This window comes from Styela clava, chromosome 8 (assembly GCF_964204865.1).
Source record: "Styela clava chromosome 8, kaStyClav1.hap1.2, whole genome shotgun sequence".
Classification (NCBI taxonomy): Eukaryota; Metazoa; Chordata; class Ascidiacea; order Stolidobranchia; family Styelidae; genus Styela; species Styela clava.
The window spans coordinates 17,589,052-17,733,230 of NC_135257.1; the positions used below are offsets into that span (position 1 = coordinate 17,589,052).

Genomic DNA, 144,179 nt, shown 5'->3' on the forward strand with positions numbered 1-144,179 from the left:
GGACCTTTCCCCGACCTTTGACCTTTATTGTTTTGATTTTGGTCGCTCAGACAAACATTGCAAATATTTAGGCTTGTGTAGGGCGATAGAGTGGTGCTTTGCTCGTTTCAAAGGCCTTCGAATGGCATTTCACTGGTGGTGGCGGTATTTTCGTGCTACTAAAGTTATAACATATTGTCAAGCGATCTATTATTAACGTTATTCCGCCTTCACATTGCCGTTATCGTACCTAACTTAGTTCCAAAAGCCTATTTAACATACAAAAATGGAATTCACTCCGAGGTGGCTTTTCTATGACTTGGTTCTCCTTTTCATTGAAAGGTTATATTTAAACTTATATGGTTGAAAAATGTCAGAGGACTGAGAGACCTGCGTGATTACCGGTACCGCATCCCATGGTTCATAGACTAATAGGTACCGGTAGCGTCCAAGTTAGGACTGAATTGGTGGGTTTAATATAGAAACAAATGAAATGCAGGGGAAGTTTAAAAAGTCTTTTGAATACATTCTTGGAAACATTGCACAAACTAAAGCAATCTGTAATTATGAACTGATAAATATTGTTTCAGATTTAAATGATGGTTCAGTCGTCAATCTTGGTTCAACGCTAGATTTCAAAGCCAAGTGCTATAGATAAGTTCAGGAGTCTCTGCCACCACATCATCTTCAAATAGTGGTGTCGCTGGATAGTCACCAGGTCTTTGATGCAATTTGTACATGCTAGGCACTTAAGTTTATGTCGTATCATAGAAACACAGATTTATTAGCTCAGTAAGATGGTTGCAAATATACTATTGAAAGATTAGATTCAACAGGTTTATTGAGGTATTATAATTGATTACATACCACATAAAATTACAGGACCAATAATGTTATAGTGATAAACATGGTTTAAAAATTGTTACATATTCATCAGAACTACTGATGCTTGTTGCCATAACGTTGGACTAACCAAGACTATCCAACAGATGAAATTGATGGGAATAAAAGATTTTCTGCTGAGCCAAGCGTGTACAGACCTTCCCCAGCATTGGTAACAACCTATATAGAGGGAACAAAATAAATCCAACAGTTTTGTCGTCTGTAGTTGCTGCTAAGCACACAAAGTTGGATCGAGCCAGAGTTCCAATCATACAGGTTCAACCAAAAACAGTCTGATATCTGATAGGTTTTACAATATAGTTTATTTATTCAGTGTAGAAATAGAATATAACAGATTATAAAAAATATATGATGAAGGAACAAGCAAATTATTCCAAGAAAATTACTACAAATTATACAGTTTTCCAGATATTGTGTTGTATAGGATAAAAATACACACCAGATATATGCTTATATAGGCACAACAAACAAAAACCATGAAAGCAATGGAACGTCATTAAATTCATTTCACAATTCCATTCACAGACATAATGTATCACAATGATTTTACTACTGAGTTATTTTATTGAGCTGCCTGGTTTCATCTCCTGATAATATGGAAGAATTGCGCTCACTGAGCACTACCTCATTGTTATATAGACAGATGGGCAAATACCCACCACTTGGTTCGGTTCTAAAGTTATGAGGTGATTATGAACAAGTTGTAATTTATATGACAGTGATGAATGCAAAACAACCTAGCAAAATAATGATATTTATCACACACCACAGTTACTACCAAGTGCAGGGCCAACTTCTGGTATCAGGAGCAGCTTGGTGTGACTTTGCAGTTCGCACAAAAAATGATATTGCAATCACCAGGGTCACACCGGACACGACATGGCATACATGCGAAGCATCCTCCATAAAATAACATCATTTCATTACCAATGGATTGTAAAAGATTCTGCATCAAGTCACAAGTCTTCAATATTAATTTTCTTTTGTTCATCATCTTTACAGTTAGCAAATATGACACCAATGCTGGAAGAAGTATGTGTTTTCTCACTTTGAATTATGTTAAAAGTGTTGCCCGATTCTGAATCTTGTTAATTCTTCCGTGCCCTTTTATTATTATTATTTCTTTTTCTGGTAGGTAGCCGCGTACTTTTTGAAATCTTTTTGAAGTTATGCTCGACTTCCAGTTTTCTCTGCATTTTGTTTGCATGTTGACTTTTTGTGTTGTTTTATGCCAGAGAACCAAAATAAAATGATGATACTTGCTTACATTTTTCTGCTGTCTGACAAAGCGCTGTCATTTTCTTTAGTGGCACTTGAGGTAGTTTCAACTAAAGAGTCTGGGGGCAGATTTGGTTGGATCCCTGACAATCCTTTCTCACTTTCGTCAGATTCGCACGTCTCTGTATCAAATGAAGTATCTGGTGACAGATCCTGTTAAATTATGGTTATAAGTAATCCTTACCTCACAATTTCATGGTTCCTTTTTGTTGGGCGACAAGAATGTGATATAGGGGTCAGGGTATTAATCAGTTGGTCCATCGCCTCCATGAAAATGCATGATGGAACGCATTGCTTGTATGAAAATTTATTTCGTATAAGAATTAACATATTGAATATATCGTAGGTATCGAAAACAACATTAATGTTGGCCTACCGTGGTACACACGTATGTATTTCTGGTGATTTTTCCTAGATTGAATTGACTGTGAGGCCTGTTGCATTCCTTCATCCACCTCATTGCTTTTTAGCGGTAAATATGTGGCTTCATCTATCGAAGGTGAATTCTTCCGTGCGGACATACGGTAGGCTACCGGTACCCTTGATTGCATCAGCATAACTGTCTACTATATTTTGGTTCGAAATAGCAGTTGGTTGACCTGTACCGGTACAGGCGCGGCGGTGTGGCTCAACGGGCTAAACGTTAGGAATACGCTCGTCACCACACCTCTAACTACTCTGCGTGGGTTCGCAGGTTCGAATCCCATGCAGGGTTGGTTATGTGCGAGAGGATTGCTGGACTCCTCGCCGTCGTTGGGTGGTTCACGTAACCGCTGGTCGGTTAAGTGGGATGACAAATTGTCACCTACTAGCATTTTGTCGCCGTCAAGTTTGTCGCAATATGGGAGAAAAACCTCTTTGAACCAGCGGATGAAGGTTCTGGTGTCAAACCATCCGCTGGGTGTTGCGTCGTATATCGCATCTTCAGGCCCATCAGTGGTCCAATACTCGTAGATGTTTAAAGCAGAATAGACAATCATAGGGGGCAAAAGGCTTCCAGCGGCCGATCCACAAAACATGATGGATATCGAGCTTTTCGAAAAATCTCGAATCATCTCCACTCTATTTGTACCGGTTGGAACGATTGAACGTTTTCTGCCCGGATCGTCTCGGAGATTCGTTTCGTCGTAATTGAAAATGTTTGTTGCAGGTAAGCGAGTCGCAATTTCTTTAATCTCGTCGAAGTATTTTACTATTTCCTCTGACCCCACGGCTGCACGAGTTCTTTTAATGTTTGAGGCAACTCGTTTGGATAACCGCTGCCTTTTGCAAAAATTATCCACCCACATCGGGCCGGGTTTGTTGTTGGGGAACGTAGGAGAACATATTCCCTTTGAATCCAAATAATTTTTGACAATGTTGCACATGTCCTCCGGTCCAATGGGATATCCCCAACGTGCAATGATTTCAAGGCTCTTAGCAAATCTCTTTTCCTCCTCATTTGATAAACCAGTCGGGCGACCAATACTTTTAGTGTGAGTCTTCTTCATTTTGTCGAATAATGTCGACCTTTTCACGTCATGGCGTTTAGCTGCTTTCGCATACGACATCCCTGCCTCAACATCAGCCATAGCCTTTTGCAAGTCCTCGCTATTGCAGGAGTTGTAAGTTCCCTTTGGCATCGTATTGATAGATCAGATATAATATGTTTACAAGTAGATAGACAAAGTCAAATGACAATAAACGGACAAAAACGGCAAAAAGAAACTTCAACACCTTTTTTTCATTTTGCGCCTTACCTGTGTGTGGTCCAACCTCCTGCTGTGTGCACCTGCGCAGAGTTCCACGCTCAAGATCTTATTATCATCGGCCAATCGTAAACAGACATATCTAATCATCATGATTCTATAGAAACTTCTAGAAGTTCCACGCTCACCTGTTTAACGTTCCATGCTCAAGGTCTTATTATCATCGGCCAATCGTAAACAGACATATCTAATCATCATGATCCTATAGAAACTTCTAGAAGTTCCACGCTCACCTGTTTAACGTTCCATGCTCAAGATCTTATTATCCTCGGTCGATCGTAAAGAGACATATCTAATCATTATGGTCGTATAGAAACTGGATTTATCAGCCTAACGTGTTACCAATTGCTATCTATCGGTGTCGGAGAAAGTATGCAAAAACAGAAATCGACAAATTTCATATGCATCAAGCGTATGTATACGCATTATTTTTAAATAAAGAACATATGACTGAGACGATAGTGATGTTTTTGTAGGATTTAGGGACAAGGCTCATGGATGTCCTCAAATTTTAAATTTCACAATACTGGGCGCCGCGAGGTCTGCGTTCAAATGTCGCGGCGAGTTACGCACGAGCTACGCAAAGTGACGTCGGCTATGAAAAGAGAGAAAGCGATTTGCGTCGTTGACGTCACGTTGTACGTAATCATCAAAACGTCGAAATTTTGATGCAATTTTTAAATCAAAATAATCGATTTCACTCGAATCTCGTACGACACCTCGTGATCACTGTATTTTTTTGTATACATTGTGTACGCTCTCTAGCGCTTGGCGGTAATTTGGCGAAAGTCGCGTCGGTAGAAGTCATGGTTTGAGCCGCTCAAAAAAAAGGTGTCATTTTTTTGGTAAAATATGATTTTTTGAGTAAAAAAAAAACAAAATCGAGAGACTGGAGGGTAGGACAGATTCATATATGTAAGGCCTTACTATAGAAACCGACAGAAGCGCAATATGACGAAATTCAGTTGAGATATGAACGATTGAAAATTTCATCCGAAGTTAGAAGGCATCCGAAGTTAGCCGGTTTTACGGTACGGCTTCCTCCACCACCAAGTCCATGCTTCCGAAAACAAACAATACAGTAAAACTAATCCCATACCCGACTTGGAATGGTAACCGGACGAGAGGCCGTGGTTCGCCATATGGATAAGCCGTCTTATCGGCTTTTCTCTCCCCCGGGATAAATATGTAAATCCTATCCCATCCTATCCAGTACCGTAACTGTAAGGTGCCTGCAACGGGTACAGCCTTTTAGTATAGATATATAGATTTCGTGAACGTGATTTGCAACAAGTAACATACAGTATTACCGCTTTCTAATTCTCGCAGCCCCGTGAAGAAAACAAAAAGCGAAAAAAAGGACAAAGATCTGCCTAAACCACCAGCAACCTGTGCGGAACGCGTCCAAAGTTGTCTGAGCGACTTTTCAGCGGAGAATGTTTGTTTACATCTGCTCGCTTGTGATTGGTTAAAATACGGATGTTTTGATGTCGGGGAAAGGTCCATTGCGACGATCGTCTGCTGCTTTGTATTGCGTTGCTACGAACCATGGGGTAAATAAAAAGACTGAGCAAAGACAGTTGGGCAACGATTAGCAAGACCACTAGAACATAGTCGCTCAATCCATATGAAATATCACTGTTGTAAGATGCGTTAGATTGCAATAAATTAATCACACATCCATTTGGGCCGGCAGTATAGCTCGAAGGAACGACAAAGATCAATCCAACTCCAATCGCAGCCAGAGACATGCCAACAAACGTCACCCAGCCAAAAGCAATTACACATTTACCTGCCAATCTTTTCATTTCTGGGTGACCATAAAGCGCTTTCTGTCGAAACCACAGAAATAAATATATCGGATACAGCGCAATGAAATATGTGACGTTTCCTATGTCCATCATGACTTCACACCATCGCAACGCACCATTGATATAGACCGCACTAAATATAATCTGACAAGCAATATATCTTGGAATGGTCGCTGCTACGGCGATTACAGATGCGGTATAAACCATGCCACCGTTCATGTCGGATATTTTGCTTTTCTTCACCCATTTCTTGGTCTTGAGCCCGTAAATGACCAGGCAAAGTAAAATCCAAAATGTGGCAACAATTAGACATCCATTGATGACTTGACAAACGATGTAAATTGTATGATCAGTTCGTTGACCTGCGCCGATATCAACGGGTGTAAATGTTGAAGTATTCATTATCTAGCTGTTAGAGCAGGGGTCGGGAACCTTTCTGGTCAAGAGAGCCATAAAATATAAATATTTTCAATTGCATTTCCGTGCGAGCCATATAACATTTCTTCACTTAATCAGGCCTGAAATGTTTACTCAAAAGTCAACACATACAATGTCAGTATACACTTAATGTGATTATCTGATGCTGCATGTAGTCGCTGCGGGCCTTGAACGGTTGCTCACATGCAGCCCAAGTTGAAATCTACGATACTCATCGCCCTTTTTCGTTTAGGTATCTCCGTAGTGTTTTTAAAACTCTATCGCTTTGTGATGTCACAATATATGTTCCAGAATCCCCTTGTTTGTCACAATGCCTGTCTGGTAATTATCTTACATAACATAGACATGTGCTGGACGCGCCTTCTCAAACGTATTGGGAATTTCCTGCCAAATTTGGCTATAAAAGAGTTTGAAATCTCGTAACAATAGTAAGCTTAGTCTTGGGATATTAGATTTTTTTGGGAGCCATATGCCGTCACCAAAAGAGCCATATATGGCTCGCGAGCCATGGGTTCCCGACCCCTGTGTTAGAGAATATGAGATTTAAAAAATAAGAGTTCAATCGTGCGTAATTTATGTGAATGATCAGCGCGCATTTAGAAGCGATTTTAAACAAACCTTCGCTGCCCCCTAAATACTAAACTGTGCTGCTGAGGGTTTCAGAGACAATACTGTACAGCAATGGGTCTGGGAAAACGGCTCTTGACACCAGAATGTCCGGCGTTTTCCAACTGGGGAGGGCTTCTTTCGCGGGAGGAATTTTTCTTTCTTGAGGATGGATTTTGCTTTGTATTTGCTGTAGCCTCATTAATATCACTTAGTATGGTGCTCCTGGAGTATGTGCACCAAGATGTTGTATAACCTGAAGTCTGAACCCTAATCTGGTACACATACTATGTTCAGGTTGTGCGCCATTTTGGTACACATACTTCAAGAGGTCCTTTAGTTTTTCATTATTGTTATACCACTTATTTATCAACACATCATAAATTTTACAAAAGTTGGATTGCGACTTGCACATAAACAAACGATCCATTCAAGTTTGAATGAATAAAATACTTCTATGAATAGTGACTAGGAACGAATAGTTCCAAAATATACAAATGGAGGAATTTAACGACAAGGGCTGCCCCCTATAACACGATCAAACAAAACTTCACGAAAGTCAGGTTTATCGAAAAAATCTTTCTAAAATATTTCATAAAACGATCATCATATACCGATGATTTATGGCGGCCAATTTCAGTCTGTACTATACTACCTTCCAAAATTAAAGACTGGGTCTTATTTCAATTTTTTTCCGAAAAATAACACTAGGGCTTATTCTCGGAGGATGTTTTTATATTTTCATCCATCGAAAACAAACTTACAAAGTAGCGAATTGCGAGATTTCGAAATATACAAAAATTTAAAACTATATCCATTTACCTACAACTAACACGTTTTAATTCGAGATAATTGCAAAACATAGACTATCAATCATTTAAAACGCGTAGAAAACTTTCTTGCTATCGACTAGACCCCAAAAAATTCCCGTTTTTTGACTAGGTCTTATTCTAAGGAAAGGGCTCATATTAAAATCATTTTTAAAATTCAGGCTAGGTATTAATTTCGGGGATTACTGCACTCAAATGTATCATGATAGCCGAGATTTCTAACTGAATTTTGCTGGGCTACGAACGCTCGAGGTATTGTAGAATCTATACTACAGTCAAAAAGCGTCCACCACTGAAGGTGAAAGCGGTTTCACGAAACCTTCATCATTCACATTAAGCCTTTTTTGTTTCAATTAAACGATGCCTCACAACATAAAAATGCAAATCAAACACAAGGAAGCTGAGCGGACAATGCGTTGTATAATTTCTGCTATTAAATTATAAATGACGGCGCAGTCGTTAAATGATAAAATACAAGAACACAAATTTAGACTGAATTTGACAGATACAAAATTTGCATGCTGGCTCCTCCGTTTATTTAGATTAGACACATTGCAGTAGTGTTGATGTATACTTTTGGTCAATACATTTTTGTCTTAGAGAACACGTCCGGGCTGATACTGGCGTTTGATCAGACGCGCGTGAATAACGCATATGAAATAACCTTGACTTGGATGACACCAAGCATCAAGGTTAATAAAATTGGGGTGAGATTATTATGGACTCATATTTTCGTCATCGATGTATCCTTGGTATACTATTTTTTTCGAGATTTCAGAAAAAGAAATGCATTCCAGCAGTAAAAAACGTTCCCGTATTATCGAAGTGCTTATAAGCTAAAGATGCATTTAACAACAATATGACGTTGCCTTTTCATCAAGATTCTTGGTCACACAGCTAGTTCTTCCACAACTAACAACGCATGTACAAACCTCATATCAATTTTTACATATTTCGTTATTTAGTCGTTTTGCTACAGCTACACCATAGCGGAGTTCAAAATAAATGAGCTTATGTGAAACGGGATTCAGAATAATTCATATACTTCTGGTTCAGATGTTAATAATGTGTCCGAATATGGAGATATCCCCAATTCAAAACAATGTTTTCTAACCTATAATTGTTTGTAAGACTCCACTAAATATTTACATGGCTTTTGTTTCTTGTTAAATTTTTATATTCGAATTCCTATTAAAATTTTATTCAAAACTAGAGCAATTGAAAAATTAATATTAAACATGGCATATAATTCTGCTTAAATTTTACAAAACAAAATTTGAAACATGTATGTATTCACTATAACTTTGGGCGCTCCAGAAGCATGTGTACCAATATGGAGTTAACTAATTTTGTTCGGCTACTTTACATCAAGTCTATGGACAGGGGGTATATTCACTTGGCTCACACAGACAGTCCCCGAACTGGTAATAGAACTAAAATAAGGAAAAATCTGAATAAAATTATGGCGTAACCCTAACCTGGTACACATACTATGGGAGTACTAACCTTGCTGCAAGAGGTAAAAATTAGGTACATTTTAAAAATAATTAACGAAAGGATAACAAAATCAGATGGTGAACAATATGCATTCTATATACACATTAAGCGGATTGGCACATGTATATGAATATACGATTTGATAGGATTTCTCTTTATTCCAATGTGATAATAATTTATATGAGTCCGGAGTTTTGTATTGCGTGTGGATAATATAATAATATCAGTCGATGAAATATAAATTGACATTTCCAAATTGTCCCGCATAGCATCAACGGGCTAGGTTTTAAAACGTAAGTTTTAAAAAATGAATTTTGTGCTATTGGTCAATGGTCATTCGATGTAGAATTTTTTGAGATTGAAACGATTGCTTATTAGGATTATCCAATTGTCTAGTTTGGTTATATTCCAAGTCACAGTTATTGCACATGTATAGAAAAATTAAGCTAAAAAACAACTTATAAAACTCTTGCTGAATCATGCTGCAAATATTAACAAAATCATATAAAAAAATTAAAATCGGTCAATACTGTTCCATAAAAGTAACATCCAACCATGGGTCTTTTGTCTGAAAAGTGTCAAATCAAAGTTGCTAGTACTACTCTATATTCAGTTATTTTAATAAGACATTTTCACTTCCTCAACCGAAACAAAGTTAGACTACAGACACACATAATCTTCTCAGTATGGCAATACCAATGCAATTTAATAAACTCAGTGTCAGAGTGAGATGATGGTCAATCATGGAATTTAAATCCGAGAAGTTGAATCTGCAATGGCAACATTATTAGGACCAATGCTCTGACCATTATGTCATGACACTCTCTCAGAGCCGGATTTTTTTCTGCTGAGTTTAATTTATATTATTCTGATCGAGTTGTATATATATCTATGACAAGGGTATTTATTTCCCAAATTAATTTTTGTCAACTTGGAGTTGGGACACAATTTTTGAACCCCAAATTGAATTTTTGTACCTTTTGGGATATCTTTTTCATTTTAGTACTGATTAAAAACAAAATGATTAAATCAATTAAAAATTTTAATCAAAATTACTTAGAATCAACTCTACTTTTTACCCATTCCACTACAGTATTAAAATGAGTAATCCTATCGTCCATGAGCTCATGTTCAAGATTATGATAGAGCCCAGGATATATTTTCAATGTTTTATCCTTACTTTTTGCTTTTTCATAAACAAGTTTCGATCCTTCTATGCTTGTTATTTTGTCTTCGTCCCCATGAGTTAAGAGGACAGGAAGATCTATATCTTCAATTATGGACCTTAGACGATCAGTCATTTCAATAAAACTGTGAGCGGTCTTCATAATGATTCCATGCTTTACTTGCAATGGGTCATCCTCACAAGCTTGCACTTCATCTTTGTCTCTGCTTAAATATTCAGCTGACAATCCAGGAAGCCTTAGCTTTGGAAAGATTCGAATAATATTTCGCAAAAGGAATAATTTGAATGGTGTCACTCCTTCAGGATGAGCTACACCACATGATGAAGAGATAACTCCATTAATGATGTCTGGTCTTTCATGCGCTGTCATCAGAGCAACATTTGCACCCATTGAATGACCATATATGAATACAGGTAAACTGGGATGCTTCTCTTTCATGATACTAATATGTTGAATTGTATCTCTAGTAAGTATATTAAAATCAGTGATGTACCATCCATCGCCTTCACTTTCACCGTGTCCAATATGGTCGTGTGCGAAAACATAGCACCCAATTTTATTCAGATGTTCCGCAAGTTCACCATGTCGTTTACAATGTGCACCATATCCATGCAATACACATACAAGAGAGGTGGGGGTGTCTTCAGGTTCCCAATATTTACAAAACAAATGAATTCCATCTGAGTTGACAAAATGAGGTTCATCAACGATTGATTTACCACTGGACACAGTTTTTCTGCTCAATGAAGCCATAATACTGTAAAGCTGACTTAAAGATGTTTATATATAATGTATCTTACTTTATATATTGTATATACTTGATTAACATAAAGAATAAATAAGGGGTTCGTGATTACTGGAATGATGCATTCTCACATTGTCAGATTGTTCAGGACAAGACATAGCTGGGCCATTAATAGTGTGATCTAAATGAAATTGAGATCTACAAAAACTAGCCTGTGATCTACAATAAACATTTTATCATATGTGTGCAATTATAATCAGGTTAAACATTCCCAAACCAAACCATATTTGCAGCATGGTTCAATATTACCAAGGTAATCAAGAGTTCAAAAGGGTAGAGATTACACTTTTCTGCTTTCAATGCATTCATGGTAAAGTAGACTATCAAAATCAAGAGTTTCCTTTGAATTTTCACATGTGAAACCAATAGGAAATAGAGTAAAAAGAGTACAGTAATACTAATACGGTACCGGTACCCTGCTTTTATAGTGCAGCTGGAGATATGTCTGTGTTTACTGTGTATAGATCACAAGCTAAGCTAGAAGCTGATCTAACAGCAGATGTATTTTTGCACCAAAGTGTGCTTAGTTTTGCCAAAGAGGTTTGAGATAGGCTATTCTATTTATCAAATGCGTATATAAAGATTTTCTCGGAGGAGAAAGTCGGCTAACAATTCAATATTACAATTCAGTAATTCTGATTTCCAGGCCGGGACCCTGATAAATGCGAACACAAACTTACGACTTCATTTACCGTAATGTAGCCTAGTTGTAGCATCATATGTCCAGTTCATATGCCATCTTACAGTTAGACTGATCAACTTTTTATTTTTCTTAGACTAATCAACATCAGAACGTTGGGAAACGACGGTCAAAAAATAAAATAACAGCTCGCTCCTGCGCCAACAAGCGGTCGTTCATCATATGACATTGTTTTCATTCCGATAGAGGCGCTAGTCAGTAAAACCGCAGAGCGATGTAATCTGGCAACATCAACTTAATCTTCTGCTTTTTGGAAACACTGCGACCACTGTGAAGCTAGCAGCACTTTCAGCCAGAATATTTTTACACATTGAATATAGGTTCTACGCGCAAATAGTGTTCACTTATAGTTACATATAAAATTGAAAAAGTTGATCAAAATATATTTTTAGCACGGAAATACATGAAAAATTTTCAAACTGACTGAATACAATGAATTTGACAAAAAATATAGTGTTTAAGAAAAGACCAACTGAACGAAAATTGAATTTTCAAGTATTCCGCAAATACGAAGTTTCGAAAAATTATCGTATTTAAAACGTCGATTTCTCGAAAACCGCCAATAAAGGCAGCACCACGACACATTCGGAGAAAAGCAGATTCCTTATAGATTTGATTTTGATATGTCAGAACAGTAGCAGCACGTTTTGACTTGGCCATATATAATACCAAAAATAGCGTATAATTTTCAATTTTATTAACTATGTAGATAGAACATATTTAAAAACGGTTTGGTATTTCAACTGAATTTACTGGATAATTTATTAAATACTTTTTTCTCTTGGTCATACATCAAAACTGTACGTTCATTAAACTTGTAATAAGTGGGCAAATCTTAAAATACCAAAAAATTATTTTACGCCCTCTTGTGGATTTTTTCCGGAAATTTTGAAAAAATATCGTTTTTGAAAAGGCGATTTCTCAAAAACCGCCAATAAAGGCAGCACTACGACACATTCGGAGTAAAGCAGATACCTTATAGATTTGATTTCATTATGTCAGAACAGTAGCAGCACGTTTTGACTTGGCCATATATAATAACAAACATAGCGTGTATTCAAACTTTTATAAACAATGCAGACGTAACATATTTAAAAACGGTTTGGTATTTCAACTAAATTTCCTAGATAATTTATCAAACATCTTTTTCTCTTGGACATACATATATACTGTACGTCCATTGAACTTGGAATGAGTTGCGGAAAGTATGAAATAACGGAAAATCAGGTTTCGCCTTCTTGTTGATTATATTCAAAATTGCAAAAAATTATCGTTATTGAAATAGCGATTTCTCGAAAACCGCCAATAAAGGCAGCATTACGACACATTTGGAGAAAAGCAGATACCTTATAGATTCGATTTTATTATGTCAGAACAGTAGCAGCACGTTTTGACTTGGCCATATATAATACCAAACATAGCGTATAATTTTCAATTTTATCAACTATGTAGATGTAACATATTTAAAAACGGTTTGGTATTTCAACTAAATTTACTGGATAATTCATCAAATACTTTTCTTTCTTGGACATATATCACAATTGTACGTTCATTAAACTTGGAATAATAAATCTAAAAATAACAAAAAATGATTTTACGCCCTCTTGTGGATTTTTTTCGGAATTTCAAAAAAATATCGTTTTTGAAAGGGCGATTTCTCAAAAACCGCCAATAAAGGCAGCACTACGACACATTCGGAGAAAAGCAGATACCTTATAGATATGATTTCATTATGTCAGAACAGTAGCAGCATGTTTTGACTTGGCCATATATAATACCAAACATAGCGTGTATTCAAAAAGTTATAAACAATGCAGACGTAACATATTCAAAAAACGTTTGGTATTTCAACTAAATTTACTAGATAAATTATCAAACATCTTCTTTTCTTGGACATACATATATACTGTACGTTCATTAAACTTGGAATAAGTTGCGGAAAGTATAAAATACCAAAAAGCATTTTACGTTCTTTTGTGGATTATTTTCAAAATTTCAAAAAATTATCGTTATTGAAATAGCGATTTCTCGAAAACCGCCAATAAAGGCAGCATTACAACACATTTGGAGAAAAGCAGATACCTTATAGATTCGATTTTAATATGTCAGAACAGTAGCAGCACGTTTTGACTTGGCCATATATAATTCCAAACATAGCGTATATTTTCAATTTTATTAACTATGTAGATGTGACATATTTAAAAACGGTTTGGTATTTCAACTAAATTTACTGGAAAATTCATCAAATACTTTCCTCTCTTGGGTATACAACAAAACTGTACGTTCAATAAACTTGGAATTAGTGTGCAAATCTTAAGGAGCCAAAAAATGATTTGACGCCCTCTAGTGGATCCTTTTCGGAATTTCGAAAAATTATCGTTTTTGAAAGGGCGATTTCTCAAAAATCTCCAATAAAGGCAGCACTACGACACATTCGGAGAAAAGCAGATACCTTATAGATTTGATTCCATTATGTCAGAACAGTAGCAGCACGTTTTGACTTGGCCATATATAATACCAAACATAGCGTGTATTCAAAAAGTTATAAACAATGCAGACGTAACATATTCAAAAAACGTTTGGTATTTCAACTAAATTTACTAGATAAAGTATCAAACATCTTCTTTTCTTGGACATACATATTTACTGTACGTTCATTAAATTTGGAATAAGTTGCGGAAAGTATAAAATAACAAAAAGCATTTTACGTTCTTTTGCGCATTATTTTCAAAATTTCAAAAAATTATCGTTATTGAAATAGCGATTTCTCGAAAACCGCCAATAAAGGCAGCACTACGACACATTTGGAGAGAAACAGATACCTTATAGATTCGATTTTATTATGTCAGAACAGTAGCAGCACGTTTTGACTTGGCCATATATAATTCCAAACATAGCGTATAATTTTCAATTTTATCAACTATGTAGATGTAACATATTTAAAAACGGTTTGGTATTTCAACTAAATTTACTGGATAATTCGTCAAATACTTTTCTCTCTTGGCCATACATCACAACTGTACGTTCATTAAACTTGGAATAAGTGGCAAATCTAAAAATAACAAAAAATGATTATACGCCCTCTTGTGGATTTTTTTCGGAATTTCAAAAAAATATCGTTTTTGAAAGGGCGATTGCTCAAAAACCGCCAATAAAGGCAGCACTACGACACATTCGGAGAAACGCAGATACCTTATATATTCGATTTTATTATGTTAGAACAGTAGCAGCACGTTATGACTTGGCCATATATAATACCAATTATAGCGCATATTCTCAATTATTTGAATAGCGTAGATGTTCACATATTTTGAAAATGTTTTGTATTGTAAATAAATTCACCTAATAACGTAATATTCCGTTTTCTTACTTTTTCAAACACAGATACTGTGTATTAAGTAAACTTGGAATAATTTGCAACTTGTATAAAACGTTAAGAAAGGTCTTACTTCCTATACGTCATTTTTTTAATTTCCCAAACATGCTGTTTTTGGAGTGACGATTTCTTGCAAACCGCCAATAAAGGCAGCATTACGACACTTCAGGAGAATAGCAGATACATTGAAGATTCAATGTGATTGAACCAGAACAGTAGCAGCACGTTTTGATTTGGCCATATATAATACCAATGTTATGAAAGATAACAGGATACCGATTCTAGGCTTTATTAAACATAAGAACACCACTACCACAACTTAACACTGTAAACAATAGAATAACACGCAAACAGTAAAGTGTGCAGTACGACAGAACCAGAGCAATCAAGAGTACATTGTTTATCTAATAATTACACTGTAAAGAATTACTAACACCACAACCAAACATAGCGTTTATTCGAAATTTTAAAAAACAATGCAGACATAACATATTTAAAAAGAGTTTTGTATTTCAACTAAATTTACTAGATAATTTATCAAACTTTTTTTATCTTACTAACACATCAATACTGTACGTACATTATACTTGGAATAAGTTGCGGAAATTATAAAATACAAAAACATCATTTCAAGCCCTCTTGTGAATTATTTTCAAAATTTCAAAAAATTGTCGTTTTTGGAGTGGCGATTTCTCGAAAACTGCCAATAAAGGCAGCACCACGATACATTCGGAGCAAATCAGATAATTATAGATTCGACTTCACTATACCAGAACAGTAACAGCACAATTTGACTTGGTCATGTATAATACCAAACATAACGTGTTTTCAAAATTTTATATTATAATGGACGTAACGAACTTAAAAAGCTTGTATTTCAACTTAAATTACTGGATAATGGATCAGATATATTTCTCACTTTGTTCAGTATTGATGTGTGACTGGTAGGAAATTATATTTGAACAAGTATTCAGTAAATTTGTTTAAAATACGACAGCTTAATTAATTTTTAACATCAGCATTATTCAAAAGTTGAAGAATACACGCTATGTTTGGTATTATATATGGCCAAATCAAAACGTGCTGCTACTGTTGTGACAAAATGAAATCAAATCTATAGGGTATCCGCTTTTCTCCAAATGCGTCGTAGGGCTGCCTTTATTGGCGGTTTTCCAGAAATCGCCCTTTAAAAAACGATAATTTTACGAAATTTTGAAAATAATCCACAAAATGGCTTAGAATGATTTTTTGGTATTTCATATTTTCCGCAACTTATTCAAAGTTTAATGAACGTACAGTATTGGTGTATGTTTATTAGAAAAAGATGTTTGATGTATTATCTAGTAAATTTAGTTGAAATACAAATCACTTTTCAAATATGTTACGTCTGCATTGTTTATGAAATTTTGAATTCACGCTATGTTTGGTAATATATTGGCCGAGTTAAAACGTGCTGCTATTGTTCTGACATAATGAAATCGAATTTATAAGGTATCTGCTTTTCTCTGAATGTGTCGTAGTGCTGCCTTTATTGGCGGTTTTTGAGAAATCGCTATTTCAAAAAGATATTTTTTTGAAAATTCGAAAAAAATCCACAAGAGGGCGTCAAATCATTTTTTGTTATTTTAAGATTTGCCTACTTATTCCAAGTTTAATGAACGTACAGTTTTGATGTATCACCAAGAGAGAAAAGTATTTGATGAATTATCCAGTAAATTTAGTTGAAATACAAAACCCCTTCTAATTATGTTACGTCTGCATTGTTTATAACATTTTGAATACACGCAACGTTTGGTATTATATATGGCCAAGTCAAAACGTGCTGCTACTGTTCTGACATATTAAAATCGAATCTATAAGGAATCTGCATTTCTCCGAATGTGTCGTAATGCTGCCTTTATTGGCGGTTTTCGAGAAATCGCTATTTCAAATACGATAATTTTTTGAAATTTTGAAGATAATCCACAAGAGGACGTAACTTGGTTTTTGGTATTTTATACTTTCCGCAACTTAATCTAAGTTTAATGATCGTACAGTATATATGTATGTCCAGGAGAAAAAAATGTTTGATAAATTATCTAGTAAATTTAGTTGAAATACAAATCACTTTTTAAATATGTTACGTCTGCATTATTTATAAAATTTTGAATACACGCTATGTTTGGTATTATATATGGCCAAGTCAAAACGTGCTGCTACTGTTCTGACATAATGAAATTTAATCTATCAGGTATCTGCTTTTCTCCGAATGTGTCGTAGTGCTGCCTTTATTGGCGGTTTTCGATAAATCGCTATTTCAAATACGATTATTTTTTGAAATTTTGAAAATAATCCACAAGAGTACGTAACTTGGTTTTTGGTATTTTATACTTTCCGCAACTTAATCCAAGTTTAATGATCGTACAGTATATATGTATGTCCACGAGAAAAAAATGTTTGATAAATTATCTAGTAAATTTAGTTGAAATACCAAACCGTTTTTAAATATGTTACGTCTGCATTGTTTATAAAAGTTTGAATACACGCTATGTTTGGAATTATATATGGCCAAGTCAAAACATGCTGCTACTGTTCTGACATAATAAAATCAAATCTATAAGGTATCTGCTTTTCTCCGAATGTGTCGTTAGGCTGCCTTTATTGGCGGTTTTTGAGAAATCGCCCTTTCAAAAACGATATTTTTCTGAAATTCCGAAAAAAATCCACAAGAGGGCGTAAAATCATTTTTTGTTATTTTTAGATTTGCCACTTATTCCAAGTTTAATGAACGTACAGTTGTGATATATGGCCAAGAGAGAAAAGTATTTGACGAATTATCCAGTAAATTTAGTTGAAATACCAAACCGTTTTTAAATATGTTACATCTACATAGTTGATAAAATTGAAAATTATACGCTATGTTTGGAATTATATATGGCCAAGTCAAAACGTGCTGCTACTGTTCTGACATAATAAAATCGAATCTATAAGGTATTTGTTTCTCTCCAAATGTGTCGTAGTGCTGCCTTTATTGGCGGTTTTCGAGAAATCGCTATTTCAATAACGATAATTTTTTGAAATTTTGAAAATAATCCACAAAAGGACGTAAAATGCTTTTTGGAATTTTATACTTTCCGCAACTTATTCCAAATTTAATGAACGTACAGTATATATGTATGTCCAAGAAAAGAAGATGTTTGATAATTTATCTAGTAAATTTAGTTGAAATACCAAACGTTTTTTGAATATGTTACGTCTGCATTGTTTATAACTTTTTGAATACACGCTATGTTTGGTATTATATATGGCCAAGTCAAAACGTGCTGCTACTGTTCTGACATAATAAAATCGAATCTATAAAGTATCTGTTTCTCTCCAAATGTGTCGTAGTGCTGCCTTTATTGGCGGTTTTCGAGAAATCGCTATTTCAATAACGATAATTTTTTGAAATTTTGAAAATAATCCACAAAAGGACGTAAAATGCTTTTTGGTATTTTATACTTTCCGCAACTTATTCCAAATTTAATGAACGTACAGTATATATGTATGTCCAAGAAAAGAAGATGTTTGATAATTTATCTAGTAAATTTAGTTGAAATACCAAACGTTTTTTGAATATGTTACGTCTGCATTGTTTATACCTTTTTGAATACACGCTATGTTTGGTATTATATATGGCCAAGTCAAAACGTGCTGCTACTGTTCTGACATAATGGAATCAAATCTATAAGGTATCTGCTTTTCTCCGAATGTGTCGTAGTGCTGCCTTTATTGGAGGTTTTTGAGAAATCGCCCTTTCAAAAACGATAATTTTTCGAAATTCCGAAAAGGATCCACTAGAGGGCGTCAAATCATTTTTTGGCTTTTTAAGATTTGCACACTAATTCCAAGTTTATTGAACGTACAGTTTTGTTGTATACCCAAGAGAGGAAAGTATTTGATGAATTTTCCAGTAAATTTAGTTGAAATACCAAACCGTTCTCAAATATGTCACATCTACATAGTTAATAAAATTGAAAATATACGCTATGTTTGGAATTATATATGGCCAAGTCAAAACGTGCTGCTACTGTTCTGACATAATAAAATCGAATCTATAAGGTATCTGCTTTTCTCCAAATGTGTTGTAATGCTGCCTTTATTGGCGGTTTTCGAGAAATCGCTATTTCAATAACGATAATTTTTTGAAATTTTGAAAATAATCCACAAAAGGACATAAAATGCTTTTTGGTATTTTATACTTTCCGCAACTTATTCCAAGTTTAATGAACGTATAGTATATATGTATGTCCAAGAAAAAAATATGTTTGATAATTTATCTAGTAAATTTAGTTGAAATACCAAACGTTTTTTGAATATGTTACGTCTGCGTTGTTCATAACATTTTGAATACACACAATGTTTGGTATCATATATGACCAAGTCAAAACGTGCTGCTACTGTTCTGACATAATGGAATCAAATCTATAAGGTATCTGCTTTTCTCCGAATGTGTCGTAGTGCTGCCTTTATTGGAGGTTTTTGAGAAATCGCCCTTTCAAAAACGATAATTTTTCGAAATTCCGAAAAGGATCCACTAGAGGGCGTCAAATCATTTTTTGGCTTTTTAAGATTTGCACACTAATTCCAAGTTTATTGAACGTACAGTTTTGTTGTATACCCAAGAGAGGAAAGTATTTGATGAATTTTCCAGTAAATTCAGTTGAAATACCAAACCGTTTTTAAATATGTCACATCTACATAGTTAATAAAATTGAAAATATACGCTATGTTTGGAATTATATATGGCCAAGTCAAAACGTGCTGCTACTGTTCTGACATATTAAAATCAAATCTATAAGGTATCTGCTTTTCTCCAAATGTGTTGTAATGCTGCCTTTATTGGCGGTTTTCGAGAAATCGCTATTTCAATAACGATAATTTTTTGAAATTTTGAAAATAATCCACAAAAGGACGTAAAATGCTTTTTGGTATTTTATACTTTCCGCAACTTATTCCAAGTTTAATGAACGTACAGTATATATGTATGTCCAAGAAAAGAAGATGTTTGATAATTTATCTAGTAAATTTAGTTGAAATACCAAACGTTTTTTGAATATGTTACGTCTGCATTGTTTATTACTTTTTGAATACACGCTATGTTTGGTATTATATATGGCCAAGTCAAAACATGCTGCTACTGTTCTGACATAATGAAATCATATCTATAAGGTATCTGCTTTTCTCCGAATGTGTCGTAGTGCTGCCTTTATTGGCGGTTTTTGAGAAATCGCGCTTTCAAAAACGATATTTTTTTGAAATTCCGAAAAAAATCCACAAGAGGGCGTAAAATCATTTTTTGTTATTTTTAGATTTATTATTCCAAGTTTAATGAACGTACAGTTGTGATATATGTCCAAGAAAGAAAAGTATTTGATGAATTATCCAGTAAATTTAGTTGAAATACCAAACCGTTTTTAAATATGTTACATCTACATAGTTGATAAAATTGAAAATTATACGCTATGTTTGGTATTATATATGGCCAAGTCAAAACGTGCTGCTACTGTTCTGACATAATAAAATCGAATGTATAAGGTATCTGCTTTTCTCCAAATGTGTCGTAATGCTGCCTTTATTGGCGGTTTTCGAGAAATCGCTATTTCAATAACGATAATTTTTTGAAATTTTGAATATAATCAACAAGAAGGCGAAACCTGATTTTCCGTTATTTCATACTTTCCGCAACTCATTCCAAGTTCAATGGACGTACAGTATATATGTATGTCCAAGAGAAAAAAATGTTTGATAAATTATCTAAGAAATTTAGTTGAAATACCAAACCGTTTTTAAATATGTTACGTCTGCATTGTTTATAAAAGTTTGAATACACGCTATGTTTGTTATTATATATGGCCAAGTCAAAACGTGCTGCTACTGTTCTGACATAATGAAATCAAATCTATAAGGTATCTGCTTTACTCCGAATGTGTCGTAGTGCTGCCTTTATTGGCGGTTTTTGAGAAATCGCCCTTTCAAAAACGTTATTTTTTTAAAAACTTCGGAAAAAATCCACAAGAGGGCGTCAAATCATTTTTTGGTATTTTAGGATTCGCCGTCTTATTCCAAGTTTAATGAACATACAGTTTTGATGTATGACCAAGAGAGAAAAGTGTTTGATGAAATATCCAGTAAATTAGGTTGAAATACCTAACCGTTTTTAAATATGTTACATCTACATAGTTGATAAAATTGAAAATTATACGCTATGTTTGGTATTATATATGGCCAAGTGAAAACGTGCTGCTACTGTTCTGACATAATAAAATCGAATCTATAAGGTATCTGCTTTTCTCCAAATGTGTCGTAATGCTGCCTTTATTGGCGGTTTTCGAGAAATCGCTATTTCAATAACGATAATTTTTTGAAATTTTGAAAATAATCCACAAAAGGACATAAAATGCTTTTTGGTATTTTATACTTTCCGCAACTTATTCCAAGTTTAATGAACGTATAGTATATATGTATGTCCAAGAAAAAAAGATGTTTGATAATTTATCTAGTAAATTTAGTTGAAATACCAAACGTTTTTTGAATATGTTACGTCTGCATTGTTCATAACATTTTGAATACACACTATGTTTGGTATCATATATGACCAAGTCAAAACGTGCTGCTACTGTTCTGACATAATGGAATCAAATCTATAAGGTATCTGCTTTTCTCCGAATGTGTCGTAGTGCTGCCTTTATTGGAGGTTTTTGAGAAATCGCCCTTTCAAAAACGATAATTTTTCGAAATTCCGAAAAGGATCCACTAGAGGGCGTCAAATCATTTTTTGGCTTTTTAAGATTTGCACACTAATTCCAAGTTTATTGAACGTACAGTTTTGTTGTATACCCAAGAGAGGAAAGTATTTGATGAATTTTCCAGTAAATTCAGTTGAAATACCAAACCGTTTTTAAATATGTCACATCTACATAGTTAATAAAATTGAAAATATACGCTATGTTTGGAATTATATATGGCCAAGTCAAAACGTGCTGCTACTGTTCTGACATATTAAAATCGAATCTATAAGGTATCTGCTTTTCTCCAAATGTGTTGTAATGCTGCCTTTATTGGCGGTTTTCGAGAAATCGCTATTTCAATAACGATAATTTTTTGAAATTTTGAAAATAATCCACAAAAGGACGTAAAATGCTTTTTGGTATTTTATACTTTCCGCAACTTATTCCAAGTTTAATGAACGTACAGTATATATGTATGTCCAAGAAAAGAAGATGTTTGATAATTTATCTAGTAAATTTAGTTGAAATACCAAACGTTTTTTGAATATGTTACGTCTGCATTGTTTATTACTTTTTGAATACACGCTATGTTTGGTATTATATATGGCCAAGTCAAAACATGCTGCTACTGTTCTGACATAATGAAATCATATCTATAAGGTATCTGCTTTTCTCCGAATGTGTCGTAGTGCTGCCTTTATTGGCGGTTTTTGAGAAATCGCGCTTTCAAAAACGATATTTTTTTGAAATTCCGAAAAAAATCCACAAGAGGGCGTAAAATCATTTTTTGTTATTTTTAGATTTATTATTCCAAGTTTAATGAACGTACAGTTGTGATATATGTCCAAGAAAGAAAAGTATTTGATGAATTATCCAGTAAATTTAGTTGAAATACCAAACCGTTTTTAAATATGTTACATCTACATAGTTGATAAAATTGAAAATTATACGCTATGTTTGGTATTATATATGGCCAAGTCAAAACGTGCTGCTACTGTTCTGACATAATAAAATCGAATGTATAAGGTATCTGCTTTTCTCCAAATGTGTCGTAATGCTGCCTTTATTGGCGGTTTTCGAGAAATCGCTATTTCAATAACGATAATTTTTTGAAATTTTGAATATAATCAACAAGAAGGCGAAACCTGATTTTCCGTTATTTCATACTTTCCGCAACTCATTCCAAGTTCAATGGACGTACAGTATATATGTATGTCCAAGAGAAAAAAATGTTTGATAAATTATCTAAGAAATTTAGTTGAAATACCTAACCGTTTTTAAATATGTTACATCTACATAGTTGATAAAATTGAAAATTATATGCTATGTTTGGTATCATGTATTGCCAAGTTAAAACGTGCTGCTACTGTTCTGACATATTAAAATCGAATCTATAGGGTTTCTGCTTTTCTTCAAATGTGTCGTAGTGCTGCCTTTATTTGCGGTTTTTGAGAAATCGCCCTTTCAAAAACGATAATTTTGTGAAATTTATCAAAGAATCCACAAGAGGGCGTAAATTTTTTTTCGGTATTTCAGACTTTCCTCAACTTATTCTAAGTTTAATGAAGTGCATTATTGTTGTGTGACAAAGAGAAAAATATCTTCTTTGATGAACTATTCAGTAAATTTAGTTGAAATACAAAATCAGTTTCAAATTTGTTGTATATACATTGCTTTAAAAATTGAAGAATATACGCCATGTTTAGTATTATATATGGTCAAGTCAAAACGTGCTGAGACTGTTCTGACATATTGAAATCGAATTTTCGAGGTTTCTACTTTTCACCAATGATGTGGCAATGCTGCCTTTATTGGAGGTTTTCATGAAACGACCATGTTACACGACGGAAATTCAGTCATTTTCAAACATCTCTCAAAGAATTATAAAAAAAATTTTTGCACTGTAACAGTCGCTTTAGCTTGCTTACTATATATTAACAATACGAGGAGTGTAGTTAATGATTGTTTTGCTTTGATTGCTATTGTGAAACTAATCAAAATATACACTTTCTTTTAAAAAACATTGGGAACATTTAATTTTACGCGTGGGTATTTTCTGCGATTCTGTCAGTCACAATTGCGTGTTTTGCTTCTAGCTTCACAGAGGTAACCGACAAGAAAAACGTATTTTATATGAATATGGAGTTTTCGAATATGCAACTTGTGTTTATGATCGTTTATCTGACCCAGGTTTTTGAAGGTAAGACGGGTAATTATTATTGAATAATCCACATCCTGGAGCCATAGAAAAAATTTGTTTTACTGCCTGATCCAATTTCAGAATCTTGACTGTTTTGGCCTCAATCGAAATTGTCTCATTATATTTGCTGGTGGATAGTCAGGATTAACATATTCCATTATTCTGACTGAAAACGTTTCACAGCCTAGATTCTCATTTAGCCATTGATGAAATAGGCTAGTGCCTACGACTGTACCGTACTTGGCAGACCAGATTAATAAAACCAGAAAACGGATATATTTTTCTTTAGTCATGATACAGTGATAAGGATATAAAGTATGTGCATACTGTACTTAGTGATATGTATAATTCATCAAGCGAAAACCTGAGGTTTTGAAAATTTTCCAACAAGCCAGTTTTTAACACAACTCCCTGTGTGGGAGAGACATAAGTTTGAGATATATGGATCTCCCAATGTTTTTAGGTAACCGTTAGGAACCCCCAATTTGAAATACCTGTTCCGTGCATGAGGGGTGCCCTATATCCATAAACTTTATCAAAAACATAGCGCTTTGACAACTTTTGAAAGCTGGGAATGTTCAGACAATTGGTAACCAAATAATGTTTGCCTGAATTTATGTTGACCTTCACAACAATTCCATTCATTAATACTCCTATTCTCAGTTGGATGCGGCCATGCCGAATACATTCTATTGTGTGTTAGTTCTTTGCACTTTTAATTTTTATCATAAGTTAGAAATATTGAACCTGAGCGATGAACTATTATCATATCTTCAGATCTTTGTTACCAAGTAATTGCTGAATTCATTGGTTTCTAGTCATTATTTCCCTATAGATCTTTCACTTGAAGAATTAATAAAACTTTTTTTCAACTATAGTTATGTATTTCAGTATCTGCGACCGCACTACAGTTTTGTGAATCAGACTTATCGTGTCAACAAGAACTGAACTATTGTTGCAAGAATCCATATCCTCATTGTTGTGAATATGACAGATTTGTTCATGATTCAAATATTAATGATGACAACAATGAAGCCTTTTTAAAATCAGGGTAAGACTATTCACAGAATTAGATTGACCTTCCATTTGAGCTATTTGTTGTGACCAGGGCTAGGAATCTGGATTGGAATGACACTGGCTCGATATTCGAACGGTGGCCCCAGCACTTCATTTTTTTTCACTAGGAGCCTGGATCTATATACTACCATGAAGTATCAGACCAAAGTTTTATGGCAAACTGGGCTTTTAATCATACAAATTTAACTTTTGAATTGAGGTCAAAAATTAAAATAATTATATGCTGAAATGGATAGATTATAAAACTATGTGAATAATATTTGAGACAGTTATTATGAAAGATTGGCCACCCAGCAATAGATGATTTAAATAAAGAATTGGCAACTTAATTGTGCATCCTCATGTACTATTCCAATTAGAGATGGTAAGAACTTGCTAGCTAATCAGAAATTAGTTTATTTCCTGCACTTATACAAGTATTCACTTTCTTGAAGAGCAGATTACCCAATTATTTACTTTCATGTTCTTTTAACAGAAATTATACTACATAAATTTGATTCTCCAATTGAACTTTATTGTTACAGATTGAAATCCGCTCTTGTTCTTTTAATCATGTCTTCTGCAATATTTCTTTTATGTTTTTGTGTGATGAGATGCTGCAGAAGGGCCACACCATCACACATGCGCAGAGGTAAAACTATTTGTCTACTTATCATTTAGATCAGGGATGGGCTAATTTTCTTCTGTAACAAATACCTATTGCATTATATCAGTGAAATGAGCAGGCAGGCGATTGGTATCGACGCCAGTTATTTGTAAATGAACTGTTGTTTATTCATATTGAGTTGAGTACCGACCCAGTAACCAAGTCTATTATCTGTAAGTGGCCCACTTAGGAAAGTAATTGCTCACCCCTGATTTAGATCAAATTTTGCTCACACTGATCACTATTAGCTAACTTGAACATCTTCCTGGTGAAAGGTAGTTTTGATAGAATTTCAAGTCTTATCTGGAGATATGGATATTTATATCACGTTCTAGAGTTTAAATATGCAAATGCCCATTGTTGGTTGGTGATACACAGAGAAGTTTGTGCCCACCCACTGTGGATGAAGGGTAGTAGTTGGCTCGGTGGTGCGGCGCATCATGCTAAGCGTTAGGAATACGCTCTTCACCGCGCCTCTGATTCACGTAACCGTAAAGTCCATACTTCCGAAAACATAACTGGCTAACTAATCCCATACCCGCGTAACCGGACGAGAGGCCGCGGTTCACCATATGATTAAGCCCACTTTCCTTTCACCCAGGACAAAAATTCAAATCCTATTCTATTTGCGAATAATATTATTCCAAGCACTTAGAAAAGTTGTAATGTCAAGATAGTTTTGGGGTCTGGACACATTATTTATAGTTATCATTTTCCATTAGGTACACTTGCTGATTTCAATACAGAGCATGGTTTGGTGCCTATAACAAGGCAATTAAGCTCTCGAACTCTCAGAATAATAGGCATCTCTGTTTCTCATCCACCTGAAGAAACTCGTGATGATCCACCCAGCTATAACGAGATTGCTCAGTCCGCAGTGCCAGGAGAAGAAACCGAAAAACCACCAGAATATTCTTCAATTTTTAAAGATAGTGATACATGAAATCAGGTTGCTCCTTCTAAACTTGTGCTTTAAACTTTTAGATGATCTACGTAGAGAAATCGTTGTGATTGAAACTAATCCTTTTATATCATATATTGTTTAAATCTTTGCACTTATCTTTGAATAGTTCAGAACTGCTGGGCAGTGATCGACGATGGTATTTGAATAGATGGGACTTGCTGTAACATATTTTCAATTGTTTTAGTATGAAAAGTATGTGGATGATATCATCCAGTGCTTATCATAATAGTTTGATATACAAGGAAATTAAGTGGCTGCAGCTCCCGACACCAAATTATCTTAAATATGTCCTTTTAAGGTTATGATAATACTAAGTTTACAGTTTCAAGAGAATTTTTAACAATTATAACATAGTCTCACTTCGATAATGTTGCACTCGGGCAGCAGCACTTTTGTGTGTAACATACACTGTGAAATTTCACTATTAAGCATGTTCATATGTACTGAATGCCATGTGCAGAGCCCAAATGTGTTGCAAAATTGCTATTATTTGAACAAAACTTTCCATGTAGTCTGGGAATCCCCTTCAGATTTGCACGGTTGGTATTGCGCATCCCTGGACCTAGAAAACTAATCGGATAAAGTACTGGGAGCCAGATAATTTCCAAAATATGTTTGATATTAGAGACTTGTGACACAGGTGAAAAGGCAGCCCAAATAGATGTCAGACTCTTGACCAGCTCACGGATGTGAATAGAGATGCTAATTCACACCCAGAGAGTGGTAAATGGCGTCATATGCAAGGCCTGCCGCAGGTAAATGTGTAGAACCCATAAGTATTGTAAAATTGCTATCATTTGAACGAAAATGGTCCAACTAGTCTGGGAATCTTCTGCAGGGTTGGTATTAAGCAGTGGTTCTCAAACTTTTTGAAAAATTATGCATAACGGTCCCCTTGCAATTTTTCTGATGACTCTCGGTCCACCGAAGAAATGAAAGCAAATAGCAACGCAGTATATCAAGCATTCATCTATTGAATGACATGAGCCTGCTTGGCTTCTACCTTGGGTTATGTTTTGGATAGCTCAACCCTCAAATCACGTCTCAACATTTTGTTTTAATAGTGAGTAACGTAGAAAGAGCTGCCATCCCATTCATAAGTTGTTGTAAATGGAAGGAGCGTTTTTGAAAAATTTACACGATCAGATGCACACGCCTTCCATAAACAATACGCTCTGATTTGCGGTACTTGCCACGTTCACCAAAGTATTCGGTAGAGCGTGTTGTGATTTGGAGAAACACTGTAACTGCATGACATCAAAATTTTACTTCAAAACAAAGTGCTTCTATGTTAGGGTTAAAGCCGTCTCGCAGTCCCCCTAAAATCGCTTAGCGGACCCCAGTTTGAGAACCAGAGGTATTAAGCATCCTGAAACCTAAAGAACTAACCAGGTGTTATTATCATAGTACTCGGAGCCAAAGACTTTTACACTTGTGACAGGAATGAAAAGCAGCTCAAATACGGTGGATGTCGGACTCCTGACCAGGTCAGGTATTTGAATGAAGTTGCTAATTCATATCCATATCAGGCTTGTATTATGCAGAACGTTGTAAACAGCTACATATGCCATGCGCAGAGAATGATCAGTTAGGTATTATTCACTGCATTTAGCTAATCCTGCCCATGTCATTTTTTAATCCCAGCACATCAAAAAATGGGTGGTGGGGGTGACCGTACATTTGAACACGTATCCGCGAGTTCAATTTATACGAGGGTGTTAAAATCCATGGGTTAGTATAGGTTTAAATATCCGTAAAAAAAATTTTCATAGGTGCAATAGTATGCAGGTGCAAATGTCGTGAGTTCAAATGTAATGGAACTGGTAGTGGAAACAGCCAGTTTAATGGAGAACAAAAAATTTTGACCCGTGACATTCTTTTTCCTATATTTCGGAATTGCAGATATGCTGTTTCTCACTATCTGGTAGACAAAAGTGACCAATGAATTTGGATAAAACAGATCGGACGAACCTGTTCAAAAACTATTAGTACGGTCCGATTGTCATAACATATGGAACCTAAAGCCGGGAAGCAATTAGGCATCTCCAACATCGAGTTCTAATAAGGTTCCAAAATCAGGGTGCTATATTTTAAAGACTTCATGAAGATTCAAATTTTTAGTTTTTTCTAATTCAGAGGCAAGTCTTTCTTCAGAAAATTAGAACGCCAAACAAATGAATGTTAGCATGCTGACAGAGTTAGCATTACAGAGCGATTTACCGATGAATTCCCCATCAGCCGCTTCACAATTGCAATTTGAAAGAAATAAGATTCCTAAACTGCTGGTTCATTTCTTAAGGAAGCTATGAAGGTTGGTGACTTGGTCAAGGATATGACTATTCCAATTTGCATTGAATATCGATACACTTGGATTAGTACGGTCAATGGCAGACTTTTGTTCAATTGAATAGTGTTCCATTGAAATGTTGTTAAAATTGATTGTTGAATGAAACCACCAATCTTTAAGCTTAAAAACAAGAGATAAATTTATAGTATCGTGGTGGCCGTTAAGAAGGGATGAAGCTTCTGGAAGATTGTACAACTTGAACCTGGAAATTTATTGCTCAAATGTTCCATTATTAAGATATTTCTTAAAATTGACCAACCCCATAGATGCCTGAGAAAGTTTCTAGAGTCGATGAACTCCCAAGAAATTGTACGTCTGAGGAATACTTATTTTCTATAGAATTAGACCAGTGATTCCATGACGCAAGAATGTCCAAAATCACATTGAAATTAATTACCATAAATGAAATTGTTTTATATTAATTAAATAAGTTATATTTCCATAATGGGTAATTCATATTGGACCAAATATTTGTTCAAGGGGTGTATAAATTTCATTTTTTTTTTAGATTTACTTGCCAAATTTATTTTAAACATTGAAATTTGAAAATGTTCAGGACACCCCTCGATGCTACTTTAAAACATAGGCTTCAATTACAACAGCCAAATTGCGTTTAGCTTCCAACCTGGGTTGTATTAGGGTTGAGATTTCACAGCAGGACCGCCAAACGATAGCTCACCGAATTCCCTCGCCTTACTGAATCTATGATTTGAGAAATAACTGGTGAATGCAAGTTGAGAACGCTGAACCCTGATTTGTAATGACCAGAACCAAATTGATGTTGCTTTTTTGCACTCTGCCACTAAAAGATTGAATTCCATCAAAGCTGTTTCCTGAAGCCATTTTGGTATAGATTGATCAAGGACCTGTGGGCCACACTTGCTTAAATTGAATTGTTGTGCTGTGAATTGAGAAGTTAATTATATCCAATGAAATAATTTCATATTTAGTAAACAATGGGCAATTCATATTAGATCAAAATTCAAGATCTATAAATTTTATTTATTTGCCAAATATATTTCAGATTCAGACTATATTGATTGTTTAGAATTTAAAAATGTTTAGGACACATCCAAAATATCCAATCAATTATTAAATTTTAGCCACCCCTGAATGCTACTAACAGCTCAGGCGACAAGTAAATTATGCCAGGTTTTGCTGCCAATCAGGGTCGTTTTGAGGCTGAGATTTTACAGGACTGCCAAACGATAGCTCACCAAATTCCCTCGCCTTACTGAAATTATAATTTGAGAAATAACTGGTAATCGCAAGTTGAGAATGCTGAACCCTGATTTGTAATGACCAGAACCAAATTGATGTTGCTTGTTTGCTTTCTGCCACTAAAAGATTGAATTCCTTCAAAGCTGTTTGTTGATTGGTATAAATTGATCATGGACCTGTGGGCCACCCAGCCACACTTGCTTAAATTGAATTGTTGCGCTGTCACCACCCTATGAAGCCTTGCATTGTGGAATCGTAATTGATTGAATGCATTCCACTGGAATGAACAACCGACCGATCCATAACTGATTGGCATTGAGACTCGATTGAATATTGATTCGGTCAATGGACTGATTGATCCTTAAGGTTTGAAAAATAATACAAATAAAATTAGAATCATGAAACAACATTCACTTATAAGTATAAAAAACCTAGATTGAAAATTACACTCGCACAACCAATCAGAATCATAATTACAGTATTGTATTTCGAGTTACATAAATGGCTTCCATTTCACAAACAAATTTATGCCATTCGAATACATTAAAAAACACCCAAAAAGCTATTCTAATTGCATTTTTTTTGTGTGCAATTAGAATCATAGGCAGGGGCGAGCAGTTTGAAACCATGAGCTTGTGACATTTAAAAAAATTTACAACAAAGGTTCTGTTCATATTTACAGCATCTAGCTAACTATAAGACATTATTAAAAGCTTGTGGTGGACTGATTCGAGATGATCAGACTACGTAAAAATTCATGAACTGTTTACATAAGGCAAACAAAGTTATTTGAAAATTAAACGCATAGGAGTCTCACTTGATCAGAATCCAAGTGTTTGGTCTGAGCCGTACAATGATCATAAGCATGATGCAATGATTTCAACTATGACTTCTGGAGCGAGATCTTGAGCGTGGCGGATCAGAATGGCTTCGTGAACGACGACGTTCGTCTCTAGGCGATGGTGAACGACTCCTGCTCCGGCTTCTTTCTCTGTCATCCTCTTCAGCCTTGTCCTCTCCATCTTCATTGCGTTTGCCATCTTCATCTCCCCTCTCTGATTCTGGTCTTTCTCTGGATTTAGATTTTCTTTCATCAGATCTGGAACGAGAACGCTCAGTTGATTTCTTCTTCTTTGCTGGAGAGGCCGATCGACTGCGAGATCGTGAATGGCCATTTCGGTCTTCACGACTGCGGGACCTTTTTCTTCCCCGACTTCCGCTCCTGGAACGCTTGGACCTCGATCCAGATCGGCTGTGACTCCTTGATCTGCTGTGCGACCTTCTGCTGTTTCTGCGACTTCTACTTCGGCTTCTAGAACGAGATCTAGAACTATGTTTTCGAGCTCGACTCATGTCCCTAACAATCTTGATTCGACGTCCATTAATTTCGGTATCATCAAGCTTTTCAATAGCACTATCCATGTCGCTACGTGACGCAAACTCAACAACACCTTCATTTTTGTGAAACCTGTGAGCATCAGCGAAGGTAACTTCTCCAGCTTGACGCATGTAGTCCTTCAAGTCTTGCCAGCTTACACGTGATGATAAATTCTCAACTATGACTCTATATTCTGTGTGAGATGGTGGACCAAAATTTCCACCTCCACTATCCCTGTCACGACCACCTCTGCGTCCGCCACCGTGATCCCGACCATATCCACCATAATCTCTTCCCCTGCTCTGTGGGGCAGGGGGTGGATAGTATCCACTGATAAAGTTTCCACCCGCGCCTCTAGGTGTACCTTTGGCAATTTCAATTACAACTCTTTCGCCACACAGTTCCTTTCCGCTGAGGTCATGAACTGCGTCATCGGCGTCTCTGTAATCATCAAATTCCACGAAACAAAATCCATTTTTCATCATTATATCTCTGATACGGCCATATCCCCGAAAAAATCGTTCCACATCACTTTCCCTTGCCCTATGGCTTAGCCTACCAACATATATGCGACACGCCATCTTACAAATTCAGAATACAACTAAAAACAACCAGACAAGCGCGGAAAGCAAACCTAAACGGGACGCGAACATCGAAAATGGCGGAAGCTGGGTCTCAAAGCAGACTTCGTCACGTGTTCATTATAATATTGCCGCCAGCGAATGAGCAATCGCTGGAGGCGAAAGGGTTAATTCGCATCGGAGCAGTAACGATAAGTATATTTTAATTTCTCCCGAAAAACATACTCAATCCAATGAAAACACAAAAGTTTGCGGAAAACCTATAATAAAGTTTAAAACATGCCGAAATACAAGTGCTGGTCCACCCATCTTACACACACAAAATGTATAAATGAAAAACACGTATCATTCGGGCGTTTAACTTGTGTAACATATTTTCAGGCATAGTGAGTTCCAATACATAACTATATTTATATAAACTAAGTGGATATGATGTGGCTGTATTTATCGTTTGGGATTCTTTTACAATTTCCCTTCAGCCGCATCTAAAGCAAACCAATAACTTGATTGATGTGAACAACTGCGAATGTGTTAGGACGTTAGGTGAAAATAGTGTCAGCAAAACTAATAAATAAATTCTGAATGTCTTGGCATGGGAGTCTTTATTATGATTGAAACCCGACGTGGGTGCTGTTTTATTCTAATTTTCTTTGCACGGACCTCTTTATTGTGAATGAAAACCGACATGGGTGCTGTTTTATTTCAATTGTCTTCGCATAGACATCTTTATTGTGAATAACATCCAACGTGAGTGCTGTGTTGTAGGTGCGACATAGTTTCATTTTTTGGATGCCTGATCATTTATTCTTTCTCTTGTCCTCGGGAAATTGGAATGACAGCTAGCAACATAGTCCACATTATTCGAATCCTATTCTTTGGTTGCCCATCATTTCAAGTGCAAACTGTTCCTAACTTTTATATTCAATTTGTTTCAAGTCCACCAACTGGCACAGCCTAGGCCAGGGATAGGGAAACTACGACCCACTGAGGCAATTAAAATTTTGATTTATTTTTAAACCTAATAGAACCAAATATTCCGATTATTATTATAGAGGAGGCGACTGAAAATAAGATTCTTATTCGTGCGAGGGAAAGTGTTCTCTATTACCGTTAACAGTCTGAAACTGAGCTCATGTATCCATAATTTGTATATATGGGCAGATGTTATTCTAGAGAGTTCGCGCGAACCCGTTTAGAATGTCATGATGATCAGCGAACCCATTCCTTTTTTGACGTTAGACGATCGCAGAAAACGGGCAAATTCCACCGTAGCTGACTACTAGCGTCATATTTGGTATTCATAATTTTCGCATGATTTGTTATGTTTATGAAGCTCACTAGTGACATGCATAAATTTTCTGAAATGGAAAAACATATTGTTGGCGGGCTCGATACAAAAGACAACCTGTTATCAAAATTTTAACTCCCATCACTGCAACATGGTTTGTGCACAAAAGTTTCATGTTAGACCAACAACAAAAAACGTTTAACGCGATAATAAATCATGCTGCAATTGACAAAAAGAAATTGTCATCAAGTTGAAATCGAAACTTGGCAGAAATTAATAAAGCAGTCACCATATGAAAAATTCGTTTAGACTTTCCGGAATAGCCTCGTCCAAGTTTTCCCAAGTATTATTGGGAAATATTCTTCTAATCGGAAATAACTCTTCGTCTTGCACGAGCATCACTTTTTGTATTTTCAGTGGTTTCTGTAGACTTTGTCCAAGTGATGTGTTTTTAATCACAGAAATGACTTCGATGGAGGTATTCATGAATGTATCTGGCTGTAACCATTCCCGGACGTTTGAAGATTCTGAAATTTTGGTAACATGTAATTGGAAAATTGGTCTCCTCGGTAGGTTTTTTATACCAGTAGTTCCCAACCGCCGGTCCGCAGAAATTTTTATTTTGTTGTTTTTCTGCGTCTCAATCGCTTTACCGAAGACGAAGTTTTAAGTTGGTTTATTACGAAAATTACCTTCCGTCGTCATATTGCTGTTTGATAAGTGCGGCATTAATGGCCCGGCGACGTATTAGCGCCGAGTAATCGCTTTTTCGCTAAAACACTTTCGCTAAAACACTTTTCGCTTTTTCGATTCCGATTCATAGCGAAAGCGCTTCGTCAAATTCCGCAAGATTCAGAAACCTGAAAATCAGCATCCGTGCTTTTTTCCGTTCTGTGTGCTTTTCTTGATTAATAAGACAAAGTTACGTTAGTTCATTACGCAATTTCTCTTCCGCCGTCATATTGCTGTTTGATAGGTGCGGTGTATATGGCCCAGGCGACGTCTTCGCGCCGAGTAATCACACTTTTCGCTTTTTCGATTCCGATCCATAGCGAAAGCGCCTCGCCGAATCTCGCAAGATTCAGAAACCTGAAAATCAGCATGCGTGCTTTTTCCGTTCTGCATGCTTTTCTTGATTAATATTACCATCCAAATAAAAGGTTATGATTATTTTATTGTTTAGACCAGAAAACTGTCACGAACAGTATAATATTCCAGAGCTTCGCCTTGACACCCAGCGAGATATGACTTGTTGCGACCCTGCAGGTGGTCACGAGACGCGCAATTAACGCATAGTCCGCTGAGATCTTTTCCAGGTGATGCACAGCAGGATTTTGAGCCTGGTACCAAGTTAGCAACGACCCCATCATTGTAAATAAATTATTTGGGTCTGAAGTGTCGATCAACCGCAGTGGGATTGATATGATGAACCCGTTGAAACCTCTACCTTACAGTCCAGATTTATAAAAGAATCATTGTCACAGTTCATTCTTAAGCTCATTTCATAGCGAATACCCATCGCTAAGCAATCAAACTGTTGTCCGAACTTTCAACCGTTACTTCCAGCTTTAATTGAAACGAAATAAAATAAATCGACCGTGAGCCGCTGCTGAGCTACGTGCTGCAAAACCCTTTTTAGATGCCTCGTTTGTAATCCTGTATTGGAAACGAAACAGTAGCAAAATTCTCCCCGAAGTTGGAGTTAACTGTGTTTGTACATGATTAGGCATGTACATGTTTTTTTTAATATTTTATATGTGAGATGTGTACCTTATTCAGGCATAAGGGGTACCCGGTACTGCACTTTATTACGCAAATATATGTTATTATTCTCTGTTCCACTCATTTCAATTTTTGCCGGTCCGCGAGTACATTTCATTTAATTTTACCGGTCCGCCAGGGTAGGAAGGTTGGGAACCACTGTTTTATATAGACTCGTATTCGCGCCTTCCTCCAACGGGTGTCTAAGGAGATACTATTTTCGGAAGGACTCGACATTGCCTACCCAATTTATTACACTCTGAGTGTGATGGTGAGCATGGGAATATGAACTTGTATTCGAAATAAAGATAAAATGCTTCAAATCTCATCGAATTTGTTGAAGCCGGTGACCGTACATTTGAACCCATGTGTATGTCCGCGGGTTCAATCTATATGCGGGTGCTAAAACTCATGGGTTAGGGTTAGTATGGGTTCAAATAACCGTAAAACAAAAAAAATTTTCATAGGTGCAATTGTCATGGGTTCAAATGTACGTGGGTTCAAATTTAATGGAACCGTTGCAGCTAAAAGTGCTAAAATTCAATGGTAAACCGCCATTATAATTTAACGTTAAAAAATCAAGTACCGATTCCAATTAGTTCTGTTTAAGGTAAAAATAGGTCATGGTTTCCAATATGATCAGAAGGTTTGATCAGTTCCGCCGCAATATTGCTCACAGAAAAAAAATTATGAAACTATATCCAAAATATAAATCACGGCTATCATTACGCTCAAGCACGATACATTTTAAGTAAAGTAAATTAAAAATAAATCATCAAATTGCATAAAAATCGCAACTGCTCAGGCAACAAAGGCAGAAACATTTACCTTGATTAAAAACTTGACTGCTTTTGAATGGCAGAGCTGCTTGAGGGCTTTTGTTTGTTGGTATAGGAGACACGATTCGGCTTATTGTGTTCGTGCGTTTTGCCTCCAAAGGTGGAAATGTACAATCCCCACCAGCAGATTGACAAATATCGATTAAATTTTTTCCGTTGTATGAAACCTATGTGACAAAGATCACGTTAATACTAAAATTTAGATAAATAAAACAGGTTTAAAATTTCACCTTAAATTTGGTAACGCACACTCGCTCGCTCTGAAGCAAAAGCGGTCATTTGAATGAAACTGAACAAAGTTACGGACACAACCACTATAGAGTTGTATGAGACCTACGTGGCAAATATCGCGTCAATATTAAAATTTATATTAATAGAACAGGTTTAAAATATTTTATTCCGTTTGGTCATTTATACTCGCTCGCTCAAAAGCGGAAAAGGTGTTTTTTGAACGAAGTTACTGAGGTGCTGAGAGTATCTGAAAAAATAAAGAAATATAGCGGTGGTTTTACCAATTTATACGATTTTTGTCGACTTGGTGCTTGCTTTTGTCCAGTGATAGCTTTCAACCAGTTCATTGGACTGGGAAATACTTCACCGCCAGCACCTTGAAGACTACCGTTCTGCAGCAGAGAAGCCTTGTATACTCTGACCTGGGATAACAAAAAAAATGAATAAAAATTTATGTAAAAGTGTACGGACCAACGAATTTAGAAAAAACATACTGCTCTTGGTGCAAGCTCGAGAAACCGAGACGATGAAAATCAACTAAATGAGTTTTGAAAAGCAGTTCAGTATACTTTTATCAAAAAAAAAAAAACAGACAATAATATATATTTGCATCTATTATCATACCTGTCCCTTATATTGCAGAACATCACGTCCGGGTCGAATGATTTCCTTTCTCATCATTTCCGGTACATCCATCAATTCAGCGCTGCTGGTAGGCAACTCAGAATGAAATGCGGGAATGGTGGTTTCTTGCTGAAATGCTTTCTGCGATACCGTTATTGGAACAGTGACAATAGCTTTTGGAGTGCGGCTCAGTAAAGACATTAAATCGGGCTTTTCCAAAGCTTCGCTGTTATGGTTGTGCTGTGCCGCACTGTAAGGCGGCTTTGTAGACAGTTGGCTCGCTTTCTGAATCGGCATGGTAACCTGGGTTCAAAAAATGAAATTTGTACCTGAAACTTCTAAACAAAAAGTTAGCTGAACAAAAAAAAAAGTTAGCCGAGTTTTCGCTCCTCATATAATCGAAATAGTGAATTATGCAACCTTTAGTTTGCTTATATGCATTAATAAATATGAATCTTATATATTATAAGAGTGAATAAATATGCGTATTCTTTGTATTCGGCTATTGCGTTTATATGGCGTGATTTCCTGGTTTAAGAGACAAAAATATTTACCCTTGTTTGAGGCTGAAGAGCAATTTGAGTTCTGGACATGGAGGGCGTCTTATCTGCGCTTGATATCCATGATTCCAAAGAGGGAGAGTCAACTTCCTAATGGAAAAAGGATTACAGAACAGGTATATACAAGGGTGGTCGCTGTAACAGAAACTTTGTCAAACATTTTTCCAAGTCGGATTTTAATAATCACTCTCTTTTCAAAGTCTGAAAGCTGTTTCCTTCCTTCTTTCATGATGTGCGTGTTAAAATAGAAATCAAAAAGAACCCAAAACAACCTAAAGGGGATAAAAACGTATTGAAAAAGTAATGAGTAAGCACGCATATTATTCGTGATCTCATCTGACCTTCGGATTTTCTGCTTTTCTAGCGAACACACCTTGTATTTATAATAAGCGGCTAATTAATATACTTATAACAAAAACGTTACCATATTATCATCGGTATGTACTTGTTTGGGTACACGAGTTTGAATTACGGAGATTTTATTTGTAGACAGTGAAGGGTTAATCAATACTGGGTTCTTCCCGCTTTTACGTTGTAGAAATGACGATGTTACAATGTTACTTGTCCGAAGAGAATCTATTAAAACAAATACACACACTATGACATACGTTTGTACCATACCGTGTGTGAATCCGAGGAATCCTATTGTGGATAAAATTTTCCTGCCGAAATTGGTTCAAGGAGCCCCGTTGACGAACTCGTTTCCGATGGTAATTATGCATAATGCGATTTTATTTTGCGATTTACAGTATGTAAGAAAGAGTTAACATAACATTATTTATCCGTTGCGTGTTTTCGTTTAGATTTGTAAATCAGCATTACGCGCTACGCGTCGTCCAGAACGTCCGCACAAGATAAGGGTCGCATAGACGAACTTTGAAAATAAACGCAGTTTTCAATCTTAGTATTCAGATGTCGAAAACTTGGGCTGTGGATTGGGTCTCCATGTCGATTTCGTCCATAAATCGTAATTTAGAAAAGGCCGCCCGGTGTTACGTCGAGCAGTGGCTGTGCCGAACCGTCTGACGCATGAACTTTACAGATAACGCAGGGATGCAGCCAGGATTTTGAAAAGGGGGGTATCAAAATAAAAAGTTTCCATACAACGCTTCTGAAAGAGTGGCGGCGATTATGTCACTCGTTAAAAGAGCCAACTTTTTCAGTAGATGGGATTTTCTGTTGCGTTAAGTATTCAATGATCGACACGAGCATTTAAAATATCTTGCGGAATTAATTTAATTGGGTTCAACGTAATTTGCGGTTGGGTCCACTTACGCCAAAATAAAAACATCACTATATATACTCTAATACGTTGTGGTCCAAACTGCGGCCCGCCGACACATTCCGTGCGGCCCGCAGAACAAATTTTAGCGTACACTACTAAACCATTGGCAGATATTTGTATTTATTAGCAGAAAAATTTTGATTCATTTTTCAACTATTCCAACTAGGAATAGTCTTTTTCCTGATCCCGATGTCGGGATTGATTTTTGTTATTAAAATCACGGAATTTCATTGTTGAATCTATAAACGTCAAGACGGTGGCTATATGGGAATGACGTCCTGTGATCGGTAAAAGGAGAATGAATTGTTTTGTGCAGACAGGACCAAGCCGATGAGATGAGCTCGCGTCAAGTAATTCCTCATTTGAAGAGACGTTTTGTGCCTTTATTTTAGTCAAAACACTCCTCTATTTTCAAGAGTTGGCCATGTGACAGCAGTGACGAACCGCAGAGCTGATTTAGCGCCGCGCGATCCATTATTTCATTATCTGGGTCCGAGGTCCCAACTTAGACGGACTTGGTTGTTTTTTGACGGTGGCACTAGGCCTGATCACGATACAAGTAATAAATTCATTACACAATGAGTGTAGAAAAAAGGTGCCGAAGTACACTGAGAGTAAACGTATTTCCTCACTCCACAACAACGTTATACCACCGTGTCTGATGTGTTTTCAAGTAATATCCGTCATAAGAATATATATAATTTTAATTAATATTATAATTACAAAAACAAACACGAAAAGTTATTGAAAATAACCACGATATTTCTCGAGAAACAATTTTAAAATAACTAAAGGCTATATATAGTTTCCTTGAAAAACTGATTAAAACGATAAACTCTCATTCCCAAAGATATTTGAGGTGAGTAAATTTGCGATGTTTTGATCACTTTGGGATTTTCTCCGAATGCGGACCGCGAGACCTCCTCAAAAGTTTTTGCGGCCCTTCGACCTCAAAACCTTGGACCACCCTGTCCTAATATACTACTGCAATCTGCGGTCAAAAATGCGCGGTAAACTGCCCGATTATGATTAGTTCTCATTCGTATTTTTGCGATCTTGCGAATTCGTCAAATTTACGCTTTTCTTGCAAAATAATCCTTCACTTAGCATTATTTTTAAAATATCGCCGTTGGAAAAATCTATTTCATTGATTTATTTTAGTAAAATGAAAAATTTGATAAACATACTTTAGGCTGGTTAGCCCTATATATCATCATAATCCGAGAATAGTCAAGTGCGGCCCCGACGGCAATTTAAAAATGAATAAGACGATACATCGCACGCAAAATATTTTCCACAATAGCTTCCAACGTTTTATATCTAACATAATGTATGTTGTAAGTACGCGAAATTTTTCGATTAGCAATGTTAAATATTGCGGTTCCAATCTGTCGCGGCGCTCCTAAAATAAAATGTGTGTTTTTTTTCGTTTTATTTTTAGTATTTTATACCACTGTTTTTCATCCTTAGTATTCACTCCCTTATTTAGTCGAAAATTTGAGTTGTGAATTCATTGCTAAACTAATTATCTTTAACTTCTTTTTGCCGATGATCGCACTATAACGACTTGTTCACACTGGGTGCACAGTTCCGGATGAGAAAAAAACAAATCATTGACTTTCTCGTGGCACAAATCCTATACATATGTGCAGAGAGATACTTGTGAGATAAGCAGGACGTGCGGAAATATATTTTACCGACATAATACATGGCTAATATGATAATGTTACGTTGACTAAAACAATCGAGGTGCTAATATTAATTCAAAAAAGTTGTAATTTTAGGGGTTTTGAAACTACTGATATGATTGAGATAAAGTAATGGTACATCATTGTTTAGGCTCTGTTAATTTATTTAAACGATTTTCTAAATGCTTTCCAGTGTAACCCTGGACTGGTTCAGTACTTGGATATGGACATCCCTGCTGCGGATTCACGCTTTTACTTATCTTCAACGTCTCGTCTCCGATGATCGCGTAATAACGCGCTTTCATCACGGGACGCACAATTTGGCGAAGAAAAAAAATAATAATCGATCTCCTCGGGTTCAAGACAGATGCGTCGACAGATATTTGTGAGATAGATACGAATTTGCGTAAGCATATTGAAATAATCACAGCTTAAAGAATATCGTCAACACGACGAAAGCAATTAGCGATTTTCCGTATACCGTAACTAAATTAGCAATGTGAAAATCGCGCGCATTAGGAGGAGCGACCTTTCCGGTCTCCACCTGTCTCACTGCGCCACTAATTGCGACTCTAATATCATAGTGTAAAATAAGTAAAGAACCAAGCAAAATATTATTAAATTACATCGTCTATTTTCATACCATTTTCATTAAATGCATTCATTTCTTCTTTTTTTACTTCGTTCTGTATGTACAATGTGTATTTCTAATATGGTGATAAAATAAACTACTGGTTACCTCCACTGAATGCTTCGTCAATATTTTGAGTTGCCTCAGTATCTACACCCTGACTTTCTTCAAAAATATCTGTCATATCAACATCAAATCCTGCATGCGGTATGGCCTCGATCGAATTCGTTTCCAGTATAGGTGGCTTTTTTATTTCTTCATCAACTGTTTCTTGTTGTTCTGGTTTGCTCTGCACGGCTTCCTTGAATGGGATATGAAATTTTACCGTCTTTTTCTGAGCTGCAACAGATAAACGATATTTCAAAAACATTTAAAACAATATGCCATATCAATTTTAAAACCCAAATGTTAAACTTAAAATGGTCAAAATAGAGCTATTTTAGAAGACAGTGTGTAAAAAAATTATGAATTCGTTTTCTCGAATAATTGAAACAAAATTTCAAATCAATTTTAAAACTCAGCTATTGTTTCCTTCACATGCCAGATCTGAAGTTGAGATTTTCAGTATAGACGGTGGCAAGCATTTCTGTTGCGCGAGACCTCTGAAAAATACACCCTCTGTTATTCAATACAAAAATTCGCAAATAAGCACAAAAATTTATTCAAGTTGCTGTGAAAAATACAAACCTGCTATCTTTTGGTAGCATAGAACTATCCATGAGTGATTGACTACTCTCTATTTCTTGTGTGTGGTTCATCTTCTGTCGCTAAAATATGAATGAAAGAAATCGCAAACAAAAAATTTACTGTGAAGAAGACATTTTTAATAACAATCTTATGTTATGCTAATATAACATCGTAACCAGCACAGTAACATTATTGACAGAATGGCAAATAATTGTACGTCAACTTTATAATAAATGAAATACCTTCATAAATTCGGTAATACTTTTCGACAAGCTCTTTTTTAGGTGGACAACTGCAACAAGTTTCCGGTGACATTTTGTGAGACTATGCAAGCGTTCATTGTCGATTTCTTTCCCACTGCTAAGTGACAATGTATTTCTTTATTATTTGCGATAATAAAATTTAAAAAAAACATAGCGAGAATTACTTACTTTTTTATCGTCACCAAATCTTCTTTCTCTGATTTATTGGCAATAACAATTTCGACAATTTTTCGTTGTAATTTCGAATCTTTTTTCACAAGTTTAGCTTCTACAATTTGAAAAAAAGAGGCACATATACTAATTTTAAGCGGAGTTTTTGTTGTATATTATGTATTTGGTACTCCCGAAGTATGTGAACCAAGATGGCGGGCACCGGAACGTAGGGTTAGGCCATAGTTTTATTCTGATTTTCCTTATTTTAGTTCTATTATGGGTTCGGGGACTAGCCCAGTAGTTTTTGTACCTGAAATTATGGCCTAACCCTAACCTGGTACACATACTACGTTCCGGTGTCCGCCATCTCGGTTCACATACTTCGGGGGTACCATGTATTTGGTATTAAATGCATTTCGTGCTTATATATATATAGTGGTGGCATTTAAAATGTTAAGAACAGTTTGTCTGTTGATGTACTAACAACAGGTTTCCTCATTTTCAGGAAACTTTGCCGATCCAAAAACAAAAACAACTTCGCTGATCACAACGACATTTCAAGAACATGTTCGCACGGGACTACTGTATAGATACAGGCTGTGGTGGGATTCAGCCGGTTTGCACCGGTTCTATAGAACCGTCTCAAGGAATTTTATGAGATCAGCGAACCGGTTAGCATTACTGAAAAAACATGGCTTTTTGTAACAGAACCGGCTGAAAAATATGTGATGAAGAACCGGCTGACAATAGATTGAATTCCACCACTGGTGTCCATAAAGTTACAATTTCAATTTTGTTAACATTTAACTGATTAAATGTTTTCACTTGTTTTTACATCTGTGAGGGCTGAAACAATATATGGTATCGATAAAATAAATTCCCTTTGCAATTTTAAAATTCTTTAGGACTTTATGAACACCCTATATATATCAAATATATAAAACATGTGAGCAAAACAATTAAATCCGATCAAATAATCTGAGGAGACTCAAAAATGATTCAACATTGATATAAATATTTACGACAAGGTCTATCCGACGCCGATCCATTTACGAGCGCTCCAGAAGAAAGTATGGAGGTAACTAATAAGGTTCGCCTACGTTACACCAAGTTGTGTGGCTTGGCTAACACAGACAATACCCTAATTCGTAATCGAAATGAAATAAGGAAAATCTGAATAAAATTATGGCCTAACCCTGTAACCTGGTACACACACTACGGGAGTACCAATTTACGCAACCGAATTTGGGTTGAAAGATTTCGTGCCTGACCGCCAATTGCCAAGTCTTACTCCAAAGGTCCTTTTAACTATGTAGTCAGAGCTAGACTCGACGTAAATACCAGAAACTAAATGCGGAGAAATCCATAACACATAAGCATACAACCTGTAATTGATCCTTTTTCAGTCTTTCCTGATAATTTCTTTATCTTTTTCTCGATATTTTCCAGTTTCTCAATTGCGCCGTCGTAACGTGATTTCCAATCAAGCTTTGTAACCGGTGGACCGCCTTTTCTAAAAAAAGAGGTTATCAACCGCGGTGTGGGGGTGATTGTGTCACAAAAAAACTTATAAATATCGTACGAAGGTTTCTGTTGCTGTGAGTCTTCGTGTATACGATCTTTCTCATTTATCTCTTGGTTTCTTTCATTTATTTCATCTTGTTCCGTTTTCTCATCGCCTTAACATTTGACAGACCAGAATGATTTGATGGGATACAGAATAAAATTAAATTTGAAGAAATCACGACGACATAAAATTTCAAATACCCGCTTCGTCCATTGTTGTCGATTGTGTGTCCATGACTACGCCATCAAATTCATCACAATTTGAACAATTCGGCAAAATTGGTATTACTTCCTAAATGCATAACATGTATGACTAGGATTAAAATAGAATAGGATTCCCATAATCATCCCGAGGGAGAGGAAAGTTAAGAGGCGGCTTAATAATATCGCGAACCACGGCCTCTCGACCGGTTACCAGTCCATGTCGGGTATTGGATTTGTTATACAGGTATTTGTTTTCAGATGCATGGACTTGATGGTGGAGGAAGCCGTAACCGACCTGCGGTTACGTGAACCACCCTACGGCGTCATGGAGTCCAGCAATCCTCTCGCACATAACTATCCCCGCATGAGATTCGAACCTGCGAACCCACGCAGGGTAATCAAAGGGGCGCTCCGGAAGTATTCGTACCAAGATAACGCACAACCTGAACAACTCTTACCCTGTACACATACTATGTTCAGGTTGTGCGCCATCCTAGTACGAATACCTAGGGAGCACCATCAATGGTGAGCAGCGAGCGTATTCCTATGCTTAGCACGATGTGCCCACCGCTGAGCCGACTATGACGAAAGAATAATTTGTAAATTTGCTGAGAAAAAAATAGTGTAACTTTTTAGCTCGTTTAACACCTAGCATTTTTACCGATTCCCCATCATTTGTTCCTGACGACAAATGAGTTTCCTGACTGTCGGTAACGCCTTCATCTCTCTCCATTGCACTTGTACTTTGTGGAGTATTTCTTTTTGTGAACCTTTGTAAAAAACGCAAAACGTAACAGTAAAAATGGGCAATTTTGGATTAAATGCGATAGATAAGACATTCTAACTTTGGTTCATGAGCAAAGGCCGTTACTGTTTTATCTCTAAATCGTGGACCACAAAAATAAATGACACTTACAAGCAGGGGCGGATTAAGCCTCTTTGGTGCCCTAAGCACTGAAGACTTTGGTGCCCCCTCATGTGTAGTTTAATTATAAAAACAATTAACCACAAAAGTGTATTATCCATTAAATATAATCACAACCAACAGTAAATAAAACAACTTTTACGAACATTTTTAGGTTTTTTAACTGTTATATATATCCGACATATATATATCGGCAAACACGCAATATCGGGCCGATATATCGGTTGAGCTCTAATCCTGAGGGAGTGTGACAATAAAGATTCATGCCTCTAGTCTCAACGTAAATCGAAATACCAAAGCATACAATTCACAACTGTAGTTTGAAATTTTACCGATACCTAGTAGTCTACCTCGGGGTGGTTCGAGGTTGCTAGGTTGAAGGACCGCAAAAACTTTTGAGGAGGTCTCGCTGGCCGCAAGTCGGAGAAAAACCAAAAGTGATCGAAAAATCGCGAGTTTACTTACTTTAAATTTAATAAACAACGAGAGTTTACCGTTCTAATGAGACTATTATTATGTTGCATGGATGGCGTTCTTTTGAAGAAGATATATAAAGCCTTCAGTTATTTTAAAGTTAATTCCCGAGAATTACCGCTGTAGTTTGCGCATCTCGCGTTTAATGTCGCTTCAAATTATATTCTTTCGTGACAGATATTACTTGAAATCAAACCAGACACGGGGTGATGGGCAAGGAAATACGTTTCCGCCGTGTTTTCCTTATGTCACCTTTCTTGCGACACTCATTTTATTACGAATTGTTATATTAGGTAATTTAAAAACTTGCAGCGTGAGCAAGCTTAGTGCCATCGTCTAATATCAACCAAGTCCATTCCGAAGTGTTTTTACTAAAATAAAGGCATAAAGCGTTAGAAAAAGGGTTCGAATCTCGGGATCCCAACCCCAGTTGGAATAGCTAAAAAAACTCAAAAACGTTCCTCCATTAGATACAAATATACGCTAAAATTGTTCTGTGAGCCACACGGAATGTATCAGCATGACAGGGTGCTGATCAGGGACCTTATCAAAAAAATCTCGACTTCGCTGACCACTAAATCGTTGAAATGCGATCGTGGAACCGCCACATAGTGTAAATAGTTCATTGGTCCAATTGTTGAAAAGGAAAGAATTTTTTTCAAAACAAAAATGCAGCAACAAGGAGAATACTAGGAAGAAAAAACAACAACAATTTAAGAAAACGACTCATAGGCCCATTTCGTGTCTAATAAATAAGTTTCAGTGTTTATTTTTAATAAAGAATGATGATACTTGAAGACGAAAAATAAGCGAACATTTTGAAGTTTGGGTCGCCTGGTGAACTTGTAATATTTTAATAAACACCGATAAACTATATATAATTCTGCTCTAAAATTTCTGCGGCGCCCCTCTTTGCTTGGTGCCCTAAGCATGTGCTTATATTGTTTAATGGTTAATCCGGCGCTGCTTACAAGGCGAAATATATTAAAATTGCACCGGCAATTGCAGTAAAAGCACGTTGTCTAAGTCGCTCTGCTGGTGCAGCGGGTATCATGTTCCCGATATTTTTTACATTTTATGTACAACATCCCACTGCTTCAAAACATGTAGTTTTAAATTCAATCAGATAGTCTAGTACCGGTAGCGTAACCAGCAAAAGGAGGTCAACTTACATGTCTGCTAAATTTCCAAGAAGATTTGGTGACATTGCGGCTACGGTTGTGGATCCCGAATCGGGTATTTCATTTCCCGATTGACTCGCTGCCGACACATCAACAAATTCTTCCATATTATTTACTCCAAAAATTATCTATTTGACTTGGATTAATTGAGAACCAGCCGTCGTGACTTCTGTTGTCTGTCTTCGCCGTCCTACCTCATCGGTGTGGCCAGTTCAGAATTCACTAAGCAAGTGATTTTTGAGTAAATATTTATTTTCGTAAAATTGAAAAAATTATATAATAATTTATGCATACACGTGATGAGCAACAAATTTTGGGAACGTAAAATCTGGTGAAAAATTAATAGCAAATGTGACGACTCACGTGACATTGATGTGGGTCATCGTTATGACTACGACATCAAAAATAAGTAAATCAAGCGGTTATATGAAAAATCCCCTATCGTACGTAAACCTAAAAATCAGTATTCGTTACCAGTAATCTATTATGTTTACCCATTATTAGCATGGAAAGTACGAGCGGACAGTGGAATACTTGAATATACTATGTAACAAAGAATGCCGGATGCGAATTCTTCAATGGCAGTAGTTCCTGTTGATGAGATTAGACCACTGTTGATTAAACGACGAAGTTGTGAATTGGTCAAGACACCTGCACCATGCGTTAACAAAGCCCTTTTTCATCTTGGAAGATTGAAGGTAAATATATTTTATGAGCAATGATGAGCTGTTTAGATTACTGACTCCAGGAATTATTCCAGTAGCAGTACTTATTCTAGTATAATGTGTAATGAAATGTGGCATCAGTATCTAGCCTAAGTCTGTAAGTGATTCTGAAAGAAAAAAATGTGTATTTAAATATAGTAATACAGTCAGATCACACATTTATCGTCTGGTTTAAAGACAGATCATTGATCTCTCAAAAAACTCGTTTATTTGGACAAAATCTTTTCTAATACATAAAATAGATTTATAGAGTTTTTACCCCCTAAGGAATGTGCCCCGGGCATTTTGACTCAAATCAAAATTGAAAGAAAATAAATTGTAAATCACACATACGATAATTTCTCCTCCAAGTGTGGTTGGCCACTAACTATATGATTTCTTTAATTCTTCATACATCACCTATTATATTTATATCATTTCAGGAACTTTTGAGAGTGGCACTTGAAAATCCAACACAGATTGAACATGGGAGATTAACTGAATTAGAAGCTCAAAAACTTTTTGGTAAATAAGGTTTTTTATTTTAATTCACCTAGTATTCGAAAGCATTCCATTTGGTTACATGCATTTTATACGTTTAACAAGTTTGCTGGAGCCCTTTTTTTTTTAACTTTCCTAAAATCATTTCAACACATATATTGCTCTGTATAAGTAGCCACAGATACTAATGGGTAGGCCTACTTGGGAAGGACCCGATTCATTCGGGTTCTGCTTTGCTTATTTATTACAAGCTGGGTGAGGTGAATCCTAGATCTTTAACCTACGACTCCAACATGGTAGTTAGCCCATCACTCTATCTCAGGGGTTCTCAGCCTGGGGTTCGCGGGAAGATTTTCAGGGGTACTTGAATGGAAGTTGAGTTTTCATGTGTTGCTATTTTTTAATATCCTTTACTACCAGAGGAAAATGCGTGCCGATTGAAGGTTTTCTGTGATATTCCGTTGTGTGATGCAACAATGTGAAATCCACGACTTTGCAGCCAGACTGTGAAATCTCAAAAGATAATGCGCTGCAAGCATTGCAGAAAGTAATATGCTAATTAAAACTTGAGAGATATTTTAAGAATTCATTAGTTAGGTGGAGGACAAGAGCAATAACATCAACACGAAGATTTAATTTAGTTACAGCAGTTGGTCAAAAAAATGGTGGCTGCAGCAAATTGTTAGGTAATAAATTACAACTTTGTTTGGTGTCTGATATCTGTGGGTTTGGGTTGATAGTTTCGTGACTCGGGGGTACCTAACAGAAAAAAAATTGAGAACCCCTGATCTAACTAGCAGGCCATCATGCCCAGTTCTTGGTGCTCCCGAAGTATGCGAACCAAGATGGCGGACATCGGAACGTAACATGGGTAACAGGTTAGGGTTAGGCGATAATTTTTTTCCAATTTTCCTTATTTTAGTCCTATTATCAGTTCGAAGACTAGCCAAGAGCCTCCCGTAGTATTTATACCTAAAATTATGGCCTAACCCTAACCTAGTACACATTATACATTCCGATGTCCGCCATCTTGGTTCGCATACTTCGGGAGCCTCCAGTTCTTGATATGCTGGCTAGGTCGTTTCATGTGATCCAAAGTTATACTGGTATATGGGCGGAAGGTACTTTTACTCTTTAAGGTACTAAGGTACTCTTTTATTTCTCTTTTTCACAATTGATATTAGGCTTTTTATATTCTCTTGAAATTATCAGCCGTAATTTGTTTTGCATTGAAAGGCAGATGTGTTCCATTCTATGCTGCATATTCGATGAACTCATTTTAATTTTTATCCAGTTAGACAATATTTACTTCCAGATTTATTAATATATTTTTACTATTAGACAACCATCCCAAAGGCTGGAAACATTTGAGGTTTGATGTTCCACGTCGAAAAGAAAGCAACACTTCATCATCATATTCATTCGAAAGTAGTGAGGATTTTGTGAAAGATGAACCTCTGCTCACAATCACTGGAATTGGAGGACAAATCAAAGATGATGGTATAACTTTAGAATTACCCTGTTTTAATATTAGCGAAGATCGTGTTCTCTTCGACTTAACTCAAATATTTTGAAAGAGAACAATGGAAATCTGAAATAGACCAATTTTTGCTAATATATATAGCCTACCATCAAAAGATACAAGGATGGCAACATTCTAGTTTCTGAATATTTTCATTTCAAAAAGGTTCTTTTTAATTTTATTTTTATAATTTTTTTATGGTGGGTAAGCCATAATCTGATTGAATATTTTATACCAATCAAATGAATTTCTATATCGATATTTTCCATGAACACGAGGTGCTTATTGTCAATTGTTTTCTATTGTAAATTACTAATATTATAATGAGGATCCTGCTTTCCTTCTATTTCATATTAGAGAATTGAAACTGAAGCTGAATAGTTAGTTCAGACAATGCCTATACAATCTATACAGCTTTTACAATCTTTTTTTTTTCTGTTAGTGCTCAACAAGGTATATTCCTTTTTTGTAAGAGACGTTGATATTGGTTGGTTTTTATATTAATTAACATTTATATTTCATTTAATGCTGCTTAGCTACACAAGACCAAAAAATTGTCCTATTTTGTTTTCAGAGAGAGGTGATGCTGATCGAATTGTTCATGTTAGTCAATTAGAAGAGAAAAATCAGCTTCCTCCTCAAGAAGTATTTAGTCAGGTGATTTAACTTATGTATGCACAAATTAATAATTAGTTAAATTTTATCATATAACGTATATGATTACAGTACCTATGGTGCACCATGCTAGATTTACATTACCTCTGAATGACTTTTATTTTTAATCCATATTCTAAGCAATATACATTTCTGGTACTATATACTTCGCCTATTACTGCAGTATTAATGGGTATTTTGCCCACCGTGGCTAAAGTAGGCTCCATTTTACTTATCACCAATACTAATCCAATCCTAACCATAATTTAAAAAAGATTGAAAATAGCTAAATATTGGAGTTCAGAAAAGTTTGTTCTAACCACAGGAGGAGTCTAGTCTCTCCATTGCATCTATTTCTTGTAATTGAAGTTTGTGCTGTTTTTTTTTCTGTTCATTTTGGACCTAACAACAATGGGGAAAAACTGGGGTTTTGAACAGAAAGTACTTCAAACTTTTGGCACCTCAATTACATTGATAACTGATATTACTTCTATCTCTCATGTTTGATAAACTTCATTTTAATTTTTGGCAACTTTACAGAATTTCTGTCCTTGTGTGTTTGTCTTGGGTATTGTAATTCTTTTGTATCATCGCAGATTGTCAAAATAAAATTTTATATTTGATTCAATATTCACTACAATAAATAAATATTCAACAGGTTAGACAATTGATTGTAAGACTTGAAGAAGATCGTCGGTTGACAGAACTTGCACTTGGAGTCGAAGATGGAAAAGTTAATTCTCTCAGTGAAAAAATTGACAGAATGTGTCAGAAGAGATTGTTGCAACTTCCACTTGCAGTACAAAAAGGTAGCTTACCAGTTTCACTGCAATTTTATGAAACTAATCATTGTTAATGTGGAGTTTTATTGATTTATATTGACAGTCTTGCGTTTGAATTCATTACTGCATAGCTAGGGTGATTGTTTACTAATGAAAGGTTTTTTCATTATGGGATATGAATGGTTATTCCATTTCTAACCCCATATATATGTGAGGCAGAATTCTCTGGTTTAGCCATCATGATGCCTGAATATGATGTAGATCACATTTATAGGCTGAAATAATAATGATGGTAACATTTGCAAAAATATTTCAGCAATTGATGAATTCTGCCAAAGAAGCACTTCTTGCACAACTGTCTGTATAAGGGACCATATTATATGGTGCTCCCGAAGTATGTGCACCAAGATGGCACACAACCTGAACATAGTATGTGTACCAGTTTAGTGTTGTCAGGTTGTGCATCATCCGCCGGATTTTTTTCTCTGAAATGAATAGATATAACACTGCAGGCAAATCACTTTGAGTTGTTCTAAATTGCAATACAGTGTAACTCCAGTTTTTCACACTCTTTGATGTTTGTAAATAAAATTGAAAACATTAAATAAGTGTTATTCATTCAACAGAACACGATGCATGTGCGGCCGATATCAGTGAATTGCAGTGGCATGTTGGATACATGGAACGTCAGTTAGAAAGATGTCGACAGAGAGTGCAAGTAGCCGAAGTTCTCAACAATCGATTAAAAGATGACATTGCTTTTGTCAAGAAGCATTGGTATGTATAAATCATGATTTTGGCTCAGTTTTGAACCCATGAAATAATTGAAGAACAAGTTTTCAAATGAACATTGCGCTTGATTAGCAATATATATCTTGTGTAATCAAACATGATGCCAAATGGCAGCCCAATATGCCTTGGAGATTGGGTGCATACAACCATCTCTACACCAAACTGTATGAGATGAGTCTAAAACTGTTGTCACCATTGACATTTATTAATGTTTCAAATGCAGTGACTTGAATTTTTAAAGAAATTTTTTTGTCATGTATATTTATGGGTTCCATTACATTTGAACTTGTGTACATTTGAACCCACGTACATTTGAACCCACGACAATTGCACCTGCATACTATTGCACCTATGGAAATTTTTTTGTTTCACGGATATTTGAACCCATACTAACCCTAACCCATGGGTTTTAGCACCTGCATATAGATTGAACCCGCGGATAAACGCATGGGTTCAAATGTACATGGGTTCAAATGTACGTGGGTTCAAATGTACGGTCACCATATTTATGATATAGATTTGTAGTGAATTTTGAAAACATTAAATTCACGGGTATTTACCTTAATAAAATTTACTGATTGCTGGCCTAAATTTTTGTTTGAAGCAAAGGGCATTTTCAGTAAAATTGAGAGTGCAAGTGAAAAAAGTTTGGTGCTCCCGAAGTATGCGAACCAAGATGGCGGACATCGGAACGTAACATGGGTAACAGATTAGGGTTAGGCGATAATTTTTTTCCAATTTTCCTTATTTTAGTCCTATTATCAGTTCGAAGACTAGCCAAGAGCCTCCCTTGGTATGTATACCTAAAATTATGGCCTAACCCTAACCTAGTACACATATTACTTTCCGATGTCCGCCATCTTGGTTCGCATACTTCGGGAGCCCCAAAAGTTTATTCCTCTGAGTTGGGAATAGTTGCTTATCATTTCTGAAGCATAGGCATGAATAATGAAGAAGTCTGTGATAACTACTGACGTGCGCAGTTTGGCAATGATTATCCATTCATTCATTTCTATAGGAATTTAAACCTACAAATACATGAAGCCAGGGGTGCAGCCAGGAATTTTGAATGGGGGGGGGGGATCCTGAAATTCTCTTTTGCCAAGTTAGACCCAACAGCTAATGGATCTGGCAAGAGTCTTGAGGGTCTGACAGGCGTTTCGACCCACGATAAAATTGTTTTGCATGTTACAGAAAAATGCCTATTTTACGCATTTTAAAAGGGGGGGGATTTTGACCCCCAACCCCCTGATTACACCCCTACATGTAACCATGTCTTTCTATAATTATATCTTATGAACTTTTTTTTAACATTCAATCTATCTAATCTTCAGCTAAATGAAATCTTGCACCTTGCATATTATTGTTTACTCTTCATTATTAATATAAAAAAATATAAAACAAAACATATTGGTTTTCACTCAAATTAATATGATAAAATAATAATCTATCATGTGACTGAAAACAATTTCGTAAACTGATTATAAATATATTTTAATAATTGTTTTTAATAACTCACAACATACTTATCATCAATCCATATTATTTTTCGGACATTATAATGATAATTACTGTCGCTTGACAACAATTAATTACTTTTGTTGAGAATATTTAAATCCTTTTATTATTGTCCCTTTAAATTTCTTTTCTTTGTCCAAGATTCTTATGTTAAAAACATAATCGAATTAAAATATCATTTTCCGATATGGTTTGGTATCTATAACACTTTCCAATATATTTATTACAAATTGTGGTTCGCCTAGCACATATTGCATTTGTGTTGTGGGCAGCATGGTACGTCATTTAACTTCAATTAGTTAGAAATATGAATGTACTAATACTTAAAAAATAGGTGAAGCTGGAATTACAGCATTATTTGTAGTTTGATGGTACTATATGTTCTGAGGTTTTGAGTAGAAAACACTGGAACATGCTAAAATAAATAATTCAATGAACTACGGTGTGCTTGCAGTTACCTGTATGTTGTTATGAAGGGTGGTGATGGTAAAAAGTAAGGGAGTTAGATTAGAAATTGTGGTAACTATACTCGTACAGTCATTTAAAAATAATGTAAAAAATGCCAGGAGTTTGATCGTATTTTAGGCAGTTTTCTATAATCTTAAAACATCGATTTTTTTTTCCAGCCCTCTCGTTGAAGAAAAACTTATTTTGGAGAAGGATGCTATGCAAAAGATTAAGACAATGCAAAAACAAACAGACAACGTAAGACAGTTTTGTTAAAGTTTTTAATTTTTAATTACAAGTTTCTAAAGTTTCTTGCTTCAAATCTGAAATCTTTCCATTTTTGCACAAGTTCTTTCATTTTATTGGTATGATAAGATTTTTATGAGGAGAGGAAAGTCAGTAAGATGACTTAATCATATGGCGGACCTCTGCCTTTCATTTAGTTACCAATCCATGTCTGGTATGGGATTAGTTAGCCAGTTAGTTGTTTCAGATGCATGGACCTAATGGTGGAGACAGCTTTAGCTAACCAGGGGTTACATCAACCACCCTATGATGGCAAGCAGTTCAACTACCATCTTGAGCAGGGGTGGGCAACTTCTCTAGTCGACGGGCCAGGTGTGGGAAAATGTAGTCCTCGGTGGGCCGGATTTTTACAAAAAATACTTCGGTATCCAATCTTTGTTAAATGCTCGACACTCTCTGTCAACTTCATGTTTCTTGGGATATTTCATAGTTAATAAAACTCAATATAAAATCTAATTTCTAAAATCTATTTATATTTGGAATCTAAATATAACTGATAACAGTAGTGGGGAATGTTTACAACGCTCTCTGCTTTGATCTTATATTGTTTGTTTAACAAGTGTGCTAACGCAATTGTTTGTTCACTAAGGCAATTGTTTATTTCACGAGCCCACACTGACAGTGCGGTGAGAATAGAGCAATCGGGAATGATGCGTCGGACCACATTACAGAGTGTGTGGTTGGATACAGCCAGCTGGTCGGACAAAATTTTAATGTAAAACCTTCATTTATTTATCCAGGAATTATCAGATGCAAGAATAGAACTAGACAAAGCTGAAGCTAAATATCAAGAAGCTTCTGAGAAAGCTGAAAATGAAAGATTAACTACTCAGAAAAAATTAGAAGGAATTAGAGGACAACTGAGATTGCTAAAGTAAGTTGTGTGATACTGACCATGAATTGGGAATGTTTATGATATTATATGAACTAATTGTGTGCGATAGTGCAGTAGCCCCCAAAGTTGATTGATGGGGCCAAAATTAGAAGCGCAAGGACATTCGTGACTCGTATGTAATCCTAATACCGGTACGGATAATTAAGATATCAATATAATTGAATTTTTACGAATTTACACATGCTTAGACTGTGATATTGACGTAACAATAGGCATTATTTAGAACCCAAAAAAGTAGAAACACAAAGTTTTAAACTATTTCACGGGTTCGACGGGTCATATTAAAAATCGTTAGGCGGGCCGAATTGGCCCATGTGCCATGGTATGGGAAGCACTGATATAGCGGGTAAAGTCTTAGACTTAACTGTGTTGACATTCGCACATTACACATTTCGGATTCAAACTGCACGCCCCCCGCACAATGTGTAGGATATGACTAAATGGAAAGGTTCCGGTCCCTTCAAATAATAGTATCTCCTTAAGTATCATCAGATATCAGTGGGTGCTTGTATAGGGTCTTGTTTGGAGCCAAATGTGAAAATAAGCATCATTTATAAAAAACTTGGATCATACTTTAAATATCATGGCAAAATATATAAACTCATGAATAAAAAAATAAATGGGAAAAACTCATAGAGATTTAGAACATAATATTTAATTTTTTTTCAAATACGACTTTATGTAATCTCATGTTTTAGAAAAGACCTTCAGCATTCTGAAGCATTACATGCAGCTTATTTAAAGAAAGCAGAACAAAGTCGACAAAAACTAGCTGATCAGGAGGAAGAACTCATTAATCTACAAAAAAGAGCAGGTTGGTAGTTATATTGATTTGAAATCTTCTTCAAATAATGTTAGTGCAGTTTTATCCTAGCAAATTATATGAGGAACCACTATTCACTTTCTCATTTCCAAAAAACTAATAAGAGGTAGCTGTTAGGAAAAAGTTCTTGTGTACACCATGCTGTGGGAAATATTTAAATTCTTTAAATTTAATTTTGTTGTACTGTCACAATATGCCACGTAAAAACTAAGTGTGTGTTTATAAATATATTGCTTTCTATAGAAATTTCTCACCATTCAAAGCATTTTTTCATTTTTTCTATCCAGTTTATGCAATGTGTCGTAATGGTTATATTTTCTTTTGAAAAATGTTTGCATAGAAATCATTGTCATGCTGTTATTATTAACTTCAATGTTGAACCTCGGCCTCTCATCTGGTTGCCAAATATTAAAAATTAGTAACTGAATGAGAGACCATTATTCACCTTTGACCCGTCTTATTGCTTCCCCTCACCCACAAGATGGAAATAGAGAATTGTGAGTCTTCATCTGTGATTTCTCACATTGGTTGTTTCAGAGGAAGCAAAAGATGAAGAACAGGCAGAAATTTATAAAATTGAAGATTTGCGACAACAAATAAAAGAAGTTGAATTTGAAACTGGTGAAGTTAACAAACAAAAAGCTGGAGTGGAGAATGAAATTGAAAATTTGGTGAGAATTTATCTTTTGTTAGTTTTCTGGTTTTATCGGCGCTGAAACCGACGGGCAGGGGGTAAATTCACTTGGCTAACACAGACATAGAACTGAAATAGGGAAAATCGGAATAAAATTATGGCCTAACCTTAACCTGGTACACATGCTACGGGAGTACTGTTTTATCTAGGATTTTTTCCATTTCTCCATCATATTTCTCTGAGAATGATTGCTATTCGAATATATTATAATAGGCAAATGAGTGGCTGGAAAGTTTATTAGTGCAACTTCACAAAAATGAGCAAATTAAAATCACAAGAACTTATTCAAACAAATAATCGCCGATGATCACTGGTATGCCTGAGCTACAAAGAGCAAAAGCATCAATATTATTCTGTAGAAATAATGATTTCGATATTTTAACATGCATAAAACGTCTATCTTTTTTTTAGTATGATAACTAGCCCTTGCTTCTTATCTCATCCAAGTTGTAATTAAGTTGGCAAAGATGTTCTGAATGGAAGATTCATTTTTTTTCACTCCTTAATTCCAAACGGGGCTATGTATATGTAACAATTCTTCTTCCATATTAGCTACATTCTCCATGTATCTTGTTATGCATAACATGCATAAACATGTCTAATCTTGGTTATTATAGTAAATGGTCTATATTCACCATCTATTTCAAGGTGTGAAGTCGGTCAGTCAGTAGTTTGTCTTTTCACATGCCGAAAGTACACATTGTACAAACACAATTAAAAAAATTAAAAAAAAATTAAGCGTGAAAGGAGATGCAATAAACCAGTGATGGTTATTGAGCAGCGTCACCTATGAGGAGAACATAGAATACTAATAAAAATAGTCTGCTTTTTCTTACAATTTCTCCATATCTGGTGTCTTCTTATGTATAACATTTTTCAAGAGTGCATATTCAAAGCAACACCCATTTGTACGCGTATGTATATTTATATACGATTCTCTTCACAGAATGATACGATGAAAGAAAAGATTGGAGCATTGGAAACAAAATATCACAACAGTTTACGAACTTTACGTAAACTACAAGAAGATAATCGAGATATGAAACTCGATATCGAAGATATGAATGAGGAAATTAAAACTTGGTAAGTTCTGACTGAGGTTTGCGATTCTGTTTCTCACAATAAAGCGTCTTCCTAATCATTTGACGGAAGATTCTAAATTGAGTCACAGAGCTAATGAACAGTTATGTTTTTCAATGAATTGGTAAAGTTTTATTAAGTAAAAGAATCGGTACTACCGTAGTGTGTTCCAGGTTAAAATTAGGCTATAATTTTATTCCGATTCTCCTTATTTTTTGTTCTATTACAAGTACGAGGACTGTTTGTGTTAGCAAAGTGAATACACCCCCTGTCCATAGGTTCCAGCTCTTTTATACAACTTGATGTAAAGTGGGCGGACAAAATTAGTTACCTACATATTGGTACACATACTTCTGGAGCACCAAAAAATCTTATTTAATTCTTTGTTTAATGTTTTTAGTGATAAAAGTATCTCAAAATGTGAAAGAGAAGTCGAAAGATATAAAAAAGAGAGAGAAAGATGTGATTCACAATTAAAAGAAGCAAGTACAGAAGTATCAAGAGTCACTGTGATTAATAACGAACTCAAAAGTAGGTTTTTACTTATCGATTTTAATTGGTAAGTATGTTGATAGGTATTTGTCTGTCTGTGTGTTTGTCTGTCTGTCTGTTAAATGCACGCGATATCTCACGAAAGCGCGATTGAATCTGCTGCAGATTTTGCATGTGCATTCATCATATCTCGTACCAAAAGCCTATTGATTTTGGGCGAATTATGTCGTATAATTAGCGAGTTATCAATTAATTAGTGATGGGACACAAGGTGTCATTATGGAGTAAGAGCGCTGTTTTGAGGGATCCCTTAACTTTCGATCGATAAGTCTTCAGTCTCTGACCGATATTCTCGTTTCTTTTTTGATCGAATTTTTAAAATTCTTCTCATATATTATGTTAATTCAGTCAATAAAGTTTTCAGATTTAATTGACATAGAGTTATCGCTAAGATAAAATTAAAAATCAGTTCCAGGCAGTGATGGAGAGTCCTCAATTCTCTTCCGATTGAGTCATAAGTTTTGAAAGTAAATAAAAGAGTTTTCTAGATAAATGACTTGACTCAAACTTCGACTAGGACAACTGCCAGAGGGACCTGAACCTGAAACAAATTTTAGGCAATTTGAGATGGCAAAAATGAATACTATGAAAATGAATTTCACACATCACTATATGTAGTCCTAATGAATAAAAATAAAATACTAAATTGAAGTAGCAATAAATTTAAATAGGGCATTTTAAATTGATGCCACAAAAAAGGTTGTCAGAATAAGATCATGGCTGTAGGTTGTCTTGACGTGGGCTTCAGAAATTTGCTGGGACTCTAATTCAATGCCCAGTTACATGGGTTGACATGCGTTATAGGGACTTTCACCGATATTAGTTTCAGGCTTCAGTAAAAATGACTGCTTTATTGGGTGTCGCAGCTCGATAACCAGTTTTGGTTCCCTGCGACTTCCCTTCCACAGTAATGTAAATATCTTTTTTTCTTTATATTTTTGCATGTTTTGGAAAAAATAAACTTGACTTGACTATTGTAGCTGTATTTTTGTATGCTTATACCACTTACGTTATTTAGTAATCATTATTTATATATTTTTTTTACTAATTCACCACTTCATATTTTCAGTTCAACTTCAAAAAGAAGAAACCAAGTCTCAAGCAATGGAAGATGCATTGAAGGTTAGAATAAGAATTCATTTTTTTTACAAAATGTAAAAATCTCTTGACCTTTTGACAGTTTTTTATATCTGGACATAAAGCATGATTAAAAAGTACAATAAGGCCTATTCTGAATATAGATCTTATTCTTGTAAAACTTGACTAATTTTTTTTAATATTTTTAGACGCAAGCTGAAAGTCTTCGTAAACGAGTTATTGAGGAAATGAGACAAAGAACAGTTCTTGAAACAAAGAAACAGAATAACAGCCAAGCATTGTTGAAAGGAAAAGCCGGTTTGTTAACATTTGTTTTTACACAATTTATAACTCTACTTGAAAGTGCTTCATTATATTAATTAAATAGCGATGTTCACATAACTGCTGGTTGGTTACGGCTGCCTCTACCATCAAGTCTATGTGTATGTAACAAATAACTTGTCAACTAATTCCATACCCAACGTTGACTGGTAACCAAACTGGAGGTTGTTGTCATAGGATGCCATAGGATCGATTCCATTTTCCCTGAGATAAATAGGAAACTCCTATTCTGGTACATAAATATTACCAGTGCTGGTAATCTGTCTTGTGGGAACCTGAGCTATGAAATTCGAACAGATATTTTTGAAGTTGAAATGACATATATATATAGAATGCCATTGCTTTAATGTGTATTTGAGGACTTTTTTAAAGAGGCGAATATTAGGTAAGTTTTGTCCTATTTGAGCATTTGCACCAGTGAGAAAGTTTTACATTTTTCCCTTCCTTACAAAATTCACTTTGAAAACTAATTGAGCTATGGGAAATATGGACTGTTCAGTCTAAAGTACTTTTTGCATTATTTGCAAACAATTTTTTTTTGGATTTTAGTACCTTTCACTGAAAGACAAATTTTATCTCGTATGATATTTGTATGTGTATGCTATCATTAGCTATTTGGCACTAAATAACCCTTTTGTGAGTTTAATTTAATAAAGGTTATGCTTGTTTTTAAGAAAATAAAAAGAAGAGAGCTAAAGTTGCGAAAACTCTCCAAGATACGGAATCCTCGGTTGCTAAGATACAAGAAGATGTCGATAAATTGAAGAAACAACATGACAGCACAACTCAGGTTAAGAGTATATTTCCACACAGAGCAATGAGCTTTATTTGTGAAATATATCAGAAACATATTGGTAAATGTGAAAAATGGTGGATCATATTTTATACAACACAGTTTCACAAATCAAATTATTGCCCAATTTAAAAAATTAATTCTATTGAAATTGTATCAAACTTTATTATGTTTCATTTGTAGGAAGTCAATGAATTGGAAGCCAAACTTGCTCAAGTTAGATCAGAACATGAAAAAGAAGAAAATATATTAACAAAGGAGAGAGATGTTCTTGCCCCACAGGAAAAAGATTTATTAGTAAGAAATATTATTAGTCATAGCCTGTACTAAACTGAATTGTACATAAACTTAAAATATATACCGGTATGTAAACGGAAAATTAACTGTTACTGAAGAATTATATTTCATTTTTCAATCAGTTTCACAAACTGTCTATTTCTACTAGATTGTCATTGTTGAGTTTACAGCGTATAAGGGAAACGGCATTGCGTTTGTATTTGCAGTGAAATTTAACAAAATGTTCACACTTTATTTCCAGACTTAAATAGAATTATTTTTTCTCAGGCGACTCAATTGTCTTTACAAAGCAAAATCAAAGAAATGGAATTTGAAGAAGAACAGATGAGACAGAAGTTGAAAGATATGAAAGTTTCTAAGAATGCAATGAAGAAACGAATTGCAACTACAGAAGAGAATATTGCCAATATTACGTGAGTTTATGATAAGTATTCATGTGTCTATCAGTTTGTAGATGGTGAGTGGGAGCACTTTAGATTGGTGAGTTTAGTGGTGTTCTCGGGGAGAGGAAAATTGATAAGGCGTCTGACTCGTGTGTGGAACCATGTGTCATTTGGGAACCATGTGTCATATGGGAATAGTCAACCAGTTATTCATTTTAGCTTATTAATTTGCTGATGGAGGAAACCACAACTGACTAGTAGCTTTGAAAACCACCCTGTTACAGCCAGAAGGGAGTATAGCAATGGTCTCACAGATTAGTGCCAAAACACTTACCGGTATTTATTTTATTGAATGTTAGTATCCAAAGCCAGATCCAAATGCTTTCAACTGCTAGGCATATTATGTCCTTGTAGGACTTTCCTTGGAGTGAAGGTTCAAAATATCTGAACCATAAAATTTATTTTGTTTTTGAATAATGCTGGTACTGGTAGTTATTCATGTAGTAGTTATTATAAGGCATTTTAGTTTTTCTAATGAACAATTTATATCACATGTGTTGGTTCAAAAAATCTGAATAGTTTTTATTTTAAAAATTATGCATGTTATTTGTGATTTTTTCTGTTTAGAGATGATTTGGAAGAAGTTAGTCTACGTCTTGAATCGAGTAAAAAAAAAAATTCTGAATTACAAAAACAATTGGATGAGGCATCAGGTATTTATCACAATATTTTTTTCCTTAGGGAAGGATGACACTGGGAATCCTGTGGGTGCAATGGCCCAGCTATTTATTCTGTACTCCCGTAGTGTGTGTACCAGATTACGGTTAGGCCACATTTTATTTCGATTTTCCTTATTTTAGTTCTATTATGAGTTCGGGGACTGTCTGTGTTAGCCAAGTGAATATACCCCCTGCCTATAGGTTTCAGTCCCTTTACACAACTTGATGTAAAGTAGGCGAACAAAATTAGTTACCTCAATATTGGTACACATACTTCTGGAGCACCAATTTTTCTATGCTGACATTGCGGGTGGTAATAGATCTTGGATTTGTGTTACAGGTCCACCCTTTCTGTGCTCACATTATCTTATCTGGCTATGATTGAGACATGTATTACTTATGGTAGATTCTTTTTGTTCGAATATTGACATGCTTTTACTGTTTGACCTGGCTTCTCTTATAAAAAGCAATTTTATTTTCCCAGGTCGATTAGCTGAAAGAAAGAAGGATCATCATGAAATGATGGACAGTAGATTGCAAATTAAAGTCAAATTAGAAACCAACATTCATGATGAGTTGGACAGAAATAAAGAACTTGCACAAGACTACAGGTTTGATTTTATTGCCTTTAAGTTTTGCAGGCACTTGCAAAAATATTTTCAGATGGCTTCTCAGTATATATATGGCACTAAAATGCGCTGAATACAAGCATGAAGAATGGTTATAGCTATATTGAAAATTTGTGATAAGAAATCGTATTCAATTGTGAAAGATAATTAAAAACAATTGAAATTTTGACAGAGTTTACTACATCTGAAACCAAAGTTCTATATTTTTCATGACAACACTCCTTCTTTCACTTTATCCAGAGATTTGCAAAGTGAATACATTGACTTAAAAAACAGGTTGATGTCACTTTATGACAACAAAGTGAAATTAGAAGCCAGCATCAAAGATCATAAACAGGTGAACTATTTATCTATGGAATGAGTCATTGATCATGATTGATGATTTTTCCTATCATCGAAGAGTTTATTCAATAAAATTTCATGTTGTTTATATATTTTGTGCTCATAAGGTTTGGATGGATTCAGAAATACAAATATATGCATTATTTTGATTCAAAAATTTTCTTATTGTCTTTTCCTTAAAGTCGTTCCAAGACCGAAAACATAGCAACTAATCTAAGGTGAAATGCACTCAGAAATAAAGTCGTTAGCGGACACCTCGAAATATTCACGGTGTCCGTATTTGTCATAAACATCATTTGATACCAAATATGAATCCACAAATCAACTTATTGTCAGTTTTCTGCCTTTGTTATTTTTTTCAGAACTAGTCACCTTATGGCTGTATTATTCTCACCCAATCTACATAAAAATTATTCTGTTATGATTGTTGTTTTTCAACGCTTTACTTCCAATCGACAAATAATAAGTCTTAAACCTCTTTTGTCTATTATTAACAGCAATTTGGCTATGATATACTAGATTAACATCAAAAACCAAACCAAAAATTTCTTTTTCTAGTTACTCGCTTTGCAAGAAAAATTCAATGTTGCTTTGAAACAATATTATCACGATCGTGGTGAATTTAACAAAGCAGGACTACACAAGTTTCATTCAGAAGCAGAGGTAAACATACTTTATTTTTTGAAAGACTATTAATTTTGAATACTTGGTCATTGCTCCAGACTGTGGGCCATATGAAAACTATGGCGAATTATCACACAAACAAATAGACACAGTGAAAATGAGAGAGAGCTATGCTCAAATGTCTCATTGTCTTTAAACTTACAGTAAAATGTTTAAATAATTGTTTGAAATGTCATATGGAGGCATTCTGACCAAATATTGCAATGCTATCTGATAATTCACTCACACAGTTAACTCACTCACTTCAATTATGATTAATAACACTCTTGTATATAAATTAACCGCTAGATTTAAGCCCACAACTGTGGTGATGACATAAATGAAAATTGATAACATCGTAATTCCTAGATCTTAATGTAACTTTATTATTTCACTTCAGGACAATTCTAATGCCATGGTTAAGATCCAGACAGGATTGCAGAAGACGATAACAAATATTTCAAAGTTTCTTAAATCACAAATCGATGGAGGAGCAGCCAATGAAGTTCAAGAAGCTGCAATGAAACATCTACTGACTGATGATAGTCTCATAACAGCTTGAAAAGTTTCCCTCTTGAGTACTTTAGCCCATCAGACTAGAAAACTTCCTGGGAGATTAATTCAATTTCATGATGATATTTAGAGTAAAATTTCATTTACCAATTTTTAGTTTTTTAATATCAAAGTATCGCATGTCATAAATTTTTCAATATATTATTTTCCATCAAACTCCTATTCTTGTGACATTTTTTATAAGTAATATTTAATAGACTAAATGAGTGGCTAAGTTATAGTCATAGCATTTAGTACTCATGGTAAGTATAGAATAAAGTAGGATAGGACTTACATATTTATCGCTGGAGGGTCGATAAGACAACTTAATCATGTGGCGAATCCCAGCCGCAACCGACAAGCTGTTTCGAACTGAAGATCTATGGTTCAATCCGAACCAGGCTATTGATTTGGTGAATCCTTGCCATGGAGAGAGAGTTTATTTTTATTTGTCAAACCATGAAACACACAATACATGCATGAATAATTAAAAAATAAAAAAAACAGATTCTTTGGTATAAGACTGGGAGACAACGATACGACCTTTTGGGGTCATCAGAGTCTGTTGCCACCCATACAATTATATTATTAGTAATAAAATAAATCATCAGGTACGGTGTAAGGAAATACAATACCTCTCGTTTATTCATTATATACACTATTTACAATACTTTATTTTTGAAAATACAGTTAAGGTAGGTCATGTTAATCAGAAGCAGATAGCCTTGCTCCAGTGAACATGTACTAATTGAAAAAAGTCAAACCACATAAACCCACGTTTTCCAGTATTTTTTTTATAGTCAGTTAATTTGCAGCTCAATAAATTTTATTTAGCTATTTTTGAAAAAGCTCGTCAGCTTTCTAACAAATTTGGGTGCTCCAGAAGTATGTGTACCAACATGGAGGTGACTAATTTTGTTAGCCTACTTTCATCAAGTTGTGTAAAGGGACTGAAACCTATGGGCTGGGGGTATATTCACTTGGCTAAAACAGAAAAGACCCCGAACTCGTAATAGAACTAAAATAAGGAAAATCGGAATCAAATTATGCCCTAACCTGGTACACACACTACGGGAGTACCCAAGTTTGTACTACCTGATCAGTCGCATGCAGTCTTGCACCAATTGTAAAATATAATAGTGAATAATACTCATCTTCTCTCAACCATTTTGTATCAAAATTGCCACGTGTTTCTTATCAAAAATAAAACACACTTTGCAAGAAAAAAACCTTTTTATTTAATAAGTAATAGAACAGTACTGCAATGAAACGGTATAAAAACTAAAAATACTAATCAAGAAATAGTACGATGAAAATATAAAAGGCAAAAATGAAATTTCTATAAGAGAGTAAAATCATAAAAAATAATGCAAAGGCAATCTTGTGTGACGGTTATTTTAAATATTAATTTATCAGACTAATAGTCATAGCTCTGAGTACAGCAAAGAACACGGACATCACACACTGAGACTGCCCCACCACATGTTTCCTTTGATTTTGTTTATCTTAGGTTGAGATAAACTCATGTTTAGATCATCGCCCAGAGAGAAAAGTGAACATGGAAAGATGATTTTACGCTTTATATAATCTGAACACCAATAATAATTGTTCTTGTTTTTCCTTTTCAATTTTCCTCATTTTATCTTGATAAATAGACAAAGGTGAGCCAGAAGCTTAATCTAACTCAAAAAAGAGAGAAAACAGATAACAGATTTAGAGGTAGCGGGCAATAACATAGTGCCGAATACGGATATAGAAAAAAATTCAGGTTCGGGCTTGCTTCTGTGTATATCAGCTGAATAGAAGTAATATTTTGCAAGACCCACTTTATCTGATTTTGATGGAAAAATAGATTACTGCAATATGAAATTTTATTAATAACACTGAGTTACCTTTGCAATAACTATACCAACACTTGCTTATTATAATAATTCAATACAATTTACTCATGTTCAATAATTTGCTTAAAAGCAGTATAAAAAAAAAGATATCTGCATTTTGCAATCCTAAAAAGTAGAGGTATATTTTTATAATAAAACATTACATGTAAAAAATATTTCTTTAAAATACATAACAATTTGGTACTACCGAAGTATGTAACCAAGTTGGCGGAAACCGGAACGTAGTATGTGTACCAGGGTTAGGAATAGGACATAATTTTATTCTATTTTTCCTTATTCTAGTTCTATTACGAGTTTGGGGACTAGTCAAGTGACTCCAGTAGTATTTGTACCTGAATTAATGGCCTAACCTGGTACACATACTACGATTAGGTGTCCGCCGTCTCGGTTCACACACTTCGGGAGTACAAACAATTCCCATTGAACCATTCCAAACAGATATAACCGGCTCAACTCTCTTTACATCCCTTTATGTGCTTCATCTTCAAATCACACAAGTCTTTCGCCACTTAAATTTGACATATCGGAGTCAAAAGATGTTTTCTTCTGTTTTGTAGTTTGACTTCTTAGTCCTTTATTCCTCGATATACCATCCCCATTACTTAATTCTGGATGTGATTGTGAAAATTCAGTAATCAAGCAAGCTGAACTTGAGACCGGAGAAGAGGAAGGACTGTTTGTTAATGCTGATGTAGAGATTGAAATTGCAGGAATTGTGTTTTTACGAAACGGGCTGTTTGATCTTCTATGACTATTTCCTGAGGGTGGTTTTAAAGCAGCAACACTGGCTGATCTTTGTCTTAGTTGCTCCTGAATAAATTGAAAATATGTACAGGTATTACACTAAAAGAATAAATCTTCATTATCTCTGTGTGGAACAAGGTTCTGAACAAACGGCACTGTAAATAAAGGTTCTACAGCTGACATAGGCAAATTACCGCCTGGGGGCCAAATCTGGCCCGTTGGGTAATTCAATCTGGCCTGTCCGATGCTGCGACAACCAAGGTAAAACCCAATTTTGATGTTTCAGCTAAAAAATAGCTTAAGGAATTTGTTGACATTGCAATAAATAAATTTAGTTTTAGCACAAGACTTATTGTTTCCCACCTTTGCTTTGTAACGCTGTGAATATTGTTTATAAAATGTAACTTTTTACGTCACACTTACATGGCCCGCCAGTCTAGGTGGGCAAAATTTATGGCCCATGGTTCGAAAACCCTGCCCAACCCTGTTTACAGAATCTGGAACGATCAGATCATTTTGAGTCATCAAAGACAGCAAAAATTCTGCCAGACAAACCCTATCTGATGAGCTCATGTGATGTTTGTTGAGGGTGTTATCAAAGGATTTGCACAATTCTATATTTATTCAATTTAATATTTCTGTTCCTATACTTTGGTATGGAATAATCACTGCATACAGTCTATTTCAAATTGTGTTAAACTGTAATTAACTCGATGGAATCTGACATTTCCAATTGATTCAACAACTTTTTACCTCTTGAACAAAGGCAGCTTGACGTTCGGGTCCATAAACTAAGATTAGAGTCTTCTCTGAATCTTTGGATAATATCGCTGATGCTTGCAGTTCCTAGGATAAAATAATATATTAACAAACAATCGAGAAAATGAAAATTGAGGAAGTAATAAGAGTTTACTGATAAAGAACCAAAACAAGCAAAAAAATATCTTGCAGTATATACTTCTAAACGGAGGTAATTCAAAATTATGAAATGAATGAATTTGAAAAAAGTGTAGCGGTAATGTAGCTTTCATCCAATATTTAGGCCTTGTTTTAATTGTTTTTGACTATGTTGCAATTAACGGCTGTAAATATTTTGTGGAAAAATGAAAACAAGCCAGTTGTTGGTTTTACGTTGAGCAAGGTTCTATAATTTAACTTCATCATACCAATAATTGTTCTTGTAATATTTGTTTTTCATCTTCGATTTTCTTCATTTTATCTTGATATTCCGTTAATTTTTCATCCCTTGATTCAATCAATGTTTTTTCCTCTTTATTCATCACATCTACACCACTATCACTAGACATACTTGGAAATGCATTTCTGTAATAAAGTGAGCGATGTTGAACCAAACAATGAATGAGAATGCTACTACATTATCTTAAGAAAGATTTTCCTTGAAGTCACATGCGAGTACTAATGAGCAGATGTAACTAAATAAAACAACGAGACATTACTTCGTTTTATTAAAACAATACCCACATAATATAGTCCTATAGTCAGAAAATCAAGGCTATTATCTTGTGATAGAAGCGTAAATCCATAATAAATCACAATTTTACATAAAAAATTGTAAATTTAACAAACAAGAAAAATCACCTTATTCTTGCATTTGCTTTCCTGATAAGAGATTGTTTCTTAGTGAGTGCTTGGAGTCTGTCATATATTTCATCCATCTTCTGCATTGTTTCCATCGCTTTATCACGAGCTAACGCACGCTCGTTCAATTTAGTTTGCATTAAATTCCATCTCTATGTGAGAATAATATCAATATGTAATACACTATAATGTACAAAATTGACAACATCGCAGCAAGAGTATTAATGTAGAATGAATAAGTTTTCTTTTTTTCTCATATGACGCTTATCATACCTTTGCTCCAAACAAGGCCCGGCGCTCCAGAAGTATGTGTACCAATATTGAGGTAACAAATTTTGTTCGCTTATCAAGTTGTGTGAAGGGACTGAAACCTATGGGGCAAGCGGTATATTCACTTGGCTAACACAGACAGTCTCCGAACTCGTAAAAGAAACAAAAATAAGGAAAATTGGAACAGAATTATGGCCTAACCCTAACCTGGTGCACATACTACGGGAGGACCCAAGGCCCTGTGCAGCCACAGTTAACTAACGATATATAAGAAGCTAAGATTTTTTTTTTGAGGACTAGGATCTTTCGGGTTCAGCATTGCTCACCCTGTGTATCACCTCCTGAGTAGGGCAGGTGGTAGACATGGGATTCGAAGCTTTGATGCTAACACAGCTAATTCTAATGCTTTAACCACCCGGCCATCGTGCTCAAATTTTCATTGCAGTTATATCAAGAACTGATTACTGATTGATCACCTCTCTAACTTCTTGCAATCGTTTTCTTGTTCTTTTTACTTCTCGTTTCTTTTCAATTGCATTCAATTCACTTTCTCTTCTTCTGTGTCTTTCCAACCTTCGCTCGGCAATTTCAATTCTTTTTGCAGTCAGACCTGTAAATCAAATCAAATAAATGTTATATTGAGTGGCTTGAGTCAGAATTATTGCAGTCGGTGCATGCGGCTCCACTAACACAAAGAGAGATAGAAAGAAGCAGTTGTCATGAACATTATACTACAATTAATATACTTAATAATATGTTCTGATTTCTACATAATTCTATAAGATAGTAAATCTAAGGATATCGATATTTTCTCTTTTGAACAAACAATATCTTTCTTGGTGAACTCAAGTAAGGGATATAGTAGTCCTTATTTGAATACAAAATAAATAGGTTTTGCTAAAAAATTACTTGCAAAATATGGGAATATATATACAGGGTGTCCATAAAGTCCCTTCACAATTTCAATTTCGCTATAAAGTCAGCATAACCAGGTTTGTTGTTGATTTTTAATCAGTAATTGTTCAAGTATTTTCACGTTATTCAATACATCTGTGAGGGCCAAAAAAATATATGGTATTGATAAATTCCCTCTGCAAAAAGTTTCGAGACTTTATGGACATTCTATTTTATGCTGAAACTCCAAAAAAATTTTACTCACTCAACGCTTAAAGTATATTCAAGGTACATTGATACATCAGTAGGCAAAACAAAAGTGAGTGATACAATTATTTGAGTTTGTTTTTATCTATTGAATTACCTGTTTGTTGAATTTTTATTGTTAAATTCATGCACAACATCCAGGAATGCGAATGTTGTGAATCAGAACAACTCATCTCGGCCTCCCATGCAATGTTGAAATCTCCTTCTCTTTCCACAAGACGGAAACGATGTTTATGAGATGAGGCATCAGGTAGGGACTGAAAAACACAATTCATTATTACAAACTGCAATATGAATAAGTATGAACCAATATTTTCCAACTTTTTTGATCTGTAAATCCCGTTTTAGTTTCTACATCATCATATTGACTAATTTCACAGGTCAAACTTCAATATAAATATTGTGAAATTATCAATCTTCTTAATATAAATATGTTGATAACATAAAGTATACATTTTTTGGGGATCAGTTGACTCAAAACTAACTAACTACCCTTCTCTATGCCGTATATTATTGGATCCGTATGCGCATAATGCAATGATGTTGTAGCAAGGATAACGATGGCTATTTTAAGTAATTCAAGTGTGAACGGCAAGATTTTTAAATCACTCTAAGATCACTCTAAATATTCCACATTTAAAGTAAGAAAAAATATTGGATAAGACAAATTTCTCATATATTTGAATAGGCACTCTCGAAGTATGTGAACCAAGATGGCACACACCGGAACGTAGTTTGTGTACCAGGTTAGGGTTAGGCCATAATTTGATTCCAATTTTCCTTATTTTAGTTTATTACAAGTTCGGTGACTGACTCACTCAACAACCCAGTAACCTCAACCTGGTACACATACTACATTCCGGTGTCCGTCATCTTGGTTCACATACTTTGAATATCTGACGAAAAGTAAAAGACTATTCATTCAGATTCCACTAAATTACTAATAATCGATATAAAATTTAAACAAGAAAAATATCTCACTTCCACATGCATCTTGTTGTTCAAGGTAATTTGATATTTGAGAAGATCACAGATAGGATCAGAGTAGAATTCAATATTATGTTTTTTCAGAACTCCCCATCTTCTCTTCCAAACATCGGTACCAGGTTTCTTCATTGATATCCAACCCTGACAATAACGAACGTTTATTAGGTTAGGAATTAGGAGGGATATACAGTCTCAGTCAACCGAATCCTCTGTCCTATTTGACTGCCATATAGGCAGTGGGTATCAGAGACACTGTAGCTCTTGTGGCGCTTTGGCTGGAATGGGTTATTAATTGCGGTATATTCGATATTTTGAATCCTTGATTTCAAGAACAAATTTAAATGATTCCATTTGAAAGCTTATCTTTGATCAATTAAGTCTATGGTATAACCAAAAGGACGTCATTTAATTTCGGAGAACAGTAATAAATAGAAAACGGATAGTTAATATATTGGTCATTTCATTTCTAAAAATATTATTTTAAAATGTATCAAAAATTCAGGTTTCGTGTGAAACTTCACGCGAACATCCTAACACATGCACATGCATTTTTAAATTTAACCCTCAATTTCATATGAATAGGGCTAAGATCAAAGACAGACATATTTCACCTGTTCAATCAACAGATCAACTACAATAACTATGAAAATCTTCTATTGATTATCATAAGATCACTCGAAAGCTCTCTGAATACCAGTGTTTGCAAGTAACTTTGCTCAGAGGTGAGTCAGTCTAATTTACTTCTGAGTGAGTGTAACCAATTCTTTAAAAATACTAACCGTTCTAATAACTTCTTCAACTTCTGTCAAATAAACTTGTTTTACAGCTCTTCCAAAGGCTGGAGAAAGAATAGTCTCAGATCCCATTGTTTCAGCCACGATTGATAAAAATTGATGAAAAGTAACCAGCAGTGTTTCTGTTGCCACAATACAATCGTCTGGATCATTAGGTAATTCTTCTTCCACTATCCTGTGTAAAAAAATTTCAACAAATCAAGCATGAATATGGATGAAACTGTTGTGAAGAATTCTTACATGTTCTGAACATGCATGGCAGATAGTCAAAGTTGGGAATGAAACAGTAGACTTGACACAAATGTGTGAAATGAAAATAGGGCAAAGATGGCATTGTTTAGATCGCAAGGTTAAAGTTTGGAAGTGGATTAACTATAACTGGTGTGCTTTTAGCAAGATGGCACATATCACAATGGCTAATAAAAATTATGCTACAAAAATAGTTTTCAATAATTTGCAGAATTTGAAAATCAATAAGAGGTCTATATTGGAGAAATGATCAATCGTTCTTAATTTATATTGTGTGTCTCATAATTGCTGCAAATAAGTAATAAATCTATATTCACACTATTGCAGACAATTCTGCAACTGCAATAATATCAATTATGAAGGTTTAATATAAGAAAAGTATTTCCCATATAGAAAAAAAAGCAGAAAAAATGAGCAACTCAGGCAGACCTAGAAGAAAATAATAAAACACCAAAACAATGGTTCACTCTATCAACAACTAGGATATGTCGTCATCAGTATGATGAAATTATAAAGACGAAAAACTAGACAATGGTATAGATTCACTATGTCTACAAAGTGCAATGACTGCACAACAGAACAATCATGTAAATGGAAACATTTAATAAGGATCATCATATCTAGCCTTCATATCTAACTAAATTATAACATGCAATGATGCAATCACAAAATATATCCTAAAAACAATTGCAAAAAATTTTCATTTCAAATCATGTTAAAGGAAAATACTCTACAATGCACTCAAATAACAAGAGCAAGATACACATATACACATACGGTGAGTATAAGTCTAGAGCAGGGGTGCACAACTCGAATGATTATAAATGCCAAAGTTTTCAAAATAATCTTGTTGCGCCATGTTTGTAATCAGTAGTTGATTTTTTTTACCATATTGAAAATACACATTGTGCATACAGAACGAGGTAAAAATGAATTTTAGGGTAAAAGGGGACCGATGAACCAGTATTGGTTATCAAGCAGTGACACCGTTTCAATAATTGTTGGTATTGTAGAACAAACTTTCGAACACATAATAATTTCTGATAACTGGGAGCTAGAAATGTGTGAATAAACATGTTGATTTAAGTGTTTCGAAATACAAGGTGTTAAAAAAGTAATGCAAAATTAACAGAAGTTAAAATGAAATGCTACTTACAACATTTAACGAACGACAGTATTGAATTACAGTGAAATGCCATATAAACATTTCAGGACTGACACTTTTTAACAGTTACTTTTTTAAAGTAACGTAGTCATGACAAAAAATTTTACCTTAATTTTATGTAACTTTTTTAACACCCAGTATAAATGTGAGTTTTTAGGAGTCATTATAAATACAAGAATTACTTTTTGCCAAACCCCCTCATGGGGGCCATGTGTTGTGCCCTTTTGCTGTAGAGCACATTTGCTAACAAAAACTCTCAAAACAAAAAAGAATTTTGAAAAATTGGAAATCCCCAAAAAATCATTATTAATAAAAAAGATTGCAAATCGCATAATTATAAATAATGCAACACTAAATATCATCCAAGATATTGATCAATTGATTGCACAATATAACTAGATGAATGTGTGCACACAAGTTTTACCTCACATAAGAATTCCTTCTAATCGTTGAAGCCCTGATGAATGAGATGATGAAAATTTTAAACACACAAAAAAAGTTTGAAAATGCTTTTCCATGCTCTGTATAAGCAGCCATTGAAATTCACTTGTACGTAAAAAGGCGCTAACTTTGAAAGGCCTATATTTTTATGGTTTGGCACTGCGCAATTTATTTATAACTGGCGAGGTGTTGAGAATGGGATTCGAACCAGAGTGTAACCTAAGTCCAATGCTTTGACCACCAGGTTATCAGACAAATGGACTGACTATTTTAATTGACACAAATTTGAACAATGGCTTGTTTTTTAATACAGTTTTGCTGAAATCAAGGTCCAGATCACACAAGTAATATTTTAAAACCAATAATATTTTGGAAAATTTCCAAAGACTACTGACATGCTAAGGGCTATGTGTAGATCTTTACTTGTTAAAGAGATGTTAACAAGACTAAAAGTAGTTCAAGTCAACGTTGTCAAGAAAACAGTTTGGGTAGAATGGGTTTCCACGAAGAATCGTTGGTCGCACAAAATTTGAATGTCTCACATTGAGTCACATAGTAACAAAGAACGTAGTTCAAAAATGTTGGCAGTTTGATTAAGCACATTATTGGTTCTAAACCGTCATTGATAGCAATGCTATCTCAAGGGAATACATTAATATTTCATTATCAACGCAGAGGAAGTAAATTCCTATTCAGACCACATTAAAATCTTTTTCGATTCCTGTGGGTCAGAGGTCCCTTTGGTATAAGACAAGTAAAAACAAGATAAGACTGAACATCAATATGTATTATATTCTACCTCATTGAGCTACCATCGTAAGCTTTCAGGCCGTTGTTGTTGACTCCATTATGTTCGTGAGGGTTTGATGATAAAGATGAGCTTGATACAGACGATACATTGTCATCACTGTCTTCCCATAATATACCAATGCTTGAACATAATTTCCGCAAGATCAGTTCGATCTGAAAATAAGAGTGTTTTTTTATTCATTTATGGGTAAAGTAAATAGGTTTGGTGAACCAGCATTTTTGTTTGAACTGAGGAAAATGAAAATTTCTCATTATTCGTGAAATTTGTTATTTTACGATTGTACTTTAAGTTATAATAGTTGAGACAAATTTAGAAATTGAAATAGGCTGCTTAAAACTGAAATGAAAAATTTTAGATTATTAAATTATGTAACATCAGTTGAGTTATGTGAGACAAACTACCTTCCTTACTCTAAGTTTAGTGGTTTCTAGTGGGGACCTCAATAGAGCCTTATTTGAAGCAAAGATGCTAACCCAGAATAAAAATTGTCTTATGCAGAAGTACCTCATGCTTTTGTGAATTAGTGCAATCACAAATAGTGACCATAAATTCTGATGCTTTAAAGCAGGGGTTCTCAAACAATGGTACAGTTCCAAAGTTCATTACAAAATGGTGGCCCCATAACAGATTTGAACGGTATTGTGGTTACAAATTTTGTTGCACAGTAGGCCTATGTTAGTATGCTTTGACTGTGGATAGACTGTCTAGCCTAGCCAAAGATTTTATATTTTACTGACTGCACACATTAGATAGAAAGTAAGCAAGGTTGTTCAGGTCAATTTAACTTTTAAATTTGAGAGGAAAAATGAGGAATAACGCCAGCATTAGCACAATTGTTTTTCAAAACTATAGAATTCTGTCTTGATATTGACATAGTTCTTTCTTTTACATTACCTCTTCATTATCAGCACTTGGAGGATATGTATCAGGTTCTGCAATTTGATTAAAAACACACCATAACCAGTAGAATGAATGATGAAGTTCTGGAGGTATTTCATCGTTAGGAACTTCGCATGGAGGTGGCTAAAAATGCAAAGACTATTAACAAAATGATTATGCCATACTGACTAATCAGCATTTCTATAAATAAGGACTAAACAACAACAAATCTTTCATTATTTTTCAAACTTTTCTCAGAGGTTTCAATAGCAATGAATATTAGAATCTGATGCAAAATAAATACATGCAATAAAATGAGGCAGAAAATCCGCAGTACAATTAGAATATATTCCAATTTTAACAATATTGAACTCGCATGGGATCAGGATAGGATTTACATATTTACGGCTCAACCATCTGTTGAATGAACCACGGCCTCTCGTCTGGTTACCATTCCATGTCAGGTATGGGATTAGTTAGGTATTTGTTTTCGAGAGCATGGACTTAATTAATGGTGTAGGAAGCAGTAACCGACCAGCGGTCACGTGAACCACCCTACGGCGACGAGGAGTCCAGCAATCCTCTCGCACATAACCATCCTGCATGGGATTCTAACCTGCGAACAAACGCAAATTAATCAGAGTTGCGGTGGCGAGCGTATTTCCATTGCTTAGCACTTAGCTTTTTTTCAACTTACATTTAAATGCCAGGATTGACACTGTCTCCAACATGCTGATCTTAATTTCTCCCATTCTATTGCAAATGAGAGAGGATTTCTGGCAACACATTTCTAAAGAACAAAAAATGATAGCTGAATTTTTTTCTTGATTTCGATAAACAGTGGTAAGCTTTTTATGATAGTGTAATCCTGAGTTAAGAATCAGAATAAATTATAATTCTCCTCTTTTTTTCAATGTAGAAACACACCCACGAAAACGAATACACATTAGGATTAACCAAGTTGAAAGTGAAGTCGTTTGAAAGTGTGATTTTACTCATTTAAGCAAACAACCACTTAAAATAGAGCATAATCAGATTTACTTCAGTTAATTCAGGGTCCATGACATCACTAAAAGTACGAAAACCTCCGAAATATTTCAAAATATCAGCTTCTAATGAAGTTGATTGACAGTGGTATTCACAGTTTATTTAACTAAATTTATTTCCAATATACAACATACCTCGATAAAGACTTTAAATTGAACAAACGAAACATGAGTTGTGTTTATGAATTGTTCATGAACTGTCTTCTCAGTTAAATATCTTCCATTCAATACAGGACCCACCATTGACGAAAGACTCTGGAAAAGTAAGATAAATTTAAGGCAATAATATGAACAATCAATACGGCAGTGGTTCCCAACCTTTTATGGCCCGTGGCTCCCTTCCGGAGGATTTCAGCCCGCAAGGCCCCCTGTTTATCATTCAAGTGATATTTATATTGCTTATTATTTATATTTATAATTTTGATTGGTAGATTCCAAATCTCACTATGTTCAAACAATTCATGCCTAACAAAGTGAGAAATAACCTTATCAAATAATGTATCAAGGAAGAACAGGTTTTCTTATGAAAAAGTAAAATCAGTTTTGCGCCCAGCATTGTGACCCCCCTCCAATTGTCCTGTAACCCCCTTGGTGGTCCCCGGTTGGAAACCGCTGCAATACAGAATAAGAGAAAAGTGAAATTAGTACATGTTGCTGTGAGGTTCATGATGAAATGAGATGCTGATACAATATTACCAGCTGGAAAATTGTGGACGCAATGGCGAGAGCACTGGACTCCCCTCAGTCAACATCAGAGATTACAGGTTCAAATTTTATGGCCATGGTGTAATAAGTTGGGTAGACAATGTCAATAAGTTGGGTAGACAATGTCAACTCAGAAAGTTTCTAGTCCTTTTAAAATTGTAGCTGTTGGGAAGTCTGACGAGCAAGTTTTTTATAGATCACCAACTTGAGTGTCTTTGTATAAATCTAAGAACCCAACTGCAGATTCTTAACTACCATTGAATACTTGTTCATGGCCTTGTTTAGAGCAAACAGTAATAAAAGTAAGCAAGTTGTAAAAAAAAAGGATACTCCCGAAGTATGTGAACCAAGATGGTAGACATCGGAACGTAGTATGTGTACCAGGTTAGGGTTAGGCCATAATTTCAGGTATAAATACTACAGGAGTCACTTGGCTAGTCCCCGAACTCGTAATAGAACTAAAATAAGGAAAATTGGAATGAAATTATGGCCTAATCCTAATCTGGTACATATGTTACGTTTCGGTGTCCGCCATCTTACTTCGGGGGGGGGGGGGGGGGGGGCGCCAAAAATGTCATTCTTACCATTATCCTTCCAAGTAGCACTGCTCCAGTGGATTTTCTGTCAAGATTGCTGAAAGCTTGCCACACTGGGAATAGGTTGTTGTCATGGTAACACGGATGATGGAGAATAGTTTGCTTCTTAGGAGAATCTCTATTAATAGTGATTGTGATGTCACCATCATATTCTTCATAGCAGTTTGCCAGAACATCAGACGCTCGGAGTTGAGTAACTGAAGTTTGTAAAATTTTTTAAAATTTTCAATACTTGTACTGACAAAGCTAAGACAAGATTTAGTGCTATAGCCCAATATTATAGTAATGGAGGTTTTTTCATATCCTGGTAGGAGTAGTCAGCATGTCTTGAAATTACATACAAGTTCCAGCAATTAAAGAGTATTAGGGAAATGAGAAAATTAGATTTCATGCAAATACTATAAGCAAGCAGTTACAGCATACTTCACAGTGTAATTATCAACAGTGCAGCACCTAAAACGTGAAAATTAACACCATATTGATCTACAGACATTCACACTGCTATTTATGTACAAATATTAGTAAGTATACAAAGTAAAAAAGGTGATTACTTATATTTTCATTAGTAAAAATGTTGATGGGCAATGTAGAAAGCAATGATAGATAAGTTCATATTTCAATAACTAAGTCTCAATAGTAGATATGGGTACAGGTGAGATAACAATTCAAATTCAACAAAATGAATTTAGCTTTTTATGCTACAAACTTTCACCAAACTCACCCAATGTATCTTCAAACTCAAATTGAGGTTTAGGTAAAGGAATAACGTCAGACAAAGATGTTTTGCGACGAGCTTTGAGTGACAATGCCCTCGCAACCTTTTTAGTTCTTCGTTGCATGATTTGGTTGTCGACTGTTCGGTTATTAATTAGTATCAAAATGAAACCATGCTCCTATGCATCTTGTACATTACACTGTAACATTGTTATAAAGTTATGTCTTTATGGATAAAGTTATTATCCATGATAATACCCAAAGTAGAGTTTAGGATTAACATGTGTTGGTGAATAGTGCGCATGGTTAAGTCTTACTCTTACTCACTCTAACACTGTTGTCAATGGACAATAAAATGAGGGCTTTATTGACCCCGAACTGCCCCAACTTGAAAAAGTATGTTTTTGCTTTTTGTTGAACACATCCAACCTTTTTTAGAAATACTCTGGCTGATATCACTTTAAACTACGTTTAGATACCAGCTTAATAAACAATTAATTTTATTGTAATATTTTTTAAAATTTTCTACATTCGCCCTTTTGTCTCGAAGCCCTTAAAAATGCTGAACTCTCTCATTATCATTACAAACCGGTAAGTGTTTCCACAAACCACGGTTTTACCTTTTCTAGTAAAGTGAACACATGATGCATTTTACTTGTACAATATAACAAGTAAACGGATGTTGCATTACGTCAATATGTAATATTATTGCACTAACTGTATAACAACAATGAAAACCTTGCATGCACGTTATTTCCTGAACTACTAAATACTATAGCTTAACAACTTCACTCAGCTGGTCTATAAAACATTTTCCGAAAACCCCAACTAACCACCAAAACAATGGTTTCATTTCTATGCAATTCTAGCACTATCAAATTCATCATAATTGAATTGATAACAAAGATAAGTACTGCCATGTACTTCTCAATTACTAATATGAATGAGGCGCAGAAGACATTAATTCTGATACATATTTCACACCTCTGTCTCGCTTCAACTGTCTATGCTGTCATTGTTTAGTTGTCGAATGAACCTGTTTGAAAGCCTCATTTGCAAGTCTATAAATAAATTTCACACATTTGAGCATTATAATATCACAGTTGCAAAGAATTGAAAAGCAGACCAATGTGCAATGTGTGAGAAAATTAATATAAATATACAAACTGGTGTATAAAGAACCTCATAAGTTATGAATCCATGTGCTATCAGTGAGGCATGTTTCATAGACTGGATAGATTTGCAGCTTACAGGATTCAGAACAATATGAAATTCTAATTATTTGTCCTATTTGACTCACTCCTTTATACCGGATGGTTCCAAAATATTTTTCGTGAATGACTTTAATTTTGGATTTCTAAGTCGAATAATCATAAATATTGATTTTAAATTATAAAATTTTACCATTATAGGATTTTCACTAATTCTGACATATCAGTGGTTGTTCATAACTTTGCTCACAGAACATGTAATTTGCTTCTGAATTAATCACATGACCCCGCTTTGAGCAAATTTTCTTCTACATAAATTAAAATACTACGAAAATTTAGTACTAAAACACTACCAGTACTTTTATTTAGTAATTCATAAAAATCTCATTTTCTGGGTTAAACAATGAAAATTTTATTCAGGTTGTATATCCTTCTAAACCACTCCACTTGGAATTCTATTTGAATATGTTTGTACAGCAAATAAAAAAAATATATTCTGCAAGTTTGCTTAATGCAACTACCAATACAAAAAGGTGCTCCAGAAGTGTGTGTACCAATATGGAGGTAAAGAATTTTGTTTGCCTAGTTTACATCAAAATGTGTAAAGGGACTGAAACATATGGACAGGGGGTATATTCACTTGGCTAACACAAACAGTCCCCGAACTTGTAATAGAACTAAATAAGGAAAATCGGAATAAAATTATGCCCCAAACCTAACCTGGTACACACACTACTGGAATACCCACAAAAATATACACTAACTTCAAATCCCAACATGTAAAAAACAAAGAATGCTTGCCACTTCCTGAAAAATGTCCAATTAAAAACTCCTTAATTCAGTGCCATTCAATTTGGGATAAATAACTGTTTTCAAGTTTTACAAATATTTCTTTGCCACTTCCAACCTAAATCCCATAATTACATTGTTGTCCAATACAATTAAACATGGCTTAATTATATGTTAGAACTTCCTGCAAAATGTAAGTCTGTACAATTCAAGTGTATAGTAAAAAAAATTCTTAATAAATAACGCTAAATGAATTCAATCGTTATGTCGCCACTAATGATAATATGTTAAATATTTTGTGTCAGAAATCATCACTTACAAACATGTCTAGATTAAGAATATTTAAAATAGAACAATAATATAAAAATATCTTTGACAAATTATCCACAGAAACAACCTGGTAGCAATCACTTCTTATTCAATATTCAAAATTAGAGATTGATATAAAAACGCAACATCTGAAACATTCTTTATAATTCTGCCTCATATCCATCAGTCATAATTGCCAGGCATATACAATATGTTATACAATTGTTCATAGCATTACTACCCACATCAACCAAAGCCATCAATAATAAAAGAAGACCACTTCGCCTCAATGAGATATAAAAACCATTCATTTCATATGAAGCGGAAACACTGTCCTCATATGTTGCCTTGGCAGATGGCACGTCCTTGAAAAAACACTCAAAATAAAAACCTGAACCTGTGACTCTGCTCCCTATGTTTATTTATTTATATATTTTTTCAATTCAAAGACACATTCTTTCATAGTGTATCAATGTTTTTCTATGTAGGGCAGCGGTACGTATTTTACCAAAAAAACAACATCTTTATACTGATGGATAGATACCCTTCTATTATTAAAATGTCCTCCAAACTAAGGTCACTAGTAGCTCTAAAAATTGACTAAAACGATATTAAAAAAAAGAAACTGCATTTTATGCTATAAATATTTTAATTGGCATAAATGTTTTGCTATAATCTGCGTTTAATTTTCAAAAGTTTTGGGTTCGAAAGTTTCAAAAGTTTGCTTTGGGAGTTACCACAACTGGTCAAAGTGAATATATTTCCTTGTAAATAAATTCATTGAATTTACAATACTCAAAACAATACTCGCCTAATACAGTTTTTATCTTCACTAACAATAATATTTGATTTCATGGCACAGTGAATAAGATAACTACAATAGGAAATACAGATTACAATAATATTATTCTTCTAATATACACCAATGATAGTACTATTACTACAGTAGGCCTACTGAGCTCAATTAACACCTCCCACTCATAACTATTATATTGATATCAGCATAATTAGGTAATTCCATTGATATTTTACAATCAAGTACCATGTATGGAAGGTGGAGATAGTTATCTTGGTAAGATTATTCGATTTAATAAACCATGACTAGTTAGGAGTTACAAATATATATTTTCATTGCGTAAATATGAGATGCGTATTATAGGTACGCACTGTGAGTAGCTACTATCTACATCAAATACCCAAATTGTGACTGAGTTGATAAGAATGAAACAAAAGCACTAATCCTTCAAGTCAGGAATTGACAAGGTTCTTGAACCACGGGCCAAAAATTTTGCCCACTTAGACTGGCGGGCCATGTAAGTATGACATAGAAAGTTACATTTTGTGAACAATATTTACAGTGTTACCAAAGCAAAATTGAAAATCAATAAACCTCGTGCTAAAACTAAATTTAATCGCAATCTCAAAATTTGGTTTTACTTCGGTTGTGGCAACATCGGGTGAGCCAGATTGAATTACCAAATGGTTCGGATTTGGCCTGCAGGCCGTAGTTTGCCCATGTCAGCTTCAAGTACTGGTATAGTTTTTATGATAGATAATATACACCAGGGGTCGGGAACCTTTTTAGTCAAGCCATAAAAGGTACATATTTTCAATTGTATTTCCATGTGAGTCATATAGCATTTCTTCAATTAATCAGGCTGAAATTTTTACTCAAAAGTCAACACATACAATGTCAATATACATTTAATGTGCCTTGAACCGTTGCTCACATGCAGCACAAGTTGAAATCTACGATACCCATCCCCCTTCTTAGTTTAGGCATCACCGTGGTATTTTAAAAACTCTATCGCTTTGTGATGTCACAAAATATGTTCCAGAATCCCCAAGTTTATCACAATGCCTGTCTGGTAATTATCTTACACAACATAGACATGCGCTGGGTACGCGTTCTTAAACGTACTGGGAACTTTCTGCCAATTTGGCTATAAAAGAGTTTGAAAAATCGTAACAATAGTAAGCTTAGTCTTGGGATATTAGATATTTGTGGGAGCCATATGCCCTCACCAAAAGAGCCATATATGGCTCGTGAGCCATGGGTTCCCAACCCCTGATATACACCATAGAAGACAATTAAAAACAAACGAAGATTGTTAATTAAAACCATCCTACCATTACCTGCTGACAATACCGATCTCCTCATAACATCTGTTTTTTTTTATTAAACTAAGTAATCGATTGCCTTACCAAACCATTTTTTTCTATATTTAGCAATTACGATGTTCGTTCACCAGCAAAATGTTCAATTCAATTAGCACACAGGTCACTACTCTGCCTAAAATATTCCAAATTGATCAGAAGCAAGCACGACAGGAAACACATTGTCTCATTACTTCCTTAAGCATTTTACATCAGCACAGCATAGAGTGCATATGTGTAGTATGTATGCTTAGTAGCACACAACTAGAAATACTTGCATGAGAGCTTTAGTTATTAAATAGACTATGTATCAACTTTGAAGCACTATATTTATGATTGATAACTTATACTTAACACAAACTACTAAATTAAAGCTATATAAACTTCAAACTTCTATATTATATTCAACTGCACTTTATAATTTCATTCAGTGCTAAATTATACGGTATATACTAATATTAAATCATATAAAACTATATTTGTATGCTAAATGGCTAAAAGCACCGCTTTTGAAGTTATGAGATATTGATTTTATTTCAAATTTTAGTTCTTTTTAAGAGCAGACAATTTCAAAAAAAAATGCTACACTTTGATAAATGTTGAACTTCCTGCTAAATCAAACAGTCTAACAAAATAATGTGCACGATTTGCTGCATGAACTGACATGATGCCAATATTGTGAATTTAAAATGAAATAAACTGATCTAGTCCATTTCGTCATAAATAATTGATTAAAAATAAAAACTGAAGCCTTATCGAACATACCTAGAAAAACCGAGGCATGAAATTGGGGCATTTAATGACATCTGCTAAGCATAAAACATTCGTGGAATGTTTTAATTAACGATCCAGATAAATGAAGCGAAACATTAAATTTCAAGCGATACAATATTAAATTATACATTTTCAATACAGAAATATAACACTTTTAAAAGTACGGCATGATACTTCCTTAATACATAATGTAATAAATGGAAAAACGGCTGAACACTAAAAATATATTTTCAATAAATTAGATCATCCTTATACGCAGGTTGGTTGTAGTGACGGTGATAAAACTGATATAAAGTAAAACTACAATTAATGATTCAAAGTAGGAAACTCATCTGAATATGATTCACACAACGATATATGATGATTACTCATATTATAGTTCGACTACAATAAACTTTCACCTGTAATTTAGCATCATAATAATGCACCATCTACTGGTCTGAATCTACTAGTATTAAAATAGTAAATTGTCTCATTATTCCTTAACCAGATTTCTGATCAATCATTGTATTGGCTTACACATTGACCTAATTCAGGAATGTGACTTTAAATAACATTGATTGCCCATGGTTTGCATTTGAATTTTCTGAACAATTAAAGCACAAAATTACACCAACTATACCAAGGCTATGCACTACAATTTGCACCATATGGAGTGATTATCGATGCCATGAAAATCCCATTGACTAATCACATTTATTGGATGTGAGTGTTAATAAGGTTCTACACTCTACAAATAAAAGTGCAAACAATTCGAAGTTTCAATAGGTTTACAGCTATTACAGACTACAGTTGCTGTCATAGACATCAAGTGAGAAATGAAAAATGTAGGACATGGACTACAAAATTTACAAGTTAATGATGTTATGAGGTGTAGAATTGTTTATTTCAGTTCAAGATTGATACAAGCAGTGATAGATACAAGCAGGGATGTCGAAGATGGATACTAGTATATTGGAATACATTCAAGATGGTTATTTTCGTCATGTGATCAAGTAATTTCTTATTTTAAGGAATAATTTTGAACAGTTTCATTCCAAAATTCTCATTTTAAAAATGTAAACTTACTTAACTTGTGATAGAAACAAAATCAGAACAACGTTTGTTTGAACTTTTCTAATTACTAGATCCTTTTTTTTTATAAATTTAGTTTGTAATTTAGATTTGAGTAATTTATTTACGTAACAAGATCCAATTATATGTATATATTCAGAATTCAGAAATATTATTTCAGAATACTTCCTGCAGTTCTGAGAGGTAAATTACTCGGTTTTGGCCTTCCTTAGATACAAGCTAAAACAAGTGTTTAAAAGTATGGTTTGAATACCAATTAGTGAAACTAAATCACAAACCATGCAACAATTATTAAAACTGGTTCATTTAATAAATCTACCACACCGATATTCATTTCATGCTGTGCAAACTTTGTCACCTTGTTCATCAAAATCTCAACCGACTTTGTCTGGCTGATTGCCATAGCGAAGAACTTTTCCCTCCAGATTGGAGCGTTGGTATACTTGTAGTTGTCTTTTAATACCCAAGAGATTTATAGCCATCGTTTAAATTCTATATCCTGCTCTTCTTATAACTTTATATTCAAACATATGTCATCATATTTCAGTATTCATACTTCATAGCATATCAAAATGTCCAGACCTCATAAATAAATAAAGATCACAATGCTGAAAATGACAAAATACAATAAAATCAACCTCAAATTCACTTGAAAATCCAGTTGAAATAGTTCTAGAATTAAATATCATCACCCAACTAGTCACGGTACATACTTACATAAGCAATCAAAATAAATATAACTAAAAGAATAGGTCATTACTGGAAATTGAATTTTCGTTTAAAAATGGCAGTAAATTTGTATTTTATGTGTAGTTTTAATCATAGAATAAATAAATTTAAACATGTACTGTCTTGATTTCAGTAAAATGGTAAATGAAGCATAGAAGGGCATCTCCATTTTTTCATCTGACTGTGGATTGGCTGTCACTGGTTCGTGGAAATATAATATGAGATAACTTTCGTTGCATTTGGATACACCAGTAGTCTAATTAACCCAATAAAATCTGAAAATTGTAGTTATTCGGGACTTGCCCACAGAGCATCGTAATGCAGTAATGAGCAAATTCAAAACCATTAAATAAAAATGGAAAATTCCAGTAAAGCAATCAATTTTTCCATGTACTACTGTACCACTCTGCCACTGTTTGATTTGTGATCTACAGATGTAAGGAATGAAGCGGTTAAGTATGAACTTAATATACCGGTAAAAAAATGAATGAAAAAGTTAGAAATGTAGATCATTACCGATACCGCATTTGTCAAAGGAAAGGGGGAGTCTCAAATAAAATCATTTACCACCGAACGTGATGCGTTATAAAACACATCGTTGAAAAAAAGGTTTGGTAATGAATATTCACTTCTAATATTGAATATACGGTATTGATCAGCAACACATGATCGTGAATATCATCTTCATTACGTTAATATACCTGATCATCGTTCCTATTGCGTGTTACACAATATGAAAATGAATTACATATGTATTATCTGATGATCTATCTTTATGATGTAGAAAATCAATTTTTTTTTCATTTCATTCTATTTTTTTTATTGCAACAAAAGAGTAAAAGTAATTAGAAAATAACAGTCTGCCAAATGCAATATTTAAATAATAACACTAATTTTGGCAGTGGATTATCACGAAATGGCAAAGAATAATAGAAAATTTTATTTTTATTGGGGGGGGGGGGGGGTATTGTTTTAAATATATAGTTGCAAGATACAAATTCTAATATATTGAGTATAATTCAAACAAATAAATTTATCTATTTAAACTTGGGCATCTCAGTATTTTCATGCGATGACCATTTCGAATGTGCTAACACATTATCAGTAAGGCCTTGGTCATTTGTAATAATTTAAGAATAATTGAGAATCGATTTTCATAGTTTCATGGGACCCTTCTGGATAGCTTGATACTAAAATCCCTTCTCGTCCATCTAGCAATATGAACAAAAAGGAAAACAAGAGAGCTATGCTCAAATATATGGACACGTAGCGCCACCCAGTGGCAATAATTTTGATGACGTCATAGCGAAAAAAAAAGTAATAGCCTTCTGGAGAAAAATATTATCTTTAACCACTGAAAATATTAAAGCAATTGGTCCAGTATTCGAAGAGAAAAGCGATTTTTTAAAAATGGAGACGGAGACAAATAACAATGACAACAAAATTTTGAAACGATCGTTATGGCCACTAAACGTGTCCAATACCAAAATCAATCAATGTAGAAAATCAACAAAAAACCGAAAATCGCATACAAGTCATGCGTACCATTGTACACAGGTTGCGTAATTATTTATTTTTTCGCTGTGACTCGGCATTTCATAACAACTCGTCTGCGTTAAGTCACCGTTACCTGGCATTTTCGATGTATTCTCGCACTACGTTAACTGCTTTATCATTAGTTTCACGGAGATCGTTGCGTCTTACTAAAAGTCGTTTTACAAAGATTGTAACTGAAGGACGTAATTTAGTTCGGATATCATCGTACAGACCGATAACAATGGGATCTTTGATATCTGGAAATTCGCCAACCTCATGTAAGTTTTGCCGGATATCAGAAGTGTAGACAGTAAACTCATATTGAATTAAAAAAGGCAGCGAAGATGCCCATTGATGATTGAAAGTAATAGCCTCTGTTGAATCTGCCAATTCTGCAATTACTGAATTATCTAACTCACAATACGATACGATACTGCGATACGTCATAAAAAATAAACGATTTTTATTCTGAAGCCTGGTTCTTTGAAAATTAGACAGTTTTTAGAACGTAGCATCATTTTCAACGCCAAGCCTAGCATGCTCAAATGACAGAATGAACGTTTTCCTCATATGAACCCGGTTCACTTTTGTATGATTTTATATCCACATAAGTCTGTAAGTCAACTGCAGAACTTGAGAAATGTCTGAATGTAAGAATAAAATATTATGATACTGTAATAACACCTTAATGAAACAATGCTTACTATTTCTATGATCACCCATAATTCCTCATACGAGATAGAATTGTAGATATTGTTCTGTGCAGCAAATTTTTTGAGATTGGATAGGCTAATTCAGTAATTCAAACTTTATATAAGAATTTAGAATCAAAGTATAAAAATTTATGTAGACTATATTATTTTTCTGACTGATAAGCTAGCTCTTATTGTAAAACATGAATGCTCAAATGTTTATCGGGATAAATATCGCCATGTTTCTTTTTACAAAAGCTTCTGGTGTTGAAGTTAAATTCACAGAAGAAGAATTGAAAGAACGTCTAACACCTATGCAGTATCATGTTACACAAGAAAAGGGGACAGAAAGGTAAATTTTTCTCACATTTCAGCATTTGGTAAACTTTATCAAAAGGTAGCTATTTTTGCTGTTATTCATAACTCATGTTCTGTGCCAAGTTCTCTAAAGAGCAAGATGTCTGATTAATGAAATGACAATTAAGTTGAACATGTGTTTTCTGAAAATGGCTTTCAATGTTAGTAGTTTTATCAGTAAATTTTGTGGAATGTAATTTTCTGTTCTGGGATATATTCTTGTTTGAGTATATTTTCAAACAGGAAGTTTGAGTTTTGAATATTACACTATTCCAAGAAGCCTGTTGTCTATCAGCCATTAATAAGACTGGAGCTAATCGGTTCACCCCACCAAAGTTATTACACCCGTGGGTGGTGTGGGGCATCAGGTTTGAACCAGAGCTCTCTAACTGCAATACCAACATAGTCAATGTTCTACCTACTACATGTCTGCTCTGGAGAGTTACACCAAGAATACCTAATCATTCCAAAGTGATAAAAAAAATTTGTTGCCTTAGATTAGCACTGAATTACCAAGTTTATATCCAAGTATTGTTACATTTTCTTTAGAGCATTTACAGGAGAGTTGACTTACAACAAAGAAAGTGGAATTTACAGCTGCGTTGTTTGTGGACAATCTTTGTTTAAGTAAGTATATGCAAACCACGAAAAATGGTAATGTTGTCATTGTCTTATCTTTGACTTCTTGTTTTTACTGATAAATTAATGTTCATATATTCCAGGTCAGATCATAAGTTTGATTCTGGTTCGGGATGGCCATCGTTTCATGAAGTGATGAATTCCGATTCTGTTGACACACATACTGATCTAAGTCATGGTATGAAACGAGTTGAAGTCACTTGCAAAAAGGTAATTGTGAAAGTAATGAAATTTAAGCCTTCTTAATGAACTTAATTGTTTTTATTTGGATAATACCATATTTTCTACTGTGTAATTCTTCATTCGTGGTAGATCTTCAATTCTGTATAGGATTTCATATTCATCATAGGGGAGAGGAAATCCAATGGCATAATGTGGAGTACCTTGGCCTCTTGCCTGGTAACGTGTCCAACAATCATCTCACACATAGTTATCCCCTGCGAAATTCGAAGGGTAATTAGTGGTTCGAATGCTTAGCACGATGTACACATTGTTGAGCATACTTTTCCAAAGATCCTCTGTCAGTTTTACAAATGTCACATTCACATCTTCTTTATTTCTTAGTGTGGCAGTCATCTTGGGCATTTATTTGATGACGGACCCAAGCCATCAGGACAGAGGTTTTGTATCAATAGTGCTTCTTTGAAGTTTGATGGCAGTAAGAAGAAATCAGAACTATAAGATGAATACCGTATAATACTTCATCAACTATCCAATCCTACCCAGTATACATAAAAATATGCATCACTCAGGTACTCATCATTTTAACAGAAAACACAGAAAGCTGGAACATTTTTCACTTATTTGTTTGAATTATGTTGTTATAATTACCACATGCTGCCAATTTAGATTCACAAGAAGCCATATCAGGATTTTTGTGATATCGAATTAGACTGAATATGTTAGCCTATGAGCATACCCAAATTTTTTGTCAGCCGCTTCCATCAAAAAAGTCATATTTTCCAGCCGGTTCTGTTACAGGAAGTCATATTTTCTTAGCAAATAAACCAGTAATGCTAACCGGTTCGCTGATCTCATAAAATTTTGCAAGACGGTTTTATAGAACCGGCTGAATCCCGCCACTGACCCAACCTTACGGGAAAATTATCACTAGCTCCTCCTGAAACATGTTATTGATATCAGGGCTCTTCAAGCTGAGGGTAACCCAGGGTGGTGCACGAAAAGGCTGATAATTTTATTCAAAGAAAACATTCAGGGAAACTAATCTTCGAGGGTCACGAAAACATTTCGTGCCAAGTGGGTCACGATGAAAACAGTTTTAGGTTAGATGGTAAAGGATTAAAAAGGCTGTTTTTGGCTCTTCCCAATCATCGCATTGTCATAATATGCAACAAGTTGCTATATTTTGGCAGAAGATGTATATCTGTAGGCTATTGGTTGCTTTTTCTGCATGTATGTAGTTCATCTTGATTTTACTAATGTTGCCACAAGAATATATAGTTTATATTTACTTAATATAATGAATCGTGTAATAACAAGCTTTTGTCTTGGTAACTGAGTCTTGTAATTAGAGGCTGGGAGAGTTGTTAGAGTAGAAATTGCACCGTTGTCAAGAGTAGAAATAAATACTCGACAGATTATATGTAAATCTTTTACTGCACTGGTGGTTTGAACTTAAATACTGTTCAGTTTTCAAACAAAAGCACGAATGAATCGGCGTAAACATCAAACTGAGATAGAGCCTCAAGTCATTCAAAAGAAAGTTTGGAAATTCGGTTCCACTTTTCTTAGCTGATATTTTAAATACCATATTTTTTGAACCATGGGGAATGCTTCAAAAACATCAGCTAGTGTACAGACACTAATGACTGAAACAGCCAAGGCTGAGAGGAAGGGCTAATGGCGGGACAACAATCAAATCTATAGCATAATGTGTTTGAGAAAAAGGGGAGTGCTGAATAGTGCGACCTGCTTAAAACAGTCAAGAGTCATTTTATCTTCTAGTTCCTGCTAATTATGTCAGATTAGTTGTCGCACTTGGTTTCTTGGAATTGAATGCTCAAGTTCTTTCTGGACATCTACCGACCATAACATGAAGCCATTTTTCAAAAGGGTGAGTGACTAGAGTTGGAATGACTAACTAGAATACTGCCAGACACTCCAAGAAAATTTTTGAAAGGAATTTGTAAAGTTTCGAAAAAATCGACACTCCCATTACTCGCTTATTGCAGTACAAACAAAAATTGGCAAAATTTATCCATTTCACAGTTCACTCCCATTACCAGCTCATTGCAGTACAAACTAAAATTGACAAAATTTATCCATTTCACAGTTGTTTCAAAAATTTATTTAGACTGGCCTTATGACTTTAAAAACAGAAGCACGCTATGTATGCAAGACCCAGACTTGACTCATGAATTTACACCAAACAATGCTAGTGTGAATATCTGTCATATAATCCCACTCATCCTTACTTTGCCTTCACAAATATAACAAGACTATGGAACTCCATGATTTATTAGGTCAAGGCATCACTAGTGAAATGTTACACAAAATAACTGGCTAGTTGGGACATTTTGTCCTTTGGGGGTTTTCCACGACCTCTCCCCCTACCCCTCCCTCGGCCACGCCCTCTCCCACCATGTTGTTGTCTTACTGCAGTTCTTGCTTTCTTCACTTGAATGAGACCAGAAAAAATATGATCACAGAAAATGCACCCTGTTAAAAGCACATTTTGATTTTCAAACTGACAATATGAGACTTCACTAGGTTGTGTAAACCAGCTTTATGTCCTACTACAGCATCTAAGGACTGCATTTTGTTAAATGACTACTTGAAAATTAGGTGATAGTATAAACTGGTTTCATTTTGTCATTGCATTGAGTGAACACATGGCTCAGAAAAAAACGGGAATTCTAATCTTTCGGATATGAAATATCTGGGTCAAATTCAACTAAGCACACATATAAAAGTTGATGCATATTCAAGAGAAAAGTAAGGAAGTTGAGTCCTTTTATTTTATATTTTAGGGTTTTCAGAACTTGAAAAAATACTTTTGTGATTATACTGAGAGACTCAAAGTGCTCAAAATGATAGTTCTTAAAAATGAAACAATTTTAAATTATTTTTAAAATCAAGAATTCAAAATATCAATATAATTGATCAGAATATTACACTTATTTTGAAGCAATAGCATAACACAGCAATAACGTAAGTTACATTAAATGATACCTTAAAAAACACATACTTGACAACCTACCTGTGTGTTTCGTCTCTCCTACATCCAATGGTGATGTATCCTTATGAAAATCAACAGCAAGTTCATATGAGCCACAATCTCCACATTTGCTTTCAGTGACTGACACCTAGAACAAACGGAACATGTTGAAAAAAGAACATGCTTTGCCCTGGGTACTCTTATGACAGTGATTCTCAAACGGTGAGGCGCGCTCCACAAGAGGCCTAGACAATTTTTTGATATTTGATGGATTTGATCTTGCCCACCTCATTTTGGACATTTACATTTCATCATTGTCCAAAGATTGCAATTCCATCCACATATTTTCAACGCGTTTTTGAATAAAGCATACTTTCACTTCACTAATTGTTACTTGTAGTTTATTTTCAGATAGTTATTTTTAAGGTGGGGCACGGGACTTGACAAATCATAAGAAGGGGGCATTGCTTAAAAGTTTGAGAACCACTGCTCAATGATGAAGCAGTTTATTATCATTTGTGAAGAAATTTCATCTTTGCAATTACTGATGCGTTTCTATCATTCTATAAATATATTTCATACTATACATGGTTGAGCGATAGACAGGCCTTGTGGTTATGCTTAACTGTGTTGCCAACACAGGTAAAAAAAACTATCTCATGTCCACCAGCTAAACCAGGGTGCGATAAATCGAGTAGGCAATGCTGAACTGAAAATATAACAGTCCTTACAAAATAATGAGGTTCCTCACATAGCAATGGTTGCTTGTATCGAGCCTTGTTCAGAGTAAATTATGTATAAAAATGAAGAGTTGGAAATAAGGTTGTAGCCCACCATTTGAATTCTTTCCTATTCCCTAAGTGCTTACTTTGCGTGCATTTAACAGTAAGGTTAGTTGAAGCTGGTTGAGGTACGTGTCGTTTTTGAAGTGTGTGATGTCAGCGAGTCTGAAGTCGGCTGCCTAGTTTTGTAAGTCACAAAAACCAAAACATTGCAAGCGCATCACAGGGTCACATGACCCGAAAGATTTCTTACCTTGTGTGCATTTTTGAACAAAGAAACCACTGAAGCACATCTTGTATTATTGCAACATAATTTCCATTTAGGACCGGAAGTTGGATCGAAAACCAAGATTCCATTTTCACATTCTACGCATCCAGTAACTCCTAATGCCATGAGAGAATGTGAACATGCAGGATGAGTGCAGGCATTACATCCCGATGCTTTCTTCATGTCTCGGAACGGAGGATAGTTGTAACAATACGGGCATAATGAATAAGTCTTCCCTTGAGAACCTGTTAAAAAATGACATCTCATTTCAATCTCAGCATGTTAATTTTGAATGAAAATTACCATTTGAAATATGCAGGGTAATATGACAAAAATAGATGATGAATACTAAGAAGCATATTGTGGTTGAATCGATTTTGGGTAATTGTACAAGTCTCCATAGAGATTGTTTTGGAAATTGTGAAAATATTGCTTCAAAAAACGCCCACAAATATCAACTATTTTAAAATTGGAGAAGTCACTAGAAGCCTAGTACAGTACTTTCAATATTTCATTTCAAAATTCTCTGACTTGATATTTCCATCCAAATTTTCGAGTATATTGTGTCAGCATGTAGGATTACGTCTTATTTTGAAAAATAGAGTGTTCAGCTGAGGCCATACCAGTACCAACACGAACACAAAACAAGCTTTGAAACACATCAAGAATAAAAAATAAATTGTTACCGACCTGTTGAGCATAGCAGCAGTTCAAAATCATCCAAAGGACATCGAAGTTCTTTGTACAACTTCATAGTGGTTTTCGGAGGAAGATTGTAAGTATCATCGCATGTATTACAGTGCAATCTTGCTGGTGTAGCTGATATATATTTCATGAAACGTCGACATTTTCCACACCTGCAGAAAGTCAAAGAGAGAGACAAAAGTTATGAGATATTTCTTTGATTATTGCTAAAGTAACCAAAGTTTAGTTTAAAATAGTTTATTTTTGATGATATATGGTTCGAAACCCGCTTTTATAAAATGTAAAAAAAAAAGATTTTCCTTTCTCAAAACTCTTGAAAACGACTCGCTAGCTGTTATGGTCTAACTTAGCATTTAAAAATTTCAGAACCATCCGAAAATTACTGGTTACACATACAAGTACAAGTCAAGAGCGTAATGACTTAACGATTAAAGCTAGACTTAACTGTGTTGCCTAATTAGAAAGATTCCAAGCGCCGTAAAATTAGCTTCTCAAATATTGTCTAATATCAGTGGTTGCTAATGCAGGGCCTTGTCCAGACTGGAATGTGTGAAGAAGTTTCGTACAAAACCAAAAACGTCAGAGACTGATCATACCTTGACATAGGCTTTCCTGTTTCAGAAAGTGGAGAAAAAGAAACTTCAAATAATTGATCCATTCCCGATATTTGTTCAACAAAATAATGGAATTTTTGTTGAAATATATTGATAGCGTGTTGTAGGACTGCTTCATATTTTGCTTTCCCTGCATTTATAAAAGATAATCACCATGAAATAAAATGTTCAAGTCTTTGCGTCAAAAGGAGCAAAGTAACCACAAAATTGTCCATAATGGAGTTGTGTTAGAAAACCTTGATTTAAAAGCATCCATTAAAAATATACGAAATGCTATATAAAATCACATCGAAGTTGCCAAAATCTGATAGTTATCATTTCAATAACTAAGATAGATAGATGCTTATTCATCATCCAGTCATTAGTCAACAATCAAACAGACACAACAATGACTCTCAAAAGAAATTGACAGGAGGTCAGATGGACCATATGGTCAATAAATCAAAACGACTCTTCTAGAACATGTCAAGACGTTTGCGTAAATAGCATATGCATTGTCCACTATCCATTCTTGTTCCATGCTCAATCAATAATACTAAACTTTAACAGCATTAGAAAACGTGAAAATTTAATTTTCCAATCACATTACCAAATGCAAACAGAATCTTGATGATTCATGAAACAGTGGGCAAGAGTTTTAGCGAATGAAGCATACCACGGTACGTAATTGATTTAAGCTAATCTGATTTTGAGGAAAACAATTATTTGGTTTTGTTTGTGACGAGTCAATAAATAATTAAAATTTATTGATTTTTGTGATGTATCATTCAATAAAGCACTTATTGCAAAACCTAAAATAACGCTCGAATGAGCAGGAAAATCTATACTAGATTTTGTTCCACTCGGATAATATTCAGTGTTCACCTACAAGCTGCAGATTATATGCATTTAAAACTCAATTCCATTTATACAGGGTGACCCTCAAAAAACAGAAGTCATAATTTTCTGAATAACTTGCATGAAATTGAAGAGAATTAATTTAACATGTGAACTTCTGTTTGTGTATGATTGTGCACAAAAAAGTTGGCGTACCAAGTGTGTGTACCAATATGGAGGCATTGGAGGTAACTAATTTTGTTCGCGTACTATACATCAAGTTGTGTAGAGGGAATGAAGCCTATGGGCAGGGGGTATACTCACTTGGCTAACACAGACAGAACTCGTAATAGAACTAAAATAAGGAAAATTGAAACAAAATTACGCTGGTGCACACACTACAGGAGTAATAAAACTATAGTAGTCAAGGACGCTTTGTACAAAAGTTACTTTCTCTATAGCATATGCTCTAAATGTCGTGGATGATGATATTTTGGGGCACCTAGTACAAAGTTTTGTGTACAATATTCAAATTTTATGAAGATATATAGAGTACAAAACAAACCATGTCATACAGACAGCATTCGAATACAAATATTTCTTCACACAGATACTTTGAAGCATTATTACCTGCTGCAATTAGATTCAATTGTTCTTCAACTGCCGCTCTCATTGTTGGCAAGACCAAGTCAGGATCAATCTTACGATAACCATGGACAAGCACAATACCTGACCAATACAATGAGGAATTAAATTAAAACAATAGGATTTGAAGCCACAAAAAAAATAAAAATAAAATGGTTGCCAACTTTAAATGCTTCATATGGTCTCTATATCCATATGATATTTTTTAATGAAATTTGCTTTCAGAAGCAAAGGAGACTGATCTTTGAGCATACAAGAGAGATACAAGCGACCACAAAAGCTACTGAGACTATAAGGGTTTATAGCGTAGAAAACGGATTGACGGTTTTCAAATAGGATTTTGACGGTTTCGACTTCAAACCATGTTTTCTGAATGATTCTTAATCCAGAGATAAATATTTATAGTAATCGCTACAAAACCTATTGATTGAATCCGACTTGAGAGATAGCTTTAATACATTTGATAACTAACTATTCAGATACAAGCATCTGACTAAAAAATATGATATTTTTACATCATTAAAAACCATTGCATACTGAGATAAAAATTTGAGAATATTTTTGCGCTTACGGAAATTACCGTATATCTTATCTTATCTCACAACTTACCAAGTGTAGTTGGAATCAATCTTCTTCCACTTGATACAGAGACGTAATTTCTTTGACAAATATTATTGATATGAGTAGGAATACTGGCATCAGTACCAATACAATGCTTTTCCATTAAAGTTATGACTTCAGCTTCAGTCAGATAATCTGGGGGACCTGAATAAAAATGAAATCCTTGTAAAACATTCTAATCTAAAATCCCATCCTACCTTAAAAACTGGTCAGATTTTGTGCTTGTTCTGGATTGTTACATTGTATTTTAGACACAAGGAAATAAGATTTGACAAAGTGATCATATAAAACTGTTTTACCTTTATTAAACTTCCTTTCATATCCTCAATAATTCAGACTAAATATGGTCAAGATTCAATTAAAATCTGAGTACCTTCCAATTTTGAACAATTGACATAATTTGGATGAGATTTCACTGCTTTTTAAAATTTTTAAAATCAGCAGTTGGTGACATAAAATGACAATATGATTATATTTGACCTATATGTTGATTGGTAATGCTTTTCTGTTCCGCTTAATAAGTTCATTTGTAAAATTTAAAAACCTTAAATCAAGAATTCTGAGAGAACCGTATTAAATAAATTCTATACACTGGATATTGATTGGGTGGACATATTGGATCAAAATATAATAGGGCTATATATTTACACAGAATGGACGTTTCCCCGATCGTCAATCAGCAAAAAGTAAACAATGACGTAACAATTGCAATTTATGCGATTGCTCAGACACTTCTTTCGCTCAGACAGATATTCAAGCGTGGTTTGTCCTGTTTTCATGGTTTTGAGTGTTATTTGTCAGTTTTCAGTTTTGTTTCAAAAAAATAGATAAATCAAATGACCTAATAACTTATATTAAAAAAAAATTATGTCTTCCGAAGACTTTTAGTTTATTTGCAGCAACTAAAAACTGATACTGCAAACACTGCAATTACCTGGCCTAAAATTAGCTTTCAGTAGCTATCCTTTAGGTGGCACATGGTTTGATGTTGTGAATAAAAATGAAAGTTTTGAATATGTGAGTTTGAAACGCTAACACTCCAAAACACTTTCAAAATAAGTGTTTAATATTTTGCAATGGTGAAGTATGGGAAGAATTTTTCTAGGGCCAAGGGTCGGGGAAACGTCCATAACTTAGTGGATGAGGATTAGTACGGTATATACGAAATAATAAAAACTCGAACATCTGAAAAAAAAACCAACTAGCAAAAATATGTAGAAACAAGAGTTCTGAGACGGGCAAAATGTGAAAAGTCAAAATATAATTCATTATTCGAAGTTTGATTAAGCTACATCTTGTTTTGTTTGGAGAAGTTAGACTATGATCACAAATATGCTTGGAATTTCGTAGAAAGAGATTATGCTATTTTTATTTATCACAAATATAATACTAACAAAAATTGTGTCTTCTTTAGCTCACATCATGAGTTTTTTTATAAGATGAAATGGGGGTAAAATACTAACCTGTGAGCTTTTCCTGGAGTTCAGCCTTTTCTACTTTACATTCTTCCCCAGGTTCAAATTTAGGAACAGTTTGACTTCCATCTATTGATTGCCAAGGCATTATCTGAAAAAAGTGCGATCAATAAAAATCAATTGTTTATATTACAAATTATAAAAGTCAATCAGAATGAGTGAGCCACTGCTGACAATAATCTTTAGAATTCCATAATAGTTACTGGACACAAAGTGGATCTAGGAGCTATGCTGTGCTGAATTGTTGTTGTTGGACTTGTGAAAAAATTTCTTTCTTCCGCAATTATTGGACCAATGTTCAACATTTTATATTACATGGCAACATTTACTGTATATCCTCGCAAATACCCTGAACCCTAAAAACGGTCCTAACAAGGGGAATTTATAAAAATTCGCATGTAAGTCGATCCCACAAATCATAACATGTCGTACGCACCTATTACAGCAGATGGTTGCAGAAGAAAATAAATGAAAACGAAAACCGCTATGCATATCTGTACGTATAATCAGACCCCTTAGTTTGGCAACTTTTTTTTTTGAATTCGGTTTTAAACTCGGCCTATATGCGGGAATATACGATAGCTACAATTCTGTTGACGTTATGAATTGGCCTCATTTGACCTTCATGTTCATATATTCGAGATATTTATATAATAGTCTAGCGCAGCGGTTCCCAAACTATGGGTCGCGACCCACTGGTGGGTCGCAAGAGGAATCTCAGTGGGTCGTGAAAAGATGTAGAAAGCTTTGATCAATTATACTGGTTAATAGGATCGGTGGCAAAGCAAATTTCAAAATAAACTGCAACTTTTCAATTTTTCACGTCTAAAACTATCTGAAATTGAAATAAATGTCAAATCTATTATGGAAAATAGCAAGAAACAATCTCATCTTTCCCACTAGCTTCACTGAAAATTCAATTTCAAAAAATAAATTTGTTTCCTCCATCAATGTTTTATTAATTTATTAAAGTTAAATGGGTCGCCATAAGCTGTGGTAAAAAATAGTGGGTCGCAACTCAAGTTTGGGAACCACTGGTCTAGCGTAATTAAAAAAAGATTCAACTATGTTTTGAAAAGTATTCTGGCTGAATTAATATTAAAGTTATAAATTATAATATTATCAATATTTCAAGCATATTTTCTATATCAAACATTTCATTTCAACAGATAAAATAATTATCTGTATTTTAAATTATACCACGAAACTATATACAAAGATATAACTGAATCAAGAATATGTTTCAAATTCGTTGGGATTTTGAAAAAAAAATGATTTTTTTCACTGATAGCACACAGGTTTAATCACCCAAAGTAGTAAAAAAGGGGAGCGAAAGTGGTCGGTGACAAAAAGCGTAATTACAAGAACTGTCATCACATTACTGTTAGAGATTCTGTGACAATTTGGAATCATCAATTATTCAGTGCAGTAACATTCGTTGGTTTCCCAACTGTCATCTATTTCTTTCTAAAATTGACAGAACTTTGTGATCCCCCAAGGTGAATGATATTAGTACAAAGTAATGTTCTTCTAATTCTTATTTCGAATTATTATAAATATAACAATATACGATACACTTGTAGTAGTGCGTGTACCAGGTTAGGGTTAGGCCATAACTTTATTCTGATTTTCCTTAAGTCTATTAGGAGTTCGGGGACTGTCTGTGTTAGCCAAGTGAATATACCCCCTGCCCATAGGTTTCAGTCCCTGTACACAACTTTATGTAAAGTAGGCGAACAAAATTAGTTACCTACATATTGGTACACAATATATTTAATAGTATTCTTCAATAAGACCCAAATTTCACCTTCAATCTGATAATGAACAAATAGTGAGTAGATAAAATTACCTCTGTATAACCAGGTTTGAGTGGGCTGTTTCCAGTGCAATAGAATGTTTCTGATCCAACAGCAAAACAGACTTCGGTTCTTAAATAAACACAATCTGGACTTAACGTTGCCATGAAATGGCGAGTAATATAGTCATATAGCCTCCAACTATCATGATCTGGAATAACAAAAATAGGAAAAATTCGAGGTTTCTTAATATGAAGCTCTTTCTACGGTTCTTTGACCAACGATGCACACACACTTCTAGGGGATACAAGAACTGTTCCCGGTTTTGGGAAAATGCAAAATTGTTAAGTTTAGTTAAACAATACATGGCCATCCAACACGAGTACAAACAGTGAAAATAACGACAAAAAATAACTGGGCCTTCTGCTGTAACTGGGACATTGTATATTCTATTTGATACTGAAATTTAATTATTATTAGTTAGTGTAATACTGATTCAATTATAATATAGCGTTATTTTATTGTCAAAATATGACTGGTGTACATATATCTACTGATGTACATATAACATTTTTTCATCTTTTTTCATTTCTTGAAAAGGGTAGCCCGAAAAGGTAGCCACAGCTCTAATGTAATAAATTAATTATGAATAGAGTTTTAGTTAAATACTATTTGCCACTTAAAAATAGCAATAAATCAGAAGCAGTGTTCCCTCTGAACTGTGCGCGTGTGCGCGCGCACACAGCTTTCAGAGGCTGCGCACACGCATAGATTTACTGCGCACACCTATTTCGATGTAATGTAACAATGTTCTCGGTTGGCAGGTTGAGAAAGTTTGTTGTTGGCCCACCCATTACCCGGTCAGAACGCCAAAATTTCTTCACTGATTTTTGCACAAAAATTAGTCATTTCCAAAAAAGTGGGCACACACCAAAATTTCTGCGCACACATACTACAAAAAATTAGAGGGAACATTGATCAGAAGTAAAGAAAATTTCAACAAAACTGAATTGTCAATGTTATATGCAATTAAGGGGCCACTCTTGTTGAAATTTTCATTTTCAACTTTCTATGTGAGTGATATTCAAAACCTCATATGAATTTATGGATGGAAATGACCAAAAATTTCTAAAATATATCCTATATCTGGTGTTCATGCTATGCTGTGTGGCTCGCAAGAAGAAGTCAATACTATAATAACAACACAGTCACTGACGTAAATGCTTCCACGTCAAAAAGCTCAAATTTCACAAAAAAAATCGATTCCAATTTCGTGGATTCTAAATAAAACTTTCATATTTCTTTGAAATCAAATATCGTACTATAAGATCCACACCTAATTCACTTTCAGAAGCACTTCTCATGGGTGTAATAGGAGGATGATCACCAACATCTTTTCCTTTTCTTGGTTTAGAAAATCCTGTTTCAAGCAAACTACTCACATAATTTCCCCAATGCCTATGAGATTTATGAGTTTGCAAAACTGCTTTGAAATCAAAATTTTCAGGATATTGGGTAGTTTCTGTACGAGGATAGCTGATGTATCCTTGCGTGTAGAGTCGTTCAGCAATCTGAAAAAATAATCAATCTCATTGATATATTGTTTTAAGTTGATGTAAGCAGGCGGTTCCCAAGGGGTGGCCGCGAAGATCAACAGAATTTTGTTATACATAACTAAAATATGATCGAATATTTTACATATTGTGTTTAATATAAATGTTATATCGATGACTTATTTTAAATGCTGTGTATAGAAATCAATAAACCCAATTTCCTTTCTATGACTTTTACTTTCTGTTACATTGTGATTGCCTCTATGGTTACGTAACAAGAGAGATAGACACCACTTGTTGAAATTTCCTGACGAACCAGAATTATTGCAGTCCTCGCAAAAAATAGCTCTTACATATATTGTTGAGATATCCGTAGATGATTTTACAGGATCTTGTTTTAAAAGATGCGAATATGTGGCGTTTAAAAAAAATCTCTAAATTCACTTTTACAGTCAAAAATTATTCGGTTATTAACAATGATATTAATTGCAATTATTATAACAGGTCCGAAATTTGTTAACCATGAATACTGTTCTGGTTATGTTAATATATTTCTTCACCTACATTCATAGTAAGATGCAAAAGGAAAACAAAGACATTGATTGTCTATGAATAGAGATATTAATTTATAGCAAAATATAAATTCAGTGCTAAAAATAAACTCTTGCGTGATAAATAAGTCATTACAACAGAAAGCTGGTAGTTACAGATAACGTGGAACAATGGACCAAATATAGATGTTAAACATATAACAGTACTATAGCCATAATAAAACAAGCATTTAAATAAAAATGGAGCATTCTTGTACATGACCTTTTGAAGATGCTAGACTTATTGGACCATATTTCTGTATTTGGAGTGTCTTTAGAGTCAATTTTGAGTTCATAGAGACAATTTCAATTTTGTTATGAAGTCAGTTATATATCTTAATCAAGCTAGTTTTATTTTACTCAGTTTTTAGCTAAGTTTTTTCGATTTCATTAAATACGGTCTGTAGGGACCAACAAACTAGGCTTTTTATTAATAATATTATAAACCTATTGATCTCATCATGAAATTATCAACATCGATTCAAAATCGGGTATGGGCCATGCTCCATTTAGAATTGGTGAATAATATTATATACCAGACATTATAACAAGCATAAGCATGTTGTTTTTGTCTATCACTCTACAAAGACATAAACCAGGTTAATTAAGGTTATTTCCTTCTATAGCTCGTGAGTAAATAACTCATTTATATCAAGCAATTTTATCTCAAAATAAAAATACTAGAGATCCTGTAAGAATTTAGTTTGAAATAAATTCCATTCTAGTATTCTATGATGAAACTGATTTTAAAATGAAAACCGAACAACTAAAATAGGCAACTTTTTTTCTGCAAAATTTGCCGTTTTTCACTGTGAATTCAGATTCAAACTTAGCTTAACGAAGGACTTTGTTGATAATTTGTTTATTTGGAATCTCAAAATCAAAAAGTTGAATTCAGAATGAAACATCTTGGCAGCTTTTACTTCCCAGAATGATTGAACAAAAAGAAGTATAATAAAGTTGCTGACTAATAAAGTTGTGACTATTGGTATATAATTTTCATGACAGGCTACCTATTTTTCACACTAGTGTTTTAACCATGAACACTTTGGAAATGCTTCTAGCTTAAAGATATTGCTGTGGTGCCAAATGTAAAAAGATATTATTGCCTCACCCTAGATGCATCAAGTCAAAAGTTGAGATTAGATATGACATTATTGTGAAATAATTAGGAATTTGTAAAATATCTTTGGATCGATTAAAAATGTAATTATCTTGGTACTACCAAAGTATGTGTGCCAGGATAGGGTTAGGCCATAATTTTTTTTCGATTTTGCTCATTTTAGTCCTACTGTCTGTATTATTATCAAGCCAATATATGAATATCCCCCTTCCTATAGTCCCTTTACACAACTTGATGTAAAATAGGTGAACAAAATTGGTTACCTCCATATTGGTACACATAATTCTGGAGCACCAGAATTTCAACACAATGAAACAGCAAAATATTCGAAATAATTCTGGGTGAATGGGATTAATGATAGCAACCAATTCAGTAAATAAATAAATCATTCTGTATTGGCTATTGAGGCCTACCAGCATAATAAAATAAGAGAACAAAAAAATATCCATGCCTTTGTCCAGAATGGACAGGACAACTGTGACATGACCATTTGATCTACTTCAGTGGCTAATTTAATATTATACACCAGGTAAATTTAACGCAGCCATGACTGTTGCTTTTGACAGAAATTAATAAGCAAATATGAGCAAGCATTTTCAGAATATTATACTCATAATGCATGAAACAATATGATAATCCGTCAACGACCATTATAACGAGGATGTAGCCATCATTTGCAGGGCAGCAATGAAATCATAGGGGAAGTGAACTCATCTATATTGTTGCTATTGTTTAAAATAGTGAGAAAATTTTACTGGATGAGAATGAACACATGAAAGTACTTTTATTATTAAGGGCATTATTTTTTAAATCTCATTTCTTCTTATTTCATTATGCTTGTATACCTCAATGGCCAATACGAAACGATTTTATTTTGAGTGACCAATTGGTAGCTATCATGAATTACCGTACATTCACCCAGAATTATTTTGATTATTTTATTATGTTGAAATAGTTATATTTTCAATATGTTGAGCCATGTAAGGGTAATACTTACACTTTACAAATATTCTTTTCAATTAATTTTCACATTGAATAGGATAAAATATGAAGGCTAAAGCATGTGGTAAACCAAGTCCATAAAAGAGGGTTTTAGTAAACTAGATTGTTCTGAAGCAAAAGTTCCCAAACAAGGGTACATTTCGACTTTTCAAGGGGTATATGAGATTGGGTATAAAAATCATCTTTGGGCTCCAGAAGTGTGTGTACCAATATGGAGGTAACTAACTTTGTTTGCCTACTTTACATCAAGTTGTGTAAAGGGACTGAAACCTATGAGCAGGGGGTATATTCACTTAGACAATCCAGAAGTACCCATCTTTCTATAACTTCCAATCTGCCTTAGTTAGAATATTGTATCACATTTTCCATCCCAGTAATAGCATTATTAATAACTACAGTAATGAATGAGTCTACATTTGCAGCTCACAAGACTTATTTTGTCTAATCACAGCTAGCGTGGCAATTTTGGGGCATACAAGCGATCTATAGATTGTCAAAAGGGCATCTATTAATAAGATCGAGTTTGGGAAACCCTGTTATAAAGCATGAATTGCATTGGTGGGTTCTAATTTGACAAATTGCTCATTAATTAAACTACAGAAAGATGCTCCAAAGCCTAATTCATAGATTCACCACAAAATTCCTAACACACAAGTTCATGGTAATTGAGAAAAAAAATGTTAAAAACAGTAACTCCAGTTAAATTAAGATTTTCGTAATATCACTGATATCAAAATATGCTTAACTACTTTTTTGGGCAACCATATTTATAAGTCTATTCAGAACTCATGAAGATAAAGTTATTTCACCATTGCCTCATATTTTATTAAGCTAGGATGTACAAGCGGCATTGATGAATAATTTCTATTCCTGTTATACACTAAGGCAGGAAATAACTTGAGTATCAAAACTGTTTCAACCCTACAGCAATCCTTGATGAATTGCAATGTACCATTAGTAAGGCATGAAATCCATTTTTCACAGGGATAAAACTAATGTTCAACTTTACTCACACATTAATGGAATAGCATTGCTTGTACATAATCATACTAACATAAGAAAAGCCCTGTTATAATTTAAGTTATGAAGTCAGTTCTCAATATATATTAACCAGGTTTGTTTCATATGAATCAGTGTTCATTCAAGTTGTTTTAATAATAATTCATTCAATACATCTGTAGAACTGTAGGTACCAACAACTATTTTGGTATCAATAAATTCCCTCTGCAATTTGAAAATGACTTTATGAAAACCTTATATCCTTCAAATTGAAATTACCATCACCACAAATTAGCAGTGTTTTTATATATTAACAGCTTGTTGGCAAACTTTTTCCTAACTTTGAAATCAAAATGGTTGGAAAAGAATTTGCAATATATTGCTAAATATAATTTAGAATGAAATGCTTCAAACATAAACATGTATAAAGAATACCATAAGTGGCTTAAACAGGACTAATAGCCACTCCACATTATTCTCCATATCAATCCATAATAATAATTTTATAATAAGACCACTTGAACAGATAGAAATAGTCAAACCTATTTTTGAAATGCTGTATATAAGCTCACATATTGGCATATGATTCTAATACATTATATAGTACTAATTTTAATATAACATGATTACTGCAATAATGTTTTTGAAAAATTCAAAATATTTGATGGATAGCCTACTCAATTATTTCAATAAATGATTTGCATCAGCCTATTAGGTGCCAAAGGGTGCTCCAGAAGTATGTGTACCAACATGGAAGTAACTAATTTTGTTTGCCTATTTTACATCAAGTTGTGTAAAGGGACTGAAACCTATGGGCAGGGATTATATTCACTCGACTAACACAAAAAGTCCCAAACTCGTAATAGAACGAAAATAAGGAAATTTGGAATAAAATTATGGCCCAACCCTAACCTGGTACACATACTAGGGGAGTACCTGTTAAAGTAGGTAAATACACAAGTGAGTTAAAGCAAACAAAAAACAACCTGTATACCTGCATGGTTTGCTGAGGTCCAATATTTAGCGATGAACTTGCGACTCTAAGCATCTCTACTGTGTTTAATGCTTGAGGCTTTAATTTGGATTTTTCTTTTGTTTTTACACTTTGAACAATCGCAATATCATTTGATTTGATGATTCCCAAAAACATTTGAGCAACATCCTGATCAAATAATCGAACCCTGAAAAATTCGTAATATAGAATATGAAGAACTTCAAAAGTGAGGAAAATATCTATCGAAGGTCAGGGATGACGAATCTTTTTACTGAACAGGTACATATTATATTTCTATCATAAATAAAAAATATGTTGGTCATGGATTTATAATGTTAGACTAAGTTGAATTAAATCAGAACTTGCCTTCTTACAAATTTTCCATTAATAATTTTATCACTAAAATGTTAGCTTTTTTGGATCATATGAAGATCTTTTCACCAAACCTTGTGGAAGGATTTTCATATGATCTAGCCTAGTCTTTGTGAGTGAAAATTTGGAGGCTCCGCGAGCTATTCTTTTACTTAATAAGTAAATACATCCGAGTCATTAAATAAAGAACCGTAATTTTAGTTTACTCAGGAATATCAATCGGTAAATAACAACGTGTTGTTTTGTTTTTATTTTTATAAATTTGCTGTGGTGGTCTGTGAATAATAGTCAATCTCTTCACGGGCTCCGTAACATCAAAAGTTTGAGAACCCCTGCTCTAGGTAATTGGATGCTTATCGCTTTACGATTTAGGTATAATGAAGGTGGTCAAGCATCATAAGTGGCTAGATTATACTGCTATCAATATTTGAATCATAAAAAATCTGTTATTTGATTTGTGCTTTTAATATAAATAACTTTTTTCTGAAGTGTTGAAGTAGACTAAACATAGTCAAACTATTTTGATTATTCATAAACTGCTTATACTTGCAACTATTATACAGAGATTTGTGTATAATAAAAGTTTCATATTTTTCAGTATTTGAATTTTTCAGATCGAATACTGAGCAGATTTTCAGACTCGTGGTAGTGATTATCGTGATCTAACAGTCACTTCAGGCATTTTCTAATCAAATGTAGAAGAAACTGAAATTCGGAATTTTTTTAGTACACTATAACTTTTTGGAGTTAATGAAGTTCAATAATAATATAATACAGGGTGTCCATAAAGTCTTAAAATTTTTCAAAATTGCAGAAGGAATTTATCTATACCATTTACTTTGTTGTGAGTAAAAATACTTGAACAATTACTGATTGAAAAACAACAAACCTGGTTAATATATATTGAGAAATGACTTCATAACAAAATTGAAATTTTAAAGAGACTCTATGGACACCCTGTATAATTTAATTCCATTTTACAATGATAAACAAAAAAACAGCCATTCAATTTATAAGTTAAACAATGTGGTTTCGTCAGTTTATTTTCAACACCATTAAGATCACATAATAAATTCTGCCGTCATTGCCATAGACAGACGTCAATAATACAACACAGTACCAAGAATAGCAATATATAGAATAAAACAATCCGCAATGAATTGGACGGAATATTGGAAATCAATATTTTTTATTCCACAATATCATTTTGTCTTTAAAATAACCTTTATATTTAGAGCAAGGTTACTGGCAAGGGAAATGTCTAATTGGAAATGACAGTTGCCAAATGAATGAAAAATCAAAAGTCTATATTGTATAATTAAACATGGATTTCCAATGTCCATATAATTTAGCATTGATAAAGATGTTTACTGAAAATACAAGTAATGAAAAATGACAGTATAATAGCCGACTTTCTGAATTCTATTTAGCAATACGTCAGTTGGAACATGGTTTTGATTCAAAGTTATCTTTGACTTTTGAATTTTTGAATATACATTAAAATTACAATTAACTTCCAGAACAATAAATTCTAGAAACATTGCTTTGGAAACTTTTGTTTTGCAGGGTAAAGCGATTACCGCACCTCAGTTTCATACTGTTTTATATACCTTCCACAAGGCTCCTTAACAAGAACAACTTCTCGGTAAGGAAATATTATAGTTAGAAAAAACTAAAATCTTTTCCGAATCGTCATTGCCTACAAAATTTAATACACTCTGAGTGAGGTGGTGGGAATGGGATTTGAACCTGAGATACAAGCATGGGATGCCATCATAGTAACAAAAAAAGGTACTCCAATAATATGTGAACCAAGAGGGCGGACACCGGAACATAGTACGTGTACCAGGTTAGGTTAGGCCATAAATTCAGGTACAAATACTACTTGAGTCACTTGGCTAATCCCCGAACTCGTAATAGGATTATTATGGTAAAATAAGAAAATTGGAATAAAATTATGGCCTAACCCTAACCTGGTAAACATACTATGTTCAGGTGTCCGTCATATGGGTTCACATACTACGGGAGCGCCCAAAAAATACAGAAACTTGGTCAACATAATACAAAAAGCTAGCTTAAGGAATTGGGAAAAGATTAATAGTCTGTTCTCGCTAATTGCTACTAAATGAGAACCAGACAATCACAAAAATGATCATAGCTCTTAGTTCTCACATATCTTACCTTGCCCAATCTAATTTTACTGTGATTCCACTTGTGGGACATTTAACTTCCACATTCATCACCCAATATTTTTCTGGTTTGAACGATTGGATTTTATCGTGACGATCAACACAGAAACCAAGAGTAGGTGTTTGACATGGTCCATATGATATCAGAGAACTATCCAGGTTTCCATATTTACCCTGGAATCAAAAATGAGTTGATGAATAAGGAGTCGTTTGTGCGATACTGGAAAAATCTATGTTGTTATTGCGGGTTTAAAATCTCAGGTGCAGATCCAATGTTCATCACCTCACATAGGGTGCAATAAACTGGCCCAGACTGGGAACATTCCGGTCCTTCCTAACTATAGTATATGCTTGTCTACTGATGGCTGCTTGTATAAGTTGGAGTAACAAGCCTATGGAAACGTCATATAAGGATATTTTGATAAATTTTTGGGAAAAATCAGAAAGTCGATTGCTTAGTCAGTATGAATAAGGAGTTTCCCAAAATACTTGTCAAATTCAGTAGCCTATCTTAACTAAAAAAGATAAGATCAAAATCACATTAAAGTTAGACATGTGGCACATTCACAAGTCAATTGCAAAACAAGAAATTTTAACAGAAATCAACCAAGTCACAAACATGTTAATAATTACTATCAAAAACCTGGAAAAGAAAGTGAGCAAAAAAGTGTATTATCTTAATTACAAATTAACCTTCATATATGCATTAAATGTACAATTTGAGTAAAGTAGTGTCGAGTTATTGACAAACTAACCTGAAAATATCTGGTTTGAAAACGAGTGAAAGCACATCCAAGTCTCAAATCTAATTCCTGTCTCGAATCAACACAGAGTGACTCGTTATAATTAGGTTCCGCTAAATTTCTCATTGCCTCGTGAATGTCTTTATCAGTAATAGCGCTAAACCGGGCTCTGTAAACTCTTTTGCGTCCACTCTGAAAACGAAAATAATATTTATAAAAAGAGTGAAGTATTAGAGAATTCTTTATTAATAATTGGACATAATAAATCGACTGGTATACTAACAGAATTGTCCAGTACGAATTGAATACATTCAAAGTTACTACATTTTAGGAAAACCAAATAAGAATACCAGAATACCTTCATTCAATTTTTTAAAAATAATTTCTGTATTTCAAACCGGATTGATTATACACACTATGTGTTTTTTATAGAATTGAAATTCCATATTCATAAATATTATATTGGAAAGGTTTTAAGAATAGCATAACGGTAATTACGGTAGGTTTTGGCTTCCATGTACATGATAATCCATTGATGATATACTTCGAGACAGACAGACTCAACATTTTTTCAATTTTTATTCAAAAATCTTCAATTGTATTTTCGATAAATTAATTCAAAATGTAAATTATAATTTAACCTTGTATTTAAGCCAATTACCTTCAGACATTTTGGCAATGATTCAGATGTTTTCAATCAAATACAATGAAAACTTTATTTTTGTATTTGGCCTAAAACCATGACTAACTTCGAAATCGAAGATGTAATCATTGATATCATACTTCAATAAGTTTTGTAAGAAATTACTTGATGCAAATTTGAATTAGATCGTTATAAGAAATATGTTGAATAATTTTTATTAATCTGGTGTTTTTGAATATTTATATACATTCTGGGAAATTTATTCATTTTTTCAACTTTTTTTTTCATTATTTTCAAGAATCAAACACATGAACTCTTCAAAATGATATTTTTTGGAATAAAAATCTCAATCTATTTATCCGAACGCAAATTTAAAATATTTAGTATCAATTTGCAATCGATTTAATAACATGCGACTCATTTTGGACATCCAAGTACCAGAAAATTTATTTGGTCTCCCTGCTATACTTCAATTCCATTTAAATAAATTTATTTTTTATTGATACTCATCCTTATTTCATGGGTCAGACACATTAATGTTTCACAACCAATAATAATCAATAATAGCAATAAATCAATACAATTGCAATCTCTAGGAAACTTAGTAACTTAAAAATTGATTTTAAAAGTTGCCATCTGTGAAGATGGTTAATAGCACTTGATATCACTGATGCTATTTATTGATTGGTAAAGTAACTTCAGTACAAGGCACACTTGGGTCCAATTGACAATTTTTTATTTCTTTCGACTTGATTGATAAATACAGGCTCCTTCATCATTAGGAGCAAATCAATGTAAGTTCCCTAGGGCTGCCTATCTGCCGCAAAGTAGTTGCATTTCCGTTATTTGTTTTTAGAACCTCACCCAACCCCCAAGTTTGTCAGCCTCTCGCAAGAATATTTTCAGGTACATGTTACCAAACCATTGTTTTCTCAAGAGAATTTGCCTAAAATTAGCCCCAGTATAATTACTTTTTTCCCTATTTTTCTCTTTTCCATTAAAAAGATTCAACAAAAAATATATTCAAAGGTTTATTTCAAGGCATTATTTTTTGTATTTTCCCACCTAACTATAATTATTCAGCTTTACATTCTACCTATTCTAACATAAAGGGGTTCCATAAAGTCTATTAACCAAGTTTGATTTTGTTATGAAGTCAATTCTCAATATAACTTAACTAGGTTTGATGTTTTTAATCAGTAATTGTTCAAGTATTTTTACTCCATTAATACATCTGTGAGGGCCAAAACAATATGTGGAATGTGGTATCTATAAACTCCCTTTGCAATTTAAAAAAAATTAAGGCGGCATGGACACTATTTACATAAATCTTACCAAATAATATGAAGCATAAATGAATGAAAAAAATATATAAGCCTCACACTTTTATTCATGATTGGTTCCACAATGTCTAAAACTTCAAAGCAGATATTTTCTCCTTCCTTATCACAATCTAACCATAGCACAATCGCATCTACGCCTCGTGCTTCTTTTTCCAGAAACCTAAATTAGTTACGATATTTAAAATTAAAGATTTAATGGGACACTTTAGAAAGAATGAACTTGTGATTTTAGACATAAGATTTTTATTACCTATTAATAATTATAATATCTCTTAGATGATTCATATATACCAGGGGATAATTTTGAGGGTTGAGTCGAAGTTCCATTACATTGTTAAACGCCAGTTCAATGGCATGGAGGAAGGATTGGCAGTTCTCTGGCGTAACCACAACTGATAGCATAATTCCATGTGACAATTGTTTTTCTTAAGATGTTAATATGTTCCCCCCCTCCGATGCTGCATTTTTTCAAAGCAAAATAGACCTACTTTATATAATGCTCGACAGCAAAGATCACTGCAGAACAGAATTATATAATTCTAAATTATTCAAATAAGGACATACCATACTTACAAAATCCTATTTTAAAAGTACGATCAATAATTTAATCACTATCAGTAACAATAAGCATCACAAGTTATAAATAGATCGGAAGTGTGCAACATTTTTTGTCGGTGAGCCATAAGACCAAGACATCTAGTTTGGACACACAAATGAAAATAGTTTTTCCATGCACACAACAAATTGAAAAATTATCCCAATGCAAAATTTAACACGGTGACGAGAGTAAAAAAAATTATGTATTTTTACCCATTTCCAATAAGCATGAACTGTCGAATTGGGATTTTATGTTTTATGGAATGAAATTGGAGTGACAAGGGGCGCACTAAATGGCTTGGTGGGTCGGGTTGTGGATCGCGGCCCGCCTGTTGCACACCCTGTTATAGATCATACAGCTGGTTGGTCAGCCAAATAATGAGAATAACAGAGATTGGTTAAAAATTGAATAATATCATCATTCTTGTATGAAGCCTTGTCTAGAGCAAAATCTGTCGTGACTCGTCAAACATGAGACACTTCCATTATTAACCAGAATAGAATTCTCAAAGCAAACTATGGCGAGTCCGTTGCGATAAAATTTTCCCATTTATTATTTATAAACTATTTTAGTATATTAAAATTCCATTTTTGGCTAAAATGATTCATAAAATTATTCATACTTGATAATATTTAATTTGGGATTTGCTTCTTTTTTCATAGTTGGAGCAGAAAATAATTCCCCAGGATCAACTTTTTCCCAGTTATTATATTTTCCTTCAAAATCCAATGACATGACATGGCCACACACAGACGTGACTTTGAAGCTGACTCTTTCGCCATAAAATTTATCTGAAAAAATTTAATACAGTCAATGCCTTTACATTAATCCATAAACTACTTAGTTGAAATAACTGGCAGTTAGATATCCAAGATGATATAATAGTAGAATTGATTCAAATTTTATTATATTTGATATTTTAAATAACAGGTATGAGTTTTGTTCAGAGTAAAATTTTGATTATAAAAAATACTAAAACAGTTGTTTATTTCGAAATCAAGTATTTTTATTTAAATGATAATTCGACAAAGGGCCTTCCGGTAGGCACGTGTCTGTAAATAACCTTTATTAATGAACTATTCAAAGCTGAAAAGCTAAAAAGTTTTTCAACTATATGTGCAGTGAGAATTTTTTGCAAAAATGACCCAAAATAGGGCCTTCCGGAAGGCCCTTTTTTAGTCGAATTATCATTGAAACTCATTGAATATACATAGACTCATCCAGAAAATCGAATCTAATCTACAAAACGTCGATAAAAAAAAATTATTTTAGATTGTATTCAGAAGATAGAATTAAAAGATTTTAGCCATCACTCGTTGTGGGCATAGTAGATAATATGTATGAAACTCAACTAAGTCAATTAAAAAAAAACGGTAGGATTCATCAGACCAACTCAATTACTCATTGTGTCTAAAAGGCTAAAGGGCAAAGCATTGTTCAGAGCGATGAAGATATGGTTTATAAAAAGAAAACAATTGCCATAGTGTCAGTACATTCATTGGAAGAAAACTACATAAGTCTTATTTAAAGGATATATTATTTAATAAGAATACAAAATTAAATGCTACAGTACCTATTTTGACTCATTTACAGTTCATCAAGATTAAAACCATGTCACAATTTCAATTTGTTAGAAACTAGATGAGTAATAAAGCAAAATTACGTCATACCCTCATATTCACGTACAGGGCATCAATGTTTATTTCAAAATTCCAGTATTTTAAAATTCAAACTCATATAGGCCTATAAACTTCTAAAGAATATGGTCTCATTTGAAGTTGATTCAATATTCCCCATTTGAAATTAGTACTTTATAATGTTTTCAGAATTCTTTTTAAAAAATAGTAAAAGTCACCTAATTACTAACTGTGTCTAAAAGACTGTTGAGCAGAGAATTGGGCGGCGATGAGGATTATAAAAAAAAAAATTGACATCATGTTAAAAAAGGTATAAGGAAAATATATGAACCCAATTTAGAGAAGACATTATTTAACAAGAAAATAAAAATAAGTACTATAGTAATTATGTCGACTCGTTACCAGTTCATACAAGATTAAAACCATGTCATAATTTCAATTTGTTAGAAACTAAATGAGTAATAGATCAAAAAATATGTCATACCATCATATTCATGCACAGGGCAAGATCCACTGATGCTTTTCCTCGTATTACATGAACCATGAGATAAAATCTTCGCTATGGATTGAGCCAGAGACGGCTTTTCCGCAACCATTAACACTGTCCTCATACTTAATTCATGGGAAACTATGGATTAGAGATATGTAATCCTGGAGGTGGAAGTGACAAACTGTCTATACTTTTCTAGTCTTAAATATAAATTTATTCATTAGTACAGTAAATATTTCAAATGAATATAATACATACATATCAGATGAAAACGATTAAAACCATAGCAGTAAATTGAACAAAAGAATGAAAATAACGCAGTCGCTATATGGGGAAAACAATCTTAATAATAATAATAACATTGAAAACATAAACTTTGGTGTTTAAAAACAACAGATGGGGCGTGACATTGCAGAAGCAGACGAGTAACATATTATACTACAAGAAACAAACATTGGGCGGGCGTAAAGATCGAATAATAAATATTTATGAGTAGACAGCTGTTACAAGTCCCTATAGAAGTATGAACTTCAAGAGTATTGTAGTTATTAATGCTTTAACAAACAGATAACAAGACAAGACTGTGCTTGCAAAGGGTGTAACTTTATAGTATTAAATCAATACAATTGAGAAATCTTCACTGTAAAGTTTGGCAGATTTCAATAATCGACAAGATGGCCAAGTAGATATTTCATCGATTAATTCTCACTGCGGTATATTATCAGGTTTACTATATTTAGGATTCATTGTCATGACAATTGCTGAAATAATCATTTTATTACATAGGTAGAATATTACAAAATAAAATCATTGGATAAATTGAAAATAAAAAAAGACCTAAAAAAAAGTGTTCCAAAATTTGCTGTTTTGGTATAAAACATATTAACCAATTTTCTTTTTATTCAAAACATGCCACACATTCTTGGGAAAAAGAATTCTTGTTTAAGGTGTTTATATCAAGGAACGTGGACATAATGACATACCAGAAAAAAATTCAGGATTATTATAAAGTTTTCAACAATTCACATTCAATATCCATCTCAGAAAATATATAAGTTAAACAACACATTAGATACTTAGATCAAAAAATAATCGATACATACTGTACATATCATAAAAGAACACAAATATTAATAATAGGTCTTACGAAGTAAACAGCCTACACAAAATGATAAGAAATCGATGAACCTAATTGAATGGTGGTGTTGGATGAAGAGAGTGTCCTTGAGTTTACTAGAAACATAACTTGGTGTAATAAATAATTACGGAGAGCTTATAACCTTAGAGCGGTATGAAAACATTTATTGAACATTGGGTGGCCACCAATGTGAAGATAATTCTACTCTTAGCAATAAGACAAATTTGTAAAATAAGATAAATGATGATAGTGTCCTAAAATTTTCTCTATCCCAGCCAAATCATGGTATATCTAGATTTTATTTAATTTAATCTTTTCATGAATTCGCTGCATGGCATGTCACTAAAAAGCTTTCACTAAATTATCGAAAATTGTTAACCACTACCTCATAAATTTAAAAAATTCTATATAGTTTATACTCTTAATATAATTCACAAATTTACAAGTTTAAGATAGTCATTTCCAATGTTTTAAAAATCCAAAATGTACCAAAGATCTCCGTGCTTATTCAACTATGATTTTAATTCAAATCATTACAACTAATTTTATTCCAAATATCGGCATGAAAAAGTTGAGTAATCAAAATGTCGAAAATGAACAACCAATCACCAGTGTAAACGTGAAAGTCACCTTATTCTCAAAATGAAAGATGGTCTGAAGATGAAAAATGTCACAGAATGTCATTATCATTCCAATAGTTGCAGACTTACTTAACATAGCAACAAAAGTTTCAACATGAAAAATCAATTTTCAATCTTTGATAAAAATACTTTGACTGTTTTGACGATGAACCCGAATCGATTGGAAAAGTCAAAAAATGTCATTTCGTAAATAAATCATTTTACAAACAAATGAATAGTCTGTAGAGTGTCGAGTATAATGCATTGACCTTAATAAAATATTCATGAAGGAATTCCAATCAGAATCAAACATATGAATTAAAATATTATAATGCAACATTTGATTGAACTGGATATCAAGATGCAGTTGGGTTGTCAAGGCTTCGAAGAAAAATTCAATCAAACTCATATTGTATATAACAAATTAACGTTGGGAATTTTCATATTCAAAAATACTATAATTTTGAATATTAATGACGCCAATTAATGATATCTGACTTATAATATCAAAATATGTTTTATTGATTGGCAATATAGAAAACTATTTGAGATTATTTCTTGTCTTTTATCGTGAGAATTTTGTCTCTATGGAATAATAAGGGTTGGATTCATACTCAAGCATAATGTTGCGCTCTACTAATTTTAGATTTCAAACTACCACCCATAACATTTGTCATTCTCAAGAACATATAAGAAGAGGCTGAACCCATAAATGTACTATAGGTTATGATTTGGGATATTAGAAAATTTTCATCAACAACAATAACCAAACCAGGTCATCGTCAATGTAAGCATGCAATATTGCACAACCCCATAATACTCACATTAATGCACTGTTAAACGTGCATAATGGAAATCGTTTTTCAATATTACTGATTTCATGAAAAAAATCGCTACAGAACAACTATAATTAAAAAGAAATGAATAAAGATTATCAATTACTGTTCAAAGAGGTGTAACATTTTCTTAACTTTAGTCAGAATTTTACATTTGACAGACAAAAGCTAAAATAAATAAGCAGAATTTTGCTATGAATTACCGAACAGATAAAAAAATTTCAATCATCTTTGTTTAAAATCTTCCAAGTCAAACGTAGAATCTTTGCCTAATAATATCAGTTTGAAAAATATCAGAAACACTCAAGTGCTGCTTCAGAAATACAATGCTGATTAGTTTTATAATTATTCACAAGTAGATTTAGCAAGCTCCTCCATTTATATTTATTCTTCTGAGGAGCTGACTGGGGAGTCCCGGATCATATGATACTATTTAAACAATCTGAATTGACCTATCAATAATAATGAAGAATATATACTCAGTTGTTGAGTATTTTTGCAGCCCGTTGGTTAGCGGAATCAATTCTGCCCTTGTTTGCATCAGCTTTTGCGTTGATTCTATCAATTTGGTTGTTTTGTGATGAGATTTCATTGCCCATATCTAAAGCCATGTGCTTCAGATTACCGATAACTCCAGCAACTTGTGTCAAATTCTCTTCCATCTCATCTTCTCGTGCATCGTTTGTTACCCTCTTGACGTATCCACCACCAACTTGTGCCATCGTTCTCTCATCCTGAATCCTGGCCCCGGGTTGGTCGCTGACAACTTTATCTTGATTTTTACTGAATGCTTTTTTATATTCGTCACCTTTTTCAAAATTTTTAGCTCTATTCCATGGGCAAACACATAATCCACAACACTTTTCCAATCCTTCTAAATTTTTTTCCGCTTGTTTCATGTCTTGATTAATTTGATCCATTCCTTCATCGATCCTATCGAGTTGTTCTCCTTGTTCATCAAGCATAACTAAGGTTCTGATTCCAGCATCTTGTGTTTCTTCCATCAGACCAACCATACGACGAGTACTTTCCAGAGACTCATCAGTAATTTGGTTCGCCCTCATCTGCATGTTGGCGAGCTCGCCTCTCATGTCATCATCTGCGGCCATAGTTTATTTTGTTGATGACTACACAATTAAATATGTAAATTAGAATACAATCTGCTATTTGGTATGAAAGTTGAAGTTTTAAAAATACATTGAGAAATATTTTATAGGATAACAATGCAACAATGACACTCCATATATCCTAAATTAGATACACATGTTGTCTCACTCATCCCATATACAACTGTCGCGCTCTGATTGTGCATGAATTGCGCAAAATCAAATAACAAACGATTGAAACACCTGAATATATTCTGCTATTAGTGTATACCTGCTGATACAGAACCAGGAGAGAAAAAAAATAATTCTAAGTAGAAATGTTTGAAACGTATAGAATTTAAAAATAAATGGGGTGGCTAAAAGAAGTAAGTGGTACGTGCTCACTAACCTTCGCAAGTTTTTACGGAGCTTAATAAGTAACGTCTGACTAGGTAGGTATAGCATTAAATACATCTGTACATGAATGAATATCAGAGTTAATCATTCTTATTACTGGTATATGCAGTACAGCAGTGTGACACAATTCTCTGATCCCAATTCTCATCCTTTACTAGACAGTATGGGCCTCCGACACTGTGCTAAAAATGTGAACATTCGATTTCTCTGAAGAAAATAGTCCGATTTCAGGAAAAAAAACGCAATTTCGGTCATGTGACGGGCTGTCAGCAGACACATAGCGCGAATGCAGGAATTACTTCAATTATGACTGAAAAATGGATGACGCGTTGTCAGGGTTGTCCAAAACGAATCGAATATTCGAATATATTCGAATATCAAGGTATTCGAATACCTTTTCGGCTGATTTTCGAATAATTCCGAATAGTAGCCACTTTTTGCCGTAAACGTGGTGTTTCGTTTTTTTTTTACGGGAATCTTTAAACGACTTTTTAAATCGGCACTTTGATTGTTTATATTCTGTGCGACCGTACGTCGCATAGTGTTGCGACACATTTGCACGTTTACGTGGGTGGACATTGCCGACATTCGTGTACGAGGCTTTTAATTTACAAATTCATTTCCATTACGTCGAAAAATTGAGAAAGTATGTTTCTTTTATTTCTATGTGGCCTGCTTATTATTCGCATGAGTCTTCTCAAGCATGATTTGTGTAACCTTATATTTGGGTCTTAGGGTCTGCCAATCATGATATTTAATCGCAGGCTGGTTATCGTTACTTTAAAGAGGAACACAGCCACCAAGAAAAAGTGATTTGTGACCCTTTCGTTTTGCCGATTCAGCAAAACACCACAGGGACAGGAAAACACAGCTGTGAAATAACCCGTGGACGTACAGTGTAGTACTTATCACATTCCAAAATTATTTCAACATTCGGGTTAATAGGTTGTCCTAAATGATTGCCGCTTTACAACTTAAATTTACCGCTCAATTGTTAAAAATAGTTAATTCTGTGAGTATGATTCTACCAAACTAACATGATCTGGTTCTAAACATATAAAATTATTAGCGAATTTTTCTACCCGTCTTATTGGAGGCCTATATGGAAAAACCCCTTTTTTGAGTGCTAAAAATAGACATCGTCCTATTTGCCATGTGGACTTATTAGCCGGGAAATACGGTATTTATAGCCGTAATTGTTACGATATCCAATAAATTGTCACAAGTTGGAAAAACAAGTCGATTTATTAGAAAATAATTTCTGGCAAATAATTCTGATAACGATAGTTAAAAGTATCGATCCTTTCCAGGATGATTTTTTATAGCGCAAAATAATCCAATCCATGACTGGTACCAGCATTTAAAATGTCATGCCGTATTAATTTAATTCTGTTCAACGTAACTCATGGTTGTATCGACTATCTGTGGACATAAAACGTGTAGTAAACTGACCGATATTATTAAATATTGATTCCTATTTGTATATTGCTAAAATAATGAAAGTATTAATGCCAAATACAACGGGTATTTGTGGACATGAAATACGTGGTAAACTGCCCAATTATAATTAATTTCGGATTCGTGTTTACAAAATAATAAAACTAATAATTCTAAAATGCAACGGCGATCTGTGGCCTTCAAATGTGTGGTAAACTGCCCGATTTACCAACATTTGAGTTATGATAATAGAATTAAATTAACACGGTAAGGCATTTTAAGTAGTAGTATCGGTCATGGATTCGAATATTTTGCGCAGCACAAAATCATCCTAGTAAAAAGTCCATACTTTTAAATACAAACCAATGGCAACCATTATACAAATTAGTTCCCAAGAGCGGGATAAAATATAAATTCTTTTTCCGACTTGTGACAATTTTTCGTGAGTACGAAAATAAGAATCAAAACTAATTATATTCGGAACAATATCACGGCAATCTGTGGACATAAATTGTGTGGCAAACTCGCGATTAATATTAATTTTTGATTCCTATTTTCGTATTTACAAAATACAAGGCGATCTGTGGACTTACAATGTGTGGTAAACTACCCGATTATAAATAGTTTTTGATTCCTATTTTCATATTTATGAAATAATAAAAGTATTATTACTCAAACATACAACGGCGATCTGCGGACTTAAAATGTGTGGTAAAGTTCCCAAATATAATTAATTTTTGATTCGTATTTTTGTACTCACGAAAAAATTGTCACAAGTCGGAAAAATACCTCATACTTTATCCCGCTTTCCGACAAATAATTTGGGTAATGGTTGGTATTTAAAAGTATGGGCGTTTTACTAGGGTGATTTTGTGTTGCGCAAATATTCAAATCCATCATCGATACCACTATTGTCGTATTAATTTAATTCTGTTAACATGACTCATGGTATATAAAATATATACTGCAATAATCTGCAAATATGAAATGCCTGGTAATATAGCTAGGTTGTAACTTGTAGATAGCAGTTATTCCATTGCTCATTGTATGGAAATTCCTACATACATTTAGATAAGCTTCAATTAGTGGATTTTATTTTCGAAGTATTCGAAATTTCATATTCGAAAAAAATAATTTCGAATGTATTCGAAATAGTGAACTATTCGGTATTGGCCATCCCTGCGCGTTGTGACGCTTATGCCGCTGTGCCAGACTATCTTGTTTCATAGACAAACAAAGAGATTGTTTTATGGAAGCAAATTTCGAGCATCTCGGAATCGGAGATTATGCCCAAATGGGCTCCAGTGAAATAAATGCTGTAGGGTGGTGTAGCCAGTCTGCGAACGATTTCATTCAAACCGCTATAAAACAAAAACCATCATTTCTAACCCGTTAATTTTTTCATTAACTTTCTACGACCAGGGGTTAAAGCTATACAAATCCCCAAAGTACGACACTCTGAAGACGTATTTGCGACCAAACGACCAGTGTGCGATCACAGATTTCAAGCCTTGAACATCATTTCTGCTGCGTCGAGACTAGGGCATATGCAGCCATGCGTGAAAAAATGGGCTTCTAATTGCATTTTATGACCGTCATATATTTTAAGAACACGGTTATTTCGAACAAAATTCTTCAAATTATAAACAAGCTACGAGGGATAAGTGGACGATAACGCGTGAGAAATAACGTCGCGGTTCGTTAATTTTTTCGGCATTAATTTAATCGATGGAGTTGATGGTCGCAGATAGGTCATGGCCACAAAGTGGGTAAGCCACCCTAACTGTTTAAATAACGTTGAAAAGTAAAGTCTGAAAGTAGTGTGAAAATAAAATACTTCAACTGCTTAAATATACGAAAAGTGTCTCAAATCTTATTTTTTTAATGAAAAACTTGTATTGCGTGAAACACTAGGCTATACAGCTAGACTATATGACACCCTATTTCTGTATTTGGCATGAGACATACTCCTGTACTCCCTGCACGGTATGTACCTTTTTAGTTGGAAATTGAGGTTAGATTTTAATTACCGCCAACTTACTGTACCGTACCGGTACCTGTATAACAAGAATTTCAATCCGAGTAGACTATTACTGTATTACAGTATTACGGTACCGGTACAGTATTACCGGTACCAGGGTACCGTACTGTATTATATGATAAAACAACTACCGTGAACACAAAGGCAACTGAAATTCAAACTCATACTGCAGTCAGTACTGTTTTAACTGTTAGGATACGGTACCGTACTCTGGTACCTGAACGAGTATGGTACAGGTACCCTCTGACTACTGGACTGTACGGGTGGAGGCTAACTCGCCATGAGGGCTAACTCGCCATGGACCACTCGCCATGCGACAGCCATACCAAGCACGTCCCATTTACCCCTAGTCTTATAATCTTATAGAATAAGTTAAGGCGTCCTAAACGTTCACAGATTACTAAATTACATATATCCATGTTTAACTCAGTCCGGCAAGCCACAAATGCCGGGAAATGAATCAAAATCAACTGAACAATAATATCTCTATACAGTGTTGCCAGATATGATGGTAAACAAGCATGAAATTCACAGTCGCGAAAACAAGAAAATTAAAATCTAAGCTAAATATCACAATTGTTTTTTTTTATGAACAAGAGAGCTATGCTCAAATATATGGACACGTAGCGCCACGCAGTGGCATTAATTTTGATGACGTCATAGCGAAAAAAAAAGTAATAGCCTTCGGGAGAAAAATTTTATCTTTAACCACTGAAAATATCAAAGCAATTGGTCCAGTATTCGAAGAGAAAAGCGATTTTTTAAAAATGGAGACGAAGACAAATAACAATAACAACAACAACAAAATTTTAAAGCGATCGTTATGGCCACTAAACGTGTCCAATAAAAAGTAGTTGCAAATAAACCATACCTGATTTGCACAAATACATTATGTAAAATGAAATATAAACATGATAAAAGTATTCCACCAGCGAGATACATTGTAGAAATTCAGGGATATATCATAGGAAAAAAACTAGACCTGATAGAGAAAAAGTAACATCATTTCTGGAATCAGCGCCCTCAAATTTGTTAAAAACGGTTAAAACATCTTAGGCATCATGAAAAAAATCCTCGCCTCGATGATTTTTCCATTTTCTTTCACATTTCATCCTACTGTTTCCGTTGAGGCCTCGCTGGAAATATATCTCCACTCACTTCTATTTCTTTTACTAATAGGGCTGGGTTTATTTTCCATTTTTAACTTCTTGCAACTTGGCTGCTGTTTCTATTTTCGATAAATTTCTGCTTCAGTCAGTCCACATGGTTTTTCTATTTCATTCCATCTCTATTTTATATTCCCTTGACTTTCGTTTTCTATTCTCATTGAATCTTAATTTTGCTTTTGGCCTCTATTTATTTAATTTTGCTTTTTTCAATAATTCCTTATTCCTTAGGCCGGCCCCTCGCTGAATTTTTATTATTTAGTTTCTCGAATAGTATTTCTACTTAATACCAATTCTTCTATTTCTACCAATACTAAAATACTAATTCTATTTTACTAATAAATAGCAGTAGACTTTCTCGATTCCGCAATTTTCACTCTCGCTCGTTATTTATTTATTTTTTCATTTTACGTTTTTTTCCACTCTCGCTTTTTCTTTCGTTCGGCCTTCACTACTTTTCATTTTTGCAATTTTTTTTATTTTACATTCGTAATTTTCACTCCCGATCGGCCCTGATCACTGGGATCCTTTGGGGCTTTTTTCATTCGTAATTCTCACGCTCGTCTATTTATTTTTGCCTACTTATTTTCGATGCTGGGCCTCATTATTTCATTTTGCTTTTTTCATTAATTCCTTTTTCCTTAGGCCGGCCCCTCGCTGAATTTTTATTATTTAGTTTCTCGAATAGTATTTCTACACGAATTCTTCTATTTCTACCAATTTCTCAATTCCGCAATTTTCACTCTCACTCGTTTTTTATTTTTTTTTTCATTTTACGTTTTTTTCCACTCTCGCTTTTTCTTTCGTTCGGCCTTCACTACTTTTCATTTTCGCAATTTTTTTTTATATTTTTTTATTTTACATTCGTAATTTTCACTTCTGATCGGCCCCGATCACTGGGGATCCTTTGGGGCTTTCTTTCTTTTTTCATTCGTAATTCTCACGCTCGTCTATTTATTTTTGCCTATATATTTTCTCGATGCTGGGCCTCATGCTAATTAAATCTCCTTTTTGTGGTGGTGTGGTGTCACGCTCGTCTTATCTGACCGCTGATTTATTTTTTTGATGCTGGCCTTTTTTCTTTACTCCCTTGGCTGCTTGCTCTGCATTCACGCCAATCTTCTTTTTATCCTGCTTGGCTCTTCTTTATGGTCTGGTCTATTTTCACACTCACACGTTCTTGCTGATTTCACTCTCACTTGTCTCCTCGCTTCATTTTTACCCCGCCCTGATGGTCTATTTTCGCTCACTCCCATGCTGGGTTCTATCACCTTCCATTCTCTGCTCTCTTTCGCTTGCTGCTCTCACCTGCCCCTTCCCCCTTGACTGTCTGACCAAGCTGCTGGTCAACACCTACGGCTCAATCTACCATGTGGATTCGAACTACGGTCCTAATGTTTGACTATGTCTCTACGCTTCCTCTGAGCTACCGCTACTGGTGAGGATCGGTTGATTAGAAGCTTACTTAATTAACGACGTCACGCTTGGCAGCCAATGACGAAGCTAATTACTTTCGAAAAATTACATTGAACATGTTTCGTTGATTCGAAGCAGGTGTATTCATACTGTAATTGAAAGCGTTCATCTGGGACTATGAGGTGCGTTGCTTTATCAATTTAATGTGTTAAATATCCTTTTTAATTTTTTGTTCCATTTTAGTTTAGTTTTTAATGAAAATGCTAAGATAATTCAAATTAGTGAATGTGCAAACCAAATTTCTGACTGTCAAAGGAGAAATACTAATTTGATTCTTTCTGTCTCTTGTGCTAACTGGCCGTCGTATTTCTTGTTTACTTTTCTGAATTTATAAAACATCTCAGATCAAAATTGGAGCGACGTTATGCCCTGTTATAGATTGAAATGATATCATACACACTAAAAAAATGAAAAACACCTTAAATTTTGTCTGAAGAGCAGTGGGGTGCCTAGAGAGGGGCGGAAGAGGCAGCCGCCCCGGGCAGCACGTTGTAGAGGGCAGCAAAACCATGCTGTAGAGTAGGCGTTGTTATACATGTTTTTACCGATTCGTATTAAATCAAAAGCTGACATTATGAGTGACCGACTGTGATGATGTAGAGTCAACGATGGATGTTTTCCCGACCAGTGACTCTAGAAAAATTCTCCTTATCCTATTTTACAATTGCAACATTTTGGGAGCTCATTTTAGGGTGGTTTCGCGATTAAGCGCCTCATACTATTTTATATGCCTTGGCTCGGCGGGGTGGCGCATCGTGCTAAGCGTTAGGAATACGCTCGCCACCACATATCTGATTACCCTTCGTGGGATCGCAGGTTCGAATCCCACGCGGGGATGATCATGTGCGAGAGGATTGCTGGACTCCTCGCCGCCGTAGGGTGGTTCACGTAACCGCTGGTCGGTTACGGCTTCCTCCACCATCAAGTCAATGCTTCCGAAAACAAATAACTGGCTAACTAGTCCCAATCCCATACCTGACCTGGACTGGTAACCGGACGAGAGGCCGTGGTTCGCTATATGATTAAGCCGTCTTATCGGCTTTTCTCTCCCCCGGGATAAACATGTAAATCCTATCCTATCCTATGTTTCAAACAATCATTTTGATTCAAAACATTCAACCCTGTTATTTGAAAGTACTGGTAAATTATTTTAGCCTTGTCTACCGCAGCTATTGTTTTGCTAATTTATGATTAATGCAATTAAAAAAAATATATATATGAGAACACAGTATAATCATTGGGTTTCATTATCTTTGCACCATTTACATTTTCACCCAGGACAATTACATTTGCATACTTTTGTACCGACGGAGATTTGCATCCGCAGCTTTTAACACCCACATACAGCCTGTATGTCTGTATCCATGAACATTTGAACCCATAAATATTTAGACCCATGTACATTTGCACCAACGTACAATTGAACCCGTATACATTTACACTCATTGATACCAGTCTTTATTAAAGAGGTTATATTGCTATTTGTGCCAAAATAGGGACCTCCTAATGTTATACTTAGTAATGAAAACGAACTCACAGCAAATCCGAACGTACAAAGGGTGCAAATGTCTGGGGGTGCAAATATCCGCGCGTACAAATTTCCGTGGGTGCAAATGTTTGTGTGCGTAAACTGCAAATGTAGCCTACATGGGTGCAAACGTCCATGGGTGCAAATGATGTCCCATATTGTTTATTACTCACAATCGGCTTCTCAATTGCTAGTTACGAACGATCTTTTCCAGAGTTAGAAACAGATGGAAAATATTCGAGGTTTTCAATGTCAAATTAGCATCTGTCAAGTTTATCTTTGATTACCATCGAAAAGAAATTCCTGAAGAGCGAGGTGAAGAAAACTGTCGTTCAGACATTTGTTACCAGAAAATTAGCGATTGGGCATAGAAATAAGGGACTTGTTTTTTGTTAATGAATGAGTTTGAACCTATACATGTGAGTTTGTTGTCTAGTTTGAATACTTATTCAATAAATCAAAACGTTTTCTATCTTACTTGACTTTGAATTCATTTATTCTTATGTATAATGACATCTATAATATGTTTATTCCCCGAAATATTTTTGAAGTGAGGTATAAGGTGCAGCATTATCAAAAACTCGCCCCGGGCAGCAGAAAAGTTTGGCACGCCCCTGCAGAAGAGCCCCGCGACAAGTATAACGTGCTACCCAATGCACTAAAGATGAAATGTAGTAAACTGCGCGTGCTACGTATCTTTCTATTCATCCGATTCAGATGAAATATCAGCTAATCAATGTGAAGGCTATGGTCAATTAGTGTTCCATTCTATTATAAATGCATTCATTGCGGTTCGTATATGGAAATTTCTGTGGTGCCCCAATATCCTTGGTTCTATAGGCACGTTCTTATTTTGCCTAATGGACAATCCAGCACATCACAAGTAACAATGTGTTGTTTTGCTTGTTAATTTTCAAAATTTAATGTGGGCTTCGTTAATAATTATAAACCGCTTCAACCGTTCCGCAACACCAAAAGTTTGAGAACCCCTATCCTATATGACAATATTCCTCATACGAAAATATCAGCCCCGAAAAAAAAGCATTTATATTAATTATTAAAGGATTTGGCATAAAAAATACAAAAAAAACTGCTGATTTAAAATTAGCAAAAATAACATGATCTCTTTCAACGAAATAGTAAGTATATTTGTGAGCTTTCGTTAGATCATGGTCTAACTTCTTCAAACAATACAAGATATAACTGTAAATATAAAGATCACAAAAATTTAGTTTATTTTAAAATTAAGTTTTCTATAACTGATTTAGATGCTATGGTAATTTAATGGACGTCGTATCACTGTATACCAACATACCCCACGCAGAAGGAATTTCGGCCCTACAAAAGATGTTACAAATTAATAAGACAGACTCGGATGTGATTCACTGGACCATTAAGTCAGCCGAGTGCGTACTAACCAATAATAACTTCGAATTCAATGGCCGCAACTACATACAGATTCAAGGAACGGCCATGGGAACGAAGATGGCACCCAAATACGCTTGCTGTTTCATGGCAATACTAGAAAAGGAAATAATCGAAAAATCACCATTCAAACCCTCAACTTATTTGAGATTTATAGACGACTGCAAATTAATGTGGACCTCTGGAATAGAAAACCCAGAAAAATTTGTCAAATTCGCGAACTCATACCACCCATCAATCAAGTTCACATTTGAACATTCCCAAACCAAATTACCGTTCTTAGACACAATGGTCCACTTAATTGATAATAGACTAGAAACGGAACTCTACTCCAAACCAACAGACACCCACCAATATCTATTACCGTCATCCTGCCGCCCAAGACATGTACACCGGAATATACCCCATGGATTAGCAATAAGAATTAGAAGAATATGTTCAACTACCGAATATTTCAACAAACACAGTGACATCCTCAAGCAGCATCTAAAAAAGAGGAATTACCCCGAGCACCTGTTAAACAAAGCCATATAGCGAGCAAGAAATACGAATAGAACCACGATACTGAAACCAAAAAAGCCGACAAAACGAAAAGCAGACACACCTCTGGTCACGACGTACCACCAATCAGAAAAATATTTCAAAAGTACCAATACATCCTACACCGCGACGCCCGACTTTAGAAAATATTCCCCAACCCCCCCATTATAGGCTACAGAAAATGTCCAACACTAAGGGATTTATTAGTACGAGCAAAATTGAAAGTAGAGCACAAAGAAACCGACCAAAAAGGATTTGAAAAATGCAACAGAAAAGGATGCACGACCTGTCAACATTCATCCGAAATCTCAATATTCAGAAGTACATCGACCGGAAAACAGTTTCAAATTTTCAAACGAATCAACTGCAACACAAAAAATGTTATATACCTAATCATCTGCAAAAAATGCCAACAACAGTACATAGGAGAAACCGGAAGAAAATTAAAGTCTCGTACGTCAGACCACCTTAGGGATATTCGAAAAGGGACTCCAACAGCAGTTGCCAACCAGTTCAACAGGGAAGGGCACAATATACAGGATTTTAATATCCTGGGCATTGACTCACTAACCCACGACGAACTTTACAGGAAAAACAAAGAGCATTTCTGGATTAACAAAATGAAGACTCGGCAACCACATGGAATCAATATAAAAGATTAAAGCTCAAACGGAGAGGGACTTCAACGCAAATACAAAACCAAAAGACAAACAGTACTATCAAAAAAAACAGCAACAATACAAACAAACATGGTTCAAAAGCAAACAAAGGAAACCACACAAATAGACGAACTTCAACCCAACCACATCAGTTAGACCGACAGTTCGGAGTTGATATGGATTAAATTACCATAGCATCTAAATCAGTTATAGAAAACTTAATTTTAAAATAAATTAAATTTTTGTGATCTTTATATTTACAGTTATATCTTGTATTGTTTGAAGAAGTTAGACCATGATCTAACGAAAGCTCACAAATATACTTACTATTTCGTTGAAAGAGATCATGTTATTTTTACTTATCACTTTAATACTATCTCGTTCAAGCATCCTTGTGGTGAGTACCACATACGGATCCGAAGTAGAAAGTAAACAAGGAGAAAGGACCTGCAGTTCAATACACAATATCCAAGTTCCCTTAAAATTAGCAGTCAGCAAATTTAAAGTCGAATAGAAATGCTTACACGAAGATAAGCCTACGAATTGAGCATGGTAAAAATCCGATTTTCCTAATAATAGGAATAAAATGAGTAATGTCAAAATACAAACCTTGTCAACACTGCTTCCGCGCCAGCGGAGAAAATTTTTATTAGCGGAACTATACATATATACGAGATTCTGAGTTGTTGGGGATAAATGCATTTAAGTGTAACTGATTGTCGAAAACAATTTACATCATAAAACTCGGTATAAGCATATAATTTCCCAATTTGCAAAGCCCAGCAGCAATTCCTATCGATTAAAAGGAGAGAGCTTTTATTACTGAAAATTATTGTAATATATATGTCGCGCATCATACAATTTGAGTTGTTGGGAACAAAACTTTGCATTAATGTGCGATCCGCTACTGAAAATGTTCTATTTATTTAAAATCGACATAGACAAAAATTGTAAAGTTTCACTATTTTCAAACTATAACAACATATTTATCCGTTTAGGAGGGGCGAGATTTTATTTATTGATATACATTTTAACATATGCACTCTTCATCACACAATTTGAAATGTAGTGAACCAGATCTTGCATTTATGTGTTATCCGCTATTGAATAAGTCATATTTCGTCAAATTCCACGGCGCTCCAGTGTGTGTACCAATATGCAGACGAGAATATCGGTCGGAGACCAAAGACTTATCGATCGACCGCAAAAAAAAAACTAATTGATTAATTAATAACTCGCTAATTATAAGAAGAAAAGAATTATAAATTAATTATTTAGTAACTCGCTAATTATACGACATAATTAATCCAAAATCAATAGAAATCCGGTCCAAGATATGATAAATGCACATGCAAAATTTGGAGCAGATTCAACACCTATCAACATACTTACCGATCAAGATCGATAAGTAATACCTAATTTTGTTTGTCTATTTTACATCAAGTTGTGTAATGGGACGGAAGCCTATGGGCAGATGGTATATTCGCTTGGCTAACACAGACAGTCCCGAACTCGTAATTGAACTGAAATAAGAAAAATCGGAATAAAAGTATGGCCTAACCCTAACCTTGTACACAAACTACGGGGTTACAATTTTACATAGATGGCAAACATGAAATTTCACAATTTTCAAACTACAACAACATGTGTTTCCGATCAAGAGGGAATAAATTTTATTATTAAAAAATACAATAGTAAATATGTAGTACATCATACCATTAGGGTTGTTCGGAACACAAATTTGCATTATTATGGAATCCGTTACTGGAAAATCCCAACTTGGCAAAATCTTCAACCTATGCTACTTGGTTGATGCCAAATTCGGCCTCAAAATAGACCACTTGTAAATTCGAACATTTCAAAATTTCCCCCAAATCAAGAATCTATCATTCGTAACAATTCATCAATTAGATTCATTCTATCTCTTGTGCAAACTGACCGTGTTATCTGTGTTTCACAGTTTCTAAATTTATAAAACATCTCCAAAAAGTGTTGAAATTGGTGTGGCAATGCTCGATTAAAGATACTCCCGCAGGCATTAAATATTACACGCTGTAAATTGCGCGTACGATGCATCTCTCTACAGTTTTTCACGCCAATACCGAGCAAATCGATGTCAAGTGGGTCGTCTACAGAAATTTCTGTGGTTACCCCTGACTAATACGGACAGTTCAACTTGAGAAGGAAGACGTAATTTAACGATAATCCGAATTGATCTGTCATCTCGATATAGATACTGTCAAATTCGAAAATAGAAAACAAAAACATTTTTTTATGAAAAAATATTTATTTCTTTTCACACAAAAAAATAGACAACATTGCATATTTCAACAATCAAAACTAATTTGTATAAAAAAATAGTTTTCCTATAAAATTTGTCTGAATATTCTACCGAGCTTCCAAGTGGACCCAGGAGGTGTCGGTTGACCCACTCGTTAGGACTTGTAGATGGGGTCCTATCGCGCTCCAGAAAACTCTGAAACGCCCTATACCCATTCTTTAGAGCCAAACAAATAATGTGAACAGCATATTATAGATAATGGTTTAATTTTGAAAGCCAAACGAATGTTTCTATATTAGGCAATTTGGAATTTAGGACCGCAGCACTAGTGCTACCAACATGGAGAATCAAGAAGTTTAACAACCAACAAATAGTGGTTTGTCAAACACACCCTACAAATTTAGGAATATTGAAATTTGCATACGAAAAGAGACTACTCTGAGAGGTATAACACATCGGAAAGGGTGATTTAACATCAATTCACAATCAGAAATATGAACTTTGTACATATACTTGGAGAGGATTCGCCAGAACAAGAGTAATTGAATTAAAATCAAGACAAATTTTGGTCATGTAAGTACAAAACGCAACGTGGAGCAAATTTCTATAATGACATCCCTAGTCATCGTCCAAAGTGATTTATCATTCATCAAAAATATGATGAATAATGTAGCCAAATGGAAACAGCATAATATAGAAAATTGTTTTATTTTGAGTGCCAAACGACTTTTTCTATTTTAGGAAATTTGAAATTTAGGACCGCAGCATTAGGGCTACCAACATGGAGAGTCAAAATGTATAACAACCAACAAATAGTGGTTTGTCAAACACACCCTACAAATTTAGGAATTTTTGAATTTGTACAAAAAGAGACTAATCTGGGAGGTACGGCGAGGGGGTATTAACAACATTTTCACAATCAGTAATATAAATATAAACTCTGTGCATATATTTGGATAGGATTCGGCTGAAAAATAGTAATTAAATTATAATCAGGACGAATTTTGAGCAAAATTTCTATAATGACATCACTAGTCATCGTCCAAGGTGATTAATCATTCATCATGAATATGACGAATGAGATAGCCTAATGTAGACAGTATGTTATAAAAAATTGTATCATTTTTGAAGCAAAACGAATGTTTCTATATTAGGCAATTTGGAATTTAGGACCACAGCATTAGGGCTGCCAACATGGAGAGTCAAAAAGGTTTTCAACCAACAAATAGTGGTTTGTCAAACACACCCTAAAAACTTAGGTATATTTAAATTTGCATACGAAAAGAAACTACTGTGGGAGATATAACACATCGGAAAGGGTGATTTAAAATCAATTCACAATTAGAAATATAAACTTTATGCATATACTTGGAGAGGATTCGCCAGAACAAGAGTAATTGAATTAAAATCAAGACGAATTTTGGTCATGTAAGTACAAAACGCAACGTGGAGCAAAATTTCTATAATGACATTACTAGTCACCGTCCAAGGTGATTTATCATTCATCAAGAATATGAAGAATGAGATAGCCAAATGTAGACAGTATGTTATAAAAATTTGTATCATTTTGAAAGTCAAACGAATGTTTCTAGGAAATTTGGAATTTAGGACCGTAGAACTAATGCTACCAACATGGAGATTCAAAAAGGTTTTCAACCAACAAATAGTGGTTTGTCAAACACACCCTACAAATTTAGGTATATTTGAATTAGTACACAAACAGACTACTCTGGGAGATATAACACATTGGTGAGGGAGATTTGACTTCATTTTACAATCAGTAATAAAAACATAAACTCTGTGCATATATTTTGATAGGATTCGTCTGAAAAGTGGTAATTAAACTAGAATCAAGACGAATTTTGGTCATGTGAGTACAAAGCGCAATATGCAAAATTTCTATGATAACATTACTAGTCACCGTCCGAGGTGATTTATCATTCATCATGAATATGACGAATGAGATAGCCAGATGGAGACAGCATATTATACATATTGGTTTCATTTTGAAAGCCAAACGAATGTTTCTATATTAGTCAATTTGGAATTTAGGACCGTAGAACTAGTGCTACCAACATGGAGAGTCAAAAAGTTTAACAACCAACAAATAGTGGTTTATCAAACACACTCTAAAAATTTAGGTATATTGAAATTTGCATACAAAAAGAGACTACTCTGTGGTATAACACATCGGAACGGGTGATATTTAACATCAATTCACAAACAGAAATATAAACTTTGTGCATATACTTGGAGAGGATTCGTCAGAATAATAGTAATTGAAATAAAAGTAAGACGAATTTTGGTCATGTAAGTACAAAACGCAACGTGGAGCAAAATTTCTATAATACAACAATAGTCACTGTCCGAGGTGATTTATCATTCATCATGAATATGACGAATGAGGATTCCAAATGTAGGAAGCATATTATAGAAAATTGTATCATTTTGAATGCCAAACCAATGTTCCTATTTTAGTGAATTTGGAATTTAGGACCGCAGCATTAGGACAACCAACATGGAGAGTCAAAAAGATTAACAACCAACAAATAGTGGTTTGTCAAACACACCCTACAAAATTGGTATATTTGAATTTGTACACGCAAAAAGACTACCCTGGGAGATATAACACATTGGTAAGGGTGATTTAACATCAATTCACAATCAGAAATAAGAACTTTGTACATATACTTGGAAAGGATTCGCCAGAACAAGAGTAATCAAATTAAAATCAAGACGAATTTTGGTCATGTAAGTACAAAACGCAACGTGGAGCAAAATTTCTATAATGACATCCCTAGTCACCGTCCAAAGTGATTTATCAATCATCATGAATATGATGAATAATATAGCCAAATGGAAACATCATAATATAGAAAATTGTTTTATTTCGAGTGCCAGACGACTTTTTCTATTTTAGGAAATTTGAAATTTAGGACCGCAGCATTAGGGCTACCAACATGGAGAGTCAAAAAGTTTAACAACCAACAAATAGTGGTTTGTCAAACACACCCTACAAATTTAGGTATATTTGAATTTGTACACAAAGAGACTAATCTGGGAGGTACGGCGAGGGGTTATTAACAACATTTTCACAATCAGTAATAAAAATATAAACTCTGTGCATATATTTGGATAGGATTCGGCTGAAAAATAGTAATTAAATTATGATCAAGACGAATTTTGGTCATGTAAGTACAAAGAGCAACGTGTAGCAAAATTTCTATAATGACATCACTAGTCACCGTCCAAGGTGATTAATCATTCATCATGAATATGACGAATGAGATAGCCTAATGTAGACAGTATGTTATAAAAAAATTGTATCATTTTGAAAGCCAAACGAATGTTTCTATATTAAAAAATTTGGAATTTAGGACCACAGCATTAGGGCTGCCAACATGGGGACAAAAGGGTTTTCAACCAACAAATAGTGGTTTGTCAAACACACCCTAAAATTTAGATATATTTAAATTTGCATAAAAATGATACTACTGTGGGAGATATAACACATCGGAAAGGGTGATTTAAAATCAATTCACAATCAGAAATATAAACTTTATGCATATACTTGGAGAGGATTCGCCAGGATAATGGTAATTGAATTAAAATCAAGACGAATTTTGGTTATGTAAGTACAAAACGCAACTCGGAGCAAAATTTCTATAAAGACATTACTAGTCACCGTCCAAGGTGATTAATCATTCATCATGAATATGACGAATGAGATAGCCAAATGTAGACAGTATGTTATAAAAATTTGTATCATTTTGAAAGCCAAACGAATGTTTCTACATTAAGAAATTTGGAGTTTAGGACCACAGCATTAGGGCTGCCAACATGTAGACAAAAAGGTTTTCAACCAACAAATAGTGGTTTGTCAAACACACCCTACAAATTTGGTATATTTGAATTTGCACACGAAAAGACTACTCTGGGAGATATACAACATTGGTTAGAGAGATTCGATATAATTTCACAATCTGTAATAAAAATATAAAATTTGTGCATATATTTGAATAGGATTCGGCTGAAAAATATTCAAGACGAATTTTGGTCGTGGAAGTTGTACAAAGCGTAATGAGAAGCAAAATTTCTATAATGACATTACCAGTCACCGTCCAAGGTGATTAATCATTCATCATGAATATGACGAATGAGATAGCCAAATGGAGACAGCAAATTATAGATAATGGTTTCATTTTGAAAGTCAAACGAATGTTTCTATAATAGGCAATTTGGAATTTAGGACCGCGGCACTAGTGCTACCAACATGGAGAATCAAGAAGTTTAACAACCAACAAATAGTGGTTTGTCAAACACACCCTACAAATTTAGGTATATTGGAATTTGCATACGAAAAGAGACTACTCTGGGAGGTATAACACATCGGAAATGGTGATTTAACATCGATTCACAATCAGAAAAATAAACTTTGTACATATACTTGGAGAGAATTAGCCAGATTAAGAGTAATTGAATTAAAATCAAGACGAATTTTGGTCATGTTAGTACAAAACGCAACGTGGAGCAAAATTTCTATAATGATATTACTAGTCACCGTCCAAAGTGATTTATCATTCATCAAGTATATGATGAATATTATAGCCAAATGGAAACAGCATAATAAAGAAAATTATTTTATTTTGAGGGCCAAACGAATTTTTCTATTTTAGGAAATTTGAAATTCAGGACCGCAGCACTAGGGCTGCCCACATGGAGAGGCAAAATGTTTAACAACCAACAAATAGTGGTTTGTCAAACACACCCTACAAATTTAGGTATATTTGAATTTGTACACAAAGAGACTAATCTGGGAGGTACGGCGAGGGGGTATTAACAACATTTTCACAATCAGTAATATAAATATAAACTCTGTGCATATATTTGGATAGGATTAGGCTGAAAAATAGTAATTAAAATATAATCAAGACGCACTTTGGTCATGTAAGTACAAAGCGCAACGTGTAGCAAAATTTCTATAATGATATTATTAGTCACCGTCCAAGGTGATTTTTCATTCATCATGAATATGACGAATGAGATAGCCAAATGTAGAAAGCATATAGAAAATTGTATCATTTTGAATGCCAAACGAATGTTCCTATTTTAGGGAATTTGGAATTTAGGACCGCAGCATTAGGGCAACCAACATGGAGAGTCAAAAAGATCAACAACCAACAAATAGTGGTTTGTCAAACACAACCTACAAAATTGGTATATTAGAAATGTACACGCAAAAAGCCTACTCTGGGAGATATAACACATTGGTAAGGGAGATTTAACACATTGGTGAGGGAGATATAGTACATTGGTAAGGGAGATTTAACACATTGGTGAGGGAGATATAACACATTGGTAAGGGAGATTGAACACATTGGTAAGGGAGATTTGACTTCATTTTACAATCAGTAATAAAAATATAAACTCTGTGCATATATTTGGATAGGATTCGTCTGAAAAGTGGTAATTAAACTAGAATCAAGACGAATTTTGGTCATGTGAGTACAAAGCGCTATATGCTTAATTTCTATAATGACATTACTAGTCACCGTCCAAGGTGATTAATCATTCATCATGAATGAATACGACGAATGAGATTGTCAGATGGAGACAGCATATTATACATATTGGTTTCATTTTGAAAGCCGAACAAATGTTTCTATATTAGGCAATTTGGAATTTAGGACCGTTGAACTAGTGCTACCAACATGGAGAGTCAAAAAGTTTAACAACCAACAAATAGTGGTTTATCGAACACACCCTAAAAATTTAGGTATATTGAAATTTGAATACGAAAAGAGACTACTCTGTGGTATAACACATCGGAAAGGGTGATATTCAACATCAATTCACAAACAGAAATATAAACTTTGTACATATACTTGGAGAGGATGCGCCAGAACAAGAGTAATTTAATTAAAATCAAGACGAATTTTGGTCATGTGAGTATAAACGCAACGTGGAGCAAAATTTCTATAATACAACAATAGTTACTGTCCGAGGTGATTTATCATTCATCATGAATATGACGAATGAGGATTCCAAATGTAGAAAGCATATTATAGAAAATTGTATCATTTTGAATGCCAAACAAATGTTCCTATTTTAGTGAATTTGGAATTTAGGACCGCAGCATTAGGACAACCAACATGGAGAGTCAAAAAGATTAACAACCAACAAATAGTGGTTTATCAAACACACCCTACAAAATTGGTATATTTGAATTTGTACACGCAAAAAGACTTCTCTGGGAGATATAACACATTGGTAGGGGAGATTTGACATCATTTCACAATCAGTAATAAAAATATAAACTCTGTGCATATATTTGGATAGTATTCGTCTGAAAATTGTTAATTAAATTAGAATCAAGACGAATTTTGGTCATGTAAGTACAAAACGCAATGTGGAGCAAAATTTCTATAATGACATTACTAGTCACTATCCAAGGTCATTTTTCATTCATCATGAATATGACAAATGACATAGCCTAATGGAGGCAGCCTATTATAGAAAATGGTTTCATTTTGAAAGCCAAACGAATGTTAAGACTACCCTGGGAGATAAAACACATTGGTAAGGGTGATTTGACATCATTTCACAATCAGTAATAAAAATATAAACTCTGTGCATATATTTGGATAGGATTGGTCGAAAAAATAGCAATTAAATTAGAATCAAGACGAATTTTGTTCATGTAAGTACAAAACGCAATGTGGAGCAAAATTTCTATAATGACATTACTATTCACCGTCCAAGGTGATTAATCATTCATCATGAATAGGACGAATGAGATAGCCAGATGGAGACAGCATATTATACATAATGGTTTCATTTTGAAAGCCAAACGAATGTTTCTATATTAGGCAATTTTGAATATAGGACCGCAGCACTAGTGCTACCAACATGGAGAGTCAAAAAGATTAACAACCAACAAATAGTGGTTTGTCAAACACACCCTACAAATTTAGGTATATATATTTGAATTTGTACACAAAAAAGACTACTCTGGGATATATAACACATTGGTAAGAGAGATTTGACATGACTTCACAATCAGTAATAAAAAAAAAAACTCTGTGCATATATTTGGATGGGTTTCGTCGGAAAAATGGTAATTAAATAAGAATCACGACGAAATTTGGTCATGTAAGTACAAAGCGCAACGTGAAGCAAAATTTCTATAATGACATTACTGGTCACCGTCCAAGGTGATTAATCATTCATCATGGATATGACGAATGAGATAGCCAGATGGAGACAGGCTATTACAGAAAATGGTTTCATTTCGAAAGTCAAACGAATGTTTCTATATTAGGCAATTTGGTATTTGGGACCGCAGGCAATTTGGTATTTAGGACCGCAGCATTAGGGCTACTAACATGGAGAATCAAAAAGATTAACAATCAACAAATACTCGTTTGTTAAATACACCATACAAATTAAGATATATTTGATCAAACAAGAATAGAGAGAAATTTTGGCCATGTAAGTACAACGTGAAACAAGATTTCTATTTGACAAAACTAGTCACGTTCCGAGGAGATTTATTATTCACCATAAATATGGCAAATGGGATAGCCAAAGGTAGACAGCATATTATAGAAAAATGTTTCGTTTTTAGTGCCAAACAAATGTTTCCCATTTTAGTCATTTTTGAATATAGGACCGCAGCAGTAATGATACCAGCAAGGTGGGTCAAAAAGATTGGCAATCAACAAATGGTGGCATGCCAAACAGATCCTACAAATTTGGTATAATCGAATTTGTACATGAAAAAAGATTACTCTGGAAGATATAATACATAGGTAAGGGAAAATGTAACATCATTTCACGATCAGTAATAAGAAAAATAAAAACATCTGCATATATTTTGGTAAGATTCGTTGGAAAATTTGTTAACGAATAAAAAATGGGAATGGACTTCGGGATGGTCATAAGAAGCGCACATTTCTGACATACTAGTCACTGTTCAAGGGGATTTGTCATTCATCATGAATATAGCAAATGGGATAGCCAAGTTTAGACAGCATATTATTCATTTTGAGTGCCAAACGAATGTTCCGTTTCAGGCAATTTGGATTATAGGTCCGTAGCGGTAATGCTATCAGCAAACAAATAGTGGCTTTTCAAACATACCCTACAAATTTAGGTATGTTCGAATTTGCCGACGAAAAAGGTTAATGTAGGAGCTATAACACATCGGTGAGGAAAAATGCAGCATAATTTTATCATCCGTGATGCAATCCAAGATAAAACAAGAACTATGTGTATATATTCTGGTAAGATTCGTCAAAGAGTAGTTATCAAATAATCAAATTACAATTTCTTTAATGACATACTAGTCACTGTCCGAGGGGATTCATCATGAATATGGCAAATGGGATAGCCAAATGTGGACAGCTAATTACAGAAAAATATTTTTTTTTCAGTGCCCAACGAATGTTTCATTTTTAGGCAATTTTAAATACGGGACCGTAGCAGTAATGCTACCAGCATGGAGAGCTAAAAAGACTTTTATGGCTTGTCAAACACACCCTACAAATTTCGGTATATTCTAGTTTGTACACGAAAAAAGATTAATCAGGGAGATATAACACATCGGTACGGGAAAATGTAACATCATTTCACAATCAGTAATAAAAATAAAAAAACTATGTTCATAAAGAATATAAAAATAGTTATCAAATAAAATGGGAATGAACTTCATGGGATGGTCATGGAAAGCGCACTTTTGTTTTTTTTACTGACAATATATATAGATCTCGTATTTGGGTATTATGGGATATTTGGTAGCCGAATGAGTATTTGAAAATGATTACCGCCACTAAATAGAGACTTGTCAAACAATGAGGCTCGTAGGGTTTACTGTACTCAATTAGTAAAACGTTTTGTTTGTTATACAATTTCTGATTGCAGAAAGAAAGCACCGTTATTCAATTGTAATTTATTGTAAAAGTTGAAGAAATCGAAATAAATGAATTCAAATATAGCGGATTCTGCCAATGGTTTCATGTTATTCTGTCAAGGGTTTTATTTTAGTATAGGCCAAACAAATATCGCCTGATAATGATGTCGATGCTGTGTTCTCCCTCCCAGGGCCCAACCCCTTCCCAGAACCCCCTTCCCCCCTCCCAACCCCTGTGTATGTGATTGTATTTGTTTTTTGTTTTGTTTTTTGAAGGAGAGTCATCGACAGAAGATACAAACCATGCCGGCCTGGTTTGTCTCCTGAAGATGATTTCCAAAAAAACCGTCAGTGTTGATGAAGTATTAGAGTATATTTGTGTTTTGGTAGCATCGACAATAATACTAGGCTTTATTTGGTTTGTACTAGATACAGGTCAAATCACACATCAATTGTTCATCGACAGCATCCGTAATTTAGCAAACAAATGGTTCCAAAAAAGATTTTTTATGTTTAATATTTGTAATGCCAATTTGGCATTAATTAGGACAGTAACTGTATCATTAAGCTATTTGACAAATATGTTGAACGCCGTCTCCCTCATGCTAGATTATGATAATATAACGGAAGAGGATGTTTAATTTAAACTTGAATGAAGGGATGGGAGAAAATTAAAATACAATGAAATGTGGACAATACTTTTATGAACATAATTTGTTGATATGAAAACAAATAATAATCAGATATGCGTCTTATTCATTCATTCTCATTCATTAAAAATTACATAGAAAATTACATAATAAATTGTTACTAAGTCATGCCAGATTATTTTAATATTACCGAGATATATATTTTTATAAATGGAATGTAGGGATGCGAAAAATCAAATTACATATAAATTGTTACTAAGTCATGCCAGATTATCTTAATATTACAGAGATATATGTTCATGAATGGAATGAGGGAATGCAAAAAAAAAATCAAAATATATTATAAACATAACTACTACAAAATTTGGTAGATATAGATGAAAACAAATAACAATGATCATTTATGCGGTTTCATATAAAAATTACGAAACAATAAATTGTTAAATAGTCGTGATTTGTAGAAGCGTTTGAATACAATTCATGTTACATTCAGTCTTTTATATTAAAGCCTTGGGTCAAACACGTGAGGCTGCAATGCGTTTGTCTGTGAGCACATCTTAGTTATCTTCATAGTTGCATGCTCAGATCAGACTGGTGTGACCAAGTTTAAATATTGAGAAAACCTGTAAGTATAAAAAATTAGTCATGAAGCCGGTGGTATGTCATTATCTTTGAATTTCATATTCTAGAATAATATAGATGAACGATAAACAAATAATTTATGTCATTTGCGCGAAACCAGCGACGTTGGTGTCCACCCGAATTCAGCAAGATACTAATCTGCTTAGCAGCCTACATCAGGTCCAGTTTACAACATGTAGGGGCGTACTGGAGTTATTATCAGGACACAACGCATAATTTTATTTGTTACATTGTTTTATAATTGTTGCGTTATGACAATGCCACAATTTTCCGATCTAATTGAAAACTACCGTATATGGCCAATAGAGATAATTAAATAAATATTTAGCGATAAAAAACTATTTCAATGAATCCCATACATGACTTTGACTTTAAATTAAAATATGTTTATAGGCTACATGTTAAATCTTGATCATTTAAATATCAAAAATTGTTTGCATGAGCTAATAATAAAACTAATCCTAATTAAATCTAAATAAAAAAATTACTTGGTATATTTGTCCTTGGTCTTCCTTCTGTTCATCATTTCTTCATCTTCATAGTCCTATAACTGAAAAACTATAACATTAATAAAACTAAGCCTAATTAAATCTATATAAATAATTTACTTGGTATATTTGTTCATGGTTCTAACTTCTGTTCTTCATTTCTTCATCTTCATAGTCCTATAACTGAAAAACTATAACATTAATAAAACTAATCCTAATTGAGTCTATATAAAAAATTTACTTGGTATATTTGTCCTTGGTCTTCCTTCTGTTCATCATTTCTTCATCTTCATAGTCCTATAACTGAAAAACTATAACATTAATAAAACTAAGCCTAATTAAATCTATATAAATAATTTACTTGGTATATTTGTTCATGGTTCTAACTTCTGTTCTTCATTTCTTCATCTTCATAGTCCTATAACTGAAAAACTATAACATTAATAAAACTAAGCCTAATTAAATCTATATAAAAAATTTACTTGGTATATTTGTCCTTGATTCTTCCTTCTGTTCTTCATCTTTATAGTCCTATAACTGAAAAGCTATAACATTAATAAAACTAATCCTAATTGAATCTATATAAAAAATTTACTTGGTATATTTGTCCTTGGTTCTTCCGTCTGTTCTTCATCTTCAAAGTCCTAGAACTGAAAAACTATAACATTAATAAAACTAAGCCTAAATAAATCTATATAAAAAATTTACTTGGTATATTTGTTCATGGTTCTAACTTCTGTTCTTCATCTTCATAGTCCTATAACTGAAAAACTATAACATTAATAAAACTAATCCTAATTGAGTCTATTAAAAAAAATTTACTTGATATATTAGTCCTTGGTTCTTCCTTCTGTTCTTCATCTTCATAGTCCTATAACTGAAAAGCTATAACATTAATAAAACTAATCCTAATTAAATCTATATAAAAAATTTACTTGGTATATTTGTCCTTGATTCTTCCTTCTGTTCTTCATTTCTTCATCTTTATAGTCCTATAACTAAAAAGCTATCACATTAATGAAACTAATCCTAATTAAATCTATATAAATAATTTACTTGGTATATTTGTTCATGGTTCTAACTTCTGTTCTTCATTTCTTCATCTTCATAGTCCTATAACTGAAAAACTATAACATTAATAAAACTAATCCTAATTGAGTCTATATAAAAAATTTTCTTCATATATTTTTCCTTGGTTCTTCCTACTGTTCTTCATCTTCATAGTCCTATAACTGAAAAGCTATAACATTAATAAAACTAATCCTAATTAAATCTATATAAAAAATTTACTTGGTATATTTGTCCTTGATTCTTCCTTCTGTTCTTCATTTCTTCATCTTTATAGTCCTATAACTGAAAAGCTATAACATTAATAAAACTAATCCTAATTAAATCTATATAAAAAATTTACTTGATATATTTGTCCTTGGTTCTTCCTTATGTTCTTCATCTTCATAGTCCTATAACTGAAAAGCTATAACATTAATAAAACTAATCCTAATTAAACCTATATAAAAAAATTTACTTGATATATTTGTCCTTGGTTCTTCCTTCTGTACTTCATCTTCATAGTTCTATAACTGAAAAGCTAAAACATTTATAAAACTAATCCTGATTAAATCCATATAAAAAATTTACTTGGTATATTTGTCTTTAGTTCTTCCATCTGTTCTTCATTTCTTCATCTTCATGGTCCTATAACTAAAAAGCTATATCATTAATAAAACTAATCCTAATTGAATCTATATAAAAAATTTACTTGGTATATTTGTCCTTGGTTCTTCCTTCTGTTTTTCATCTTCATAGTTCTATAACTGAAAAGCTGAAACATTAATAAAACTAATCCTAATTGTATCTATATAAAAAATTTACATGGTATATTTGTCCTTGGTTCTTCCTTCTGTTCTTCATCCTTATAGTCCTATAACTGAAAAGCTATAACATTAATAAAACTAAGCCTATAAAAAAGCTATAACATTAATAAAACTAATCCTCATTAAATCTATACAAAAAATTTACTTGGAATATTTGTCCTTGATTCTTCCTTCTGTTCTTCATTTCTTCATCTTCATAGTCCTATAACTAAAAAGCTATCACATTAATGAAACTAATCCTAATTAAATCTATATAAATAATTTACTTGGTATATTTGTTCATGGTTCTAACTTCTGTTCTTCATTTCTTCATCTTCATAGTCCTATAACTGGAAAACTATAACATTAATAAAACTAATCCTAATTGAGTCTATATAAAAAATTTTCTTTATATATTTTTCCTTGGTTCTTCCTTCTGTTCTTCATCTTCATAGTCCTATAACTGAAAAGCTATAACATTAATAAAACTAATCCTAATTAAATCTATAGTAGTAGTACCATAACTGAAAAGCTATAACATTAATGAAACTAATCCTAACTAAATCTATATAAAAAATGTACTTAGTATATTTGTCCTTGGTTCTTACTTCTGTTCTTCATTTCTTCATCTTTATAGTCCTATAACTGAAAAGCTAAATCATTGTTAAAACTAATCCAAATTAAATCTATATGAAAAATTTACTTGGAATGTTTGTCCTTGGTTCTTCCTTCTGTTCTTCATCTTCATAGTCCTATAACTGAAAAGCTATGACATTAATAAAACTAATCCTAATTAAATCTATATAAAAAATGTACTTGGAATATTTGTCCTTGGTTCTTCCTTCTGTTCTTCATATTCCAAATTCTTATAACTGAAAAGCTATAACATTAATAAAACTAATCCTAATTAAATCTATATGAAAAATGTACTTGGTATATTTGTCCTTGGTTCTTACTTCTGTTCTTCATCTTTATAGTCCTATAACTGAAAAGCTTTAACATTAATAAAACTAATCCTAATTAAATCTATATGAAAAATTTACTTGGAATATTTGTCCTTGGTTCTTCCTTCTGTTCTTCATCTTCATAGTACCATAACTGAAAAACTATAACATTAATAAAACTAATCCGAATTTATTCTATATAAAAAATTTACTTGAAATATTTGTCCTTGGTTCTTCCTTCTGTTCTTCATCTTCATAGTCCTATAACTAAAAAGCTATAACATTAATAAAACTAATCCTAATTAAATCTATATAAAAAATTTACTTGGAATATTTGTCCTTGGTTCTTTCTTCTGTTCTTCATATTCCAAATTCCTATAACTGAAAAGCTATAACATTAATAAAACTAATCCTAATTAAATCTATATAAAAAATTTACTTGGTAAATTTCTCCTTGGTTCTTCCTTCTGTTCTTCATCTTCATAGTCCTATAACTGAAAAGCTATAACATTAATAAAACTAATCCTTATTAAACCTATATAAAAAATTTACTTGATATATTTGTTCTTGGTACTTCCTTCTGTTCTTCATCTTCATAGTTCTATAACTGAAAAGCTGAAACATTAATAAAACTAATCCTAATTGTATCTATATAGAAAATTTACATGGTATATTTGTCCTTGGTTCTTCCTTCTGTTCTTAATCCTTATAGTCCTATAACTGAAAAGCTATAACATTAATAAAACTAAGCCTATAAAAAAGCTATAACATTAATAAAACTAATCCTCA

General features: G+C 34.1%; 9 protein-coding genes and 1 pseudogene across 12 annotated transcripts; 3 read left to right on the forward strand and 7 right to left on the reverse strand.

Moving 5' to 3' along the window:
- Window positions 1-8,661: 8,661 nt before the first annotated feature.
- Window positions 8,662-11,408, reverse strand: LOC120346831 (monoglyceride lipase pseudogene; annotated as a pseudogene).
- Window positions 11,409-11,971: 563 nt separating this feature from the next.
- On the forward strand, window positions 11,972-26,962 carry LOC120346830 (uncharacterized). The gene is made up of 5 exons (XM_039416667.2): window positions 11,972-12,044; window positions 24,019-24,107; window positions 24,999-25,158; window positions 25,709-25,815; window positions 26,553-26,962. The coding sequence occupies exons 2-5, from the start codon at window positions 24,041-24,043 to the stop codon at window positions 26,771-26,773; spliced, it is 555 nt and encodes a 184-aa protein (XP_039272601.2). The 5' UTR covers window positions 11,972-12,044; window positions 24,019-24,040; the 3' UTR covers window positions 26,774-26,962.
- Window positions 26,963-30,671: 3,709 nt separating this feature from the next.
- LOC120346829 (serine/arginine-rich splicing factor 5-like) lies at window positions 30,672-32,399 on the reverse strand. The gene has a single exon (XM_039416666.2). It carries the CDS (start codon window positions 32,319-32,321, stop codon window positions 31,242-31,244), a length of 1,080 nt encoding a protein of 359 aa, XP_039272600.2. The 5' UTR covers window positions 32,322-32,399; the 3' UTR covers window positions 30,672-31,241.
- A 123-nt stretch (window positions 32,400-32,522) lies between these two features.
- LOC120346083 (uncharacterized) lies at window positions 32,523-37,822 on the reverse strand. Its single transcript, XM_039415731.2, has 5 exons — window positions 37,619-37,822; window positions 37,065-37,367; window positions 36,722-36,862; window positions 36,199-36,376; window positions 32,523-34,136 (listed from the first exon to the last, which is right to left on the reverse strand). Exons 1-5 carry the CDS (start codon window positions 37,655-37,657, stop codon window positions 33,895-33,897), a joined length of 903 nt encoding a protein of 300 aa, XP_039271665.2. The 5' UTR covers window positions 37,658-37,822; the 3' UTR covers window positions 32,523-33,894.
- Window positions 37,823-38,030: 208 nt separating this feature from the next.
- LOC120345651 (uncharacterized) lies at window positions 38,031-46,881 on the reverse strand. Its single transcript, XM_039415180.2, has 11 exons — window positions 46,673-46,881; window positions 44,763-44,871; window positions 44,099-44,189; window positions 43,914-44,010; window positions 43,717-43,844; window positions 42,347-42,446; window positions 42,158-42,275; window positions 41,916-41,995; window positions 41,766-41,830; window positions 41,337-41,567; window positions 38,031-38,200 (listed from the first exon to the last, which is right to left on the reverse strand). Exons 1-11 carry the CDS (start codon window positions 46,786-46,788, stop codon window positions 38,031-38,033), a joined length of 1,305 nt encoding a protein of 434 aa, XP_039271114.2. The 5' UTR covers window positions 46,789-46,881.
- A 224-nt stretch (window positions 46,882-47,105) lies between these two features.
- On the forward strand, window positions 47,106-64,146 carry LOC120345822 (coiled-coil domain-containing protein 178-like). Its single transcript, XM_039415379.2, has 22 exons — window positions 47,106-47,379; window positions 47,829-47,910; window positions 49,228-49,386; window positions 49,983-50,065; window positions 50,721-50,871; window positions 51,471-51,621; window positions 53,781-53,859; window positions 54,648-54,781; window positions 55,501-55,616; window positions 56,163-56,296; window positions 57,266-57,402; window positions 57,800-57,930; window positions 59,021-59,073; window positions 59,238-59,346; window positions 60,045-60,160; window positions 60,347-60,460; window positions 60,728-60,873; window positions 61,471-61,556; window positions 62,047-62,173; window positions 62,432-62,528; window positions 63,092-63,196; window positions 63,597-64,146. The coding sequence occupies exons 1-22, from the start codon at window positions 47,239-47,241 to the stop codon at window positions 63,756-63,758; spliced, it is 2,613 nt and encodes an 870-aa protein (XP_039271313.2). The 5' UTR covers window positions 47,106-47,238; the 3' UTR covers window positions 63,759-64,146.
- An 816-nt stretch (window positions 64,147-64,962) lies between these two features.
- On the reverse strand, window positions 64,963-85,350 carry LOC120345910 (uncharacterized). Of its 3 annotated transcripts, none has more exons than XM_078115019.1 (15): window positions 84,483-85,350; window positions 77,085-77,293; window positions 75,931-76,050; window positions 75,447-75,539; window positions 74,765-74,893; window positions 73,859-74,022; window positions 73,043-73,075; window positions 71,190-71,379; window positions 70,405-70,551; window positions 69,521-69,680; window positions 68,739-68,872; window positions 67,993-68,144; window positions 67,560-67,716; window positions 67,147-67,239; window positions 64,963-66,459 (listed from the first exon to the last, which is right to left on the reverse strand). In XM_078115019.1, exons 2-15 carry the CDS (start codon window positions 77,085-77,087, stop codon window positions 66,139-66,141), a joined length of 1,896 nt encoding a protein of 631 aa, XP_077971145.1. In that variant the 5' UTR covers window positions 77,088-77,293; window positions 84,483-85,350; the 3' UTR covers window positions 64,963-66,138. The 3 variants fall into 3 exon arrangements, with proteins under 3 accessions (XP_077971145.1, XP_077971143.1, XP_077971144.1); XM_078115017.1 differs by lacking the exon at window positions 84,483-85,350 and adding an exon at window positions 77,818-78,026; XM_078115018.1 differs by lacking the exons at window positions 73,043-73,075; window positions 84,483-85,350 and adding an exon at window positions 77,818-78,026.
- Window positions 85,351-86,361: 1,011 nt separating this feature from the next.
- On the forward strand, window positions 86,362-89,592 carry LOC120345759 (peptide methionine sulfoxide reductase MsrB-like). Its single transcript, XM_039415303.2, has 5 exons — window positions 86,362-86,667; window positions 87,340-87,433; window positions 87,988-88,065; window positions 88,161-88,287; window positions 88,642-89,592. Exons 1-5 carry the CDS (start codon window positions 86,391-86,393, stop codon window positions 88,756-88,758), a joined length of 693 nt encoding a protein of 230 aa, XP_039271237.2. The 5' UTR covers window positions 86,362-86,390; the 3' UTR covers window positions 88,759-89,592.
- An 828-nt stretch (window positions 89,593-90,420) lies between these two features.
- Window positions 90,421-113,400, reverse strand: LOC120345295 (DNA topoisomerase 3-beta-1-like). 2 transcript variants are annotated; one of them, XM_039414687.2, is made up of 16 exons: window positions 113,248-113,400; window positions 111,749-111,917; window positions 110,568-110,688; window positions 108,555-108,734; window positions 107,792-107,973; window positions 105,239-105,425; window positions 100,314-100,548; window positions 99,031-99,188; window positions 97,170-97,272; window positions 95,695-95,850; window positions 95,071-95,169; window positions 93,607-93,754; window positions 92,996-93,162; window positions 92,291-92,550; window positions 91,298-91,403; window positions 90,421-90,756 (listed from the first exon to the last, which is right to left on the reverse strand). In XM_039414687.2, the coding sequence occupies exons 1-16, from the start codon at window positions 113,372-113,374 to the stop codon at window positions 90,584-90,586; spliced, it is 2,571 nt and encodes an 856-aa protein (XP_039270621.2). In that variant the 5' UTR covers window positions 113,375-113,400; the 3' UTR covers window positions 90,421-90,583. The 2 variants fall into 2 exon arrangements, with proteins under 2 accessions (XP_039270621.2, XP_039270622.2); XM_039414688.2 differs by lacking the exons at window positions 111,749-111,917; window positions 113,248-113,400 and having other exon boundaries at window positions 110,570-110,688.
- Window positions 113,401-113,452: 52 nt separating this feature from the next.
- Window positions 113,453-117,024, reverse strand: LOC120345296 (synaptosomal-associated protein 25-like). The gene has a single exon (XM_039414690.2). It carries the CDS (start codon window positions 116,954-116,956, stop codon window positions 116,327-116,329), a length of 630 nt encoding a protein of 209 aa, XP_039270624.1. The 5' UTR covers window positions 116,957-117,024; the 3' UTR covers window positions 113,453-116,326.
- Between the last annotated feature and the right edge of the window lie 27,155 nt (window positions 117,025-144,179).

Coding starts and splice junctions, on each gene's coding strand:
- LOC120346830 (XM_039416667.2), top strand. CDS start 24,041: ATGAATATGGAGTTTTCGAATATGCAACTTGTGTTTATGATCGTTTAT. Junction 24,108..24,998: donor TCTGACCCAGGTTTTTGAAG/GTAAGACGGGTA, acceptor TATGTATTTCAG/TATCTGCGACCGCACTACAG. Junction 25,159..25,708: donor GAAGCCTTTTTAAAATCAGG/GTAAGACTATTC, acceptor TTATTGTTACAG/ATTGAAATCCGCTCTTGTTC.
- LOC120346829 (XM_039416666.2), bottom strand. CDS start 32,321: ATGGCGTGTCGCATATATGTTGGTAGGCTAAGCCATAGGGCAAGGGAA.
- LOC120346083 (XM_039415731.2), bottom strand. CDS start 37,657: ATGTCCAGAACTCAAATTGCTCTTCAGCCTCAAACAAGG. Junction 36,863..37,064: donor TTCTGCAATATAAGGGACAG/GTATGATAATAG, acceptor TTGTTATCCCAG/GTCAGAGTATACAAGGCTTC. Junction 34,137..36,198: donor CAGTCAAGTTTTTAATCAAG/GTAAATGTTTCT, acceptor CCAAAATTTCAG/AATCTTCAAACGTCCGGGAA.
- LOC120345651 (XM_039415180.2), bottom strand. CDS start 46,788: ATGGAAGAATTTGTTGATGTGTCGGCAGCGAGTCAATCGGGAAATGAA. Junction 44,011..44,098: donor GACAACAATGGACGAAGCGG/GTATTTGAAATT, acceptor TCAAATGTTAAG/GCGATGAGAAAACGGAACAA. Junction 42,276..42,346: donor GATTTGGTGACGATAAAAAA/GTAAGTAATTCT, acceptor ATTGTCACTTAG/CAGTGGGAAAGAAATCGACA.
- LOC120345822 (XM_039415379.2), top strand. CDS start 47,239: ATGCCGGATGCGAATTCTTCAATGGCAGTAGTTCCTGTTGATGAGATT. Junction 57,931..59,020: donor GATTAATAACGAACTCAAAA/GTAGGTTTTTAC, acceptor TCATATTTTCAG/TTCAACTTCAAAAAGAAGAA. Junction 59,074..59,237: donor CAATGGAAGATGCATTGAAG/GTTAGAATAAGA, acceptor TAATATTTTTAG/ACGCAAGCTGAAAGTCTTCG.
- LOC120345910 (XM_078115017.1), bottom strand. CDS start 77,935: ATGCAACGAAGAACTAAAAAGGTTGCGAGGGCATTGTCACTCAAAGCT. Junction 68,873..69,520: donor AATAAAAATTCAACAAACAG/GTAATTCAATAG, acceptor TTTGATTTACAG/GTCTGACTGCAAAAAGAATT. Junction 68,145..68,738: donor GATTGCAAGAAGTTAGAGAG/GTGATCAATCAG, acceptor ATTCTCACATAG/AGATGGAATTTAATGCAAAC.
- LOC120345759 (XM_039415303.2), top strand. CDS start 86,391: ATGCGTACCATTGTACACAGGTTGCGTAATTATTTATTTTTTCGCTGT. Junction 86,668..87,339: donor TGGAAATTCGCCAACCTCAT/GTAAGTTTTGCC, acceptor TTTTTACAAAAG/CTTCTGGTGTTGAAGTTAAA. Junction 88,066..88,160: donor TGTGGACAATCTTTGTTTAA/GTAAGTATATGC, acceptor CATATATTCCAG/GTCAGATCATAAGTTTGATT.
- LOC120345295 (XM_039414687.2), bottom strand. CDS start 113,374: ATGAGGACAGTGTTAATGGTTGCGGAAAAGCCGTCTCTGGCTCAATCC. Junction 111,918..113,247: donor CCCTGTGCATGAATATGATG/GTATGACATATT, acceptor AAATTTTTTCAG/ATAAATTTTATGGCGAAAGA. Junction 105,426..107,791: donor GTAAAATTAGATTGGGCAAG/GTAAGATATGTG, acceptor CGAATTTTTCAG/GGTTCGATTATTTGATCAGG.
- LOC120345296 (XM_039414690.2), bottom strand. CDS start 116,956: ATGGCCGCAGATGATGACATGAGAGGCGAGCTCGCCAACATGCAGATG.